The 121,896-nt window shown below is 42.4% G+C and overlaps 1 protein-coding gene across 4 annotated transcripts; it reads left to right on the forward strand.

Moving 5' to 3' along the window:
- The first annotated feature begins 27,473 nt into the window (after positions 1–27,473).
- On the forward strand, positions 27,474–119,045 carry GAB1 (GRB2 associated binding protein 1). 4 transcript variants are annotated; one of them, XM_066632020.1, is made up of 12 exons: positions 27,474–27,671; positions 88,678–88,972; positions 95,721–95,934; positions 96,551–96,625; positions 98,187–98,788; positions 101,420–101,505; positions 102,980–103,286; positions 110,410–110,499; positions 114,965–115,058; positions 115,662–115,785; positions 116,561–116,683; positions 117,207–119,045. In XM_066632020.1, the coding sequence occupies exons 1-12, from the start codon at positions 27,600–27,602 to the stop codon at positions 117,363–117,365; spliced, it is 2,241 nt and encodes a 746-aa protein (XP_066488117.1). In that variant the 5' UTR covers positions 27,474–27,599; the 3' UTR covers positions 117,366–119,045. The 4 variants fall into 4 exon arrangements, with proteins under 4 accessions (XP_066488117.1, XP_066488119.1, XP_066488118.1 ...); XM_066632022.1 differs by lacking the exon at positions 110,410–110,499; XM_066632021.1 differs by lacking the exon at positions 96,551–96,625.
- The last annotated feature ends 2,851 nt before the right edge of the window (positions 119,046–121,896 follow it).

Genomic DNA, 121,896 nt, shown 5'->3' on the forward strand with positions numbered 1-121,896 from the left:
CAGTTCTGATGAGCAGCAGCTAGACTGAGATCACAAGGGGAAGGGAAGGGATTTTAACCTACCCCACTTGCCAAGGTCTCTGGGAGGCCCCAATCCAACTGCTATTATCTAAAGGAAAACTAAGCCCGTAACTTTTAACATAAATAACTTGGCTCTTAACTTCCTCCTAAGTATGAAGAATGAAAACTCAAGCAATATACACAAACAAAATTTTAACAAGGCATCCCCAACAGACAAAAATAGGGATAAAACAAATTCAGTGATCTGTTAGGAACAAAGATCAAAAAATCAGGGCTGTCCCGGGGAAATATGGATAGTTGATACAAATGCTGCCTACTTAGAAACTGGCAATGTCTATATCCAGGACAAGATTTACAGCAGAGGTCTTCAGCACATGAGTTGCTGTCTAAACTCAGGTAGTCATGGCAGACATGCCACCACTTTTGGAGGGGGAGGGGGGAGGGAATCAAGCCTAAACAGTTTGGCCAGGGTTAGGGTTCCTGGATGAGGTAAAAGCTATCACAGACTTCGGACACATTTCTTTGACCAAGCCCCCCAATCTTCAGTGTGCGCCCTCACTCTCTCACCCACTTGCCTGCTCTCCCTTGCTGTGGCACTCCCTCTGTTTTGCCTCTCCTTTCTTTCTATCCACCTTTCAAATTTGAGCATGCACTGTTGCAATGTCATACCACTCCTTTAATGGGAAGTCAATATATAGCTCTGGAATTGCCTCATCTCTGGGATGATTGGGGTAGCTTATGTGTTAAAAATAAGTGTTGTGCAAATTGGCTTAGTGTAAACCTTCTATCACAGTGAAAGATGCCTGTAGTTCTGTAGTGGAACACTTGCTTTGCATGCAAAAAGGTCTCTGGTTCAACCCCTGGCATCTCCAGGTAGGGCTAGGGAAGACCTCTTTCTGATCCCTGAATGCCACTGCTAGTCAGAGTTTATGATATTGAGATAGCAGGACCAATAGCCTGACTTAGGACAACGCATTATCCTATGTTCTGCATTCAGCTTCTGAAGAATGAGAAAGAGACAAAATATCCAGTTTAATAAAAGCCATCATTGTTTTAATTTTTATCTCACACAGCTATCCAAATCTACTTAAATAAAGAACAAATGATTCCATGTTTGCCACACATTTGTTCTGTAAGTAGGAGAACTGTTATCTGTAGAAGCAGAAGATGGAGATTGTTTATGTCATCATTTCTCTCAAAATTGAGCAAAAATTGTTTCAAAGTCATCTCATGTTCCTTTGGGGTTATCTCTGTTGTATTACACAGCAAAACTTTTGTTGAGTGATAAAGATATGGAGTCTGGGTAAAATGAGGTTACAGTGTTGTCAACCAAAAAAATATATTAGATCTCAGCAGGGCAGTTTGCTGAACTTTTTGTCATGGGTTCATTCTGGTATATAAAATATCTCTTTCAAAACCTACCCAGGGACAGTGGGAATAACTCTGTATACATTCTTACAGTATCTTAGGATCCAATTTTCAGTTTGCAAGTGTCTCCTATTCCTGCTGAGTGGGAATGTGATTGATTGCTACATTGAATTTCAGTAGGAAATACAAAGAATGGATAGTGTTTATCTATTGGTTCATCTTTGTTATACATTTAAGGCCCATCCAAAGAAGCTGATGTTTCCGGACTTTTCTAAGCAACCTGCTTTCAATTAAACTTTTGAGTGTGGACAAACGTGCTTGCCAGCCTTTTTAGCAATAACTTGTGGTTAGATGACAGTGAGATTAATAACACTCAAACTTTAATGTATATCCGTAAAAGCAACAGAAGTTTTGGCACTGCTATCAGGTGCTTTCCCATGTAATGAATGTGGGCTTTGATTTGGGATCTAAGTCTCATGGATATACTAGATGTAAGCACCACATGTGTTGACAGCATCAAATGTGCTGTGTGCATGGTAGTGGAAAGTTGAAAGGATCTGCTAGAGTATTTTAAAGCATGGAAGGAAACTGAAGCATCCATTTCCTATGAAACACTATTAAAATTCCATCTATTTAGCTTACTCTGAACAAGTCTACTTTTTGTCAAAGCAGCTACCTTTTTTAGTGTTTCATTGTGCTTACACATTGGCCATGTGCATTAATTCATTGCGTTTGCTAATGTCTTAGCAGCAAACATGATTAGCATAATCGCTAAAGCATTCTTATTAATCAATTTAACACAATGAATACAGAGTATGATGGGAGGAAGTTGCTAAAAGGGGCAGAAGGTCTGGTCTAGAGGGCAGAGCCACTGTTAAGCCCAAAGATAACATCCGAAGAACGCCAATTCGAGATCATTGGAAGCTTTCAATAGTGGTGAGACCTCTAGAAGTGACTGACAAACTGAGCTGAGATATTCCTGCTGCCCTTCAGTGAGAGAAGGAGCTGTTTGTCAGTGTGGGAGGCAACCGCTGCCAGAATTGATACTAAACTGTGAAAGATCCGTCTGGAATGTCATTTGTTCTTGAAAGATTAGAACTTCTTTGTTATTGTATAAAACCTCTCAGGGATTTAGAGAAAACTTGCCTATGTGAACCACCTTGGATTAAAATCAAAGGAGTAATCTCTTGGCCAAGAAAGGTGGTATGCAAATCCCAGTTGTTGTTGTTGTTCTTCATGACATGTCTATCCTGTACTTTGAACTAAGGAGCTCAGTACAGGGTTCCCCTCTTCGCCCCAAATTTTATCCTTCCAGTAACCCCGTGAGTTAGGCTCATAGGGACTGCTTCAAAGTGATATTCTCAGCTAAGTGGGAGTTTCAATCTAGGTCTTCCCATTCCTAGCCCACTACTGTAACCACTGACTTTACTATGCTCTAAGGATTATTTTGCAAACTTCATTCCCTTGCATGAAAATACTCTCATATGCAAGTGCGCACACACATGGTCATTTCTTGGTATCTAGCAATGATCTAGAGATATTTTGTAAATCTTTGTTGCTCCATGCTGTAGTGATTTAACCTCTCCCATGTTACTCCAAAGGAGCAGGGAGAGGAGCTGAGTCTTACAAGGTAGAGATAGAGGTAGAAATGCCAGCCGCATCTAATGTATTGCTATTAGCTAAATCAATAATTGTTTCCCTCCTTTCTTCTCCTGTCAATTTAATCTGGATGTATCAGGGTTCATCAGAAATAACAAAGACCATGAGAAACTCCCCTGCAGTGGCGTAGCTAAGGAGGTGCAGGGGGTGCGGGCCGCATTCTGCCCTTGGGCTTTGTTTGACACCCCTTATGTATGCTGTCTTGTGTCATTACCCTGGTTTTGGATCCTGAGGACATGGAGGATGGAAAAGACTGAAGTGCTAGAGCCACACTTGCAGATGACCCCAGAAATACATGTCTTGTTAGAGATTCTGATGGGAGCAGAGGCCCAGGATATTAACTCTTGCAAATTAATCAGTTGAGGTAGCAACACCCCAGTAATGAACAGGGATGGGAACTCAACTTGCAATGATTCAAATAAGTTGCGCAAACACACGCTTTTGAACACTCGTATTGACTCTTGTCACGGATGTCACTGACTCTGATTCAACTCATGACTTGGAGCCAGTAACTCTGAAAAAGCATCAGGACTCAAAATGACTCAAGTGCTATCACAAGTCCCTAATTCCTGTATGTATGTTTTGGCTTACTTTTGTTTTTACCTCTTCTGTGTTACATGGGAGATGCGGAAGTTGGCCTTCATTCTGATTCAGACATGGTGGGAGGAGGTTATGTGGTCCTAGTAGACGGAGGCTGGAGGGGCTTGAGGAGAGGAGGGAGGCTTAAGTTTTGGAGGGAGAGCTGTGAAGTCTTGCTCAGGGAAGTTCTTAACTTGTGACTCGACTTGTTTCTCAAAATGACTCATGGCTCAACTCAAACTTTCTCATTGGTCAAGTCATGATGGCTGTGGACTATGACCTGGGGTCATATGAGTTGCATGGTCACTGACTCGGGACTCGACTCGCAACTTGGACTCAGTGACTCAAGTGTGTCCCTACTAATGCAGATGCTTGTGTGACTGCATCCCTTAGATTCTGCTTTTTCACTCTTCTTATTTTGTATTGGTGGCAAACTGGGAGCATGCAAATCTCTGCAGATGTGGTGGACTTTGCCCATACAGTCTCACAGCTCTGTGAGACTGCCACATCAACCAAAGGCTTGTATGGCTGAAACAGATATCACAAATCAATGATGGCAGGAGGATTTCATATCTTTGCATCATCTCAAGCACAATGATTTTCAAAGGAGATTTTCACAAGTTCAGCTGACAGTCCAGGACTGATCAAGTCATCGAGTGATATTTGTGCATGTGTGAACCATCCCATAGCTAAATGATAGATAATTAAGGATAACACTGTTATCTTCAATGGGTAAGGTATGTCATATGTTTTATCACATGCTAAATAAAAATACTGCATACAATGTAAGGGCATCAGATCAGTACTATTACCCCTGAAAAAGTAATAGATACATAAATAGAATATTGCTAATGGGATCTCCGAGCACATGCTTTATTTTGAACAGTAATAAGCAAAGAAGCTGGCGGGACTTGGCAGAACTCAATATTGTATGGAGGATAGTTTTCCTTGTGAAAGCAAAAGCCAACCTTTCTTGGGGCAAAGCCATCCTTCCAGATGGTATATTCTCAGAGAAGTATGAAGAGTTCTATTCTGTAGATTATGAATCCCAGATGGCAGCAAATTTAAACATACCTCATGAATTACTGAATGAGCCTGTGGGAAAAATTTGACTTTCCCTAGCCAGCTATGCAAGTAAATATCTGGATTATAATGTGTTAAGGAATTTTTGGCAGTGTTGATGAAGCCTCTTGCTCTTATCAGCAGAGCTGATGTGTTGTCCTGGAATGCTCACAAACACTCTTACTGCTGGCAAAATGTGGGACACATGAGACATTTAGTGGCAAGTCTAGATCTGGAAATCTGGGTTTCTACCAGACTTGTGAAGAAGCCAAAAAAGGGGCATACTTTGAAGGGGGGAAAGTGGTGAGGGTCGCCAACTTAGATACATCCAAAACCTGAGCTTTCTGGGTGAAGCTTTGTTATGCCACAAGACTGACGGCCCTTGAAAAACAAGGGGAAAACTCTGGCACTGGGGTGGAGCCCAGCAGTAAGGAGACAGGCTCCAGAGGCAGCTCAAAAGTGGCTTGAGATGGATCTTTGCCACTCATTCATTGGAGAGAGGAAAGAAACGCAAAACGTTAAAGAAACAGATTATTGGAGGACAAAAGGAGGGGAGGAACTATGTTCACCACCCTAAGTTCCTTGGAGAAAGGGTCGTATAAAAATGTGAAATAAATAAATAAATCTAGCATGTAGTTGGGTGGATGAAGGCTGACACCACTTCTTCCAAACACTGACACTACACCCAGACACAATTTCTTCCCTATACTCACCAACCCTAGCTAGGTGTTCGGGGAAAAATGTCCACGGGATAAATATGGCTGCAGTGATATGGACAATTCCAGATATATTCACACCACTTTAAAACGTTGTAAACGTTTGTCATGTGACATGGAAATAAACCTAACCAATGGGCAGTATCCAGCGTGTGGGCAGTGCGTTACTGTGTCTTTGAGCAGCAGCCATAGAGATGCAATTTCAAGTGACTTCCATGCCACTCCTAGTTTATGTGCCCTGGACCATAATGAAGAGCTAGTCTGTCTTAGAAGAGAAGGACAGCATCTCTAGTCACTGAGGTTTTGACTTCCATTCGTGCCATTTGCTACAATGGGCACCTGGGTCACAAAGCAGCTTCACTGGGAGGGGGACAAAAACAACATAGACGTTGTCCCCAACAACAACCTAATACCCCCACATCCCTGTGTCATGATCCAGATCCAGCTCAGATCAACCACAGATGCTACTGTAGGATAAAAATTAACTGTGTACATTTAACACTGAGTTTGTCAGTGCATTTAATTGGCTCTTAACAGTGGTCCCCACATGAGCACCTAGGAGTGTTTTAAGCTGCTGGGGTCTAGGCCAAGCAATTCTGTAGGAACAACTTCATGGGTGCCTCTGCTTAACATGAGCAAGGCTGCAATGTCATTGTTATGAGGACATGTACTAAAGTTTTGGGATGTATCCTAAGTTTATTCAATCGTGACTAAGAGTACAATCCTTACCTGGACATCAACTAGCGCAAGTCCCCTATGCCATCCCAGGAGTGTCGCAAACGTGCCATAAACACATTCATGACTACTCCCAGAGGAGGCCAGATCCAGACCTGGAAGGGGTAAGTTTGCGGTGACTCAGGCAGGTCAATGCAAGGGTGGGAGAGGGTGGTGGGAGGGTGGAACAGAGATGGGGGGTTTGGAGCAGGGGGAGGGCACACTGGGAGGCAGATCGAGCCTAAGCAGGGGATAGGATCAGCCCCAGCAGTGCAAGCTGAATCTTAACCCACACTCCTGGCCTGATCAGCCTTATGAGGGCTGCTTGGATTTGCGCCAGTGAGTTTGCTGGCACAGATCCGAGTAGCCCTGTGGGGTGGCTGGCACATGTGATAAAGGGAAAATAACTTGAGTTGCACTACAGCTGGCACCTCCCTTGTGCTGCATACAGTGTAGGCTACTTGGCCTGCATGTTCTAGTGCAAGTTAGGATTGAGCTGCCAGGAAGTTAATCATGATTTAGGGTCCAATCCAATGCAACTTTCCAGCACTGATGCAGCTGTGCCAACAGTGTGTGTACTGCATCTTGTGGTGGTGGGGCAGTCATGGAGGCCTCCTCAAACATTTGTTCCCTTACCTCACGGCTGCATTGTGATTGCCTCAGTGATGGAAAGTTGGATAAAATTGGGCCCTTAGTCCCATTGAAATCTACTTAGTACAGTAATTGCTAAAGTTCTTAGTAATTACTAATTAAACTTAGGATGAAACCCATTGTTGTTTGTCCTTTGGAAATTGCAGCATTGTTTGAAGAGAGAACATGAGGGCTCCTCTTTATCTGAAGAGCCCTGCATAACAACTTGACAGGAAGATTTCACTCTCAGTATGATTCTTTCTATAAGAAACATTTTATGAAGGATGTGATGAAAGGAGTGTCTCTTTATGTATCAGAACACCATTTTAAGGAAGGGAACACAGTGGCCTTGGGTCTAGTTTGAGAATAAGTGTAACAAGGGGGAAAAGTTGCTTGGGGCTTGAATGCTTCTCCAGCAAGATAACCAAGCAAAGGGTCAAGAAGGAATACTGTAGATTTACTTGAGGTTATTTTTGCGTTCAAGAGTGGAAGTTCTTCAGTGCTTCTCTTAGTAGAAAGCTGACTTTGCAAATTCAGCTCCAAAGATTACCAGCTGACTGTTCAATTTTAAGGAAGGGGTTTTCACTGAAGCCAAACCAAGAGATAAATAATGGGTTTCGCTTAGATGCAAAAGGAGTAGTGATATTCGATTTCCTGGGTGGTGGTGGGTGCGTTCATTCTAAGTGTTTGTAAAAGTGTCATTTGTCTCTTCTCTTTGGTGAACAAGAGGAAAAAAAGCTGATGTTGTACCTAGCTGCAAAACTACAGACTCGTTGTTATATGAAATGCATATCATGAAAAGCAGAAAACTTCTGGATAACTTTGCCAAGAACGCAGGGGGGGGGGGGTCTGGCTCTCAGCTGTCAGAACTTGTTCTCTCCCTCTCTCTCTGCCCAATCGCAGTGTCACAGCTTTATCTGGACAATGCAGGCAGAAGTACCTAAGGTCTTTTGTATTAGCATTAAGTTTTGCATTACTGTGTTGCTTTTCTGAGAAAATATACTATGAAAGGTGATATGCATAAATAAACCAGATTCCTCCAAATAAACTGTCCAAATCTGAACAAAAAAAGTAGTTCAACTTCGCTGTATGCATTCCTCCACTCGCCCATGGAATCCACAGTCACTGTATGCTTGTGCAACATCTTCCCCATATTTCTACACATCTGCTTGTCTAAATTTCTGTTTTTTTAAAATGCAGAACACTCTGAGTTTAAAATGCAGGGGAAGTGCTTTATAGATTAAAAAAAATATTGCTATTTTATTTCTTATCCTGAAGTTGCCCCAGGCTGTTTGGACAAATGATGTTCTGTTGCAGAGCTAACTGGAAATCTTTCAAGGAAAACAGAAACAAATATTCTTGTTGGAAGGGGATTGTTGGCCTGGAGAAAATATAGACAGAATTCCATACTTTGCCAAAGTCAATGACATGTATCCAATCAAGAGTCCATTCAGACTTGCTGTAAGGGACAAAATGTATAGTTTTTCCCCAAGAGAGTGATTTTGCTTTGTACTTACCCAAGTAGTCCAAGTTGAGGGCGTGGTATAACTTCTGGGGAAAGGGTGCATTGGAGACTTCTAAATTTGTTTCAGTAATAGTCTGTTCATTTGCAGACTTTGAGGTTGGGCAGGCATTATGGGTACAAAGACAGAAAGCAAGTAAGACCAGGTTCAGAGCAAGATCAGTGTATTTCCAAAATTATTACCATAATTGAAAATTTTTGGATGGGCTTGGATCCAGATTGGTATGAGTGTCTGTGTTCTGCCAGATTCCCAGTCCAAGCTCCGCTTGGAGAATTATGCCCACCTTTAGCTAATTAGCTCCCCTTCTTTCCTCAAAAAATGACCGTGGTTCTACCCTGCAGTAATGCTGGACCCCACCACCAGGGTAGCTCGCCTATTTAACCTACAGAGGTCCTCCTTCCTGCCAGCAGCCTCCCACCACTACAGCAGCCACACACCAGACTTAGAGTCTCCAGTAGTTTCTGCTCCAGCAGCTTCCAAAGTCCATTCAGCCATCAATTCCTCAGTGCCTCCTTCTGCTACCCACAAACCCTTTGTGCCTCAGGTGCTCCTTATATCCCTGAGGGCCCTATTGCCTTCAAGTGGCTGCAGCTGTGCAGCACACTCTGCTGGATGCCCAGGCCTTACCCTTAAAGGGACCACTGCTGATACCACATCTACCTCCTCGCCAGATCTTCCTCAATTCCAATACAGTCTGCTCATACAATAAGTTTTGCTCTCCTTTCAAGCAGCATCCTCTAGTACACACATCCCCAAAGCCCACTTCTAAGGTCAGGGACCCCTCATAATGGCACTCCATAAATTAAGTGGGGCACCATTGGAATTTATTTTGGCCCTCTCCCATGCATTAGCCAAAGCATTTTATGCTCACACAAGGGGTGATAGTGGAATTCACTATTAATTTTTTTTAATCCCAAAGTGCTGCTTTCCAGTTCTTCTACATAGTAAAGTCTGGACAAGTCAGTTTCAGCCTTCTTGCAACCTACAAGTGGTGTGACTAAAAATACATTCCAAACTAGCTTCAGACAAAGAACAAGCAAACTGTCCATCACCATCAGCCTTCATCAACTACACCTGAACCATGAGCAGTGAGTAAACCAGCATTGTGCCACCCCAAAGAAAAACAAATTGAGGACAGTGGCGACTCAGAACCCAGCAGAAAATGAAACGTGCTTCAATCTGTAATCAATGGGTTTAAGTGTGCTTTACTCTGTTGAATTACGGCCAATGTCTACTAACTGAATTTTAAATTAATTATTTGTTAACTGAGCCAGCTCCTTTACACAAAAATCTGTTTTCGACAGCCACATATAAACACAGGGAGGGGGAGGGGGAGAGAGAGAGAGAGAGAGAGCACCATGTTCAGTGTTCTAGTTCAGTGGTTCCCAAACATTTTACCACTGGGACCCACATTTTTAAACAACACTCTGTCAGGACCCACCTAAGTTTACCAGACATTAAAAAGAAATAATTATTTATTTCCAAGTTATAATAACCAGAAAAAAGACCCTCAAACATTTATTTCTCTATATTTACACATGGTTGCAAACTTCAGGAGCTCTGCTCCTAGCAGGGCAATTAGCAGCAATTTTGCAAACTGTAGGAGCTGAGCTCTTTGCTGGGTAATTAGCAACTACAGTAGCAACTAATTTTTAAATAGCCCCAAGGCTTGAGGCAATTAGTTATCTGATCTTTCTATCAGCCTTTGGCAACCCACCAAAGATCAGGTCATGACCCACCAGTGGGTCCTGAATCACAGTTTGGGAACCTCTGTTCTCTTCATCTCCAGCAAATCAACCACTTGTGAAACATGTGAAAATGTTTTGAATTCTTTATGAAAGCAGAATCTGTTCTGTCCTTTCCCATCTGTTACTGTGAAACTTGTGTTTTGTATAAGGACACTGAGGAATCATCACATAACACTTAGTTGCAAATCATTGTTTGAGCCTTTTTTTCACAGGACATCAGCTTCCTCGGTGACTTCCAGACCTCAAAATGTTGTTTACTGACCAGCTTGCTGGGCTGAGGAAAGCAAAACAAACAAGCCAAGCAGAACTGCTGATGCCCTCATTTAGTCTTCTCACAAATGTCAGAGGTTTTTCTTAACAGGAATGAGATCTTTCCAATTTTTCTCCCCCCCCCCCCCCGCACACGTATTGACAACCAAACTTTCATTTTTTCCCCCCTAGGCGCTGTTTTTCTAGACACAACCAATCTAACCTTTGCACCTCAGACTTTGCCTTTTTCAAACTCTCACTCCCAGTGAGTTGGGTGTTTGTTTTAAAGTATTTCTATTCCCCCCTCTTCTCTATATGAAATGCCCAAGGTAACTAACAAACTGTACAACTAAACACGGTTAAAACATACCAACACACAGCTAGATTGTCTACTTGGACTGTAAAACCTCTCAGGTCAGGGACCTGTCTTTTCCCTCTATGTATAGTGCTGTGCACATTCATGGTGCTATATAAGAAGAAGGCTACAATCCTATTCACACTTATCTGGGAATAAGTTCCATGTGCCGCCCAGCCCAGTGCAAATTCCCACATAGCAGAGTAGCAATGCCGGCATAGGCTGTGTTGCATCTTGTGCAGGAATTTTGCATTATGGGGGTCTCCATTGGTTAAGGGGACGTTGGTCCCCTTGCCCCACGGTAAGCTCCAGCATCCACAATGGGGCAACTCAGACCTGTGCAAGCTCTATAGCTGGCATAAATCTACATTGCCCCGTTGGCAGGTCAGGGAAGAGGGATAGGATTTAGCCAGCACCACTGCCACCGATCTTGCCCTCTCCTGGGCCAGATTCTCCCATCCCTGCTCCTGTTGCCTCCTTCCTCCTGCCCCACACTGCTCAACACGGAACTTACACTCCATGGCATGCACCACTCCCTGTGCCAGTGTGAGTGGGGTGACGCGACCCTTTGCGCCTGCCTGCCCAATTGCTATGCCATTGCCATGTGGTTTAATTATGGCACTTTTGCAATGGCAAGCACCAGTGTAGCATGCACTGCACAGGTCTGCACGCTGCTCAGGATTGTGCCATAAATTCAGTGGGGCTTACTTCTGAGTTGACATCCATAGGGTTGTATTGTAAGAAGAATCAATTAGCATGATGATTTTTTTTTAAATGGCATGCAGACAGATTGATTTACAGTAATAAATTACAAAGTAGCAGTCACAAAATAAATATCAGAACACCACACAGGACATTAAAATATCATATCACCAAAGGCCCTCTGAAATAAGAGGGTGGTTACTCTCCACGTGAGGACCAAAATGGAAGAATGTATGTGAAATCCAGTGTATTAGAAGTCTGGTTTTGTTTCCCGGGCTTCTTTGTTTGTACACAACCACCTGTCTGCTAATCTTAAAGATTTGTTAAAAACCCTTAGTCATGGCCTGTGTCTTTCTAATTAATGTTAATTTGGCAACCTACTTTCAGTTCCTTCATTCTTCAGAGACAAGGTGGTATAAAGTGCAGGTCGAGGGCCAGCCATAGCCTGTTCATCGCCTGAGGTAAACAGTTAACCTGCAAGCCTAAGCATACTTGCTGGGAAGTAAGATCTCACTGAAACAGATAAGCAGTATTTTTGGGGAAGCGTGGCTAGAGAACAAGTTGTGAGTCACTCTGTCTGAATTCCTCTTGCTTCACAACATGGTTGTTGTGAATTGTGAACTCCACCCGTTGTTGCTTTTCTGAGGTAATAAGCAAGAGATTTATGCAGTCAGTTGTCCTGAAGTAAAACAAAGGTTACAACGAGATTATCCCGGAAGCTGTTTGTTCTTGCTTTTAATCCACTTCAGCCTTAAAATTTACAACAAGCATATGGCTTAATGTAAGGATTTGTTTTTTGGGTTTTTTCTGGGGGGGCGCATAAACAATTGCATAAGTTGCAATGTGCTTTCTTAGCAGGAAAGTGTAACAGACAAAAAATAGGGACACGACTGCATCAATATTCAAATATGGATTGAACTCAACAACCTTCCTTCATCATTGCATGTGAACCTACTCAGCCATTAAGTATGTGTCAGAGATGCCTCATGGTATGTGTCTGCTATTGCAACTGAAGAAAGAGTCTTTTTGGTTGTGGCTCCCCATCATTAGAATGCTCTTGTCAGGGGGGCTTGCCCGGCACCAAATATGTTGTTTCAGGTGCTAGGTGCATTAGTCCATATTTTTAGCTTAACCTGACACTATGGCTTTTTAAACATTTAAAATTTTCTCAGCCAGTTTTACCAACTCTTTGTCTGGTTGTTCTTATTATTTTATGCCATGTTTATGTATTATTTTTCAACATATAATATGTTTTTAATATCGGTCGTACTTTCCATGGTAAGCTGACTTAGGGCGCAATCCTAACCCCTTATGTCAGTGCTTTTCAGCACTGATATACGGGCAATGCAGCTCTGAGGTAAGGGAACAAACATTCCCTTACTTTGAGGAGGCCTTCGTGAGTGACACCCAACTGCAGGATGCAGCACATGCCCCATTGGCACCACTATGCCAGTGCTTGAAAGCACTGACATAAGGGGTTAGGATTGCGCTCTTAGACAAATAGGATGACATTTATTTAAGAATGTGCAAATTGCTGGCTATGCATCAGTGCAGTGGTACAAATACCTAGGAAAGAATGTGGTGTGGTGACTGTTTACAGTTACAGGAAGTTATCCTTTGATCAGTGTCTCAAAAGCGGTAAGTGGCCAAAGGCAAGTGGTGAACTGTGGAGCCCAACTGAAAAATGTTTTTTGTGAGAGCCCAGGTTCATGACCAAGAACATCCCCAGTTTGTTGCCAAGAAGACCCAGCAGCTCGCCTCTTGCAGAGGCTGCACTGTATGTTGTGTTGTGTTTGTGACAGCCAGAAAGCAAATTATGCCATTCCAGCGGTATAACTAATGCATAGAATTGGGCTGATAATATAGCAAGGTGAGAGACAACTCAGGGCGCAATCCTAACCCCTTATGTCAGTGCTTTCCAGCACTGACATAAGGGCAATGCAGCTCTGAGATAAGGGAACAAACATTCACTTACTTTGAGGAGGCCTCCGTGAGTGACACCCAACTGCAGGATGCACCACACGTCCCATTGGCGCTGCTATGCCAGTGCTGGAAAGCACTGACATAAGGGGTTAGGATTGTGCCCTAAGTGTAACATGGAGATTGTGATTAGGATCTCCTGCTGCTTACATTTTTTTATAAAAGCATCTGCAGGAGAATTGGAACAATGGGGAGAGGGGTTAAACATTTTCCCAGTCCCCTCAACTGCTCTTTATCCCTGACACGCACTTAAACATGTTAACAGTCATTTCAACAGTTCACAGTTTATCAGCAAACATTATTTATTGCTGATTCTGAAGAGCGATCTGCTCACCGGTTTCAAGGTTCATTCCAAAGCAGTGGAAGGCTGCAATCCTAAATGCGTAAACGAAAATTCCTGGGAATTGATCCTACTTCCCTGTAATAGAACTTGTCTTGGGGTACATGAGCGGGTACTTCCAGTCTGGTTGAAAATTATGCAAATAGAAGCACAAAAAAGGCAAAGCACACCCATCAAGTCTGCTGCTATTACTTCCCGGATTGCCCTAATATATCTTCCAAAAGCAACAGTACTTTAACATTTGAGTTCTGAGCTGGCAATTGTAAATTTTCTACTCAGAGGCAGATTTTCAAAGCTATTTTTTAAATCTGACTGGCTTGAAATTTGAACATTGGCAGTGCTTGGAAGGGACTGAAAATAGACTGCAAGGAACAAAAAGATAGTGATTGGCCCAAAATGTTACTGAACTGCAGCTATTGCATGTACAAATTTGTTCTTGTAACCTTTTTGTGAGCCCTGGTAATATTTATACAAGGGATGCATACAAATTTATAAATTAAATCAATACTGAGCATTCTTACACTGCATAACTACATAATAATAATAATAATAATAATAATAATAATAAACTTTATTTATATCCCGCCCTTCTCCCCAAAGGGACCCAGGGCGGCTCACAACATATTAAAAACAGATTAAAAAACATAATTTAACCACAAATAAAAACATATTAAAAACACATTAACATATACCCTTAGCCCATATACCTAAGGAAGACTGCCATTACAGAGTGGGAATAATTGAGGGACTGTTTTGCCTCTTAAGGAAAATTGGAACGTGTGACTTGTATGCTAAGAGAGTGTGCAGAGTTAGGCACATTTAAGTGCACTGAAATAGAGTCTGCTGGCCACTTCAGATATTGCAAATACTTTTGTTAATATGAGACTTTTGTATGAAGTCATTCTGAATGTTTTGACAAAGTGATAAGGTTTTTGTTTTCTGTATTGTATAACATAGGGTGTTCAGCTAAATTGGAGAAAGTACTCATCAGACTATTGTATTATGAAATACAAGAATGTAAGCTAAGCCCTGCTGGATCAGGCCAAAGGCCCGTTCACTTCAGCATCCTGCTTTCCCCAGTGGCCATCCAGCTCCCTCTGAGAAGCCCATAGGCAGGAGAGAAAGGCATACCTCTTCTCTACCACTGCTTTGATGCAACTTGTATTCAGAGGCATACTGCTACTAAACCTAGAGGTAGGATATAGCCATCATGAGTAGTAGCTATTGATAGACCTGTTCTCCATGAATTCCAATCTCCCTTTGAAGTCATCCAAACTAGTTGCCATCACAGCATCTTGTGGCAACAAATTAAGAGAGCCTAATTAAGCTCTCTCTCTGCGCGCTCGTGCACGTGTGTGTGTGTGTGTGTGTGTGTGTGTGTGTGTGTGTGTGAGGGAGAGGGAGAGAGAGAGAAAGAGAGAGAGAGAGAGAGATCACAGGGCCCAATCCTATCCAATTTTCAGTGCTAGTGCAGTTGTGCCAGTTGGGTGTGCACTGCATCCTGTGGTGGAGTGGTAGTCACTGGGGCCTTCTCAAGGTATGGGAATATGTGTTCCCTTACTATGGGGTTCTATTGTGGCTACACCAGAGTTGGAAAGTTGGATAGGATTAGGCCCACAACTCTTACTTAAAGGAAGAACCTGCTGTTTATATGTTCAAATATTGAATTGCCCACCCTAATTATCCTGCTTTAAATCCAGTTTCATGGCAAATGCAAGTCATGGCCCAATGCTATTCTGGGCTGGTCCAAAGTGTGCAGTGGTGCTAATGCAGTGTCCACTGCATGCTATGGTACTAGCCAGGGAGAGGTTAGTACAGAACTTTTATAATTACCAAATCTGCTGCTCCCCAGTTCTCAGTGGGCCTACTCAGATCTATGCCGGCTCTTATTGGCTCCCTGTTTCTCCCCCTCCCTACCCACAACCTGCCCCAATGCCAACTTACCAACATAGATCTATGCCATGGGATTTGGTCCAGGAAGGGGGTTAGGATTCAGTGGCCACCCCCTTCCCAAACCCAGTCTGCTCACACCTCTCTGCCCAGCTTTGCTCCTTCTAACCCCTGTTCCACCCAAACCCTTACCTGCTCTGCCAGGCAGAAGAAGAGCTGATGATATGGGCTGGAAGGTGCTGGCCTTCCTGCCAGCATTCCCAAAAGTGCTCTGAGTAGTGTGCTGTCAGTGATCCTTTTACAACTGGCGCTGACTGCTTTTAGTGTCAGCAGAGGAGCAGGAACTATGTGGGAAGTAAAAAATTGGGCCATAAGACACAAAGCTCTCAAGCTAATGAATAACTCTTGATTTGTATTTTCAAAGTCCTGTTGATCTGGAGTGAATTGAGAACACAACAAATAATGGCCTCGGAGGTTTATTTTGCTGAATATCTGTAACTACATAGTGGGGTTCTGGTATAAACTCTCCCCAATAATTAGTCAAATGCAATCATTATTTTAACCATCAATCTTACCTGTTTTAGCATTTTGCATCAGATTATAGACCTTTATTTGGAAACTCAGTAGACACCTTGTAAAGGTGAACCAGCTGGCAAAACTGGCTAAGCACTCCCTTGCATAACTTGCAGCAAGTACACAGCATCTGCATAAGTCCTGCAGGAATGAATCCTGATAATACTGTTAGGCAGTCTGAGCTGATGACACATTCATATGGTTTCAATATCAAATCATCCTTTTTTGATCACTACCAAATATGTCATAATATTGATAAAACAAAAACATTGCAGGTTTCAGAGCATGCATGCCATCTTGACTATTGTCCTTGTTTTCGTCTGACCTTGAAGTCAAGGACTCTATTAAAAAGAGCACGCAGGGGATCTTATGCAATTTCCATTCATTTCAATGGGAACATGCGCGGAGAAAGTATGCCATGTATTGTGCCCCAGTTAGATTTTAAAAGGATATTTTAATAGATTCCTGGAATCCAAGGTCAGAAAGGGCTTTACTATGACACCTTGCACCTGACACATAGCAATTCACGCCTACATATGATACTCCACTACTAAAATGAGAAAAACAGGACACCTCAACGACAGTGCTCAGAATAAGAAAATGTGGTGAGCCAGTGTCACAGGATCGTACAATAAAAAGGAGCTAAACTGGCAAGAAACAATGTGAGCTTTATTTACTTATTTTTACATGCATGTCTTAGACAGAAAGTATAACACATAAGGAAGTCCTGGGGATTTCCCCTTCCATTACAGCTTCCTTAATCTCTTTCCTAACATTTAGGTATATTTTATGCTGTTTTGTGGCTTGTGGCCTCAGGGTCTTCATTTAAAAGACATGCTCATGCCCAAACTGTTGATGGATAGTAGCATTAAGTTTCGACATTAAATATTGACAGGCCTTTTACAATTCCTCATCTCTCATGCCTCTTGAGGGATTCAAATGTTAATGTTCAGTGGTTTGTATTTTTAGAAGTATTTAAAAGTCTGATTTTTTTTTCCCCAAAGTACAACATTACTCAGATGTGTCCTTCCTTTTTCATGGCTTAGCCCCCCCACCCCCACCCCCACATGCACTCTGATTACCTGGATCTGATTTTCTTTTATTAAATAGTAACCCTCCTCCCATTCTGTTCACACTATTTTGAGTAACTTTTTTAAATGATACAATTGCATTATAGAGGTTATCTTCTATTTGTTCTTTTATGCTCTAGCAAAGAAATGGGGTAGGAAAAAAATGGAAGAGCCCCTGCTAATTTAATAAACAGGCACTTTTTAAAGTGGTGAATCTTTTATATTTAGCAGAGAGAGAGAGAGAGAGAGAGACTGCCCTATTCATTCCAGCATAGCAGGGCTGACCCTACAACAAGCATCAATAGGACCATGAGTTCATGGCAGCACATTAGGGAGAGCAACTGAGCCACTGCCTTAATGGGAAGGGTTACCAGATACCAAGTGGGACAGAGTGCCTATAACTTTAACCATGGTATAGAAGAGGGAATTTTGACAGGTGCAGCTCTAATGGAAGGGTTAAAAAACTGCATCTGCCAAAATCCCCTCTTCTATACCATGGTTATAGGCACTCTGTCCCACTTGGTATCTGGTAACCCTGCCCCACTTTGTATCTGGTAACTCTATTAATGGGTCAGCATGGACCTGTGGCCAGCAGTGGCAAATTTCTGCCACACTTTCAAAAAGTAGGAAGAACAGAGAAGAGAGAAACTGAGGAAATGTGCCACTCTAGGTAGTCAGTCTCCACTCCTTTCCCCTTCTGTCACCTTCCCTGCCTTTGCAAAGGACAGCAGGGAACCAGAGGGGAATTCAGTGGAGAAAGAGAAAGCTAAGTAGTGGTGACAGGTGTGATAAGAAAGGGTAGTGGCGGTGATTTAGGTGGGAGGGTGGAAATCGGTGCAGCACAGAAGCAAGCTGAAAGGGGAGACAGCATCAGACAGTAGGCACCAGGTTTGCAGTATACCAATGGCTGTTTGCTGGTGTATTATCTTTAAAGAAAAAAAAAAAGATTATGAGCGCTTTTGGGATAAAGAACTATTCTTTTCTTCCTTTACTGTGCAAATCATACTGAAAACTTTTTTTGTTTAAAAGTGGAATATTAATATTCTTGATAAAATAGTAATAAAGAACTGGCTTTTCAGCTGCTGTAGCTTATCTTGTCTGTTTCCTTGAAAGTCAGCCCAATAGCGGCTTGTGCTTGGAGTTTGCAGATTGATCTGAAGCAAAGGGAACCATCTAGAAGTATTTTAAATCAGTTGGCAATAGGAGTGCGATAGATTCCTCCACTGTTATCAGCTTTGTATGAAGCAGCAGAGTACACTTGAAGAAATATAAAAGACAAGTAGAAATCAGTCTCAGATATAGTGACTGAATTACAGGAGGACCAAAACTGTCTCAGTTCCCTTACTGTTTGCAATGGCTTCCTTAACCAGTATTTTTAGAAAGATATGGGGTAATGATTTGTCTAAAAGTGAATTTCATTACCTTCCCCTCTCCACATCAGCGTAACTATGGGGGGGAGTAAGTGTTGCAGGTGCCATAATGTGTTGTGTAAGTGGCCACTCCCACTTGCCATTGGAGCCATTCTGAGCATTCTGGGATGACTCTGATGGCAAGTGGGAGGGGCTGCTTACACAGCACTTTATGGCATCTGCAACACATACTATGCTGCCCCCTGTAGCTACACTACTGCCTCTCCATACACACACTTCAAACAGTGATAAAATATGTAACACTACCAAGCAATCTCCAGAGAGAGCCAGAAAGAAAAGGCGGAGTTCTTGAGTGAATACAGGACTAACTGGCCATACATGTGTGAAGGAACCCAGTGAGCAACCACAGCATCTTCACTGCAATATTTCTCAGTACCAAAGAGATGCTGTTGTGGAGTCTTTATAGCAGCTTGTCCCTTTGAGATTAGAAATGACTATGGAGGGACTGAAGCAAAGCTCCATAGTTCCCTCTTGTGAGTGCGCATCTCTTTGAACCCCAGCCAGAAGCTGCATTCTTCAAACCATTTATGTTAGAGAGATATCTAATGGACTTGCATAAAGTTACTCTAGCAATTATAGATTTGAGGGTGAACAGCCTTACTCTGCAATCCAGTGAGTCACTGTGTCTTTAAAAGAGGAACTGGACTAAGAGGCAACCATTCCTGTTCCAGCTTTAACGTCATCTTGTGACCCAGGCTAGGATGAAGCGCCAATTTGTATAACAATAAAATAATAATAGAACCAAACATTATGTATACTGTACTGTCCTCCCTGCCAAACATTGCATCAGCATGTGTTACATAAAAAAGAATACAACTACTATAAATCTCTTTTAAATCAGTTTTTAAAAGAGGAAACCAAGTGGGAAAGGAAAAACGGTCAACTTTTCATTAGTGAGCTTTGGGCTCTGTTACATGTGACATTAAAATGGCTTTGGGTCATCTTCATCAATGCTAACTACAGTACACGTTTGGTGACAATAGAGCCAGGATGGTGTGGTGATTTGGAAGTTGGACTAAGACCTGGAAGATGGAGGTTCAAGTCCCCACTGAGTCACTGACTTTGGTGACCTTGGACCAGTCACTATCGCTTAGCCTCACCAACCTCACAGGGTTGCTGTGAGTACAAAAGGATGGAAGGAACCATGCACACCACCCTGTGCTCCTTGGAGGGAGGTATAAAAATGTGAAAAATAAATTAAAAACCTGTTACAGTGGGATTGGAGAGGGGGTCCCCAATTCTAACTAAAGTTCCATGCTGTGATGCAGTGGCACCACAGCGGCCTTTGTTGCATCCAGCATGGGAAGAGAGGCTGCTGGGGGTGTCCCCAAGGTAAAGGGACATTTCTCCTTTTGTTCTGGAGTAAGCCCCAGCAGCTATCAAGCTACTCAGGCTTGCGCCAGCAAAATTGCTGATATAGGTCCAAGCTACCTTGTGTCAGGAACTTGGGTCTGGAAAGGGGGATAGGATATGGAAGTATCCACTGCCACCCCTTGCCTCCATTCCACCCTCTCCCACCCCTCTGCTGACCTACAGAGAGCCTACCTGCTCTGGAGGGCACAGGCCCTTGACTGGAGCTGGCAGGCTGATGCAGGCCTTAGCAGTGGTGCCACAATAGTCTGCACTGCTGCAACGTGCCTTATGGCATATTTGTTGCAGTGTGCGTGCTTGTTCTGCTGGCGCAAGATGCAATAGGATTGCACAATATATATAGTAAAGTAGAGTTGGCACGCTTTGGGCATTTCTGCAGCTACTCTTTGCAGCTCTAGCTAGTTGTTGCTTTCTTGTTTGTAGTCACATGTGCAATACAATGTTCCTCTCACACAGGAAACTGACTCTCCTCCCTTTACCTTTCCTGTTTCTCTTGTGGTATCTGGGCATGTTCCACTCAAAAGAAGACAGAACATTAATGCTAACAGTCTACAACACAGTAATTGCACTGCTATTGCACTGTGCTCATTAGGAAAGATTTTTACCTATGAATGAATGTCAGAATTTAACCATGGGGGTTGGATGACAAAACCATATCAACTCCATGTAAGAAGTGCGTGAAAAACATACAGTATGGCAATCCTGGACTATACCCCATCCTGAAGTGCCTGTTCCTTGCAGATGTGGCTTTAGTTATGACAGTGCAAGCCACTCTGTAGCAAAGTGATACATTAATGTGAACTTTTTATTAAGCTTTAGAGCTGCAGCATTGCATCCATATAGGTTGCTTAACCCCAGTGACTGCAACTGGATTTGAATAGCCTTACAATGCAATCCTATGCATGCTTATTCTGAGGTAAGCTCTACAGAGTTCTGTATTATTCCTTAATAAGTGTGAATAGGATTGAGACCTAAGTAACCTTGATTATTTCAAATTTTAAATTACCTACATGTTTGGCACTTTTGTCCTCCAGTTGCAGTAAAGCTTCAGAGGGAAACTAAATTAGAGCATCCAAATGCATACTGGCAAATCATGTTTGTATAATTACATTGAGAACTCTATTTTCTAAAATTGCCCTGTTGCTTGAAAAGCTCAGTGTCCAATTGGCTGACGAACAGCTGATTTCAATACAGAAATAAATGCTAAAGCAGGCAGCTTGTGACTTTTTGACCTAGATCCACAGATCCTCACATGCCTCAGTGAGTTTTTTAACATTTGAAATGGCTCAAAAAGCACTTCACTGGAGAAAAATGTTACATTGGAAAAATTCCTTATAGGTCTTGATAGACCCATAGGATCCAGGACACCTGGAAACATTCAAATATTCCCACATGTGACTGAAGTCTTAGATCATAATATCCACTAAAAGCTTAGCAGAAGTTCCACACATCTAGTACTCAAAAAGCAGCATGGGTTCACATTTGGAAATCCAACTTGACACATGAAAGGAAAGAAAAACAGTAGATAGCATTACATTGGAACAGACCCCAAATATTAGCTGATGGCAGAAATGATGTTGGACTTGCAGGAGTCTTGCAAATATTCTGCTTTACCCAGTACAGAAGTTGCTAACTGTGGTTTGTGGTGCAATTGCAGGTGGTCCACAAGGCCTGGTTTACTCCAAATGTATGGAGTTGGCATATTTCCTTCTTTCCAGCAACAACAAAATTATACTAGATGTAGCTAAGAGTGTGTCAGACACTTTCTAGGTGTAATTTTCAGATGTGTACAATCACTATAAAGATTTCAGAGGACTCTGGATGTGAAAAAGTGGTCCAGAAACTTGTCCCATTTAATATAATTATGGAAACTTCTGAAATAATTTATCTTTTAAAGAATTTTTTTAATTAAATGTGTGCAATCTAGTGGAAGAAATATAGTCAAGTCCATCTGAAACTGATGACTGAACAATTCAGTGGTTATAGCCATAGTACTAAATGCAGTTACAGCATTATCCTATGTCTGCTTATTCAGAAATAAATCCCAATTTTTAAATGTAGTTTACTCCCAGAAAAAAAAAAGCATAAGATGGCAGCCATATTAGGGAGTATGACATGCTAATCTCAGTAAACACACATAGGATTGTACTATAAAACAGCAATCCTATGCACAAGTACTTTGAACTTTGTTTAAAAGTTGTATATAAATACTGTTGTTGTTGTGGTTGCTGCAGATGGTGATGATACAGTAGATCCTATAGTAGTATCTATCCTATAGTAGTAACCCCTGCTAATTGGGTAAGAGGCACTTTTTCAAGTGGGTGTTCCTCTTTTTAGCAGGGGGAGAGTAACTGGCCCACCTCACCCCAGCAGTGTCTTTTCTAGTGGCTGTCTGCTGGTGTTCTTTTTGCATCTTTTTAGATTGTGAGCCCTTTTGGGACAGGGAGCCATTAGTTATTTGATTTTTATCTGTAAACCACTTTGTGAACTTTTAGTTGAAAAGCGGTATATAAATACTGTTAATAAATAATGTTAATAATGATACTGGGGAGTAAGTGAACTCCTAAGTAAACATGGATAGGACCAATCTATTACTGAGTTAGGGCCCAATCCTATCCAATTTTCCTGTGCTAGTGCAGCCCTGCCAACAGGATATGTGCTACTTTCTGCAATGGTGGGGCTGTCACAGAAGCCTCCTCAAGGTAAAGGAACATTTGGTCCCTTACCTTGGGGCTACATTGTGGCTGCATCAGTGCTGGAAAATTGGATAGGATTGGGCCCTTAGTCTCTCCGACTTTGCCAGAATGTAGGAATACTTTCTGTTGGAGCATATACATTATCTTTTGTGCATTACCTGGTTGATACTATGTTTTCAGTACTGTATTTTGTTCCCCTGGGGGCTGGGGATAAGAATAGGCCCTCAGTTTGGCTGTACTTGTTGTAAGAAGCGACTAAACAGCCACCGGGTAGATGGGACTCGTTAGCCTGGGAAGGCAGCTCATCTGAGAGAAGGGAAACTCTGATCCCAAACCTCCACTGCCTTGTGGTTACATCCAGTTATGGAAAAGGCTTCAGGAGTCAACCTCGAGGCAAAATCCAGAGCCGGAGTCCCTGAGGCAGTTCATGGCTGAACACAGTCACGTTCTGGCAACTCCTGCAACGCTGCTGGAACCAACTGTATTGGCCTCTGCCTTTCCATTGGACCATTTCAGCGACATGGAGAGGGAGGGGGGATTTGCTGCATGGGAAACAGTCTGTCCTCCATATCTACTTTACCCAGGCTTTGTGCACTGGAGAGGATACTGTTCCAGAACCATCATTCAGAGTGCGATACCATAGTCTTCCGAGACTGAAGGATGCCAACATGGATTTTGTTTCGGACACTGGCCTGGCATAATTCAGCAAGTACAGTGCATTGGCTATCTCCCTGTCCTCTGACATGCAGATTAATTTAAAGGGCAAGTTACAGGTTTTTGTTTGAAGATCACATCTGAGTTCCTGGGTTCCATATTTGGGTGAATGGGCCCAGTGATGTTAATTTTTAATTTGTCAATATGCTCTAGAGCAGGGGTGTCAAACTCATTTCATACAGAGGGCCAAATAGCATTCATGATGCCTGCTGAGGGCTGGAAGTGATGTCATTAGGCAGGAAGTGATGTCATTAAACAGGTCATGACCAAAAATAAGCACTTTTTCTCACTTGGGAACTCATTAGCTGCAAATGACAGAAGAGAAAATATACATATTTTGATCATATTCAAGATATGGGAGAGCTCAGTTTTCAAGTGGGCTGCCCTTTCAGCAGTAACACCTCAGCATGGCTCAGCAGCTGAGAGCCTGAGGGCTGGATAAAAAGTTTCTGCTGGCCGCATCCAGCACCCTGGCCTTATGTTTGACATCCCTGCTCTAGAACCTCATCCTTTCTATTTGACTCAGTGCTTCAGACTCCCTCTCTCAGAAGTCCATTCAGGGACAGGTATCTTCTGTAGCAAAAACATCTTCTGTTGTGAAGAAAGATGCAAATAATTCATTTAGCTTCTCTGCAAACGCTATAACCTCTTTAACCTTCTCAAGTACTCTCCTGTCATCGCCCAACCACCTATCCAACTACCTCCCTGGTAGGTATCTTGCTTTTGATGCATTTTTTTGTTTGCCTTGACTTTTTAGCCATGTTGCTCTTCATATTTTTCTTTTCTGCATGTCTTCTTGTCAGCTTACATCTCTTTTGCCAGAGTTGGTGTTGCTTTTTGTTCCCTCATGCATATGTTACTTTAAATAAATTGATTCATGCAAATACATCATTCCCCATGACACAGCATATAAACTGGGAGGGAAAAACATTTCCAACAGTTGGATTGCAAAACCCTTTCATTACTCCCATTAAAAACTTGCAAGGTGGCAAGTAATACGTATAATGTGGCTACTTGCTAGTAAGTGCTCATTTCAGATTCCCCATGCTATGATTCCCCATAGTTCTTGTATAACTACCCTGGCTGAAATTCTACAGCAGTGATTTTCAACTTTTTTCATTTCATGGCACACTGAAAAGGCATTAAAATTGCCAAGGCACATCATTCGTTTTTTGACAATTGACAAGGCACACTGCACTTCTGGTCAGGAGCTCACATCACCCAATGACCCTACTAATATATAACCCTCCTCCAAACTCCCACAACACACCTGCCAACCATTTGTGGCACATTGGTTGAAAATCACTGTTCTAGAGCATTTTGTAACTTTTGAATGTTTTTGTAACTTTTGAATGCACTTGAGTGCATCGTATTCTCAGTGGATATCAAAATAGTTCCTTCCAGCAGTCTGACACAAGAGGGGGACTATTTCTCTTTGACAGAGGGAATCACTGTTAATAAAAATAGCCACTGGTTGAAGATGTTTATTTTCCGTATTAATTTAAAAGCCATTTCTGCACAGGGATTGATAGGGATCAAATGTGCACACCTGTGGGCTGGGCAGAAATGGGTTCAGGGTATTGTAGTCTGAAATGATACAAGTATTTAATACTGGTGACAGCTGCCCAGATAAAGTTCTTTTTAAGAGGAGAAGCTCCCAAGATTAAAGAGTTCCTCCACAGGCCTACTTTCCAAACATGATCTCTGCCAATGGCTCTAGCCTTGCTACACCCAGGTCATGAAAAGGAGGCTTAGCCATCCTCCTGAACCAGCACTTTTACTTCCTCGAATTACCAGCTGTGTGCCTTTTAGTTAAGGAGCGGTTTCTAGAAAGGGTCATGCAAGAGTCTAACAGTCCAATCCTATCCACACTTTCCTGGGAATAAGCCTCATTGACTCTAATGGGACTTTTTTTCTGAGTAGACATGCATTGGATTGGAATGTCCACCAGTGGTTCTCAAACTTTTAAGCCCAGACCTGCTTTTTAATCTGCTGGGAACCACCAGAAGTGATGTCATGGCCAGAAGTGGCATCATCAAGCAGGGAAAATTTTTAACAATCCTAGGCTGCAATCCTATCCACACTTACCCAGGAGCTAGCCCCATTGACTATCATTGTAAAAACATATACATAGCAGTCTGTTAAAAGTACAGATCTCCCCAAACACAGGGCACAATCCTAACCAGGTCTACTCAGAAGTAAGTCCTATTGTGTTCAGTGGGACTTACTCCCAGGAAAGTGAGTTTAGGATTGCAGCCACAGTTACATACTATGTTGGCATCAAGTCTAATATATACTCCAAACAAAATATAGGAATGAATGGGCACCTGCCTGAAATGGGCTCGCGACCCACCTATGGGTCCCGACCCACAGTTTGAGAAACTGGTCTCAATGTTTGGTTCAATCGGCTTTTCCAGGATGAAAGTCTCTCTCCGTTTCCCTGGCCTCCTGCTAACTTTCACCCCCGACCCCCTTTTCTGGACTTTGGAGAACGGCAGAGCCCTGGAAGCCTTCTGGAGCTTGCAGTCGACTCCCTCCCTTGTTCTCCAGGGAGAAGGAAAGAGAACCTTTGGCAGAGTTTCAGAGAAAGTCTCGTCTCCTCCTCCTTCGTGGACGGGGAGTACCCACGAGCTACAGCAGAGGCCAACGTTGGGGAAGGGAGAGAGCGAAAAGGAGGCGTGGGGGGGGGGGAAAGTGCTATACTGATGGGGGTAGGAGAGCCTGATGGGCAGTGGCGTAGCTAGAGGGGGGCAAAGCAGTAAGTTTTGCAGGGAGCAGCGTGCAAGGGGCCCCTTGGAATGGCTCCGAACGGGAGGGGCCCCTTACACGCTGCTCCCTGCAAAACTTACTGCCCCCTCTAGCTACGCCACTGGGGATGGGATTCCCGGGAACAAGGGCTGAAAGGGCCCGATCCTTGCCGAGTGGGTCTGAGCGGTCCTTGCTGGAGAGGGACTGAGCCCCTGGCCAGTGCCTCGCTGGCCCGCAGGGATGAAGGAATCCCCTTCCCAGCCTGCACGTTCCAAGGCTAGAACTCCGCCACCCTGGAGGTTCCAGCGGGGCGTCCCCCGAACTGTCTCCACGCTCCAGCCTGTAGGCTGCGCTGCCCGCGGCTCCCTCCTCCTCCAGCAGCTCCTCGCTGCGCCAGGAAAGGCGCACGCACTGCACAGAGATCCAGAGGCAGCGGGAGGCTTCCCAGGCTGCAGAGGCGAGGGGAACCCCCGCCCTTGGCCTTGGGGTGGGGAGGCTCCCGGCGCTCTAACCCCAAGGAGAGGGGGATCCCGAGGACAGCCAAGGCTGGGAGAGCTGCAGGAAGCGGTTTTCCCTCCTGCCAGAGTGGAGTAGCTGGAAGTTGCGGTGGTCCGGGCGGGCGCCGTTCTGTGCCTGCTTCCTAAGATTACGGTGCCCCGCTGGGGAACGAGGAACCCGAGCCCTGCTTGTTGCCCGTCCCTCTGCCCTGCCGGGGGGGGGGGGAGAGAAGAGCCCAAGCCTATGAGTGTCTACTCAGAAGGAACTACCATTGTTGTCAATGGGCTTACTCCCAGGAAAGTGTGGATAGCATTGCAGCCTGAGAGTCCAATCCTAAGCATGTCTACTCGGGTGTAACCGCCATTATAGTCAATGGAGTTCAGTCCCAGGAAAGTTTGGATAGGATCGCAGCCTGAGAGTCCAATCCTATGCCAGTCTACTCAGATGTAAACCCAGTTATAGTTAATGGAGCTTACTCCCAGGAAACTGTGGATAGAATTGCAGCCTGTGAGTCCAAACCTAGGCATGCCTACTCAGAAGTCAGTTCCATTAGAGTCAATGGGGCTTACTCCCAGGAAAGTGTGGATAGGATTTGCCTCCTGAAAGCCCAATCCTTGGCATGTCTACTCTTGACTAATGTAGTCAATGGGGCTTATTCCCAGGGAAAGTGTGGCTGGGATTGTGGCCGGAGCCTCCGCTCTGCCTGCCCCTGCGCGCATCCACACAGACACACACCTCCCTCCCTCTTTTCCTTTCCCGGCCGTCTCCTCCCCTCCTCCTCTTTCCCCTCCTCTTTCCCTTGCCTTCCCTTCCCCCCGAGTAGCCGGAGGAGGCCGGAGCAAGCGGGCGGGAGGGCGGGCAGGCAGGCAGGCGCGGTGCTCCTGCTGTGTCTCCGGGCTGTCTCGGCCCAGTCGCGCCGCAGCTGCCCAAGGAAGAGCCCCTCTCCTCCGGGCGCCAAGCAGCCATGAGTGGCGGGGACGTGGTGTGCTCGGGCTGGCTCCGAAAGTCTCCTCCGGAGAAGAAGTTGAAGCGCTACGTAAGTGCCTTTCTGGGGGGCTCCGGAGGGCTTGCAGCGGGGACGTCCCTCTGCGCTTCCAGCTCTCGGCGCCTCCTTCCTGTGTGGTTCTGGCTCAGTCCTGCTCCGCGGCTGTCCCCTCTCTTCCTCCTCCACCCAGCCCTCCCCGGGCTTGGATCCCTTGGAGCCCCCCACCAGCCTGGGAGAGCCTCTCCTCCTTGGCAGGACCTCTGCTGCCCACTCCCCGGAAGGTGTTGGGGAGCAGCCACGCAGCCCCTCCGCTCCCAAGCAACTTTTCCCCAGTTGCCAAGTGCTCCGTTCTGGTTTTACAGCATTTTGCGAAAGGCCCTGAGCGGCTTGCATTTGTTTGGTCCCCTTCTAGTTTAGTGCCCTGGCTGGCTGGCGCTGGCTGGCTGGGGGAGTGGTGGTTTGGGGGAGTGGAGTGGGTGAAGTTTTCTATTAGATTCCCTTAGGGACCCACTTCTGGGGGAAAATGAGTACCTGACCCCCAAGTTGACTCTACCAGGAACTGGATGTAGTCCTGAAAACACAGACTCTTTCTGCAACGCTGGATTCTTTGAACAGTATGATGGAGATCTTGTTGGAAACTGTTGCTTTTTTTGTTCTGAGAACTGCCACTGGCTCAACTGTACATGACGTGGGTTTTGTCCAGCCTGCACCCTCAAGAACAGAAAACTCAGGCATGGCTTTGCTGCGTGGAAAGCACTTCAGGGTGTGATGAGCACTCAGGCGTGTGTTTTGCCAAATCCCCACGCACTATAAGTGGGAGCTGTTGGCTGTTGTGACTTCCTAGTGTGTGGACCCATGGCACAGCACACAGATGTGTGTGTTTAGGTCTGAGGTGCTACAGCATCTATGTGTATTGGGAATCCAATGCATTTTTTGTTTTTTTGCAGGGGGGTGGTGGAGAATCCATAATGTAGATACTTTGGCACTTGGTTGATCTTGTTTGTCTTAATCCTGATCCACTTTCCCTAGATTCCTCATCCAAATGTACCAGTCTACTCAGATCATGTGCATAATAAGAACTGTGCAAGCATGGAATAATGAAAGCTGTCAATGACATTGATTACTATGTATATGAATGCTTCTGCTTCTATCTCAGTATTGCATCTATGGCCATTCTGTGTCTGTTCTACTTCCAGTGGGCTGTAACTAATTCTGAGCACTGTGCTTAATGCTGTTCAGATTTGGATATGAAGGCTGGCTACTTCTGGAGGCTATTGGTTCTTATGAAAAAACCTGTCCTTCCCCCCCCCCATTCCACCTTCCAATATATGTCATTTTGTCTAATAACTATCCAATTTACATTTCAAAGTAATCCTAATGAGTAGTCTGCAGAGATAAATATTGGACCGTCCTTCAGGCAGAAAAGCACCTCACAAACTGCGTAGTCAGAGTCTGGTTTCTTTAAAAAACAAACACAACTCCAGACTGTCATCCAAATCCAGTCAACAGACCTTTTTTTTTTTTAAATACCCAACAACTTTTAATCTGCCCCTGTTTCCTTCTAAGGTTTGTCTGACAAGCCTACTTAGCTAGCCCAAACATGTGGCAAAGCATCAACTGTTGTCATCTAGACCTGTCAATCATGTTCTGATCTAGGTGTCAAACTAGCACTGCCTGCCATGTAGTACTTTGAATTATATATGCCAAGTTAGCAACTTCTAATTTTCTGGAATGATCAGTGGTTCTTCCCTTGCCTATTGCCCCCTTGGGTTCTGTACACTATTATTGTGCTGTTATTTACTTGTCTGTTGATCTGTAGAAGTGACAGAAGTGAGTGGGGAGCCCCTCACCATCTGATCTACAATTCTTGCTTCAGGTTCCATTTAATCCCCATTTAAACAAACCTGAGAATGAAGTGGTGAAGAGGTTTCTCTGTAAAGATAACCTAAATAAGCACCATTTTTCAGCAGTACCAGAATTGTGTCTTATGGTGGGCTGAAACTGGCTGGAACAGTTCATCGCAAGCATTGACAGTAACTTGAAATATTAAGATTGTTAACTCTATTGAAGCATTTTTCCTGAATGATAATGCATTCCATTCTATTGTTGGATGGCCACCTTTAACTTTGTTTTTACCCCAGTTGCTTTCAGTGGTGTACGAAGGTCATTTGGCACCCGTTGCACATAAATTTTGGCACCCTCCCCATGACAAAATTATTTTTAGTAATAGTCATGATATGAAATGAATATTTATTATTTATTTTATTTATTTACTGTATTTCTATGCTGCCTTTCTCTCCAAAGGGACCCAAGATGGCATACAACAATAATAATAATGGCCACAGAAGAAGTGCAGATAGTGAACATTTTTTTAAATTGAACTTATAGGTTTCACATCTGTAATGAACATTAGAGATCATAACCTAAAACAAAACAGGGATGGTATGCCTATCAAGATAATATGCAGTGGGCTTGTGGTCTATCATACATACAAAAGCAGTTTTGTTGTAATGTAGAAGAAAGTCAAAACATACGTACAGTTATGAAGAATACATTTGCCTTTCTAAAATGCTTGCAATGAGCTATTCATTCCCAGTGGTAATCCCAGTATAATTCACTTTTTACGTAAGCCAGTTGTTTTTTCCTTTTCTGGTTATTTGGCTATATCGTTGGATAGAATACAGATATTTTGATGCTGTTTGTTTCATTGCATTCTGCATGAAATTATGCATCAAATGATATATAACATGATGGTATTATTCAAAAATATCAAGATTTTAAAAATCTTAGGAGGTGGCCTCTGTTACCCCCCTGCAGCTTGGCACCTGGGTTCAGTGCCCCCAGCCCCCCATTTGTATGCCACTGGTTCCTCTGATCATATTGACAGATCTTTTGTCCACCTGCTTCATAGTGGTGAGTGGGACTAAAAAGCAATGATGGTGCCTCTCAGTTTTTTTTCCCCTCCTGAAGCCTCTTATATCTCCTCCAGCTTGAATAGAAACAAGGCAGGGGGAAGCTGATGAACCCAGTTTTATTAGTTTTTTGTACAGGCACATTGTTTCAGTGTTTCTGCTAGAAATGCTGAGAGCCAGACTCTCACTTCACACTTACTTTCCTTACTGGTGTAATACTGTATTGCCTCACAAATGACTTCTGTTGCTCTTAAACCCCTAGCTTGAGTTAACCATTGAGTGCATACTTTTGTCATCTTCTATTCAGACCAGTCTTTTAAATGGTGGAATGAATTTCTGTTTTCCTTAGCTTACAAGCTGTGAGAAGCTGCTTGCCTTCTGTGACCTAATATAAGGTCCTGGGTTAGGGATGGGTGTGACCTGGATTTGGGATCAGCACAGTTGTATTAGGCTGAAATCTCCTGACTCGTCCTATCTGTGTTTAAGGAAAAGCCTGCTTGAATTCTTCTGGTGACTTGTTTCCACACCTTCTCTTGGTACATCTGCTCAGGAGAAGCCGAGACAAGGCTTCATTTGACTTTCATTTCCCATGCTTTTTTTGGGATTCAAGTGTTGGCCTGTCACTCTTTCCTTGAGTAAATCTACCTCATTGACTGGAGTTAGTTGCATCCTCTTGATAGATTCAAAAGGTGTCTTGCTGCACCTTCTGTCAAGATGAAAAGCCGTACATTATTGTTAAACTGTAACAGCTCTATAAACTCCTTTCCTCGGCTTACTGTCTTAAGACCCCTACCTGAAGTTTGGGGGATGTGTAACCTCAGGGTGCTCCTTTTAAGAGGCCAAATTTTCCATTTATTTCCATCTTACTTTGTTTTTGAAAGCCTGTCAGATTTGCAGCCCAACATACATTTCATGCTGCCCTAGAAAAAGTGTTGCCTGTGTGTGTGCAGCAGTACCACAGAGGCATAAAACCTGTATGGCTCATGCACACATATTTATTTAAAAGATTTATATCTTGCATCAAATGGTGTTTGTGAGCTGCTTTGGCAGTCTTTGAAACAATTACTCACAAAAGTATTTATAAAACGACAACAATCAGTTAAAGCAGTGTAATCCAGTGAGCGTGCATACACCTTCATCAGAGATAATCTGCAGTGGTGTTGAAATACCAAGACAGAGGGAGCCGATTTTGCCTCCCATAGTAGAGAATTTCACAGGGTTTTTTTCACAACAAAGATAGCCCTTTTTCTTGTCATTACTGGGATAGCCTTAGAAAGCAAAGGGAATCACAAGACAGCCTCCTCAGAAGATCTCAAGGTGTAGATGCAGGACATGTATGGGAGAAGGAGGCCATTTTAGGGCCCAGTCCTATCCAGTTTTCTCATGCCAATGTAGCCTCAATGCAACACCAAAGTAGAGAACAAACATTCCCTTACTTTGAAGAGGCCTCCATAACTGCCCCACTCCACTTTAGGATGCAGCACATGCCCTATTAGCATGGCTGCATTGGCGCTAGAAAGTTGGATAGGATTGGGCCCTAAGTACTTTGATTCTAGGCCATTTCAAGCTCAGTAATAATTCTTATTAAAGTAGTGCTTATTAAAAATAACCTACATCCTAAGTTGTGAACTGGCAATCATTGTAGCTAGAACACCAGTGATGTAACATGATCATGAAACTTAGCACCTGTTGGCGTTCTGGCTGCTACACTTTGTACCCGTGGAAGTTTTGAACAGCCTTCAAGGGCAGCTCCATGTACAGCATGCTAGAGTAATCCAAAATGGAAGTGACCAAGCATGGTAACCATACCAACGTTTGATTGATCCAGAAATGGACAGCAAACATAGAGGGTTCCTGGAGCAAGGCCAGGTCTAGAAACACTACCAAATGCCACTTCACCTTAGGAGGTGGACACTTTATTCCAGGAAAAGAAAATCTCAGGTCATTATGCAGTGGCAGACAGAGCGAGAACCTCAGAAAGCATAATAAAGGAGAAAGAAAATACGCCCCTTTGGGTTTTTAGGAAAGCAGTATGAAAACCCTTTAAAATAAATAAAAATAATTCTTTCTCTGCAAAGTTTGTTCTAATGTTTACAAATTCTAGTTTTAATAATCTTATCAACCTACTTATGAAGGACAAATATTAGGCTATGGGACTGTCATTTCCCAGCTCTTCCCCCACTCCGCTTGGAACCCTTTTAAATTGGTGTTTCATTTGTCGTCTTCTATAACTGCAGTATGGAGGTTGAGTTAGTGATACTGAATATTTTTCTTAGAAGTTTTCCCAATTTATTCCTGAATCCTTTAAGAACTCTTCTTTTGTCATGTTCTTTCACTTCTACTTGACTTGACCTGTGATCCTATGCACACTTTCCTAGGAGAAAGCCAGTAGAACACAATAGGACTTCCTTCTGAGCAGGCATGCATAGGCTTGTGCTGTAGTTTTTCAGATGTCCTCTTGGGGTGAGGAAAAGCAGTTCAGGTATAGCTGCCTGTTCAACATCTTCCACATAGAATGATGTAAAGATTTCAGTCGTGTTCTCTGCCATCTTTCTAATGTTATTCAGTACTCATCCCATAGCTGGTTGCTTGGAATATGTAATAAATATCATTATTCCAGTTAATTGTAGACAGCTGCTTGCTCCCTAGTTTCCTGCTTCAGAGATAGGTAAAGAAATTCCTTCACATTCTTTCAGATGTTGCTTTGCCTTCCATTTTCCACTTAAATTTGTCATGCCAGAGTGTGTCCTATTTATTTTTAAAATCGGGACAAGTCTTTCACTTTTTAAAGTGAACCTTCTCAGTGCCTTTTATGACTTTCTTGACTGCTTTTTAACCACGTTGGCACTAAGACTGACTTGTACCTTTCTTTATCTGTGCTACATATCCTAGCTGAGCTTTTATCATCACTATTTTTAAATTATTTCTGTGCATCGGAATGAGATTTGGCACCCAGACTCTGCCTTTCAAATTCCTTTTAAGTAAACTGCTGATTTTTAGAGAAACTTTTCTTCTTTTGAAATTCAATATGACTTGTGTTCGATTTCCTGGGCAGCTTTCTACATACGTCTCATATACATAGATGAGATAACATTGTGGTCACTGCTCCCAAGAGATTTGTCAGTACTTCCATCCTGAACTAGACTCAGGATTAAGTCCAAGGTTACTTCTCTCCTAGTTGTCTCCAGAACTGGTTTAAGGGATTAAGCTGGTTTGGATAATACTTTATCTTCCTCACTGGCCCAACACAATATGTATGCACACTCATATTGTGTGCACATCCTGACCCTCTTCTCGCTTCCTGGAGAATCCAGGACCATTTTTCTTACTTTCATCCTTGAACCAGAGCAAGTTTTTATTGTCCACATTCCAGCCCACATTCATTTATCATATCTAGAAGTTTTGTTACTTAGCTGCACCTTGAATATATGGTTAACCAGTCAAAATGAATAGTTTAAGGGCGCTATCCTAAAGTGCCCTTCGGTTTACACAAGTCCCTTGTGCTGGCTTGGAATTGTCACATACATGCCATAAGGCGTGTTTGCACTGACTTGGAAATTGGGGAGGCCAGTGCAAGGATGCAGCCTCCTTGCACTGATGAGGACCTCAGGCCCAGCAAGTTTGCGCTGGTCTTTCTAGGCCGACGCAGGGGTCTGGAGTGTGGAGAGGGCAGGAAAGAGGTGGGGAGGAAGTGTTTTGGGGCAGGGGAGGGTGGGCAGCATGTGGCCCCATGGGCAGGTGGTGGCAAAGCTGGGGATGGGACCAGGATCCAGCACTCATGCTGGATCCTAGCTCCTTCCCGGATAGCCTGGGGCAGCTCCAGGCTGCTCGGAGTTGCATCACCTCTTCAGGTGGCACAGATCTGAGTAAAACTATTGGGGGACTGCTGCAGCGTGACGAGTTGTAAGGGGAATTATTTCCATTTGCCTCAAGCTGAGTCACAGCCAGCCCGAAATTTGCGCTGGATACAGCACAGACCCCCCGGCCTGCCTGTTCCAGCGCAAGTTGCGCTGCCCATCCCTTGTTTTTACAACAGTTTCTCCTTTTGACTTCTTTCACTAGCTCAAGATTGTGTTTAGCATTTTGGTCAGAAGGGTGATAGCGTATACCCCAGTACTGTCTTACTTTGTGGCCCTGGTATTTCCACTCACCATGATTCTGGGAAGGAGTTTGTTTCTCTTAAGTTTTTTAGCTGGTTGGACTCCATCGTCCTTGATAGAATAATACCACTCTTGATATATCCTTTCCTATTTTTTCCGTAAATTTTACATCTACCGTTAACCATATCCATTGATTTTCACTTTTCTACCAGGTTTCTGAGATGCGCATTCTATCTATGCTCTCTTTTTAGTACGAAGGATTCCAAATCCCATGTGTTAACTTTCAGGTTTTGGTATCTGCAAACAAACACTAATATAGTTCACTCTTCAGATGGCCTTCTCATGAGCAATTTTTCCTGTAGCTCTTTTTGGTTCTATTAAATGGCTGTCACTTTTTCTGTAAGCTCTTTGCTAAGTTCTATCTCCTCTCCTTTCTGAGGATTTGAAACAAATGCACCATCTAAACATGCACACCTGAGAGACAAGTCATTCCAAACCAGATGTCCCATAGCTCCTGTCAGCTTTCCTCCAGCAGTCTGTTTAAAAGCCACTCTGTGACCTTGCTGATGTTAAGCACCAACATGTCTAGTAGTTCCATTGCTGTTGAAGTGAACCCCCTGCCTTTTGTACAGGCTTTCTCCAAAATTTTCCCAATGCATATAAATCCAAACCCTTCCTCCTGATATCACCATCTCACCACAAATTGAGATCTTACAGCTCTGCTTGTCTACCTGTTTCATTATGAAGAGTGGAGCATTTGTGAAACGGCTGTCCTGAAAGACCCAGACTTCAACGTCCTAGGCTGCAGTCTAAATTTGGCACAGTTAGATTTCCCACAGTCCAATCCCATCTGACTTTCCAGTGCCAATGCAGCCATCCCAACAGGGTTTGTCCTGGATCTTGTGGTGGAGGGACAGTCACAGAGATCTCCTCAAGGTAAGGGAATGTTTGTTACCTTACATGGGCTGCATCGGTGCTGGAAAGGTGGATAGGATTGGGCCCCTAATGTCATTGTTCCTGGTGTGCACCACAAACACTGGCTCTTCCCTTGCACTTTCTCCCCACCTATTTATATGGTCAGTGATACCTGTGTCTCTTGCACCAGGAATGCAAAAATATACCACCTGATCAACCCTCCCATTGTAAGTCTTCTCTGTGCAAGACATCAGTTCGCTATAAGAGAAATTGGGCTCTTCTAAGGGCATTAGGCGGTCCTTTTAATTATTATGCAAATAATTATAGGCTGGCATTATCCTGATGGGGGGCTTTGTGTTACCACGGCATGCAGTTTGTTAGCATTACTGTATATATTTGTGTGGCATGTGCTTTGTGAGTGGGATTGTCTGGATTCACAGTGATCTGATTTCTGTCTTTTTCTAAGGGGAGTTCTTTTGATGCCAAGTTTTTGCAACTGGATTACTTGTTCTCTTCAACTGTTATTTGAGAGGTGCACTCTCATTCCTTTTTTCCTCCTAGCTGCATGCAGTTCTTTGGAAAGAAGCTTTGCCCTTGGGATAGAAATGTTTAGATTACAAATTACAGGGGGGGAAAAAAACTAGAGACAAGAACATGTTTTTCTTTTTATAGCACCCTACTGTTTCTCCTGTGTAAATATTTTAATAGGCTACAGTAGATCTAACATTTAAGTTGCATGAAATTTTTGCTTGTTTGCTGAGAGGGCAGATTCCTGGACACGGTAATACCAATGGTGTTGTGTGTTAGTAGCTTGGAGAAGTTTTCTGCGGTGCTGTCTAATCATGTCAGGGCAACAGATGTTTCAGAAATGGTTCTGCCTGCCTGCTTTTTTTGTACCAAAGTGAATGAGGCAGCATGCATATTGATGAATAGATTATGGAGTCAGTCAAATGTTGTTTGTGTGAAACCATGAACTTGGTTCAAATCCATATGCCACTAATGAACCTGGTTCATACATGTGTGCCACTTAGTTCTGGCGGGGGGGGGGGTCAAGGAGGCAAATGCCCCAGGGTGCCACACCTGTGGGGCAGCACCACTGCCTTAGCCCTCCTGCCGCCCGCCTTCTGAGGGCCAAGGAGGCCTTGTGTGTCATCCTCTAGCCCCTGGATGCAACTGGCAAATGGGGGGTGGCATTCTGTGGTCCGGGCCCTGGGCGGTCCATGGGCCAGGATTGCAATTGTTATGGTGTTGGTGCTGTGGTGGCCCATTCATGCATGCAAGGGATCCCTTGATGTTGTAGTCATGGAATGCTGAATGTACACATGTGACCTTCCTGTGGCAGTGATGGAGGAAACTGTGATTTCAAACTGACAATTGATTACTAAGGCTACAGTCCTATGCACAGTTACCTGAGAGTAAGCCATATTGAATTAAATAGGAGCTATTTCTGAGCAGGCCGGTATAGGATTGTGCTGTAAGGAATTTTGAAATGCTACTGTTGGCTTTTGTTTGTTGCTCTCTGCAAAATGATCTTGCAGTAGGGAAAATCATTCAGATTAGTAATTCATCTGTTAAATGCAAGCAGGACTTGGTGTTGTTCTGATTGCTCCAGTTCAGTTTCTCCAAAGTGAAGGGAAAGCTTTTGCTAACTTCAGGAGTATAAGTAACACATAAGCTACTTAGGGAGTGAAAATATGTTAATTAGCACCTGGCTTCTATAGGTTTGCTTTTTCAGTTAATATAAGCATTTGTTTATTTGGGAGAATGTTTGCTGCTTGTCTACTTCTGAGCTCCTTTTTCATAGAATCATATGCCATTGTGTACCTCCTTTCCTGGGAGTAAGTCCTGTTGAATGTCCTGGGAGTTACTTCTGACTGAATATGCATAGGATTGCCCTAGTCCTATTCTAGGTGCTGAGACACTAAATAGGATTTGTGCAGGTTTGGTTTTCTGATGGAAGTGAAAAATCAAGTTGTTTTATCAGTGGTTCTCAAACTCTCTGGGAGAGTTTGAGAGCCAGTAAGTCTTTGCGGTGGCGGGGGGAAGAGGCAGCGGGTATGGGGGAGAAGGCAGTGGCATGATCCCCAGGATCGCACCACTCGGGGCTGCAGGGGCTTGGGTGCATTTACCCAAGCCTCTTGCAGCCTCCCTGGGGTGCGGGGAGCCCGGCGCGACTTCTGGCAGGGCTCCCTGCACCAGGGAAAGTGGATGCAGAGCGATCGCACTCCACTTCCGCTTTAGTGGGGGCGTGGCGCGATCACTCTGCATCCACTTTCCCTGCTGTGGGGAGCCCTGCCAGAAGTCACGCCAGGCTCCCCGCACCCCGGGGAGGCTGCAGGAGGCTTGGGTAAGTGCACCCAAGCCCCTGCAGCCGCCTCAGCGGTGCGATTCTGGGGATTGCACCGCTGCCTTCCTCCGCCTCTAGGCTGCCCCTGCTCCTTAAGGGGGCAGAGACCAGGGCTCTCAGGCTGGGGGGTTGCGATGCCCCAGTTTGAATAGCACTGTGTTTTATGATTAGAATCTCCTTGGAAAATCTACTGTCCTGGAACATGGAGCATATTCTGGCTGCATTAATAAATGGAAGTGTAATTCTGTTGCAAGGTTTTAAAGGTGACTCAGCACTCTGTGGATCAGTTTGCAGTATCCATGTATACTTTGTGGTAGATATGTAGCAGTTCCTATTATACTTACTTGCTAGCTGAGCCTGAAAGACAAGGATTGTAAATTATCTAACAGTCCAATTCTATGCTTGTCTACTGGGAAGTAAGTCCCATTATAGTCAGTAGTGCTGATTCTCAGGTAAGTGTGCATAGGATTGGAGCCAAAAAGGTTCTGTTAAGTTTGAATCCTCCCCTGCTGGGATAGTAGTTTTATTTATTTATTTATTTATAGAATTTATATCCCACCTTTCTACCCCTCACTCGAGGCAACTCAAGGCAACTTACCAATAAAACAATCCTGTATATTCTATACAATCTGGTTAAAATAAGTTCATAAAAAAGCACCATGCCCTCCGGTGTCAGCATAAAATGGCTTACCTGAATAAGAATGTCTTAGTAGACATCTCCATATCTTAGTGGACATCTCCATGGTCTTAATCAGGGGTCTCCAAACTTTTCATTACAAGGGTGACATTGTATATTTTATGTATTTTTGTGGGCTTAAAAAAATCAGTCTTACGAATGAATGAATGAATGAAATTTGAATGAATAAATAAGTTTTACTTGGATCTTTTTTGTAATGATGTGATTCAGAACAATGAATGATAAATAAAGAGTAAAAATGTTAAGCATTTGCAAATGCTCTGACAGAAAAAACAAGTTGCTGAGGGCCAGATAAAATTTTGTGGCAGGCTGGGTGTGGCTCCAGGCTGTAGTTTGTCGACCCCTGGTAAGGAGGAAGGTGGAAGCTAACTCCTTTGCCCCATCACAGTTATGATCTGGATTTGGGAGAGGGGCATGATTGCTGTTTGTACCAGATGCATATGGGACACATGTATGCCTGTACACCTCTGTGACCAATACAGTTGGCTACACACAGTAACTATAATTGCATCTTGGTGACAATTTTATGTGAGGAGCTTACTGAAAGTACAGTATAACCCAGTCTTGGTGATTGTTCAAAGACCACTGGAAGAGTGAAGAGGAAAGGCTGACTGCCCGTTGGAAATATTTCCATTCTGCAATGCCCACTTCCATGTGTATCTGGAAAACTGCAACTTTACGCACTGTTAGTTAATGCATACAAGTCCAAGGGAACATCCAGGATTCCATCTGGTTTTACAGTGGTAAGCCTGGAGTTACACTTGTTAAATATCATTTCAGCAGAATACATTTTAAACAGTGGGAGGAAGTACCCTTTGAAGATATTAGGAAGACATCTGGTCCATTGTGCTTTTCAGGGTCCCCCTCCGCAACAATCTGATACAGCAGCGGTTCTCAAACTCTGAGGAAGCTTTACTCCCTCACTAAGTTCTTGCAGGGAGGGGCTAGGGCAGTGACTCAATCCCCAGTTTTGTGCTGCTAAGGGGGGGTGAGGGGCTGCTAAGGGGGGGTGAGAGGTGTCTTTATGAAGACAGGGCTGCAGGAGGTGCACGGAGCCCTGCGCAGCCCTCTGCAGTGCTCCTCAAGGCTTGGAACATTCGGAGAAAGCAGGCGCAAAGCACCTCCTGCAAAACGTAAGTGCTTTGCATCTGCTTTCTCCAAATGTTCCAAGACGAGGAGCATTGCAGAGGGCTGTGCAGGGCTCCCCGCACCTCTTGCAGCCTGCTGCAGCCCTGTCTTCATAAAGTAAGTCACAAGCACCCCCCTCGCCCCCCCCCCATATGGGCGCAATCCTGGGGATTGCTTCCCTGTCTCTCCCCATCCCCCACCCCTTAAAGGGACAGGGGAACCTTTACACAGACTGGTGGGTTGCAATCCACCAGTTTGAGAACCACTGTGGTACAGCATTCAAATAAAATTCCAAGCATTTGAAGCTTTAATATATAATAACTGTTTTACAGTTGGAAAATCTTAGTTACCTGGAAGCATGTTGAAGAACTTCGGTCATATTTTTCTCCAGTTTTAAACTGTGCTGTATTTCAAACTAGCCTGCAACACTGCTCTGTCCTTTAGAAAATGAGTACCATTGAACAGTCAAGAACATATTCTGTGTATGAAACAAACATTTTAATTCCTTCAGTCAGGTGCTGAAAAAAAACAAAAAACTGGGGTAGCTACTTAGGACATGTCTTGCTGATGACTGACTTCTTTGTACACGCCGTACTGTACTGGTATGTTTGCCTGGCTATTTTAGAAGTTCAAGTTGGTGAAGTATGTATGAACTAGGATGTCTACTCTAAAAACACCTGGGAAACACTGTTAGTCTGGTATTGTTGTCATGCTAATGGGATTGCCTCAAAGCCATTACATTTGGTTATACGAGTTGTCTTTGTTGAGCAAGTTATGTCTATTGACCACATTTTGCTGGGTTTTTTGCTTAATTTCTCTCCTCCCCCATGATTCTGCATTTGAAGGAGGGTGAATATTAGTTGAAATGGATAAAAAATAATGAAGGTTGATCCAGGATGAGCAGTCCTTGTGCTCACTTCCCAAGAGTCAGTCCACTTATATTGGTGTGACCCATGGGGCAAAATGATGTGGGACAGTGGGAAGGAGTCAGTGACTCAAGGCAGCCTGAACCAAAATGTAGCAAAGATCTAGTTTTCACTGAGGTAGTAAGCCTGTGACTGGACTGGAGAACTTCAGACTGTAAGTGGGGGCTCTCATAATATAATGCTTTTCCATACATGGTAAAAAAATTCCTTTCACGTAGATATCTGGTATAGCCTTCTCCCTGGCATTTTGTTTACCTACAAGGATATTTCCTTTAATAGGAAAGCCACTTTAGTGATAGGTAGCCATTTAAGATGTCCTGCTTTGAGAACACAGTCTTACAGTGACTTTCTAGGGATATGCCACTTCCTTGTATTTAGACCTCATTTAAAAGTTTTCCTGTGGACTCTCCTGTTAAGTAACTGTAATTTTTTTCTTGTCCTTATTTAAAAAAGCTTACCAGTAGCTTAAATTGTGTAATGTAGCTTAACAGAGGCTACTGAGTTCATTCAGAGGCAGTTCCTTAAATTACAAAATCCTTGCAAGGACCAGAGTTCTTATAAACGATGGCTAATAAGTAGCCATGTATATCAGTACTATTGATCATGCAAATGTAACATTTTTGATGAGGAAAGTGCTCCACAGTCTTGTATGTGTATTCAGAACAACTTAGGTTTTAACTAATCTGTGTTTGGATGTTCAACACAGATATGAGAACCTTTTCAAATCCTCTTCTAATATTTCATGGTGTTTTGCATTTTGAGTTTTGCATGCAGTTTGAAAATTGGGAGATGAAAGGGCAAACACACGCTCCTGGTGAGATGTAATCAAAGAGCAAGGATCAAGGCAAAGTGCTTGAGGCAGTGGAGAACTTTGTAGTCATCTTGCCACTTCTGTTTATGAGCCAGGTCAGAGATGACAGACAGTACCTGAGTGCACACACATACCTCAGTCACACATTGTGAAATATGCAGTTATTGCAACATGCATTCTTCTAAATGGGAAAGTCTATGCAAGAAGAATCTTGGGCCCAATGTGCCCATGGAAGGGTACAATGGTTGGGTGCATGAAGGGTCAGAGACTATCTGCTACCTCTCACCCTCTAAACATGCTATTTCCTGCCTTTGGCAAGTCGTGAGAGTGGGACTAGGAAAGGTACAAAAGAAGCAGAAGCTTCTAGGCCCTTTCATGTGCAATGACCTCAGTAGATAGGTTGGGTTATAAATGGAGCCACAAGAAACTAGATTAATCTTCAGACATTATCTTGGTTAACTTATACTGGGGGGATCAGTTCTGCATTAGACAAGAAGGATGTTTTGCTCATCTTTCCTAAGATACATATTTTAGAAGTTGCTTTAAAAAAGAGAAAATTATATTGGATTGTGAAAAGTATATTCAGAGAAGGTTAATCTTACAGTTAATGGTCCACAGTTGGGAAATACTTAGCTTGTCCCTTCGTGCATATGGATTATGAAAGTCTTAATTATACAATGACAACATGTATTTTGTAAGGGACAATAGGATCGTTGCTGTGCTAGTTATTTTTAATCAAAAGAGATTGCTTTTAAAATGACGGGGAAAAAATATGTCTTCAGAACAGAAGTCATGAGGTGAAAATGCAACCCACAACAGTTTTCTGTGAGTTCCACAGGTCCAGTGTTACTCCACTGTACACCAAAAACTGTTCCCAACTTCAAGCATTTCCTGTATCTAGAAAATGGTGAGGTCTGTATGCAGATCATCTTTTGCATGCATTTTTCTGTTTCTCTGCATGTACGCATACCAGGAAATGGATTGGCTATGGCTTCCCAATGTTCGTGAAATAGATAGGGGTGGGTATGCTCAGGGTACACAATGATTTATTTTAAAATATATTGTACTTTTTTTGTCCAACAAAATGACACTAGTCCCAGTAGTGAACAGTTTTTTTTCTTTGTTCCCCATAAGGGAACTCCTAGGTAGGTTTAACACAGAATAGGCTCAGCTAAGTCATACAATACTCTGTACCCTTAAGTCTGGCCACGTGGTCAATCTCTGCTACTTATTTTGTGTACTGCTCTTTGTCTGGGAACAGAGGACCAATGGATGCTAGTCAGCTTATCTGCTAAGGGTGGCATCTGCTGGCTTATTTGTCAAGTTCATACATCTGACCATGGCCAAAGGAAAGTTCTAGGGGCTGATCTAGGGTTTTCCACCTTTGGATTAGCCAGTTGGAACAATGTGGGCTTGGTATCAGAGGTAGTCCTTGAGAGGAGGAATCTAGTTGAAAGACATCTGGATATGCCTTAAGTTCAAGCACCCATAAGGGTTACCTGTCCATTGCTGATTGGCCCCTCCAGCTCCCATGGAAGTGAATGAGGAAACTGTATCTAAGCGAATAGTTTTCTAGGCTGGGCTTATTTCTAAATTTCAATTGTTTTTATTCTAATGTCTGTTTTATCTAATTGTAAATGCCTGTTTTTGTTTTCACCATTGCACTTTTCCCTTTTGCAATTTTATACATTTAAATAAACGGTTGTTATTTTTCTGTATTGCTTGCCAAGTTTGTCTATTCAGAATTATTTCCTTCTGTCTCTTCTACCCTTTTAGGGCTAGACTAGGGGTACTCAGGGTATGTAGAGGTGTTGGGGTTAATCTGGACGTTTGGCTTACCAGATCACTCCTGTAATATCTGACTTCCATGCTGAGAGAACCACAGTTCTTTAGAGACAGTGAGTTGGGTTGAGGAAAAGAGCCCCAGTATTCTCCTAGATTTGGGATTGCAAACTCTCCCTCCTGGTGCCAAAAGTTAGGCTTTGGTTTTAAAAGTTACCCGTGCTGTGCCCAAAGGGCCGTGGATGACTACAGCACTAATAATAAGATAAAATTAATGCACAAAAAACATAAATGCTGGGTTCAGACATAATATAAAACTATGGCTTGTTTAACAAGAACATTGTTATGCCTGAGCCTGTCCATAAGTTATGGGTTGTTTGGCATCAATGAACCAGGTTCTGAAACCACAGTTTGAAGTTGATTTGGAAACCACAGTTTGTGCTCAATGTGATTTTGTATTATGTCTGAATTCTCAGACTGTTGATAAACCATGGTTAGGCCCGTTGCTTTGTTTCAAGGGGCTGCTGCAACTTGGAGACAGCAGGGAACTAATGAAATTGAATCCTGAATAGATGGAAAGCAAAACTGCTCTGAACTCAGGTTTGTCTGTGCTGGATAACGTGTAGGCAAGTTGGCCTACCTATTCCAGCATAGGTTAGGCTTGAGCTACCCTTAAGATTCTCATATCCACACAGCAACAAAACTCATATGTTAGTCTGAGTGGGAAATACAGTTTGATAGCCATAAGGTCTGCTAGGACAACCCTCCCCACATATGCACTGTAGAAATCTCATTTATGTATGCATATGTTTTAAATATTTTAACAAGATGATCCCAAGAGTATGTAATAATAAGTGCAGACAAATTACTTCAGGGATATTTAAAAAATGCTGTATGTTATTTTGTATACAAAACTAAAATTTGCTTGGTGTAGTAGAAAGCACTTGACGATGTATCGTCGCACGTCTTTCTAAGTAACAGCTGTGAGAACAAGATCCAAAATGAGGTAGAATTGGCTTAAAGCAGATGCATTGAATAAAGTGTTCTTTTAGACTTTATCCTCTTGGAATTTCTCTAGCTCTTTTGGGAAGCAATCTGATAGTATAGCCCTGTGCCATACAGATGATGCGTTTATTTTCTTTGCTAGTAAGGGATTGAATGCAAACTTCATATTTTCTTCCCAGGAAAAAGAACTCCTGCAGCAGGGTGGGCAAAAAGTGGACTGCAGTCCACTGTGATCATGATTACTTAGCATTTGTATAGAGCTTCTTGGAATGTGCCAAGTGTCCCTTGTGATATAATCCTTAGAACAGTGTTATTCAATCATGGGGTCATGAAGTCTCAGTGGTGGAACCAGGGTAACTTGCAGGAATGAAAAATGAAGACCACTGGACTAGGGCACCACCAGCATCTTGTGGTATCTGGGGAGGCATCTGGTGTACTCCTTCAGGTACCAGGAAGTTGTGTCCCAGTCCTGCTCAGGTTCGTAGCAACTGTGCTAAAATAGCTTTCACTAGTGCCAGACTTCATGGTAACTTTTTCTACTCTCTCTAATAAAGAATATTTGGTTACAGTTAACAGGGCTGGAAGGGCATAACAGGGGTGAAGGGTGGACATATAGGGTCCTGAAAGGGAGCAGGAATTGACAGTGGGTCTCTAATCTCATACTTTATTCCTTTATTTTTGGGGGGGTCATGGCATGAAAAAAGTTGAAGACTACTTCCTTAGAACAACCTTATAAGGCAGTGTTTCTCAAACTGTGGTTCGCGAGTCAGTTTCAGGTGGTCCCCCATTCATTTCAGTATTTTATTTTTAATATATTAGACTTGATGCTACATTGGTACATGAGCGCATTTGGGAAAATGTTACATGCTACCATGTATATGCTTTTTGCTGCTATATATCTGCTACTATGTATATGCTTATATGTATATGAATTTGAACACGCTACTATTTATATGCTTTTAATAATGATAGTTAATGGGACTTACTCATGGGTAGTATTACACCCACGAGTAAGGGTGGGTGGTTAGGTGGGTGGCTAGGATGGCTAAAAAATTTTCCTGCTTGATGATGTCATTTCTGGTCATGACATCACTTCCAGTGGACCCTGTAAGATTCTCATTCTTAAAAGTGGGTTCCAGAGCTAAAAGTGTGAGAATCATTGCTATAAGTGTTAGGGCTAAGTTACGTATCTCTCAAAGCATGTAATGTGGCCAGGTGTGTGTGTGTTTAAAGTAGCCTAAGTGGACTGTGAAGCAGGGCAGAACCACAGGTTGGGGGTTGGGTTAAGACTTTACCTTATTGCGGTTTTGTTCCTGATTGTCTGTTTACATACATTCCCTGTGTGCCATTTTTCAATTAAGTGCAAATGGAAACTTCTTTTCTCTTTTTAAAATAATGTTTCGGAGGGGTGATTAGGAGCAAAGCTGCATCAGGGCCAAAGCCTGAAATCCTCCCCAACCATCCCCCATGGTTCGGTTCCCAGTTTCCCCTCCCTGGGTTACATATACCAGGCCATGTTGCACATTTAAAGGAACTTGTAACTAGACCCTTTTTATCCCCATATTACAGCTGGGGAGATGAGTCTGAGTGGGAGTGGCCTGCCTAAGGCTACCTTGTGAATTCCTGGCAGAGGCAAGATGCAAACGGGGAAATCCTGATTCACAGCTCAGTATCTTGGCTAGTGCTGGTATTCTTGCAATGATTGCTGGACTTGGTAGATTTGGGCATGTTCCAGTAAGACATTTCCTATGCTCTTAAGAATCAGGATGGATATGCAGAATTATTGAAGACAGATTCATTATGCCTCGACTAGGAAGAAATCATTAGCATTCTTTCTTGCTTTGTGAATGTAAAACAAATTCAGTGCACCATGGATATTCTGTTTTAAAAACAACAAAGGAAAAAGCCACATAGGACTAAACTCAGCAGCTCTGTTCTACTGGATTAGACATGTGGAACTGTTCCTAGTGTACATTCTTTAACTGCAAAGAAGTCTCCAGTCTCCAAAGAAGGCTGCAGTTCTAGACACACTTTTTCTGGGAGTAAGCCCCACTGAACACAGTGGGACTTCTGAGTTGACAGGCATAGGATTGAGCTGTTGTTTGTATAACATTTGCATGAATTTGGATAGGCAACTTGGTGCATGTGTTAAACCAAGGGTGTCAAACTTGTTTCACGAAGCAGGCTAAATAGCATTCATGGTGCCTCTTGAGGGTCAGAAGTGATGTCATTAAGCAGGAAGTGATGTTGTTAAGCAGGTGAGGACTAGAAATAAGCACTTTTTCTCACTTAGGAACTCATCATCTGCAAATGACGGAAATATCAAAATCCTGATAATATTTTCAAGATATGGGAGAGCCCAATTATCATGTGGGCTGCCCTTTCAGCAGCTCAGCTTCTGCTGAGGTGTCATTTCACAGCTCAGCAGCTGAGAGGTGCTCTGCAATAATGGTATGGTAGTGCCTTGGCAGCTTCTCCCTCTCTCAAGCTTGTTGGTCTGCCTATTCCCCCATACTGTTCCTTGACTTAAGAGGCCTCCTTCTGTCTCTCTCTCCAAGCTCTTCAGCAGAAGCGGCACTGCTGAAAAGCCTTCACTGGGGCAGCCCAATTATCATGCCGGTGGTCCTTTCATCAGTGACAGCGCTGCTGAAAGGGCAGCCTACATGATAATTGGGATCCTCTATGTCACCTTTTCATCACTGCCGCTTCTGCTGATGTATCACTTTGCAGGTCAGCAGCTAAGACCAGCTGGTGGTCTTGCTGGGAGAGCCCAATTATCATGTGAGCTAGATAAAGGTCTCCTGAGACCTTTATGTTTGACACCCCTTTTCTGAGGTCCTTTTCTGTGCTTTGTGGTGTGAATCTTTCATGTTGCACAGGAGGCTGCAGCTCGGTAGTCAAGCATCTGCAGAAGATGCCAAGTTCATTCCATGTCATCTCCAGGTAGGACTGGGAAACGAGCCCTGTCTGAAGCTCAGGAGAGTTTCTTCCAGTGGAAACGACACTGAGCTGTATGGTCCACAGGTCTGACTTGGTATGCAGCAGCAACGGCCTATGTCCAAACTACTCTGAGGAGGTTGTGCACATTGTTCGCTCATGAATCTGGGCTCCCAAACTGTGACTAAAGTCAGTCGTGGGCTGTTGTTTCAGTCCTTTTGGTGAATGGGAAAAGTTGCTTCATCCTAACAAAATCTTTCACAGGCATTTAGGTGACAAAGAGCCACTGGAGTTAGCTCAGATGTCCAGTCGGTGCTCAGTTGTGGCAAAGGAGATCTTAGGGTCGTCTGACATCTTTTTTAAAAAACCTCACTGGTATTTTTCATTTTCAAAGTCTTTTTCCCTATGAGTATGACAGCTGCAGCCTTTTTTTTTTTTGGTCTGAAAGCTGAGATTCAAATGGCTTGAAAAAAAAGTCTATGGGTGACATTAAAAATCTGGGGAACCACCTGCTTTCCCTGACCCTTTTGCTGCTTTTCATTCTCCCTCCCTGGCAATTGGATCAAATGTAAATCCATACTCTACTAAGAAGGAATGTGTTTTTTAAACCTCGGGGAGACGTTGTGGTGCAGAACTGTGGCTCAACTAATAGAATGAAAGGTTTAAAACTTGGGACCATGAAGGTTCCCCACAGAAACTTTTGCACAAGTGGATGTTTAGGAGGGCTGGTTTTGAGATGAAGTTAGTAATTGGTTGCATCTGTATTTCCCTTCCTCCAGAGTGAGAATTCTTCTGAGTCTCATCAAAGAAGCTGAACAAGCAGAGGCAAATCACTGATGGGTCACTCTAGACATGCCCCTGGTTCAAGAGCTTGGTGAGATCCAGTTTGCTTCTGAGCTCCGTTCAAAGTGTTGTTTTTCAACAGCCTGTTCCCCCTTAAGGAGCTCTGAATGCAAACTGGAAATAAGCTCAGTACAGTAGCAGGAATGCTCACAAAGGGGACTGTGATTCTGCAGGACCCTTCAGAAGGCTTTGTGACCCCCAGGCACATGTAACTGCCCCTGGGTCCCCATGGTACCATAATCACTACAAGCGCCATTGGGGCACACCCTCCCCACCCACACAACAACTTTCAGGGTTCCCAACTCTCTCGGAGAAGTTTGGGAAGCACTGCTTTATGCAGTGCTTTAGGGATGCAGTTAGGGATCAGGATATTGCAAGTTCTGCCTCTTCAATTATTATGAAAGCTTTTCATTTGTGTTATCTTGTTATCCTTCCAACAACCCTGTAATGTCAGTGAGTATGATTCTTCCCACTTTGCAGGTGAGAGAATGAGTCTGTGAGTTCATTTCAGAGGTGGGGACTTGTGATTCATAGCTCAGTCTCTAACCCAGGGGTGCCCAAACCCCGGCCCTGGGGCCACTTGCGGCCCTTGAGAACTCCCAACGTGGCCCTCAGGGAGACCCCAGTCTTCAATGAGCGTCTGGCCCTCCGGAAACTTGCTGGAGCCCACACTGCCCTGACGCAACTGCTCTCAGTGTGAAGGCGACTGTTTGACCTCTCGCATTAGCTGTGGGATGAGGGCTCCTTCCACTGCTTGCTGTTTCACATCTGTGATGCAGTAGCGGCAGCAAAGGAAAGGCCAGCCTTGCTTTGTGCAAGGCCTTTTATAGGCCTTGAGCTATTGCAAGACCTTTATTCATTCATATAAGTTCCACCTCTAATATATTAATTTATGTAAATTTGTTCAAATTTTAAATGTAAATTAATTCTTCCGCCCCCCCCCCGGCCCCTGACACAGTGTCAGAGAGATGATGTGGCCCTCCTGCCAAAAACTTTGGACACCCCTGCTCTAACCCATTATGCTATGCCAATTCTCACCAGTGAACCTGTGAGCTTGTTCAAATTCTTTTCTGCAGCCCTGCTCCATGTCCCCTTATTGATTGTGGTGCAAGACGTTTCTGGTTGTGACTGGTCCTGGAATCTATTCCATAGTGTGAGCTAGGGAAATATAGATTTTTTAGGGAAATATAGATTTTTATAGATTTATAGTGTGAGCTAGGGGTCTGTTCAACTCCCTCCATGTTTGCTTCTTGGTGTGGTGTGAAAGCCTGTTTGTGGGGGGCATTTGGCCTTGAGGACAACTGTGTTTACCCTTGATTTCTGCTTCTTATTTAAAATAGTTCTATTCTGTAACCTTCCATCTCATCTTAAGAGACTGTCAGGTTGATGCTTGCTGCTGATATTATGGTTGCATGTCTCCTGCTTGCTGCTTAATATTGTACATTTGAGGCATTAGAAGCCACCTTGAGGGGTCCTTGATGGACTGAGAGGCATGACAAGACTATTAAAATTTTTAAAAAATCATATTTCCCAAAAGGTGAGCCCAAATGGGGGTAGCCTTGGGGCATGTAGAGGGGCAGGAAGGGCAAGCAAGCCGAGAGCAGTGCATCCTGCCTTAAAGAAGGTGAGGCAGGAAATAAGTGATGAGATGCAACAAGCAGGGCATGGTCTGATGCACATGAAAAGACTGCACGCAAGGAAAGGAAGTTCTCCATAAACCAAAGGTTAACCTTGGGAAATGTATGCAAAGGAGGATGGAGCAAGGTGAGGGGCTGTGGAGGCTCCTTGCACTCAGGAATTACACACACTGTAAATAAGAGCCAGGCTTTCACCTTGTTCTCAGACACACCCAGGTTCATGTCTCCTTGCCTTTAGAAAGCCAAACAATCCAGTTGACTGTATCCTGGAATCCAGCCCATCTACGAAAACAGATGTTCGTAAAACATTGAGGAAACGTAAAGTTTTGATGTGGCATAGTGCTGATTTTTTCCCCTGTGAATAGCAATATCTTGCCAGCAACCTATGCTAATGAAGGCTTATGTTGCTGCTTCAAAGGAGCATGGCACCTGGGTAGGCGTGCAAAGGAGTGCTGTGATTCAAGTGATGATGAAGCTGTTTCTGGAAGCAAATAATTTTGTGGTCCCTGTCTCCTCTTGGATTTGTTTTGTTTTTGAAGCAGAATATCTTAATTTATTTGGAATAATTTAAATGTCTGCTTTAAAGGAGCTGGGAGTGTGTTGGTTTTTACATAATACCATGAATGTCAAATTAAAATAAATTCTTGTGGTGGTGGATGGGATCATATGAAATCTAAATTTGAATGAGTGCAATAATCCTTTCAAGATCAGATGCTCTTGACCAACTAATTAGACATGGTTTAAGCCTTGGCTCTGAATTTAGTGCAGTAAGTTTGGTGATGGTCAAACTTCTCCTACCATGTCACTGACTTATAGATTACCATCTGCTCTTATTGTGATCTGCTGAAAGAAGCTGCATTGTTGAATAATTTACTGTATTAGATGAAAGTCATTAAAGATTAATGCATGGGTCTCTTATGGCTTTACAACATTTGCGTCTCCACAGAAGATTTTTAAAAGCAGGGCAAAAGTGTAGAGAAGCAATTTCTCGATATTAGGAATGCTAGCTTCTTGGAACAGCCAGCTCTGGAGTGCAAAAGATGAGGGGTTGTGCTTAGGTACTAAATTGCATGCAGTAACTGATTCGTCTTTGTTGTTGTTGTAAACAGAGGCTACCTTGGGAACAGGATGGGGAGTACTGTGTATTTCGTGGTACAACACCGATCTCTCTATACTATGGAAGCCTGAGCAAAAGTATGTTTATGTCTAAGAAGCATGGTGACTTGCAATATTGAGTACATCAGTGGCTCCCAAACTTTTTCAACTGGCAGCTCCCTTGACCTACTGAGCCATTGACTATGGCTACCCATTAGGGCTACAATCCTATACATTCTATAGGGTGGGGGGTTATTTGCATGGATTCTGCGGCTCCCCTGGCTGTGTTCCACTGCTTCCCGGGGAGCCATGGCTCACAGTTTGGGAACCACTAGTATACATTGTTAACCTTGGAAAGGGAATGAGCATTAAGGGAGCAATATAAACCTTTGTAAAACAACATTCAGGATATAGTGGGAGCAAACCTCAAGTGGTTGGACCACCTTCCAAAGGTTGAAAAATCCACATGTAGGACCCTTGAAGTCAGCTATTCTCAAAATTTCTAACAGGAACTGTCCTGAAGTCAAGAAAACATTGAAGCTGCGTTCCAGAAATTGGTGGACAACTGATCCTGGATATTAGCTTTTCGGGATGGGGTACAATAAGGGATTTGGTTCATTATGCTCTGCAAATTAACCTGTATTGAGTCGAAGAACAACATATGAAGTTGCTTTAGATTTAGTCAAACTGCTGGTCCCTCTGGCTTGCATGGTCTTCTTTATCTGGCAGCAGCTGTCCAGCACCCAGGCAGAAGTCTTTCCCATCTCCTGTTACTGGATCCTTTAACTGGAGGTACAAAAGATTGAATACATTCGCAGTGTGTGCTTTTCAGCCAACAGGAGCAGTAATGTTCTGTCTGGTTTTGCTCCTGTATTGAGTGCTTAAGCCAGTGCTTTTCAACCTTTTTCATCTCACTGAACTAACATTGCCAAGGCTCACCATCATTTTTTAAACAATTGACAAGGGACACCATGCTGCTGGTGGAGGGCTCACATCCTCCAAACTCATGTGGCACACCTGTGAACCATTCGTGGCACATCAATGGGCGTGGCACACTGATTGAAAACTGCTGGCATGAGCTTTTGGTTGACCAGAGAGAGAGCGCCCTACAGTGCACTGGTGGCCACTTAAATTCAAGAGTGCAGTGCGTTTTCCAAACTGTGGATCATGACTCGATTATTGGTGGGTCTTGAAACTGACAAGCAGATAACCAATGAGGAAACTGTACTGAGCAGGGCTTTTCAAACTGGGGCATTGCGATGCCCCAGCCTGTGGGCCCTGGCCTGTTTCCCCTTAAGGGGCGGGGGCAGTCTGGAGGTGGGGAGGAGGCAGGGCATCTCAGGGGGGCTGCAGGGGCTTGGGTTCACTTACCAACTTTGAAAGTGAAAATGGAATGATCGCGTCCTGCCTCCACTAAAGCAGAAGTGGAGCACAATCACTCCACTTACACTTCTGAAGCTGCGGGGAGCCCTGCAGAAGGTCGCACAGAGCTCCCCGCACCCCTGGGAGGCTGTAGTAAGTGGACTCCAGCCCCTGCAGTCCACCTGAGCAGCGCGATCCTGGGGATCGTGCCACTGCCTTTTCCAGCCCCCACTGTCTCCCACCCTGCCCCTGCAAGAAGTTCGAGCGGCTCAGACTCTCCCTGAGAGTTTGAAAACTGCTAGTATTGAGCCTTATGGAAAGTGAAACTGAGTTGTACATGTGTGTTTACTCATGAGTAGGCAAACTTGCCTCAATTCATTTTGAAGGGCAGACTGAGAGGAATGCAAGCCACAAGAATGGTCCCAATCCAATGAATGCAGATGCCCCCCCTCAAAACACTCAAGAAGGAAGTTCCCCCTCTCCAAGGTGACAGTAAAAAATGTATTGTGCCCTAGAGAAATGAAATTGAGCCACGCACACACATTTGCTCATGAGTCAGCAAATGTGCCTTAGCTCTTATCCAAGGCCAGGCAAAGGGGAATGCAAGGCCACCAGAACAGTCCCAATCCGATGAATGTGGAGCTCAACAAACGTTTCAGAAGTTGGTCCTTCCTACTACCATAGGAAAAATAGGCTCGAATGACTGGTAAGGTGAAACTGGTTTTTTTTAGTCTCGTAAAGCTGGGTGGTTCCCAACAGAGTGTCATTTTAAAAAGTGGGTCCCAGTGCTAAAAAGTTTGGGAACCACTGCAAAAGGTGTGTTCCAGCTCTACTGGGGAATTCTTGCCGGTGCAGTGGCCTCCTTGGCTGGAAATGGTGGTGAATGAATGGTTTCATTCATCCAAGACCAAATCTTTTACAAAACAAAAGTGTGGCTGCTGGGCTGTTGTCTCTAATTCTCATACAGGGCTGAGAGACAGGTGTTCTTTAAGTATAGACTTTAAGTAATAAAAAGTTCAGGCTGTCAAGGCACACAGAGGAACCAAGCTGGGAGTGATCACTGAAGAAATAGCTCTTAAGATATTCCACCACACCTCTTGAGAACAGTGGTGTTGCTTTGGTGGAGAAGGACTTTATGCATTATCTTTCTCATCTCTTAGCTGTTGATCATTTAATGAAAATGAAATTATTCAAAACTGCTAAGTGGCAGAATGTGTATGAAATAATTCATAATAATTCCTTAGAACTGTTGGCTGACGGCTGTTTCTCTGGCTTGCTTCACTGAGCAGCCTCAAATGATCATGATTGCAGTAAGAATCTTCAAAGAATTGTAGAGGCAATGCACGGAGCAGCTGTTTAAATTGTTGCATAGGATCTTGGCCTTGACTCCATTTTAATTCTCCCTTTTTTAAATGAATGCTCATTCTTAACTAATGAAATCCCTTTAAGATGAGTGAAGATGGCCATTCTTCAGTTTTGTCATCGTAACCAGTAGAATTCTTATAATTCAATAACTCTTATAATTTAATAACTCTGATTTGAAGCAGAAAATTAAGTTTACATTCTAATGGGTACTGATTGCCTAGATCTGATTAACTATTGCTATGAAATGCTGCTTAAAATCATTGTAAAAAATAGGATCAATTAAGGAAAAAATAACTCTGGAAATCAAAATGTGTTAACTTTATTCTAGCCAAAAAGACCTGAATATAGAAAACAAAAAAACAGGAAGAGCCTGGAAAATGAATGAATGAATGAATGAATAAATAAATAAATATATATATAATGTTACAATTTGTGAAACAAAGCCACATGTTATAATTTTTGATTCAGCGAAAAAAAGTCAGCCCTTCTTTTTATAAAGGGCTTTTGACATTTCATTAATCTATAGATCCCTTAATGAAATCTTTATTTAACTTGGGAGATAAATTTGGATAGGTTGTTTTGCAAGCAAAGTGTTTTCAAAATGCTAGAGAATTTTTTCCCCAGATTTCCAAAACATCCCACATGGACTTGAATTGCACAGAGATAATGATTACTTCTGTGTCAGAAGGTATTCAAGTGATTTCATGACTCTTGATTCAGGACTGGTTCTTGAGGCATTTCAACCACGCTGCAAGTTCACCAAAGTTTCCTGGTGATATTACACCATAACATGCCATGGGTGCGGCTGACCAGAAATAGACAAGGCTTTGGACAATCTTATTAAACAAATCCATGGACCCATTATTTGGTTTGAAGTGCTGCCTATTTCTGAGCAAGTGTATAAATGCTTTAAGACAGAAGTTCCTGGGATTAACTATGCCTGTAGCACTTTTTATCTTACATCCATAGTTAATTCTTATCCTCATATAACAGAGCAAAACCCTCTGCATGTTTACTCAGAAGTCTTATTAAGTTTAGTGGGACTTATTCTTGGGTAAATGAGAACAAGATTGCAGCCTAAGGGCCAATCCTATTCAACTTTCCAGCACTGATGCTGCCATGCCAACAGGGCATGTGCTGCATCCTGAGTTGGGGGGGGGCAGTCACAGAGGCCTTCTCAAGGTAAGGGAATGCTTGTTCCCTACCTCGGGGCTGCATTGTGGCTGCATCAATGCTGGAAAGTTGGATAGGATTGGGTCTAAAGTCTTTCAAAAATAAAATAAAGGTGTGTGTTGTTTTCTGGTAGTGCTAAAAGGGAAGAGAGTGAGCTTGAGCATTCTTAAAAGTCTAATAGCAGCAAATGCATGTTGCTAAAGTCTTTTACAGCATCTCATGCGCACGCTATCCCCATCTCAGTAGTAACTAAAAGATATTTTTAAATGTGTGTCAGACTGAAGCACAGTAATTAACCTCTGCTGCTGGAGTACAGTTGGGTAAACACACTAGATGAAATAAAGGCAGATATCTCTGTAAGGGAAAGATACCGTTTATGGCAGATAGTTCTTAAACCCAGTCTCCTTTGAAATGAACACAAGTTGTGCAAGATGACTACCATAGTATTACATAGTTTTTGTTTATTTGCATAATACAGCTCAGGGTGCCTCTGTTCAGAAGCAACTTGGGAATATTTTTCTTGCAAAAACTGCTTGTACATAAGTCTCATGTGATGAGCACATGAGGGAAGTTGCATCAGACTCGGGTGATTGCAACTTTGACTGGAGTTAGTGGAAAGATTCAAGGGGTGGGGAATACCACTAGGATTGAAAGAGCACAGAGACCTGTTTCAGCTGTGCTTTGCTTTCATTGAAAACATTGCACTTTTTTGTCCCCTGTGGTTTCTATCCTGTAACTTGGAAGTTGCCATGTAGCACGGAGATAACATCAGTAGTATGGTCACAATCCTGCACAGAATTTGACTTGCTTCAGCCCCCTGAGATCTGTAGGGATCAGCACACCTGGCTGTGTGTTGTATTGTGGCTACTCTGTTATCTAGATGTACCTGCCACTTGATCAGACCTTTGAAAAGTTTTGGCAAAGCTATGTCAACAACACTTGTGCATGAGTAAAGAACAATAAAGGCGTCTTTGGCTGCTCTCCCATAAGCAGTAGCATTTGCTGATTCAGGAAGAATCGCTGGGAGTTTTTAGACATTGCAAGTTAGTCATTGATGACTAGTGGCAGTGCTTTGAAAGCACAGGGAAGACTGAGGGAGTCCTCCTCCCTGCCTGCAGTCTCCACAGTTCTTTAGGTTCTTGCATACAGTCAGTTTCACATACTGTTTTCACAGAAAGAAATAACAGATTCATGGTTTCCACTGACATTACAATGATATTGTGCTTTAAGGGCTTTATGTCATGCCAAGCAATTAAATCACAGGTTGATTGTCATGTTGACATCTGGAGTGTGATGAAATCTTCCCCCTAAAAGCAATGTGTTCATCATTAGTCAATGACATCACTGTGTCTTGACTACCCAGTTCTTAGGCTGCAGCTTACTAGTGCTTGACAGTGCATAAATGCTGGAAAGCTGCAGCCCTAAATCGGCTGCTTAGTTAAAATCAATTTGTCATAGTGTCATTGACAAAGGTTAGTCTTTTTACTTTTCCTAACTGTGCCCTCCATCAGAAATCACAGGTAAAGAGGGAAACAACCAATCACATAGTTTGCAACCACTTTGGGGGTGGGTTGAACAGGTGCACTTGACCTCCACTCCAGAAGCAGTAAGAAGTCTGATGGAAGTCCAATAAATAGAATATACTTCTTCTGAGGCCCAACTCTCACAGATTAGTTCTGGAACTGAGGCTTGCTGGGGATGATCAGCCAACCTTGTCCCCCAGACTGATTTTTAACGGAGCTTTTAAGCTAAGGAGGAAACAAGTGTTTCCACAGGCAGAAGTGGAACCCTTGGTGGGCTCAGAGCTAGTACCTGCATGCTGCTGCCAAAAAATATTAGTGATTTGAAGGAATTGCTCATTTGCAACCTTCTGATAACTGCACTTCAGGATTTGGGAAAAAATTGACTGGGTTGGTTTGACTTTCAGTGAATTTCTTCTACAAGAGTAGGAGTTAGTGTCTCTGGCATTATTAGAGACCCCTGCTAAACAAGCTTTCTACCTGATATGTCCATGTGGGACAAAGACAGCTGGCAAACAGATATATCCTACTTTAACAGGTTTTTTAGGCAGGTGTACTTTCAAGATTTATTTACAGCCCAGTTTTAGATACAGTTATGCACAAACAAAATGCAGGAAGTTCATTGAGACTTGAGACCAAACTCACTGTGAGGCAGGAGGAATGGGAATGCATCTTGATGTGTCTTTCTTTTGCTGAAAGCAGACATGCCCATGTGTCACTTCATAGCTCTGTAACTCAGACGTGCTCTACGAAGTGATGCCTCAGCTGAAGTGATTCTGCTGAAAGGGCAACCTATATGATAATTGGACTTTTCCAGCACTGCCCTTTTGGTTGCACCACTTTTGCCAATGAGCCACTTAGCAGCTCAGCAGCTGAGAGCAACTGATAGTGGTGCTGGAAGAACCCAATTAACCCAATTAACATTCATGAGCACAATCCATTACTTTTTGTCATGTAGCCCAATGCCGTTTGCCCCTCAGAGTTCTATCTGCTTGGAAGTGAGTGGGTAATTGTGAAATGAATGCATTTCTGTTTGGCTCTCTCTAGACAAGGATGTCAAGCAAAAACAAATGTGAAAACTGAACCCAGGTTCCAAAGAATCCGAAATTAGTTTTATGAGACCAAGGGCACTTTCTTGCTCAAGACAGTGGTCCTCCCATGCCTTGTGGCTGTCAGCTTTTGACTTTGAGAGGAACTTTCAAAGCCTCTCTTCAAAGGAAAAAAGTCAAAAATTCCACAGTGCTGAACATGAGCCTTGGAGCTCTTTGGATCCTAGCCTAACTTTCCAGAGTCAGAGCAGATAGTTGCTGGACAGGACAGAGTTTCTCTGTGATACGGAAAGTAAACGTTCATGGTGTGTGCTTGGAAGAGCAGTAGCTATTCCAAATTTGCCCCAATAATAAATACAATTTGTAATCTTTTATGTGTCATATTTGTAATGCTTGACATCAAAACTTGTCCAAGTTACGTATATATTCCCCCGCCATAATTATAATTAAAAAGTGGGTTCTAAGTCAGTGTGTGACAGAGAATCATGAACTGAGTTTGACAGGTCATAAATTTAGGTGTTATACTAGATTCAGTTTTCATTTTAAACCTGGTTATTTTTTCAAAGTTTTTGATTTTTAATTTTATAAAAATCATTCATTTTCTCTGTTCTTCTTTCTGTTCAGTTCTGTGTCTTTGATGCCGATAGTTCTCTGGTCACTTATTTCATAGTCAATCCCTTTAATTTTGTTCTTGGTTGGATTCCTTATATGATCAACAGCAATATGGAAAGGCCAGAGTGAAAAGTAAACTCTGTACTTTCTGAGTAATGGATGATGGCAATAATACTGCTGCACAGAAGATAAGAAAAGGGGAAAGAAGTTGACTCTTATTACGACTTCCCATACTTTATAGAAAACTCTCCTGATTTTCTCCCTCTGACCTGCTCACAAATTAACTGTGTAAGGGTTTCGGTCTTCAAAGGGGTCCATTCTTGACAAGTTACAGATCTGTGATTGAGAGGAAGGAACAATAAGTTCCTGAAATTTGTTTACTATGCACATAATGGGTGTTACACAGACAGCCCAATCCTTCGTTGGAACAGGCAGGCCAGCTGGCCTGTGCTGTATCCAGTGTAGGGTTTGAGGTGGATCCCGTACAACTAAGGCAATTTTTTTCACCTTACCATGTTGTGTGTTAGCCACCTCAATGGGGCTACTCAGATCTGCTCCAGTGAAAGCACTGGCACAAATCTAAACAGCCCAGTGTAACACTGGGCTGCTCGGGATGGGGTTAAGATCTGGCCTAAGTGCCGGAGGCCAGGCCTGGTCCATCCACTGGCCCAACCACCACCTGCCCTCCCTCTGCCCTGAAATGCCCTCTCAAACCCCCTGCACTGGCCACCTTTTGCTGGTTCGAACTTAGCTTCCCGGAGCAGCATGGAGGTTGGATTTGGCCTCTCTGGGCCAACATGTGTCCTCCTGCCAACCCCACTAATTCCCAAGTCATTACAGACGTGCCTTACAGCACATTTGCAGCATTCCTGGGTTGGCGCAAGAGAATTGGTGCTGGCCCAAAAAGCGCTCTGAATTGTGCTCAGATGCTACTAAGGTTTTGAATGTGAAGGCATTCATGTTGTAATGTATCATTTGTCTGCAGCCGTTTGCCATACTGTTACAGATGGCAAAAATTGCCCAATCTTTTCAGTAAGGCATTTTACTTAACATCTTACTATATAGTGACGGTAGCCAAGTCCATTATTTTAAAGCAGCTTCCATCTGGTGTCTATTGCATGTGCACTGAACCTAGTGGGCCTTCTCCGAGAACTCCCTATTCCTATTTGGCATTTTAAAAAGTAATTGTGGCAGTTTTTGATGTCTTTACCATAATTGCTCCAGCTGCTCTGTTCAGAGATCTTTGACTGTCCATTCCTGTTGTCCTTCGCTACTCTCAGAACTACAGATAATTATCTTCTTCTCGATGTGACAATGCATCTTCCTTTGGCACTGATGATGTAGCCACCCTCTTGCCACATGTCCATGTATTTCAGCAGTTTGTGTGCATTTCCTGAGACCCATGTATATTACATAAACACAAAGCAAAAGGCTAAAATATTGGATGATAACATAATAGAGAGCAGGTTGAGCACATCAAAATGGTAGTGTGAAAGTAGATGCTTAAAGACATATTTCAAGAACTTCATAAATTAATTTTTGTATAGTTCTATTAATTTTTTTTATTAGTATGCCTGCAAAGAGGTAAACTTTAATAGAGGCAGGTCATGCAAGTTGAGATTTTATGGTTTCTATCATGCTGTGACATACATTCAAATGAAGAAGTTACCTTCACCTTATTGAGGTCTAACTAAGTGTTTCAACTTGTCCTGCTGCTTGTTTGCCTATTGTACAATTCAGACTTGCCTATCTTGTTAGGCAAGTCCTTGTAAAGAACTACTAAGAGAATGATCGTAGCATTACCTAAACATGTTCTCACAGTGCACTGTCTTTAGCTGCTGTAATTGTGTATCTGTGTTCTTCTGAGACAAATAGCATCGTGGTGATCTCATGTTTTTCTTACTGGCCAAGAATGTGTTTTACTAGGGCCCCGGCTTTTGTGACTTGTGAAACTAAACATGTGACTTGTGACTTGGCATAAAATACCTTTTGTAGAAAGGTTGCAAACATTAGAGATAAATAAGTGTGATACATGTCATGCATTGTGTATTTTGACCTTGCAGTCTGTAGTGTAAGAATAACTAAGGACACAATCCTAACCAGGTTTACTCAGAAGTCAGTCCTATTTTGTTCATTGGGGCTTACTCTCAGGAAAGTGAGGTTAGGATTGCAGCCTAAATTTAATACAGTACATTGATTTGTCTTCTTTCCTAATATTGTTAAGTATTTGGTACAACCCAGAAGTTTAAAGTAGCATCCCATCTGACCTTTGTTACTCTGACTATTCAACTTTGTTACCAAATGATGCTCCTGTATTGCCTCAGCCACATCCCAGTGATGTTAAAAGAGTGCAGGTGTGTTTGGGTGGGGTGGGGGTCTAGCAATCTGATTTAACAATTGCCTTTAAGGGAGTAGCTTGCTAGATCTATTACCCAACCTACCTTGTGACTGACAGGTACATGAAAATAAGCCAATAATCTTTTTGAACTTATCAGCTTTACTTTGATTGTGGCAGAAACCTTCTCCAACGTTTATGATGCTTCCAGAGAGATGGCATGTTGGGAATAACACGTTCAAATCTCCTTTTATGGTCTTCCCCATTTCACCTTTTTAAAGTATTGAAAACGTTGTGCCCCAATGACATGCCTTGAAGATCAAACGTTTAAAGTACAGTATTTACAGGGTGTCAAAGAACACATTTAACTCCATAGGGTGGAGTGTTTAACCTGGTTTGTTGATTGCAAATAGATTACCTTCCATGTGGCCCACATTTCTTTTGCTGAGGCCCAGGATGGTGGAGAGAGGTGTCACCGTTTGCTTCTTCAGGTTGCCTTAACAGACTGCTTTGATATGTGTACTGCTGCAGGATTCTGAACCCATGCAACCTGAATTCAAATAATATTTAGCTGTGGTCAAACTGGCGGGCCTTTAGCAAGCCTTTATGGTTCCATTTCCCATCTGTAAAACAGTAGATTGCATTTTGTGCCTGCTCTTTGGCTTCCTTAAAGCAAATTTATATAAGTGTTTACAAATCTGAGAGGGAATTGGCAAGGCTGCTGTCTAGCTGAATAGATGCACACCTTCATAACATGATTGAAATGAGTCTCTTAGGTTTGTTTATAAACTGCAGCTGAAGTTTACATAACAGGTAGGATTATTATCTGGGTTGCATTCACTGTTCATAGGGCTACCCTCAAAAGGTATTTGGAAACTTCAGCTGGTATAGACTGCGGCAGTTAAGGTCCTTGTTGGGGCCTGTCCTTGGGAGTTTGGTTCCTGTTCCATTGGTTATGAAGTTCATTTCTGGACTCAATTCAATATGTTGGGTTTTTTGTGTTTTTTTTAAACCAAGTATTTATTTATAGACATTTATATCCCTATTTTCTGCGATATAAAAATAGTGCAGAAGATGGTCATTGACGTGGAACCAGCAAATTTTAAGGACTGTTTTCAAAGGAATCTGCACACTCACTTTGTCTAGTCACTGGAGGGTCCTGCTTTATGTTCTTCCATCTTCACAGGTCCACCATCAAGAGTACGTGATGACTCTTTGAGTCCCCCAGGTTGCCCCTTGAGGTCCATCTGGCCTCCTCCTTGCTGTGTTTTCAATGCCTGACCAAGACATTTTTTGTTTCCCCTCTGCCACCCTTTTGTTGTTTTGTTTTGACATTTGCTTTAGGTGTTTTTTTTCTATTACAGGTGTGTGCCACCTGACAATGGGGATACGTTCTTTGATCCTTGTTGTTTTGCGATTCAGTCGTTAAGCGAACATTCCACCCAATCTAGTGCCTTTGTTGTGCAGACACTCCCTGCCAGAGACTTACTGGCTGCACAGGCTACTGGAGACTAATTGCCTCTTCTTTGCATTGAGAGCCTCTTTGTTCTGTAAACAGACACTCTGCTAGAGGCTATGGGACACCTGACTGCCTCATTAAGAACCTCTTTGTTGTGCTTTGACCACCATCACATATGCGGTCTGTTATGCGGTCCGTTGTTAAGCAGCGCATGTCTGTATTTGGATCTTGAGTTGTTGTGAGCTTCCCTTTTGGGAGCTGAAAGGAGGGATATAAATCATTTAAAACAGTCTTGATGGAATAATTTTTTCTGTAAAGTAGGCCCTGCATAACTTGTTACCCAAATCCGCCATCCTGTCCATGTATGGCATGTCTGCCATGGACTTATTGATCGGTTTCTTGGATTTTTTTTGTCATTCTGGGTGATCAAGAATGGGTGTGTGTGTGTGTGTGTCAAACATGTGGAGTGGAAAGGAACACACACAGACCTGTGTGTTTTGACTAGCTTTCCATGACTTAAAAAAAAATCTGTGGCTAAATCAAAGTTCTCCCATGTATTCTCTCATCTGTGTGACATTGCAGCTAAGTAACAAAAAGTTGAGTTTGTTGTTGTTATTCCCACATGACAACATGTGTTATATAACCACAGCAGTACGTATGTGACAATCTTTTATAAATTCAGGCTGTAGAAACTCATAAAATCTACAAAAAAAGAATTAGGATTTTAAACTTCACCAAAAGCCTTCTTCAGCATAGCACAAGCTTCTATGAGCTCTGCTAACATGGTTCGTTTCATGTTGTTGTTTGGATATTTTAGTCAAGGTTGTTGGGCTTCTTTTCCTTGAAAATGCACTGCTAATGAATTATGCAAAGAAGAGATTCAAGTTCATCTCCAAGCTGCCAATGATTCTCCTCCTCATTGTCAATGTTACTGTTGTAAGTTGTGTTGTTTTTTTTGTGCTGCTCTTGTGGATATCTGACCCTTTCAGTCCCAGAAAGGGACATTTTCACCAAAAGAGGAAAAAGGCTGCAGAAAGATTATACAAATGAATATTTTCTTGACAGCTGACGCCTTTGTTGCTTGTTAGGAATAATTCTCATCATGTTTTAAATGCAAAATATTTTTTGTACGCTTTTTGTTCCTAGCTCATATTACGGCTATTCAATTTCACAGTTTGGGAATAGAAACCAAGAGAAAGAGAGACTTCATGCTGGGTGTTCCAACAAGCCCTGAAACAAGTATGAGCTGCAGTTCCTGCTTTCCTGGTACTTGGGTAACTTTTGAGAAAGTCGCTTCTTCTCTCGTCCATGGGAAATGCAAATGCTCTCTTCTCAGATGTCAGAGGAATGTGAAAATAGGAATCATTCATTCATCACCTTATAGACTTTTGCAGAGTGTCGAAGCACACAGCAATGGGAGCATTGCCCCTAGTCAACAGCTGCAGGGAGATTGGGACTGCAGTAGGGGCAAAGGGTTAAAGCCCCTTTGCCGTTGTCACAATCCAGATCTCCCTGGGTGTGCTGTCTTACAAAGACTAGCTGAGGACACAGCTACGTAGCACGTGCTTAAAAGTAATGTCTAATTTGACTCTGAGTCTTTGGGTGAATACTTTACTACTGGTCCAGATTAAATGCCGTACATGCCCTTACCATGCAAGCGTTTGCCCCTGACTGGTGGTAGTTGGGTATTCAAAATCCTGTTGCAATGTCCAGCGATAATTTGCTGCTGGAATGGTTGGAAAGAGAGAGGATGTTGACCAATGTACCAAGAGGAAACTTCATTGGTTACATACAAAGGATGATACTGTGAATAGCTTACTAGCTGGTTATGTGCCCCTTAATGATAAATTGGCAGTTCTTGAATGGTTATTTATGTTTTCCCATAGTGTGAAGCACCTGAGAGTAGTAGAGTGTAACTACTGCTGTCCTCATAGGCCAAAGTAATTGTGTGTAAATCAAGTGCACTTTTCAAAGATAGTATCCTCCATGCTATTTAGGGTAGAAAGGGAAATGAAATAGCTACAAATAGAACTTTTGTTCTCAACATGGAAGAATCTCAGTAGTGGTTGTGCAAATGCTTGAAAAGGTAGATGAGAGTCTATATTTTAATGCCTATTGAAACTCACCTGCCGGGTGAATGCTCTTAGTAGAGATTACTCGTTCCAGTGTAGAATGTGATCAGATTGGCTGGTGTAGTGCTTGGTTAATCTACTCAGTGATTCTGTTGAGCAGGATAGCAGCCAAAGCTACAAGGGAAAGTTTAAAATCTTTGGCAGTTGCACAAAGTTCAGAACACATTCCATCAAGTTCCATCTCCAGGGATGAATCTTGAATGAATGATGCATGAGTGCATTTGTACTATTAGAATAGGGTTGACGTGACATACGTTGGTAGGGGTGCACTTGCTTGAGCTCGTCTTGAGGCTTGTTCTGAAACACAGTTTTGATGACTCAAGAGAAATTAGATAGTTTCGTGACATAGAAAAAAATGTGTGTGTTGCAAATTTGGGAATGGAGGAAAAGGTGAGACCTGTAAAAGATCTTTGTGATACCAGAACAGTAACGGTCTTCCAAGGTGCAACACAAAGTGTTAGCACTATGTGCCCATCGTAATTATTGCCTGGCATAAATTTTGTGGTGTTCTGCTGGATAGAGGCAGGGCGAGTTTAAAAAACTGACTATGAACCCTTTTTCTGTTGGAATTTGTGCTTAGCTAGTTATTCTTTCTGCTGAATCTCTGCCTCTGGCAAAGAGCAGACAAATTCATCATTCTCTGTTTTTTCCCTCTCTGAGGAAAAGTCTGCTGCAAAGGACATGCTGTTCTGTGTGAAGCTTAATTTTTATTATTTTTTCCAGTGGAAGCTTAGCTCTTTTCTGGTTTGTCCCACTAATTCCACCAACTTTACCAAGAAGCTTGCAAAGCAGTCTAATCTGTTTAATTCTAGTACGCATTGTCAACAAACTTTCGTGTTCACAAATAACTACTTAGCATGATCTGAAGCGTTTTACTGAATCCTTATGAAACAGCTTGTGGCTGGAGGAACCAATGGACAATGTTACTTCCTCACTGATGACACCCCTCATCTCACTCAAATGCATCCTCAGAAGAACTTTCTATGATGGGTTCCTTCGTCGTGGAATGTTTGTCAAGTGATTCTGCAAATAGTTTATATGCCAGTATCTGCTTAAACTTGTTTCCTGCTCTTCACTGAACTGATATATGTGGCAATGCAGTCAAACTGTTTCAGTTTTCTGTGGTGTGTTGCTTGAAAAGACAATAAAGCAAATTGATTTGTAATATTCAGAATAACTTATTACTCATAACTACAGTCATACTGTAATCCTTCTACCGTATTTTTCGCTCCATAAGACGCACTTCCCCCCCCCAAAAAAAAGTGGGGGGGAAGTGTGTGCGTCTTATGGAGCGAATACTGAGGACAAGGTCCGCACCGGGGGCAAGGTCCTCATTTGCACAGGCGCCACAGGGGGAAGGCAGGCAGAGAACAAAGGGGGCAAGGTCCGCACTGGGGGCAAGGTCCTCATTTGCGCCACAGGGGGAGGGCAGGCTTACTTTAAAAGTAAGTTTTCCTCTAAAAACTAGGTGCGTCTTATGGTCAGGTGCGTCTTATGGAGCGAAAAATACGGTATCTGTACTGGAGACTGCTGTAAGAGAGGGAACCTGAAAGATCTTCTGAAGAGCATCTAGAAGGGTATTTCTTAGAATGCTTGGATAATGGGCCCTGATAATGATTAGAAGGCCACAGTCATTTCTGCATCTCTGAAGCTAAGCAAGCTTGGGCTTGGTCAATAGCTGGATGGGAGTCCTATGTATTGCATTCTAGGTAGCTTAGAAGAAAGACAGGATACAAGTAGTGTGAGAAATAAGTGCAAACCAAAGGTCATGGTGTCATAGTTATAATGCAGAGAATATTCAAGCTACAGAGTGCTGTGCAGTTTAGCCAGGAATCCTCTCCATAGCCTTTTCCTAATGCAAAGATGAGAGCTTACATAATCACTATTTTTCTCCCTCATGGTCAGATGGCATTTTTTCTGGAGAAGCTTGTTAGAAGTTAGGTAAGCTCCCTAGCAGGGCTGACTCAAAACTTCCTGGCACCGAAGGTGGCATGCCAAATGCAGGCCCCTCCTTATCTGGTGATGCAGTCTTACTTCTGGGATTGGTAAAGTGGGGTTGGAGCAGGACAGGAAGTATGGAGGAGAGGAGAGCAATCAGCTAGAGCAGTAGTTTTCAAACTTTTTGGTTGCCAGATCACTTTTGAATCTTAATGGTGGTCTCTGGGAGTCCCAGGGCTCTGAAGAGCACATATTGAGAAATGCTGGTCTAGACTTGAGCATTTTCTGCTCTGTCCCTTTCTTCCTTTTTCAATCCTGGGAGTGGGATGAGGAGAAGGAGCAATGGAGATGAGTGGGTGGGCAGAGGTGCCACACCTGCGGACCATTTACTGGTTGAAAATCGCCAATCTAGGTAAATACCATCAACACTGACTGACCGTGGTTTCAGGTAGCATCTTCCTACACTAATTGAAAATACCAGAGTTACCATATCTGTGGGGTTGGTAATGTCCAGGGTGCCATCGGCAACCTGGGACAAATACAGTATTGAGCTTTTCCCTTGTGCTGAAATGAAGGAACCAAGCAAAAAAGGAGGAGAATGGGGTATTTTGTCAGGGCATTCAACAAAATAAGGCAGTAGAGACCTAAGGTGGTAGAATGTACTGCTCTATTTCAGACTGCAGTGGGGGGATAATTTTTAAAATTTTAAAAACTCCCTGCAACCAGGAAACCAGCAAAGTGGGCAAAGACTTGGAAGAGAACTTCTCTCCCTGCTGTGCTTGGGAAGCATTCATGTATGTACCTGTGTGAAGCAGGCCTCAGAATCCTTGTACTGTGTTGGAGGAGCGACAACATGGGCCTAAGACTTGTAACCAAATCCTATTGACGGCCTACTGCAGAGGCTGCCACCAGATTCTATCCTCTCTCCTGCACCTGAAAAGCCCTACATGAGCTAATCAGATCTGTGCCAGCAATTTTGCTGGCATAGATCTGAGTAACCCCATAGGGCTGTGGGGTCACTGTACAGGTAAGGGAACCAATTTTCCCTTACACCAGTGATTTTCAAACTTTTTTATCCCATGGCACACTGACAAGGTGCTAAAATTGTCAAGGCACACCATCACTGACAAGGCACCATCAATTGACAAGGCACACCATGCTATTGTTGGGGGCTCACATCCCCAATGGCCCTCCTAATAAATGACCCTCCCCCAAACTCCCATGGCACATCTGCAGACCATTTGCAGCACACCAGTGTGCCATGGCACAGTGGTTGAAAATGGCTGCCTTACACTGAGGAGACGTATAAAGAGCCCTGCTATTTGGAGGGTGGGCAGTGGCAATAAAATAGACAGGAAAGCTAAAACATCAAATTATTTTTTAATCAGTGACAGAAATCTGTCTCTCTCATTGTATTAGATCTGAAAAGAAAGTTAAGAAATGGCATTTAAAGTCTGTTTTTCTATCAAGCAGCAACCTCTCTATTGCTTAAAAAAAAAAAATGCAGAGCGTTGCTTGACCAAACTGTCTAATTCACTCCATTTTCTGTCTCTGTCCCCTGAGTATTGCTTCTGTTACTGTATGAATATGGAGCAGTTGAAGTCACTGACTTGGCTATAGGCCACTTTGTGCTCTGTGTGTAGCTTCTGTGAAGACCACTTTAATGAACAGTGTGATGATGTGATTCAGAGATAAGCAGAGATTCGGCTTGGATGAAGGGTATGTGTTTCTCCTTCTGTCTCTCTTTCTTCACCATGTCAAAACTCTGTCTAAATGCATTCTATTTTATCTTTTTTCTGCTCTTTCACCAGCCCTCTGCATCTCACCAGAATAATTTTGCTTGCTTCCTGGTTAGACAAATTGATGCTGTTTTGATAGCTAAAGGTCTGTCTCCCTTAAGTAACAACCACTGCATAGAAAAAAGTCTTACTCTACAGCCTTGTCAGTTAAAGTCAGTAGAAGAGCATAGCTTAATATCAGTTTAAGTGAGTTGCTTTAAACCATTTTGGAAGGCGAGAGAGTTGACACCCATAGATACCTTGCTTTGAAGTAATGATAGGTGTAAAGTTAATCAAGTATTGCATTATGATTCTGCTAATGAGGTATGTTGGATATATGACTTTTGGACTTAACCCTAGTCAGTTTGTAAATAAAATATTCTATATGTCTGTGTGTGATACCAATGAAACAAACAAATTAATGGCAAAGGCAGGTTTTGTGAACAGGCCATTATGGATACATTTTATATTAATGTATTAGAGAATGAAAAGATTGTGTTAATCTATGGCATTAGATTAAGAAAAACATGAATTTCATGTGACATATGACAAACCCGCAGAAATGGGACACAATAACTTCATTTTTCCCCCATAGTAGTTGGTATATCATCCTGAAAACAGATTAATCAGTGTTCCCTAAAGGGGGGGGGGAGAACTCGTAAACATTTGAGACAGGCATCATTTTGAAATACTTGCCAAAAAATTTTTTATGATGAAAAATTATTAGGGACATATCACATAACTGAATCCTGATTCCATGTCTCTTGCCATTGTTGGTTTTTAGTGGTTTCACAGTTGATGTCTTAATAGTAATGAATGCTCTAGCCAAAAATGAATAGTTAGGACTGGGATTTGAATGGTTTTTTAAAAATTAATTAAGGTTTTTGTTTTTTTAAAAATTAATTAAGGTTGCAATCCTATACAAGTCTCATTAAGTGCAATAGGACTTACTTCTGGGTTGGCGTGCACTCAGTGTCTAAAACAGAAAAGAATATGCATATTTCATCACAAACAAAAAAGGCAATTGTTTTTCAGACTGTCAGGCACTGGTCTTGTACTTACATGTTGTTGTTGCATGTTACTATCCCTTAAGGAAGCATCAGGGACCATTAGTGGATGCATTGGATTAAAAAATAAATAAATACATTTTGTCTAATTATGATAATTTGGGGGGGGGAAGGCCTGGATTCTCCTGGTAAAAGTGAAGCTTCCTATGCCAGTCTCAACCTTAAAGTGAAGCTTCCCTGGGGCCATTCTCAACCTAACCTATCTCACGTGACTGTTGTGAAGATAAAATAATGGCAGGGGAAGATTTGTGTATGTTTCCCTGAGATCCTTTGGGGAAGTGTGGGTTAAAAATGAGACCAATGTGATTTATATTATATTATAGTATTAGCACAGCTAATGTGTTTGAAATCCTTGTGCAAAGTGTTAACATTACGTTGCAATGGATTACCTCATTTAAACTGTGGGTACATCATTTATAAAATTTATCATTTTGTGGGTACATCATTTAAAAAATTCTTTGTTTATTGTAATAGCTGTATAAGCTTCAGATCAATGCTGGTAGCCATAAGCCTTGGGTAACTGATCGAAACAAATAATTTGGCAATAATTTGGTGATTATTAAGGCAGTGATTCAGTGCACAGTTAGTTCGCCAAAAGGGTCCTTTGAAATAAATGGGTCTTGAAAATGTGACCTATGTTAAAGGGGCATACTGGATGTTTGGGGTACCTTTGCTTGTTAGACAAATGGGAAGGCACATGTTTATAGTGTGGGGGTGGGGTCTGCTTTTGATACCAGAAGGAATACATGGCAGAGGAGAACAACACTGCCCCACTCCACCTCAGCTATTGTAGCACATGATAACCCATTAATAGGGGTGATATTTTTTCCAAAATTTCTTGATTAAAATTGTGATGTTACAAGTTTTTATCCAAATTCCTATTCAAAATTGTACAAACAGCACAATAAGCATTTAAACTGTGAATTCTGTATCTTTTTGGACAATTAACAAACATGTATGCATACATATTCATTGGTTTTTCAAGCTTCTCAAAAGTACAGCACCGCATAGGCAAGCAGAAAAAAAACACACCTGCATACCAGAATGGCATAAAATGGGCAAAAAAGCCGCAGAAAGTGATCAGGTCAAGGTGTAACACAGAAAAAATAAAATCAGAAAGAGGTTTCACTGAGCCTTGCTTGGTTTTCCAAGCTTCTCAAAAGTGCAGCACCACACAGACAAGCCCCAGAAAAGGCATTTACAGAGAGTGGCTTGGGCAGAGGGGAGATCCAGATCCAAGCACATTCATCTGATCACACATCACAGTTTAGAACTCAATTGCCTCACCTCCAGATTACAGTACAGTGAAGTGAAGAAAAGCAAAGAGGGAACAAAGCAGGTTGGAACTGCAGGCTTAGCTCTTCCTTCTCAGGCATTTGCTTTCTCATCACCCACTCATGTCATCCCCCCCCCCCCAGCTGCCACATATGCATGTGCTGCCTTCTAGCACAGCAATTTTCAACCTTTTTCATCTCACGGCACACTGTCCAGGCACTAAAATTGTCAGGGCACTCCATCAGGATTTTGGCAATTGACAAGGCACACCATGCTGCCAGTGGGCGGCTCACATCCCACATTGGCCCTACTAATAAATGACCTTCCCCCAAATTCCTGTGGCACACCTGTGGACCACTTGCAGCACACCAGTGTGCCATGGCACAGTGGTTGAAAATGGCTGCTCTAGCAGATGGTGCTGCTCCACCATCAGAAACACTTTCAGGGGCTCCTCTTCATAAATGACCTGGAGACAGGGTTGAGCAGTGAGGTTGCAAAGTTTGCGGACGACACCAAACTTTTCTGAGCGGTGAAGACCAGAAGTGATTGTGAGGAGCTCCAGAAGGATCTCTCCAGACTGGCAGAATGGGCAGCAAAATGGCAGATGCGCTTCAATGTCAGTAAGTGTAAAGTCATGCACATTGGGGCAAAAAATCAAAACTTTAGATATAGGCTGATGGGTTCTGAGCTGTCTGTGACAGATCAGGAGAGAGATCTTGGGGTGGTGGTGGACAGGTCGATGAAAGTGTCAACCCAATGTGCGGCGGCAGTGAAGAAGGCCAATTCTATGCTTGGGATCATTAGGAAGGGTATTGAGAGCAAAACGGCTAGTATTATAATGTCGTTGTACAAATCGATGGTAAGGCCACACCTGGAGTATTGTGTCCAGTTCTGGTCGCCGCATCTCAAAAAAGACATAGTGGAAATGGAAAAGGTGCAAAAGAGAGCGACTAAGATGATTATGGGGCTGGGGCACCTTCCTTATGAGGAAAGGCTACGGCGTTTGGGCCTCTTCAGCCTAGAAAAGAGACACCTGAGGGGGGACATGATTGAGACATACAAAATTATGCAGGGGATGGACAGAGTGGATAGGGAGATGCTTTTTACACTCTCACGTAATACCAGAACCAGGGGACATCCACTAAAATTGAGTGTTGGGCGGGTTAGGACAGACAAAAGAAAATATTTCTTTACTCAGCATGTGGTCGGTCTGTGGAACTCCTTGCTGCAGGATGTGGTGCTGGCATCTAACCTAGACGCCTTTAAAAGGGAATTGGACAAGTTTCTGGAGGAAAAATCCATTACGGGGTACAAGCCATGATGTGTATGTGCAACCTCCTGATTTTAGAAATGGGTTATGTCAGAATGCCAGATGCAAGGGAGGGCACCAGGATGAGGTCTCTTGTTATCTGGTGTGCTCCCTGGGGCATTTGGTGGGCCGCTGTGAGATACAGGAAGCTGGACTAGATGGGCCTATGGCCTGATCCAGTGGGGCTGTTCTTATGTTCTTATGGGCTCGCTGCCTTAGTGAAAACTACTTGTAGACTCCTCAAAAGTAAGTAAAAGTGATGTTATTTTGTGAAATGAGTGGTGTTTTTGTGTTTTTATCTTTTATATCACAATTTGAGCAGAAATTCTTATTGTTCCACATTCTGTGTTGTTCACACAGAAAAAATACCCTACCCATGAATACTGTGGATTCTGCAATATTTGTTTTGATGAAAACTGCCAGTTGGTGGGTATTTGCAGAATCTGATTGCATAAATATACTCCAGTATATGGATCCTTAACCTCTCCTTCCTGCATCAGTTAGCAAGCTTGACAACGTCCTCCTTTGTATTTGTGCTATACTTGGAATTACGTAGTTAGCTGTCTGTGTCTGGGCTGTCTTTTCCTCTGGGACTGTGAGTAGAAGCTATTGCCAGAAATAGCCACTACATCGTTATGTAGTTCTGTGGCTCATCCAATTACACATTTGCCTCAAACAATAGAAGGGGGTAAGATTTAGCCAGCCTATGTTGTTTACGCACTTTAGTTTTGTAGCAGGATTCTGTGCTTTCCCTCCACCCATGTAACAAATTGATTTTTGCTCAGAGACCCTTCCCCCTCCCCAGTCACGAATGAATTACACCTTTGTAAAACACTATCAAGACCAAAGCAGGGAAAATATGCTATATCAATGCTGCAATCCTAAGCACATTTGCAAGGGAGTGAGTTTGATTCAACTCTGGTTTTTACTTCTGAGGAGGCATGCTGAGCATTGCATTGCACATCCATGTATTTGTGGGGCCTATTGAGCATTGTGTGGAGGTTGTTTGGCAAGCAGGAAGTCTAAAAATACTTTGTAAGAGCTTTGCTTTACAGAAAAGCCATGGAAGAGTTGAAAAATAAAATGCATGTTTACAGCAGACAGGTACAGGGAATGTTATTTGTCCAGTAGACCTTGGGATCTTGGTGTTGTGGATTTAAGGTGTTTTGGAGCTGTGACAAAAACTGTGATGGTTTACTTTGTTGGAAGATTCTCAGAAAGGAACATGTGTTAGAACGCAAGGCAAATTATGACTAGGGCACACGAAGACTTGAAATAACCACAAGACTTGGGTTTGGAGGAAGAATTCTGTTTGAAGGTGCTTATTGAAGTGGAGCATTGTCTTATCAGATCTCTCCTTATTTGGAAATCACTGCACTAATGTAGCTTGTGTGTCTACCATAAAACATGGTGGAATAACTTGTCAGCATTTGTGATATTGGCCACAATGATTAAAAAAGCCTAAGTGTACTCTAGTTTGTAGCATTAGCAGGCTGCTAACATGACTTCAGTAGTGTGTGTGACATTTTTGTACTGCTCTTCATGAAATCCATCAGCTGCCTTATAGACTTGGTTTGGAAATGGCATGTAATCAATTACCTCCCTTCTCTTTGCTCCTCGGTGTTGCAGAACAGCGTCTGAATGCTGTGCTTAGAGAGTAAGCTGATTAGCACTGTGCCGGGGGATTGGTGTAATGGGTTGCCATTGAGTCTGTACTTTGAAACCACACACACAAATTACCTCATCTCATTAGATGATTGAAACCTAGATTTTAGCGTTTTGAGATCATTTCATGGGCTCTGTAGTGAGGAAGCAATTCTAAAGTCATGATGGTTTCACTTTCATGGGATTAGTTTCTTATGTGCATGCTTTCAATGCATGGAACAGCTGGAGAAATTTGGTGACAAATAAAGTGTGTTTTATCCATGTTGGTGATTATTTTAAAAAATCTCACTTTTCAAATATGCATGGGATTGCCAGCACTTGAAAGACAACATTCCAATAACTGGGAAAGGCCTCAGGCAAAAGATGCAGCTATTCTACACACTTACAAGTTCCCTGTCACAAAGTAACAATATATGCACAATACCAGGCCAACACAGGTCAGGCTAACATAGTACAGCTTCAACTGTGTCACAAGTACACAAAATAAGAATTAAATGTTCCTAATTCAAGCAGGTGTGCCCAGCTGCTAATTGCAAGTTAAGCCATATGTATGTAACATATGCATCATATCATTAAGAAATGAAATATTTGCAAGGTGTTTTGGAAAGCAATTTGTTTTACAGATGGGAAATACTGAGGTTGCAAATTTCGCGTTTGAAGGATAACTAGGAAATCCATAGCAAGGAGGGTAAAACCCATGAAGACAGACCGCTCAGCAAAGTCAGCCAATGTTAACTGCAGACTACTGGTTGTCAAAACAAGAATTGAAATCTAGTCAAGGAACCAATAAACTTAAAAAGGCGTTTACTTACTGTGTGTGCATGCACACACACAAACATACACATGTTCTCTTTGGCTGTTGGCACTGTACTAGGCAGATGTTGAACTTGGAACAAATGGGCTATTGTTGCTGGGGAGCTACTGCTGGTACCTGCCTACACCTAACTAAAGCCACTCTGTTAATTTCTCCACTGCCCAACACTACTGTGCCTGTATTTCTTTCTGCACTTATTGTGTGAGCAAAATCTAGCCTCTTCCAGGGGCCTCCCTCTCCTACACTATCCAGGATGTATGCAGTGTCTCTTCCGGGGGGGGGGGGGCAAGACTCACCAGGTGATATCAGTGGGAGGGGTGACACCACTACTGGCCAAAAATTTTTAAATCTTGGTATTTTTGAATAATATCCTTATGTTATGTATCATTTAGTGCATAATTTCATGCATAATGCAACAAAATAAACCATCTTTAAATATCTCTATTCTAGCAAAAGCTATAGCAAAAAAAAAAAAAGAAAAACCAGCTGGGATGAGGCATTGTTGCATCACCAAGCCCACAACCTGGGGCATTGCCCTGCCTACTGCATGAGAAGAGGTCCATCATGGGGGTGACGTGCTGGCCTCCTGCACTAGGTAATGCAAATGCTGGTGAGGCCACTGGATGCATGCACACACACTGTGCACATATTCAAAAATTGGGGAGGAGGAACTGGAACAGAGAGAGAAAATAATCTTCCCCTTTAAAAAGGAAAACTACTAGCAAAATGCCCCAAGTTTTTCAAAACCAGCCATTTCGCAGTCCTAACTCTGCAGTGTATTAAATTTTGAGGTCTTGGTTCTAGTTTGCACCCTTGTGTTCTTGCAGTAGGATTAGTGCATATTTGACTGCTTGTCTTGTAAGTTTTCAAAACAGAATTTGTGGGACTGCAGAAAGAACGTATCTTTAGTGCACTTGCAAATGGTTCTGCTATGCAGAGAAGCAAATTGCCCAGTTACAATTTTCCTCAGGCCTCGTTGTACATAGAGAGGAATTCTGCTTGAGCTCTAAGACCCAGCTGTCATGATGGTTGTCTGAGGGATGATATACTTTACTACTGCATTTGCTTTGTCTTGTCTTCCCCTGACTCCATTCCTCATTGCTTTGAGTCATTCTTCTGGGCAGAAATGTCTATTCAGATGAGTCCAATTTCCACCTAATTCGCAGAGTGTAGGCAGTTAGGAATAAATACCTTTCTTCTGAATCTCTCTTTACTTTATAAACCACTTTGAGAACTTTCTTGTTTACAGAATGGTATATAAATATTTTAAATATGTATCACGACTCCTTCTTGTGCAACCACGTACATTTGTAACCAGTTCATAGCAGTTGCACCAGTTTGAAAACATTGCACAGTATTTACTGTGGCAGGAACGCATCATTGCACAAAAACAGAAAAGCGGGAGGGCCCTTTGGAAACAGTAGGAAAAAGACGAAACAGGTTTCCCAAATGAAACGGAGATGCGTGCTCTGTGACACTTCGTATATGGAATAGAAAATGTACAGTGTACAGGCAATAGAACAGCATTTCTCAAAGTGTGCTCCTAGGAGCCTTTGAGCTACTTGAGACCCCTCCAGGGGCTCTATGAGCACACCATAAGTGGCAGGAATATGCCAGATTCACAGTAACAAGTCCCAAGTCAAGTCCTACATCTGCCCTACATCATAATGGGGGTCATCACAACTCGTCCAGAGGTGTTTTTAGAGTCCGTTTGACTCAAGTCTAAGTCATTTCAAGGACTGAATCAAGACATGGAAGTTGCAAAAAAAAAAGCAAGCACACACAATGGAGTCACAAGCACACACAAAAGCGAGTCTTGACTCTGAGTCTTTTCATTTTTAGGGTAAAACCCCTGAGTGAGTGCCCAACTTTTTGACATGTGACTTGAGACCATACGAGTCACGGAAAACTCTTTTTTCACGACTCAAATCCAAGTGGCTGACATCTTTTTGGCACTGTGCTGCTCCATGCATATGCCAGCTCTCTGGAGTTCTCCAAGATTTCACGAATGTGCCATTGTGGCTCCCTGAGACTCTGATAAGGAGTGTGACGGGCTCCAGAGACCAATTTGAGAACCACTGGTTTAGAGCAACAAGGATGTTATGTGGCATAGCAATAAATAAACATCGTAAGGGTGGTGAAAGAGAATCAATGGAAGAGACAATATAAGATACCAGACAGCATTCCGTATTTATTTGTTGCTTGAACTCTGCTGTATTTGAAGAGGCAGTGCCTCAGCAGTCATCACAGAAAAATGAAATTTAGAGTTGGATTCAAAAACAGGGAACAGTCAACTCAGGGCAAATGTGCTGTACGCAGTGTAAGCCAAAACTGTACCCAAAATGAACCAAGTGTCTTGCCCTGCAAACAGCAGCTTAGCCTGTGATCATATTAAAGCTGTTGGAATGTTCAGCCCCTGCTGTTCCAAGGTTCTAATGACACTGTTGTTGATGGATGATTTGCATTTATGCCGCCAAGGCCAAAGGCAACCGTGGCAGTCTTGGCTTCATAGATCAAGGTATCTTTCTTCAGAACAATAATGGATAAATCGCAACTGACACCTTCATGGCAACTTCATGTGAGCTAGCTATACTATTGTGAGGTAGTGCAGTTGGCAGCAAGTGAGGACTTGTATCACCAGGGTGGACTGCAAAGAATCTATTTTAACCTCTAAGCGGTTTTCTGTGGCTAAAGGGAGCTCAGGAATGCAGCCTGGAATCCAGCATTTAAATTTAAAAATGCGTGCGTGTTGCTATCTGAAATATCTCTGAGCTTTTTAGGCCAGCCAAACCTGAAACTTGGTTGGAGTGTGAGAAGATGCAGCGCCTTAGTGATTAGCTGGGAAAACCAAGCTTTCTGGGCTGGCAGCATCTGTTTGTTCTTTTAGAGAAGCCGGCCAATGAAGGAGTGCAAAGGAACTGCACGGTCATTTCTTTTTTGCCAGAATTCACAAGGCACAGAATTGAGGCCAGCTGCCAAGTGTTGTGAGCTGTACTTTCTTGAGCCATAGTTTTAAGAGTAAGAGAGATGCAGTATTGAGAAATGCTTGGAATGAGTAACAGTGCTGAGGATAAACATGTGTCATGTTTTGTTTGGGGTTGAAATGTGTGCTGTATAATGCCGATTCTGGCAGAAACTTTGCATATCTTGAAGATATCTGTGGGTGTATAGATACACATCAGCTGTACTCATTTAACAGGTGTTGAACCTGACGTTCCTGGTATACATATCCATGCATTTAGGTGCATGTTATATGTTTCAGGTATCCAGTCCACTGTGCCTAATTTGAATGTGGTATCCAAGTATATCTTCCAAATCATTCTAGCAAAATACCTTCTTTTTTTCTTTTTTTGCTTGGTGACTTTGTTTACATTCACCAAGCTTTGAAAATTACACTATTTGGGAAATAGATTTGTATCAGACTGTTAAAAAGAATAAAATAAGCACACACCTCTCCTCCCCTCTGTTATGAAGCAGCTGTTTTACACATGGGAACAAATATATAGTGTAGTGTCGTTTTGTCTGATAGTAAAGTGTTCTTTTCTATCATGTTGGGTAATGCATCTGTTGTGAATGTACTGCCAGATCAAAAATGTGTGCGAGTTCTTCCTACACACTTAATTATGCAGCAGAAAATAAAATTTTAAAAAATCAATTTAAAGATCATTTATGAAAATAGACTGACAGTAGCCTTAGGGCTGCAGCTCTTTGTATTGTGTTTTGTGGAACATATGTTTTAAGATTGTTTAGTGGATATACACATGTCTATTCCTCTGTGAGATGTAGGCTTAACTAACTGATTTCTCTCCCTCTGTCTCTGCCATTACACAACTAGATAGTGAAATAAATGTAATAAATAAGTTTAAACCACACCATGTTCAAGACTCTTAAGAATTAAACCTAACTAAGCCTAAAACCCTAATTACCACTTTGTTTGAACAAGTGTTTGGCCTAGAAACCCAATTGACATACCATGTGTATAATTGGCATTGCACCAAACCCTTAGCCTCAAGAAGCCCCCAAGAAATGGCAGAAGCGAAAATTGACACTGGGAATTGTTTCTAAGGTAAATATAAAGCTAAAGAGGGTAAACCGAATGCCATCCATAGCCATCCATGAGAGAATGCCATCCATAGCCGATTCTAGAGCAACAGAGCAGTATCTATAGCAAACAAACAGAATCCAAAATCTGTTGTTTATGGACACAAAATGACTTTATCGTACAGGGCTGCTGAATTAAGTGTTCAGTCAGCTTTGTATGTTTGAATTATACCTGGACATTTTGTTCCAGTTTCTGCCCTGTGGACTGTCTCAGAACACTTTTCACAGTTTAAGTACCAGAGATGCTTCCCATTCTTGACTTGTTAAAAAGTTATGCCTGAGGAATTGAGGAAAACCCACAAAATACCACACCATTTCCTGATCTGTGAATCGGGTCCTGTGCATCACTCTCCTCACCTGCCTCAGCGTATATCCGCACATTTATGTGGTTCTTGCAGAATGGAAGTTGTACTGTGCTTGCCCTCCGTTGAGCTGACTAGGACCAAATAACAGAAACACAGTGGATGTTCAAGGCTGTTGAACAGAAGCCAAGACACTCAGTTGGAGCCTGAATACAAAATGGAATATACGGTACTTTCATGTAATGGTTTCTCTCATGGGAATTCAGCTACAGGCTGCTCCTGAGGGGCAAATGTATAGGGTTTATATATGCACAATGGATTGCAGCTGAAGGATGCTCAATTCTAAAGAAACTAGAATGGAGGTGGGGTTGTTTTGTGGTTAATGCAGTAGAGAGAGAGAGAGAAGTTGGTGCAAAGTCATTCGCCCAACAGGCCCACTCTTGTCTGGAGTGTGTGATTGGTTATAAATTCATGCAAACTGGGTTGGTCACCTTGAGTTCCATGATGGAGGTAAAGTGTGACATCAATGTAATGAATGACTGAACAGACATTGTGATATTTTGCTGTGTTCTTGGAGTTAACCTGTTTTCCTCATGGCTCAGCTTTATGAACAGAGTAGTTGAATCTCTGGTGATTATTGCTCTTTGATTTCTGAATCCAGCACTCTTACTATGGGTCTGTTTTCCTCCCCTGCTACTCACAGTACTGAGGCAGCTACCACAGCACCAAACTAAATATGATGTCAGCATACCTGTATGTTAGAAACAGGTTGCCACTGAATGTGTATAATACAGTAGAGGTGGAGGTGATTTAAAACACAGCACGGTCAGGAGAGAGGTGACGAACCTTTTCTCAGCCTGCTCCTTTTCTTTTTCCCCACTCCCTTCCCTGACTTTTTAGAGTCATTTTTCTTCTAGCAGTAGTTATTTCTGAAAACTCCTGGAAGAAAAACTGAGAATAAGCAGGTGTTTTTCCCCTAGGAAGAAAAACATGGGCATGGGAAGGGTTGAGCTCATTCGGTGTTTTCTACCTCCTTCTGCTTTGTGTAAGTTTGCCATGATTTGCATTAACATGAGTCGGACATTACTCTGCTCTCATATCCTCCTACATGCCTGCCTGTAACTTTTGCTCCTCTGGCTCCACCCCTCAGCTGCCCAAAGGTCTTCTGCTTTCACAAATGGCTCCGCCCCTTCTCCACTGCTGACCCTTATGCCAAGAACCTCTTCGCTGATCACCTGCAGGTTGCCCCTTCTCTTCTTTCCGTCATGTCCCTCCTCAAGATAAACCTTTTCCATGGAGCCATTGGCCCTACCTTTTACAGCCCTACCCTATTTGGGCACTGCACCAATGTCACACAGATGGTATCATATCCTAAGTCTGGCCAGACAGTGCCACACCAGTGCACCTCTCCCAGTAATGCTGGCACAGTCCTTCCTAGTAAAGCCGACAGTGTCCATGGAAACCCTGACACTACCTGTCATCCATGGCAAAGCCATTTTTCAGGCCTCACTGTTTTATTCTTTCCTGTTATTATCCATTCTCCACCATCTTGTACTGTTAATAAACTCTTTACTTGCCTGTGGTTGGTTGTACTGGGTCAGAGCTTGGAAGAATCTCCAAGTGCCTCAAATAGCATACACTAGACTGTCAAAGGGTGGCCTTGCCTTTTTTCCGTTTTTCCAGCATGTTTATTTGCAGGCCATCCTTCCCAACTTGCTCAACCATAAATTTCCTGGCTGATTTGCTAGTGTTAACTTTTTTTTACACTGAAATCTTGTTTCCTTCTCAAGGTTTATCAGTTAAAAAAATCACCTGTGTTTGCTGTGCTGTGGTCTCTGTTAAAGGCGTGCATGGTGATGGGAGGGGGCTCAGGGATAGAGACTTAAGCAGGATATCCTTTTTCTGTTATTCCTTGGTGTTATGACAGTAGGCCTCAGTTTCAGGATGAGGGAAGTGAAAACCGTGATCTGAACTTCTCCAAATACATTCTGCTCACGGAACTGAGAAGGCTTTAAGAATTGCTTTCAGAATAGTTTATCTTGGCTTGCATCTGATTTTTGGTGGTTCCATTGAGTAAGACCTGCTTGGTTTCAGCAGTTGAGCTGAACTGTGTGGATCGAAACCATTCTCTCATTTTAGAATGTAATTGGCAATATCTATAAACAATTAATACCTTTCTACAAGAATATATGGTAACATGTGCCATGTTTGTAGCAGCAGTGGTATTTGCAGAATTGTGGAATTTTAAAAATACAGGCATTCTAAGAGAAGGTTTGTGTACATTTGCAGAAAAAATGTTATGGCATGCAGTTTTGTGGACAAATTGTGCACTAACATGTGTATGCATGTTCATGAATGACCTTACTTGCTATAGTACAGGACTTGTATTTGTCTGTAGGGATACAATCTGTGTTCACCTATAAAATAAGTACCTCTTTCCTTTACATTAAATCATTTTGAATGCATACAATTGCTGTTATTTTCAGTCTATTGTGTCTGCTTCCTGTGGTCAAAGGTTATTAGAATAGGGTGGTGTATAGCGAGATGGAAAGCTGACAAGGAAGACAAACGCTGTGCTTATTTTGGGGTAGACACAACTACTGAAATGGTCAGGAATTTGTGGCTAGGCTGAAAACAAAAAAGAGGTAACTTTATTATCCAATCTCAAAAATGTCTTAAAAATACAGGATCATCTGTGGGAACTATTTCAGTGGCAAATAAAGTGTGAAGTTAGTTTTGCTTATGTTAAGTATGTTTAGTTTTATTTGGGTTGGTTTTCTTTTCCTAGGAAATAATTCTGTTAGGTTAGTGATTTTACATTTAAGCTTTTGTAGTAATCATTCAACACTAAGCATGCACATTTAGATAACTAGTGGCACTAAGTAGGCTTGGAACATTAAATATATTTTCAAAAAGTGTTGTTCAACTTAATATTTATGGTTAACTACAGTATTCTTTAAGCAAAGAGTCTAGATGGCATTTTTTCAGAAGGCATTGTTTTCAGATGGCATTGTTTGCATAAGTCCTTTCAGATATCAAATTAGAGCAGAGAATTTTTGTAATTTTTCTAAGAAGAAACCCATATCTTCTGACTGATTCAAACAGTATTATTAATTATTATTATTATTATTAACATTATTTACAGTATGCTTAATGTCTTGGGATTTGAGGTGTTGAATTGTATATTCTCAAGCTTCCAAATGACATGATTCTGAACTTGTACACAGTGTTTGTTATGTAACCATTGCTGGTGCTTCTAGAACAAATTCAGTGCACTGAAAAAAGAATGTGAACTGAAAGAAGACTAGCAGGAAAATCTTATGAGGATTTGACATTCTCGATATTTAGTCTCCAGTGCATATTGTGTGTGTGTATGTAACTGTTTTGTTTTATAAAGCACCAAAAATTGCTAGGTGCAGTACAAGAATTAAAAAAGATGTGCCTTTCTTGCAAGCTTACAGTCCAAATAATTGTAAAGAGAGTGTTGCTTGGTTAAAGAAAATAAGAAATAGTTCAATTAACATGATTTCCAATTTAACTTATGCATGTGTATAAAGCAAGCATTGAAAAGGAGAAAGGTACAAACTAGTCAACCTTTGCAAAAGTAAATTAGGCATCTTTCCTACAATTTTATGAGTTGGACAATTCTATAGTATCTGTTCTCCCCCCCCCCCCCAAAAAAAAACCTGATCATAAACTGACAGTAACTTTCTTGTGTGCATTGTTCTGCATGTATACATTTTTGTGTCTGTAAGGGGAAGGGATAGTTTTAATAAAAAAGAAAAAATTAAAAGCAAATTGGATTGTCAGAGGCTGAAAGAATGCAGATTGCTCTAAAGCTTGCATATTTTATTCAGAGAGAAGAGTTTTTGAACTTAGAAGTGTGTGGTGAAATAGTTGTGGAGTAGACAAAAAGTTGGCATTACTGGTGAAGAGGACATGTGGAGCAATTCATGAGTGCTAAGAAGGCAGAGCTAGGTCCTGAGGGAAGGCATCTGAAAGAGGAGCCAAAAAGCACGGGGTTGATATTTTTAAAAAGTCAACCACTGGACACCATCAAAGGAATATGGTGATGGCTACAGAACTGCTGTTTCAGTAACAGAGGCCAGATGAATAAAGAAAGAAGCAAGATGTCAAAGCAGCTTCAATGAATGACAGGCAAACAAAGAGATGAGTGAAAAAATACACCTTTCAAAGATTGTTTGCTTTTAATGACAGATACGGAGAAGAAGCTGAAAAAGAGGCTTAGAGAATGGACAAGATGTGTCTGTACTGTGGTGGGGCTCACAGAGCAAACAGAAATTAAACATTTAATTTTAGAGAACAGGACAGAATTGTCTACCTGTGACTTTAGCATAAGGGACTGGGCTAACACAGGGCTGCTGTCCATATTGCAAATAATTCTCCTAATTAAAATTGTCAGTTTTTATGAGCGATCCACCTTACGTGAACCGACCCCATATACATACCAGTGTAAGCATATCTGTGGTTTAGTTTTCTCCATGTAGCTGGGACCTCTTTGTGTCCGGTTATATGCAAATAGGATGAATCTGTAGATTAGAGTGAGATCTGCCTGCTGCCATGAACTTTGAGGCCTCTGGGATTGAGCAGTGAATAGGGCAATTGATAATCTAGGAACAGCTTGGCATGCCTGTGTCATGGCAGCCAAGTCTTTCCCACATCTGTCTTTAAGTAGTAGAGGCCTGTTGATGCCACATACTGGAGGAAGAGAAAAAGAAAATGAGATGAGGGTAGTTTCTTCTTCTTCTTCTTCTTCTTGTTATTAACAGTATTTATACACTGCTTTTCAACAAAAAGTTCACAAAGCAGTTTACAGAAAAAAAATCAAATAACTAATGGCTCCCTGTCCCAAAAGGCCTCACAATCTAAAAAGATGCAACACCAGCACCTTGTAACAACTTGTACTGCTTTGCTGCCTCTCTCTAGTGTATTTGCCTCTTGGAAGCCCTAGCCCTTTGCTAACACTGCAGGTGGTGTCATCTGAGGGTGGTTGTTGAGCGGGGTGAGAGAATTTAATGGGTGTGGAACTAGCACTGCTGAGATCTTATTTCTAAGCCTCTAAAAGGGACAACAGCACCTAATGGCTAGTTGGAGGCTGACCTTGTTGCAAATGGCTCCGGACCACTTGTTGGCCATCAGTTCATGGGGTTGGAAAACCATTTTGCCTCTTATCCTGACTTGCTTTACAGAAGTGAAACACAAGCTGACTCACTGAATGTAAAGCTAACTAGTTCATATCCCAGTAGCCAGCATACTGAAAGACTGAAGTGTGGTGACTGAGTGGGTAAATAGTCCTTGAGCCATGGTTCCTAGCTGACTCAGCCAGTGCAAAAAGCAAGTCAGTGGCAACATTTGACTTCTGGGGCATTCAAAAAGGATTCACTTTGCATGACCATATTGCTACAAGATAGTGCAGGATATCTTGGGCATATTGAGAAGATCATTTGGATCTGACTGCATTACAGGAAGAGTGGGATACATAACATCCTGGGAGCATTCTAATACAGAATCTATTATAGAGTTCGTTATCGGATACCTGGTATATCCTTAAGATCATGTGTTAATAAAGATATTTTCTATTTGGTCCCTTGCTTTCAGCAAGATAGGAATATAATCTGGCAATAAGAACAGTAAACTTGGAAAGCAGTAAACCTCTCTGACTTTTTTTTGTTGCTTTCTACCTGTTGTCTCTCTGATGCTTTTTTTCCTTACATATTTTTCCAGTATAGTTGAACAAATTCTGTTTCAAATGGCTGAAGCACAAAGTGCTCCAGCGTTGCTTTTTCTGTTTTCAATGTTTTCTTTGTTTGTATAAGCAAGCTAAAGTTAGAACTGACCAACACAAGACTAGCAAATGGTGACAATAGATTCAAAACAGGAAATTTTGGCCGTGTGTGTATTCTGAACAGATTATCAGGATGATAGCTGCTAGAGTGGAAACTTCCACTGAGACTGTTTTTTCCTTATTTTCCTCTTTGAGAAAAGATGGTGCTTCCTGGAAAAACAAGTCTTTAAGGGGGTGCGAGCACACATGTTTTTGCAACAGTATAAAGGTGCACTGGAGATGTTCCACATTTCATGCTTAATTTGTGAAAGTTTTGCAAATGGAGTTGAGACATTAAAAAAAAATAAGCTGCTGCCATTGAACAGATACAGTGAATGTCTCTTGCTGAAAAATATGTTTTGCGCCTTTCATTCTCTAGGGCCAACCTGGCAATGGTTCTTTCTGACATGTATTTCTTGAAACAATTGGCCTTGTCAGCAGAACTCAAAACAAACATGATAGCCTAGATATTTAAACAGTTTTAAAAAAATGAAGTTCTTTGATGTTCTTTATCATTAAAAGTTTTAAAATGTCTATTTTAATCACAGGTACTTCAGGACAAAAAAAAATCCTGTACTGATTGTGTGTTAAAAGATTGCTTTCATTCAATGAGAGATGGGCAGCCCAATCCTAACGTATGATGGAAAAAGTCAGGCAGGCTGCCCTGCACTGTATCCAACCGAGGGCTGGGGCTGGCTGCGACTCAGAGCAAGGGGAAATACTTCCCCTTACCCTGGGTAGTGCAGCTGCAGCCCCAATGGGGCTGTTCGAATCTGTGCCACATAAAGAGGTGGCACAGATCCGAGCAGCCCAGCACTGTGCCAGTTCGCCCAAGTGGTGTTAAGTGCCAGATCATGGCTCCACCCCCTGCCTGGCCCTGGGCTGCCCACAGGCTGGCCCACCCTCCCCCTGTCCTGCCTCGGAATGCCTTCGTTTCGCTCTCCCCCTTCCCTCCCCAACACCCCGTACCGGCTGCTTTCAGCCAGCACAACTCAGTGGCTCAATGGGAAGTGGTGCGGGGCGTGCAGGGAGGTTGGTGCGCCTCCTTGCCCTGCACTGGCTTCACCAACTCCTGAGGTGGCTCAAAAGACTTGCGCCAGCCCAAGGGCAAGTCAGGATTGCTCCCTAAAGCTCTATGATTGTAGACGTATCCTGTTCCTTGAATTCTTAGACTTTTGCAATGGTGGAAGCTCTATGGCAGCATAATTCTATGCATATTTACTCAAAAGTAAGTTTCATTCTGTTCAGTAGGAGAAGGAGGCTACTTTCAGGTAAGTGTATAGGATTGCAGCCTTAAGCCCAATCCTAACCAGGCTGCCCACACTGTGATGCAGCTGTGCTGAAACAGCCACCACAGTATCCAGTGTGGGCAACACGACTGCTTTAGGTTTCCCTGAGGTAAGGGGACATTTGTTTCATGGCTGATGGTCTACCACAGCTTACAATGTGCCACTGATTTAACAGTGATTTGCATTCTGAGCCTAAATTTTTGGGCTGTGGATGCAACAGCCTACTGATACTGGTTAGAATTGAATAATTTCATTACTCCCTTTTAACAAAACATTTCTATAGCAAAGGCCTGTTTTTAGCCATTTAAACATTGTCCTGCAGGATGCAACACCAGGTGTCCCAGTTGTAGAACATCATGGATTATATCCCAGAAAGTTAGTCAATGACTAAGGGTTCAATCCTAACTGAGCCCTGGGTTGGCGCACGTGCCTCGTGCCAGTCTATGAGGCTCCAAAACATGCAGTAAAGCATGTTTGCACCTCTGTGGGAGTAAATTGTACAGAGGTGTGCTAGCCCATGGAGACCAGATTCCGCCTCTGCGGTAGCAGCAGCAGGTAAGTTTGTGCTGGCTGAACTCGACTGGTGCAGGGGTCTGGGGGGGGGCGTGGGGAGGGTGGGAAGGAGGCATTCCAGGAGGGGAGGGCAGGCGGAAGGGGTTCCTGGGGGCGAGCGGGGAGCGGGAAGTGGGGCCAGTTTCCAGCAGTTATGCTGGATCCTAGCCCTGTTTCCGGGCAGTACAGCACAGCTCTGGGCTGCTCAGATCTGTGCCACCTTGTCAGGTGGCATGGATCCGAGTAGACCCATTGGGGCTGCTGCCACTTTACCTGGGGTAAGGGGAAAAGTTTCCTCTTGCCTCAGGCTTAGCCGCAGTCAACCCCAACCTTGCGCTGGATACAGCGCAGATCTCCTGGCCTGCCTGTTCCAGCGCAAGTTAGCATTGCACCCTAAGTTTCATTGAAATTAATGGGACTTAAGTTACACACAGTTGACTTGTCCCATTGATTTCAGTGGTGCTTAATCATGACTAACTTTCTTAGGACACAATCTGTTAAGAGCTGCTTAACCTAAACAGAACAGCTGAAGGAAGAATAAATGTTTTGTGAATTCACTTTATGCATAAACCCAAGTGTTTCAGGACTGAAAGGCAAAGTTACTGGAGACATGCTCTTCACTGGGATATGCAGCACGTCTTCCTGAAGCTCTTCTCAGTAAGGCAATGTACAACTTCCAGCAGGCAGCCAATGCTAAAACGTTAAAAATAGAACAAGCTTCAAGAATCCCAGATATTTTCAGATAACAAAGAGTGATTTATGTGGGCTCCTTTTTCAGCTTGACAAAACATAGAAGGGCCTTTGTACTATGATTAGCACGCGTGCTGATGTCAGTTCTCTTGTCTAGCTTCAAGCTTTATTCTGCTGTTCAATTGTGCTTTTGTGCTATAATCCAGAGAACCTTTGTGTCTGCCTTATTAGTGTGTAGTTTATGGAATTGCTTTTGTTTTTGAGTATAGCCTGTGCCAGTTTCAGTGAGAGTGACTCATTATGCGACTGAAATAAACATTCCCATTTTCACTATGTGGCAAAAAAAATCCCTAGGGGAGGGAAGTGGGGGGAACATAGAAGCAGGTGTTGGTAGTCTTCAAGTCTCTGTTTGAAATACTTGGTATTTTGTGGCATGCAGGACTGAACACAAGTTCTGTTTAGATTATCAATTTATGGCACTGGCTGCAATGAGAGTCATGTTTGAATCTTAGGGTTGAATAGAGTCTCTGTTAGTGCTGCAAATAACACAGATCATTTCAGCCCATTAATGGGCAGCGCTAGAAAGCAAACTTTCAAATGATCTGTATTTGGTGTGACATGAGCACCTTGTTACGCAGATCATGAAGCAAGTTTTTGTCCAGGGTTTCTGCCTGTAGTGACTGGTTCTTCCCCCTCCTTCCCCCTGCCAAAATTTACTGTTCAGTGTTCGAAACTTCTAAGGAAGGAAGTGATACATTTGGGATAGTTGCACTTGGTAAAAAAATCTACCTCTGATAATTTGTCTTTTAAAATAATGATGAATTAAACAGGTTCATAATTACAGGCTTAATTGTGGACATTATGTATTTAAACCCCCCCCCCCCATTACACAGGTGTGTTTAGTACCACTTGAACACATTACTCCCATAGTTGCCCTCTTGGGAGCTGCAGAGGGCCAATAGTATCTTCAATATAGTGCATACAGCCAGCAGGATTTGTCCTTCCAAGCTTGCAAGTGCAACTCCTAGGCTCAAAAAAGACTGAGGGTGCAATCCAAGCCCTGTCTTTAGCCAGCACAAGTCCCTTGGGCTGGCCCAGGAGTGTCTCAAAAGTGCAGTAAAGCACGCTTGCGATGACTCCAGAGTCAGAGAGGCTGGAATGAGGTTGTGTGCCGGCCTCCCCGTGCTGGATTCAGACCCGTGGGGGTTGGGGAGGGTAGCGGAAGGGCGGAACAGGGGTGTTTCAGGGTGGGGGAAAGGTGGACCTGTGAGCAGGCTGGGCCTGGGTGGGACCAGCCTGGGTGACCTGGGCTGTTTCCTAATCCCCACCTGAGAGGCCCTGAATTACACTGGGCTGCTTGCATCTGCACCAGAGAAATAGCTGCTACAGATCTGAGTAGCACTATTGGGGTGGCTGCCACACCACACAGGGTAAGGGGATATAAATTCCCTTACTCCGAGTTGCACAGCAGCCACCTCCTACCCAGCACTGGATATAGCACAGGCTAGTCAGTCTGCCTGTTCCAGCTCAGGATAGGATTGGGCTGCCCATCAAATAAGACCTCTGTTGTGTCCTTGACCAACAAAAGGAGATCTACTCAGAGCTCAGGAAATTGGGATGTGACTTTGTTTCCACCCTGTTATCATCTGCATTTTTGTGCACTAGTGGGAAAAAGAATTTATGTTGAAAAAAACAGATACTTCCCATTAAAGTGGAAATATGTGGCGTACAGTTTCTTAATGCTGTGTTTGTCATAGGTCATTGCAGAACAGGTTAGCCAGGTCTAAAGAAGCCCAACTGACTTCTGCTCTATACTCTTTCTGACATGTTATGAAGAGTTTGCATTTTTGTTCTGCTTTCAGGGAAGGTGATGCCTCGCTGCTGGAAGGATAAAATTGATTAGGTTTTCTTTTGGATCAGGAAAGGGTAGAAATACAAGATTTCTATCTGACACCATAAAGAATGAGATCTATAATGGTTTTGTTTTTTTAGTATGACTTGTAGAAGGGGGAAGAGATGTGATCTGAGTTGAATCTGAGTTTCCAAGTAAATGCTACCATGGCACTTATTTCACCTGTGTGTTTCCTTTGTCTTCTTCCACTATTGTATCTTCTTTATGTAGGTGCTCCACAAATTCAACAAAATTTCATGATATTTTTGAAATACTTCATTCTAAAATAGCATTTTAGAGTTTGGAGATATACCATAACAATTGCAATTAATTCCAGCCCTGTAAGAGACTGGTATAAAATATGAACTTTCTGAATCTTTTCTGACTTCCCTTTTCCAGGCATGGAAGAGGAGATGGTTTGTGCTCCGCAGCGGTCGACTGACAGGAGATCCAGATGTACTGGAATACTACAAAAATGACCATGCCAAGAAACCAATTCGTATCATTGACTTGAACTTGTGTCAACAAGTGGATGCTGGATTGACGTTTAACAAAAAAGAATTTGAAAACAGCTATATTTTTGACATCAACACAATAGACAGAGTCTTCTACTTGGTTGCAGATAGTGAAGAGGAGATGAATAAGTGGGTTCGATGTATTTGTGACATCTGTGGGTTCAACCCTACTGAAGATGGTAAGTTTTTTCGTGTTGGACTCTTATTCTGATCCTGCAGGAACCCTGACCAGTTTGTGAAAGACTGAATAATTGGAAGGTAGCCCAGATTCTTCTGTAACTTAATCTTATGTGTCTTCAGGTCTTTAAAATGAAATGAACCATACTTGAGGATTTGTTGATTTTGGGTAATCATGCATACAGATTAAATAATTGAAAAATTCTATCTTCAATCCTATAGGTGTTTTGGTCTTAATTTTGGTACCTTTTTGTAGAAGGGCTTGCTGCTTTAAAAATAAAAGTAGGGAAAAAATTTTCCTTTGGAGTTACAAGCTTAAGTATTTGTAGAATGGGCCATGCAAAAGGTATAGCTGAACTTTCACTTCTTTTGTTTGATTGTCTGGAAGTGGATTATAACCATTTATTGTATACCAGGGTGCCCAAACCCTGGCCCAGGGGCCACTTGCAGCCCTCGGAGGCTTCCAATCAGGCCCTCTTTGAGAAGGCACAATTTCCTGCTTCCTGTTAGCTGCCCTCTAGCGTGCAGTCTGGTTGCCTGTACGTTTGGTTCTTCAGTTAAGGAAGATTATTAAACAAGAAACACACAGCAAGCATTTCTATGTAAAACAAAAGAAGAAATAAAAGAAGAGCACCCACTTAAAAAGTGCCTCTTACCCAGTTAGCAGGGGTTAACTACTGCCACTATAGTTGTAGGTGGCAACAAGAAGGAGGACTTGTGTCTTTTAAGTCCTCCTTCTTGTTGCCACCTACAACTATAGTGGCAGTAGTTAACCCCTGCTAACTGGGTAAGAGGCACTTTTTAAGTGGGTGCTCTTCTTTTATTTAGCAGGGGGAGAGTAACCGGCCCTCCTCACCCAGCACTGGCTATTCTAGTGGCTGTCTGCTGGTGTTCTTTTGTATCCTTTTAGATTGTGAGCCCTTTTGGGTCAGGGAGCCATTAGTTGTTTGTTTGATTTTCTCAGTAAACCACTTTGTGAACTTTCTGTTGAAAAGTGGTATATAAATACTGTTAATAATTAATAATAATAGTAAAGAATAAATCTTGCCTATCTGCTGCTCCTTTGTAGGTTAACTTTCTTAACTAGGATCTATAGGTGGTATCCATCTGGGAAAGTTAACTCCCCACTATCAGTGAGCCGAGGCCCCTATGAGAAACTTTATTGGGTGGCAGTCAGGAGCAGGCAGCAGCAATGCACCATCTTTTCTTACTGTGGTGCTATTTGACAATTTCCAGATGCCACAGCCTGCAACACAGTGTTGAGGGACAGGACATCTGGGAATTATGAAAGGGAATACGCTGCTGCTTCCCCACAATTATCCAGTAACCATCTCCATGGGGTCCAGCGATACCAAGTGGTGGTAGGGAACAGTGGTAACAGTAGATCCTCACTGCCTCAAAAGTTGATTGGGCCTCCAGCATGTACCCCACCAGACCCAACCTGTGGAGCCACTCTTGGAAAAAGTGCAGAGAGAAAGAGAGAGAACTAAACCGTCCAGCTGAGAGAGAACTGTCCAGCTGAGCTCTTTTGTGTGGTCCATAGCCTTTTACATCTGGCCCCCCTACTAGTGGGGAGGAATACACGGAGGCTCGCTGTAACAAGTTCGCAAAACATTTTGCAGAAAAGGTCGATCAGATTCGGCATGACTTGGACGCCGCTGTGGGCATGTCTAGTGATGTCCCCGGGGCACCTGTCTATTCTGCTATTTGGGATTCTTTCCAGCTTGTAGAGCCTGAGGATGTGGACAGGATTCTCTGGAGTGTGAGACCTGCTGCTTGCCCGCTCGACCCATGCCCAGCATGGTTAATTAGGGCTGCCCGGGAAGGGCTAGCCGAGTGGACGGGGAGGGTGGTGAACTCATCTCTGAGGGAGGGGGTGCTCCCGCCTGCCTTGAAGCAGGCGATAGTTCTCCCCCTCCTGAAGAAGCCCTCCCTGGATCCCACTAATTTAAATAACTTTCAGCCGGTCTCAAATATCCCATTCCTGGGCAAGGTGATTGAGCGGGTGGTGGCATCCCAGCTTCAGAGGGTACTGGAGGAAACGGATTATCTGGACCCATTCCAATCTGGCTTCAGGCCAGGTTTCGGGACGGAGACTGCCTTGGTCGCCTTGGTGGATGACCTTCGCTGAGGGATGGACAGGGGGAGTGCGACCCTGTTAGTCCTGCTTGACCTCTCGGCGGCTTTCGACACCATCGACCATGGTGTCCTTCTGGGCCGTCTGGCCGGGTTGGGGCTTGGAGGCACTGTTTTGAAGTGGTTCCGCTCCTTCCTGGCTGACAGATCCCAGAAGACAGTACTGGGGGATGCCTGTTCGGCACCCCGACCTCTTAGGTTTGGGGTGCCACAGGGTTCCATCTTATCCCCCATGCTTTTTAACATCTACATGAAGCTGCTGGGAGAGGTCATCCGGGGGTTTGGAGTGGGTTGCCATCAGTATGCTGATGACACCCAGCTTTATCTCCTTTCCCCCGATTCTGAGGAGGTGGTTGAGGTCCTGGATTGCTGTCTGGAGGCGGTTAGGGGCTGGATGTGGGTGAACAAGCTGAAATTAAATCCGGATAAGACAGAGGTGCTCTTGGTTCGGAAATCCACAGCTCAGGTGCTGGACTATCGTCCTGCTCTGAATGGGGTTGCACTCCCTCTGAAGGAGCAGGTCTGCAGCTTGGGGGTTCTCCTGGATCCACAGCTGCTCCTGGAGTCCCAGGTGGCGGCGGTGGCCAGGGGAGCCTTTGCTCAGCTTCGACTGATTCACCAGCTGTGACTGTACCTGAGCTGCGCAGACCTGGCCACAGTAACCCATGCCCTAGTGACATCTAGATTAGATTATTGCAATGCGCTGTACGTGGGGCTGCCTTTGAAGACGGTCCGGAAATTACAACTAGTACAGAATGCGGCTGCTCGTGTGGTTGCTGGGGCACGTTGGTTTGACTCTGTCGAGCTGTTGCTCCAGTGGCTACACTGGCTGCCAGTTCTGTTCTGGGTCCAATTCAAGGTGCTAGTTTTGACTTTTAAAGCCCTTTACGGCTCGGGGCCGGGGTATTTGAGGGATCGCCTCCTTCCCTACAATCCTGCCTGTGCTCTTAGATCATCTGGGGAGGGCCCTTTTGACTGTGCCGCCACTAAGAGATGTGAGACGGGCGGCGGCCAGGAAGAGGGCCTTCTTGGTGGTGGCCCCCGAACTGTGGAATACCCTCCCCTTAGAACTGAGAACTGCTCCCTCGTTGCTAACGTTTCGGCGTGGACTGAAGACCTTTTTATTTCAAAAAGCTTTTAATTATTGACAGGCTGGCTGGCGTTCTTGCTTTTTATATGAAAATCCACGGGGTTTGTTTGTTTGTTTTTAGATTTTTTAATTATTGTAAATTGTTTTTAATGATTGTTTTTAATGTTGTATTTTTAAAGTGTTGTGAGCCGCCTTGTGTGCCCGTTGGGCAAAAAGGCGGGGTATAAATTAATAAAATAATAAATAATAATAATAAACAGAATCTCCAAGTCCAGAGAGTATGCTGCTGAATCCCAGGTGCTGGGATGAAGTAGCAAAACAGAGCTCTGGCTTTCACGTCCTGCTATTTATTTCTAAAACTTTCTGAATAGCTTCTTCATCCCCACTCAAAAGGAGCTTAAGTTCTTTATAGGTCCTCCAAACATGGGGGGGGGGGGAATTATGTAAAACATTTTAACACATTACAGTGCTAGCAAGATGCAATCTATAATCCATATGATATCTTAATTTTTATACAAGATACCATCAGCACAGCACCTTGTATTTCTTAAATTCCCACATTTAAAGACAGCTTCAGTCAACAGATTGGGAGGGTTCACCCACATGCTTCCACTGCTCATCTTCCCACTGTTTGAATTGGAAAGGAAGAGGGGGACATAGCAGAAGGGGAGGTATTGAGGAGAGACCTGGGCTAGAGTGCTATCACTCTAACTGACCACTCTAGCTGATCATTCTCCTCTCCCTTGCTCTCTGCTTCCTGTTAACATTTGATCTAGTCTCTTCAAGAGTTCAAGCTGCCCTCAGTGTCATGCTATAAACTTACATGCTTATAACGTGTTGTGAAAGAAAGAAAGAATTAGCCATAGTAAGCATCGAAGGGTGAAATCCTAACCCACTTTCCAGCACTGATGTAAGGGCAATGCAGCTCCGAGGTAAGGGAACAAGCATTCCCTTACTTTGAGGAAGCCTCCATGATTGCCACCCAACTGTAGGATGAAGCAGACATCTCATTGGCACTTCTATGCCAAGTGCTGGAAAGTTGGTTAGGATTTGGGCCTAAATAACATAAATGGGTGCAGGATGGCCATAAGGGCCATGGAAATAGTGTTTCCACATACCTGCAGTTTCTGTATCGGGGGGGCTGGAGCGGATGTAGTAAAAGGAGATGGTAGAGGCACTTTTCAAGTGGTGCTTCTCTTATGTTGAGCAAGGGAAGAGTTACTGTCCCTTTCAGTTCAGTGTAGTGTTTTTTCTAGTGGCTGTTTGCTGGTGTTACTTCTGCATCATTTTAGGTTGTGAGCCCTTTTGGGACAGGGAGCCGTTTAATTTTTTTGATTTTTGTCAATAAACTGCTTTGTGAATGTTTTTGTTGAAAAGTGGCATATAAATATTCTTAATAATAATAATAACCAGAAATCTTTTGGCGTTAATCACAGATGAAATCAGAGAAACTCTTATAGGTAGCATGTCTTTGATATTTCTTCCAGACCTTGACAATTCCAAATCTTACTATATTTGAATTCATATACATATGCATTCATTTGTATATATATTTCTGTATCTATATTTTCTATAGTATCTGAACTTTCAAAGGCGTAGTCCATCCCCACACCTAATCCTAACTAAACTGCTAGTGCCAATACAACCCTGAGGTAAGGGAACAAACATTCCCTTACCCTCAGGTGTCCTGTGGCTGTTCCCCCACCACAGAATGTAGGCTCCCTATTGGCATATCTGCATTGGTGCTGGAAAGTTAGTTAAGACTGGGCTGCCAGTTGTTTAATACCCCATTATTTACCGTGGTTCTCATCCTCCTCCCAGCAGGAGGACATTTCTATTCAACTAGCAACATTAACATTTTTGGTATATAAAGGATCTAATCCTCTTTTATTTCTTGGTTGATGTCAAGTAGTAAGCCAATACTAGGTAGCTTCTTTTTTCAAATAAATCAGTGTTATAACATTTGAATTTTCGTTCATTAATGTTTGGGGAATGCACAGAGCCAATGACAAAAAGAGAGAGAAAATGTTCATGAAATCTTAATACAATATTCTACCAAACCATGACAGATTAAATGTATCCCATTTTCGAAAGTTTTGTTTTCTGAAATCATGGCTCCGCATTTTACAAAGTTATGCAATTTGGTAGATAAAAGAACACTCAAGTATCTGATGATGTTACCACTCCACTGCATCTGACAATGTATCTTTTATCATTTTCATTGGGTAGGCCGAGCACTTAATGTCCATTCTTATTACATCTATAGGTTTTCTTCCTGATATCAATCTGAAGCAGAGCCACACTGTTCGCTTTGCTACAGATGTCCAGTGTGACTCATTTCTAAACATGAATTTCAGAGCTACACAATTCCTTTTGTTGGCGGCTGATTCATCCCTTTCCATAGCCTCTCATCATTTGCTGTGTAGTAGGAACTCTTGTGAACGGGTGTGAATCCTGACTTTGGTTGAAGTTGGATTGTGGGTTATTTTGAAAGTGGATGGACATTAAAATATTGGTAATAACTAAACAAGGGGAAATAGGTGAACATTTGCTATTGCAAAGCGTTCTTTTCAAATAAGATTGCTGTGCCTGTCTGCTTGTGAAATTAAACATGCAGGTTAGCTGGCAGGCAGATTCAAAACAAGAGGAAATGTCCAGGCCCCAATCCAGAAATACAGTAGTCATGTGCTAGCTATAACTGTTGGCCCAAGATAGTGGTTGGATTTGGGTCTTTTTATCTGCACTGTGAGACAGAAGTGCATTTCCAAACCATAAGCTACAAGAGAGATCAGGATTGTGTTGGATTACTGTCTTCTGATCAGCACACACAGTTCCCAGTTCTGTGCAAGGATTGTGAGTACCTCTCCCTTGCTATATCGGGACATGTGTGTCTTTTTCTTTGTTTTGTTTTTAAACTAGTTCAGTTTTTAAATGTTTGCTTATTATAGCTGGATGAAGTGAACTGAGTAACCTAATGAACCAGGTGTTCATTGGAATGTCAGAAATGCTGTTTTTATTTGTTTGAAGGCAGCTATAGTGTTTGCATTGTAGTAACAAGAAGAGAGTTGGAAGTGCTTTGATGTGTGCAGCTTTTTATCCCTGCCTCTTCACAGTGGATAGACCAAGATTATTGTTAATATCCTTGAAAATCAAGATAAGCTTTAAGAAAACATATTGGATTCCATGATATATTTCAAATAAATAATTAAAAGGGTAAAGAGAATTCTAATGTCATGTCTATTGAATCATATTAATACGTCATATAGATGAAATAGATGTGGAGTGCAGGATCCAGCCACAAGGAAGCAGCAAGTGGACCACAAAAAGATGACCATTAGGATGTTGTCTAAAATACCAGGGACTTCAAGGATCTTGAACACTTTTAAAAATTGGAATGGTGTGATATTTGGAAATGCGTTAGAAAAATTAGCAGTGATTTTCTTTTTTTAAATTTAGGCGCAGATTTAAACAAGTTGATTGTATGAAATGGGGGTTGACTCTGCTGTATCTATTTGTGTTTGTAGATGCTGTGAAGCCACCTGGTAGTTCTCTACAGGCACCTGCTGAATTACCCTCAACTGTCAACACTTCCCTACCATCTGTACAAGCAGAACTACCCCTACCTCCTCCATATCAGCTAATTAACATCCCACCATTAGAGTCTGCCTCTAGTCAAGAAGATCCACAAGACTATCTGTTACTAATCAACTGTCAAAGCAAGAAGCCTGAACCGACAAGGTAAATGTTTAACTTTTCTTCCGCAGAAGTACTTTTGGCATCCATTTCAAAGATGGCTGCTGTTGCTGGAATGCATTCAATCTGAAAATTTTTCACAGCAGAAGCTTTCAGTGGATCTATTGACGATTCACTTGTCTTTCCCCAGCCCCTAAGCTGCAAATGAATTTAGTGTTAATTCCATTTTGCCTTTAGTGTTGACATCTAACTCTTGACATCATGGCTGTTTAAATCCATTCCAGCATGTAATTACTGTTTTTTTTCCTCCTCGCTCTTATATGTTTCAAATGAACACAGCCACAGTCCAGCAAATAGTGAAATGTGTGTAATCTCAGTTCAGTGTAGTTAAGTTCAGTGTAGTTAAGTTCCCCTAACCATCTGTGGACTGTGGTCTATACATTGGACATAACATGGCCATGATGCTGTTGAAGGCCAAACTACTCACCTGTCCGACCTTAACATACTATTTACAATTTTCATCAAAGATTTTTCATCATCATCTAATTATCTTTCTGTTAGATAGTTTGCATAGATAGTTTGCATTCTGTTAGATAGTTTGCATAAAACAATATTTTGCATTCTGATCTCTCTCAATTTTTGCCATACGTTTGTAAACCAGCTCTAACACTATCTCAGAAGAAGGGGAAGAGTACTTACTGCTGGAGGATTTTGAAAGTAAAAAGCTTCCTTTGCAGTGAGTGTAATGGGAATTGTTTGGGAAGTGTGTTGGAAAATTTATCACAGAGCTAACATATGCTTGCAAGAATTTATTTGTGTGTGTCCTGCATGTTGTGCTGTGAATTGTAACAGGCAGTGCAAATAATTACTGCTTGAAGTGCACAAATACACAAAGAAGATTGTGGCTCAAGACCTGGAGCTGGTTATTTGTAATGTTTGTGTGTGCTCCTTGTGATTTAAAAGGAATCAAAGATTGATTAACTTATTTTATATTGCTGAAGGATATAGTGCCTGACCTGCACTTTCTTTAAAATAATCTCTCTTGTAATGTTGCTTGTCCCCAGAGAAGATCAAACATTGTGTAACCTCCCCCATATGATAGGATACCCTACTGTTCATATCAGGGTGAGTTTAAATTCCAGGTCAGCTTTAGAAAATCATCTCCTTCTCTCTGTCTAGTATGTGGAGATTTTTCAATTGGTCCATTTCCCTCATTCAAAATAGAACCTCATGAAGCAAAGTGCTGCATGGAGAGGAGTTTGGAGATAATCCCAGTTCCTTGCCTTAATGGGATTTTCCCCTTTTGTAGCACTACAAAATATTGTTATTAAACTACTACTGAAATCATTGTTAGCATCGTAAATGAAATGGATAAATGCAAATCACAGTCCCTTCACAACAGAAATGCTTGACTATTCCTAAAGTGAACAAAGTGTGATGAATTGTTCATAGTGTTCTTAGTAGAAAGAATGTCTTTAATTTAAAAAAGAAAGCTTGTTAGCTTAAGACAGTGTTCTTCAGCCTCTGGGTTGTGACCTCAGTGGGTTGCAAAGCCTAATTCAGGGGGTCGTGACAACCTTTCAAAACCTGTGCAAGAGAGGGCTTGGATCCAGTCCTATACAGCATCTTCTCACTGTCTTGCCTCATAGCTCCTAAGGCCAGCCCTACTCAGGCTGCTACCTCACAGGATTGTTGTAAAAGCGCAAGAGGTAGTGAGAAATGGGGCAGGGAGTGAGCAGATTGGTTCCTTGGAGGAGGACAGTCTCACTATTTATTGAGATCTTGGCATGAAAAAGGTTAAAGACCACTGGCTTAAGACATAGTGGACACATCTCAAATGGTCTTCAGGCCTTCCGTAGCAGAAAGAGTTTTCTTAAATTTATATATTTTGGCTATTGCTCAGCATTTCAAATTTATAGAGTGGTCACCTGGGCCATCTGCAACTTCCACTTGCCCCCCTGCTTTAGCAGGACCCTCCCTGGCTTACAGTTACAGTTACAAGGCAGGGGGGCAGCTGGTACCTTGAAATGTGGAAAAAGTGTGGAAATGCAGCTCTCTGTTAAGGTAACTGCTCTTTCAGATCCCAGAATGAGAAAGAAACCTCCAGGAAGTAGTCTCTTTTTCCATTTGGTGGAAGAGCCTATTTCATAAGGTATAAAAACACAATGATTCCAGCATACTATTTAGATCTGCTATTTTGGTGGATATTCTTTCTTTGTTTTTCTTTTTGGCAAAGTATTTGTTTCTATAATAATTGGTACTTGCCAATAAATTCTTTGTTTTCATCTCTCATGTAGGTCACAGCCTGATTCAGCAAAAACTGCCTCTTCTGAAACAGACTGCAATGATAATGTGCCTTCCCATAAAACATCTGTACAATCGCTGAACAAGCATGCTGTGAATGGATTTTTTCCACAGCAAAGCGTGTATGACTCTCTACCACCAAGAGCTGCCTCGGTATCCGTAGATGGCAGCCTTTATAATTTGCCAAGGAGTTATTCACATGATGTTTTACCGAAAGCATCTCCTTCTGGGACTGATGCAGATGGAGAGCAACATGTTTTCAGTGCCCCGTCTGTGATATCTTCTCTTGATGCCCACATGAGGCATTTCTCCATTAGTTATGACATTCCCCCAACACCTGGAAGTACTTACCAAATTCCACGAACTTTTCCAGAAGGCTCATTGGCTCAAAGTTCGAAACTAGAGACTATTCCAGATATTCCTCCACCTCGGCCACCAAAACCTCATCATCCTTCGGACCGCTCCCCTGTGGAGGCCTCTAGCATCTCCCGTACCGCCTCGGATACTGACAGCAGCTACTGCATCCCTACAGGGGGCATGCCCCCATCTCGCAGCAACACTATTTCCACCGTGGATTCAAATATATTTCGTAAAGGTTGGTGTTCTCTTGCCTGGACTGTGTTTAAACTCAGACCTTTTGTCCTCACCAAAAAGTCAGATGAACAACAACAACAAAAAATCTAAGGCATTTGGATGTACTGATTTCATTGGAAATCATGGCATCTTTAGGGCAAACTACACGTGACACTGCAGCTTTCAGCAGCTGAAGCTGCCTTGACCCTTCCCCACTGCAGAACGCTCTCAGATAGGGGAGGTTTGGACTGAGGGAGAAAAGGGTGTGTTCAGGCCTTTCCTTGCTAGCTGCTTTCTCCCTGAAACTTCCCCACCTGCTACTTCTACTCATACTGCCCCTGGACCTTTTTTTGCCTTGAAAACAGTCTCTAACCTTCAGGAATAAAAGCAACTGCATGGGCCGGGGTGGGGGGGATTCAGGTCAAAGCACCTTGCAGGAGAAAAATATTGCTCTCCTTTTTCAATACACATTCGATACAGCACATCTTACCTCCTAAGGGTGCTTTGCAAAAGAGAAGGCAATTGTGTTTTGTGGACTCTTGTGACATAGGGATGATATGCTTCTCTAAGGAACAAGAGGTGAAATTCAAGTCTTAAGCTGTGGTGTACTTCCTGGTTTATTTCTTTAAAAACAAGTCTTATACCCCAAAAAGTCTTTTGGGGCTTTTTAAAAATTCAGTTCTGTTATAGGTCATGCTTCCCTATTCATAGATTCAGGACCCATGGTTTTATCTAACTGTGGTTTCTGAACCTGTGAATTTGGCTTGACCTGTACCCTCCAAACTTAACTGGACCTGTACCCTCTCAAAATCCTCACCAGAAGGCCTTCCGATCGAGTTTGGAAGGCAAAAGGGTGCTTGACTTACAGATTTGATTATCGGCAAATTTCAGCATCCACAGGGATTCTGAGAACGGAACCCTTGTGGATGCTGAGTCATGACTGTATATTCATTGACCTTGCCCAAATGGATTTTTTTTTCTTGCTTAAATCCATGTCAAGTTTGCAGAAATCAGCAGGAGTTTGGCTTGATTGAGTTGGTACTCTTATGAACTCTGTGTTGAAAAGCCTTCATCTTCTAAAGCACATCCAACTGAAGCTGGCCACTATTGGAAAGCCATGCTAGGAAATAAAAATAAGTAGTGAAGATTGCCTCTAAAATTCAAAACAAGCTGCTTAAACAGATATTGTCTTATGGCTACTTGTGGCTAATTAAAAAGCTTGAGTGTGTTCCTACTTCCCCATTTCCCTCCCTTTTTTCTTCCCTTTCTCTAGTTTACTTTTTGCATTTTTGGGACTAGATTCTTGATTTATGAAGTGCTATGTACGCCGCTGATACTTCATAAATATAATGGCATACTTGTGAGTACAACGTGACTGTGAACTTGAATACTGTTCTGGATCTTTTTGAATCAAGAAAGATTCTCATTCAAAATCTACTTGTTGCAGCTTGGGAGAATTTAAATTCTGGGTTAATATTGTAACAACTTTTGTTTTTGCACTCAGCTTGGGAAAATGGCATAAAGTTAAGAATACCAGTGGGAAATAATTTAAAAGCCAAAGACCCTGTCAGTTGGGCAAGCCAGAAAATGGCACACACAATAATAGAAAGAGATAAGAAAAATGGAGAGAAGAGTGACACAGTGGCCTGTGGTGGGGAACTGGAAGGTACAGGATGTAAATGGGTGTGTCTTATAGGGGGGATTATCTGTTCTGTCTTCACATTTTGTCCAGTAAGGTTGATGTCTTCACTAGTCAGCATGATGAGGTGACTACATTTTTGTATCACTGGACATTGAGGTGCACTAAACTTGCCTCTATGCTTTTTAAAACACTAGAGCGGGGTGTCCAAATGTTTTGGCAGGAGCGCCACATCATCTCTCTGACACTGTGTTGGAGGCTGGGGAAAAAAATCAATTCACATTTAAAATTTGAATAAATTTACGGTTAGTACTTGGATGGGAGACTGCCTGGGAATACCGGGTGCTGTAGGCTTATACCATAGTCTTTCGAGACTGAAGGTTGCCAACCAAACCAAATTTACATAAATGAATTTATTAGAGGTAGAACTTATATTAATGGATAAAGGTTTTACGATAGCTCAAGGCCTATAAAAGACATTGCGCAAAGCAAGGCTGACCTTTCCTTTGCTGTTGCTTCTGCTTCACAGATGTGAAATGGCAAGCAGTGAAGGGAGCCCTTGGCCTGCAGCTCACGCCAGACATGTTGGCCCTCGCGCTGAGATGTTGGACCAGTGAGGGCTCCAGCAAGTCTCTGGAGACTGGGGGCTCCCCGTGGGCCAGACTGGGGGTCCCTGAGGGCCTCAAGTGGCCCCTAGGCAGGGGTTTGGGCACCTCTGCACTAGAGTAGTAAAGTGTTGTCATTTCTGTTAACAATAGTCATATTAAATTGTCCTTGCTTTGATTTTTGATAAAATTTATCTCTATTTCCTCCTCATTCTTTCCTCAAAATCAGGAATCTATATTGAAAGCGTTCAACATGAAAGATCATTATATAATCCTTAGTTATTCTCAGGCAGCTAAACAAACATAGACTGAAGAAAATGGGCAGAAAGTAGTTTTTTGACTTTAACTAGTTTTGTATCATGTATTATACAATGGCGTATAAGCAGTGCTTTCTTTCCTCTTTCTTTAGATATTGGTTCTCAAGACTGCTATTTTACTCCAAGATCATTTTCAAATGACAGATCAAGTTCACTGGAAGGTTTTCATAACCACTTTGTAAGTAAGATTTGATCTCCAACATTAGCATCACAACGATGTAAAGCAGCAGCTCTCAAATTTTTTACCTCAGGACCCACTATTTAGAATGGCACTATCTGTCCGGGACCCATCAGAAGTGGCCGGAAATGACATCATCAAGCAAATTAAAATAAATAAATGTAAATAATTAAAGTAAAACAAATAAATAATGGGAGATGAGAAGGGGAAACCGGCCCTGTTCCACCAAGTGAATTATTTCTGTTGCCTGCAAACAATAACCTCAAGCCTCCCCCCCCCAAAAAAAAAATCAGTAAGATTTTTAGTCCTATCCAATGTGCAGTTCAATTTAAGTTCTTATATTTAAACCAGTTCCATGTACTTTGGGATGAAATCAGTTTTAAATTCAGTGTGTTTTTTATCTGGGTGAGATTGATCTTCAAAGTTTCTCTCTAAACAGCATTAAAACCCCAGAGTGACGAGGAGAGCAAATTAGGCTCTACTCGGGGCGGGGGTAGGGTTTGGACTATCAGGACCCACCTAGCTTTACAAGGCTAAAAAAGATCACCTTGCCTGCTGAAGCCTCTGTTTTTATCCTTTTTTAGTGGGGAAGGGGCTGCCTTCTGGAGCACTTGTTGAGCTCCACTTTATCAGATCGGGACCATTCTGGTGGCTGTGAATTCCCCTTGGCTTGACCTTCAACATCCACCAAGGCATGTTTGCTTACTTCTTGAGTGTTTTTTTGAGGGCTGTGTTCATAGGAGCGGAACCATTCTGGTGATGTTGGATTCCTCTTGGCCTGCTCTTTACAACAAACCAAGCCATGTTTGCCTAATCATGAGTAAACGTGCAATATAACTCAGTTTCATTTTCCATAGGGCTCCATGCATTTGCCTTTTCAGCTGTCAGCTTATCAGCTAAAGCTTTGCAACCCACCAACAATCAGGTCGCAACCCACAGTTTGAAAAATGCTGATGTAAAGCATTTGCGCTCATTTGTATTGTCTACAATGGAAGTAGGCCAAAGACTGTGAAATATCTTTGCACAGAATGCCTTGCTGTAATAAGTGGGCTTGTTCATTGCTTCCCATAACAGGGTGTCAGCCTGGGGGTGGAGAGGCAAATGAGTCTTCCTGGTGGTGAGTTTAGTCAGAGGATAATCTTGAGAACATAGGATGGTGCCAAGCTTCCATTGCATCACCCATCTTGCTTTAAAAGGTTTCTAAACCTGACAGTCAGTTCCAAAAGAGATGAAAGGTATGTATTCTGGCTGTTTGGGATCATGCATTACACAGGGAGTTGGTGGAATTCTATCCTGTAGTGAGAAGGGAATGTACACATGAGGCTGAGATCTGTAAAAGGGGAAAGATCCATGTGTTTTGGAGCTGATCTAATTTCTTGTTAAAAGGAGTGTTTTCTAATTCTAGGAAAATTAGAATGTTGAAATGAAATGTTGGTTAATTTATTGCTGCTTAATTTTTTCCCCTAATTTCTAGAAAAACAAAAGCCTATTGACTGTAGGAAGTGTTTCAAGTGAAGAACTGGATGAAAACTACGTTCCCATGAACCCAAACTCTCCCCCACGGCAGCATTCTCTCAGTTCTACTGAACCCATGCAAGAAATGACGAACTATGTGCCAATGACTCCAGGCACCTTTGACTTTTCATTGTTTGGAATGCAAGTCCCTCCACCAGCACACATGGGCTTTAGGTCTAGTCCAAAGACCCCTCCCAGAAGACCAGTCCCTGTTTCAGAATGTGAACCACCACCAGTGGATAGGAACCTCAAACCAGACAGGAAAGGTAAGGAGTGAGCATGCACTGCTGATTGTGATGATTGACTGAAATCTTTATGCTTTTTTTCTCCCACAGAATAAAATTGTGTTAGAAGGCAGAACAATAAGGGCATGATCTGACAATTTACACTTATCCAAAACATAAAAATTGTTGCAATATGCTAGTTTTATCCATCAGTGCAGTGGTTCTCAAACTCTGTGGGAGAGTTTGAGAGCCAGTAAGTCTTTGCAGGGGCAGGGGGAGGACGCAGCAGGGGCGGAGGGAAGGCAGCGGCGTGATCCCCAGGATCACGCTGCTCAGGGGGCTGCAGGGGCTTGGGTGCACTTACCCAAGCCTCCTGCAGCCTCCCTGGGGTGCAGGGAGCCCGGCGCGACTTCTGGCAGGGCTCCCTGCAGCAGGGAAAGTGAATCGTGATCACTCCATGATCGCTCTGGCGCAATCGCTCCACATCCACTTTCCCTGCTGCTGTGAGCCCTGCCAGAAGTCATGCCGGGCTCCCCGCACCCCAGGGAGGCTGCAGGAGGCTTGGAATGCACCCAAGCCCCTGCAGCCCCAGGCACCGCTGCCTTCTAGGCTGCCCCCACCCCTTAAGGGGGCAGAGACCAGGGCCCTCAGGCTGGGGCGTCGCGACGTCCCAGTTTGACTAGCACTGCATCAAGGGATTACATACTGCTGCCTTTTCTGATAGGCAAAACTATTGTAGTTGAATAAGAGATTGTATTATCATTCTGCCCCAGAATCCAGATCAAATAGAAAGCCTTAATATTTTGACCTTTTAAAAAAAAATTCTAGTGAAGGTGCATGTTCATACAATGTGAATCCTTGACAGCCAGGAATCTTATATTCTATTTACACTATTATTTTTACACAGCCTGCTATAAATTTTGCATTAACTTTTTAAAAAGTGGTTGAATAATATCTGTTTGATAATTATTTATATTAAAAGAATCTATAAAAGGGGCCCCCATATCCACAGATCTTGTATCTGCAGATTCACTTATCCGTGGATTGGGTCTGCTTGCACCCCAGCGCATGCACCCCTGCGCTCACCCCTTTGGAGGCAAGGGGATCTCTGCTTCTATGGCCTCCTGAGTGGCCGCTGAGCTCACCAGAGGCCAAAGATGTCCATCCCCAGCCTCTTGTCAAGCTCAGACTGAGCTCTAAAAGTAAAAAAAAATGCAACTTCCAGTTTCCCTGAGAAACCAGAAGTAATGTCTTTAATACCTTAGAAGGCCTTGGGATGCCTGGGGAGGTCCTCCAGTCTGAGCTCACCAGAGGCCTAGGATGGACGTCCCTGGCCTCTGGTGAGCTCAGAGGCCCCTCCAGGATTGCAGGACATTTGCCTGTATCCGCAGTTTCAGGTATCTGCGGGAGGGTGTTTGCAAAATGGAGCCCCTGCACATCTGTAATGCACAAATATAAAACACTCTCAGTAGATAGTGCAGATTGCTCAGTTACTATTAGTTTTAAACTAGGTATTTGCACATGTGGTTTTGGGGCAGATAGTTTGCTGTAATAGTACATTAGGTGTTATGTGCCTTCCCTTCTTATTTGAAAGCTCTATAAAGAAAGGAGAGTGCAGGGCCAACTCACTCACGAGACCAACTGAAGTGGTCACCTCAGACAGCAGATTGATGGGGTTGCCATCTCTGACCTCCACTGCTCCTTCTTCTCCTTCTGTTCCCTGGATTGGAAAAGAAAGAGGGAGACAGAGAGGGAGGAGGAAGGACAATGCAGAGCTAGATCATCAGAGACAGAGTAGTAGAGACTGGCGCATCACTGGGCAAGGGGGGGCCAGCATTTGGCATGCTCCTACAGGAGTCAGGAAGTCTTGGGCTGGCGCTGGGAGAGCACCTATCAGTTTCTGAAAGCCTGGGCAGGCTGCATAAGCAGAAGAAATGGGTCAGTGTAATGCATTGTGAATTAACTGTGTATAAATTCTGAGTCAGGTAAGGTTTTTCTTTTATTTTTCCAAATGGAATCAGTATTTGAAAGTGTTTTCTGTATATATCAAAAATAAATGTCATCACAGTTATGTTTTTGAAGACACTGTGTTTGTAGCAATTATGCTTTTTTGCTGTTCTGATCTTTCAAAGCTTGCATGTGTTGGTGATGGCACAGTGGAAAAAGCACTCCGTACAAATTGAGATTCCCCTTGGAAAGCTCTCTGCCTTCTATCAGCATATAACTGGGTGTTGTTTATCTAAATGAGAAGAACTTTGGATACATTCAGACTATAATAAAAATCTAATATTTAAATGCCATTACCTTCCATTAACTTAGTAATAAGAAATGGAAGATTATATTTGAAGTTAGAGATCAGCTGTCTCAAAGTTGTTGCTCAGAATAGGAATTCTTGCTAAGCACCATTGTGACCTTGGGAATACAGGCAACTGCCTTATACTCAGTACTGTTGATACTGACTGGCAGTGGCTCTCAAGTGTTTCAGGCAGGAATTTTATCTGTCCTACCTGGCGATATCAGGGATTGAACTTGAGATCTTCTGTATGCAAAGCAGATGCTTTGCCAAAAATAACTATAAAACCATCTCTAGCAACTGAAATATCTATCCACCAGGGTCCTTCATTTTGTAGAAGGAAAATAAATGAGTAAGGATTATATTTTTGAAATTGTTCAGCACACACACAAAATTGGCTAGAGCTCCACCGAGGAACTCTGGAGAAAAGACAGCCAGTCACCATGCCGATTGGAGACGACAAAAATGGCTTGTATTAAGATATATCGGTATGATGCTATACAAAATTATCAACGTACAAAATGTTTACATCAATAAATTACCATTTCATCTTAGACTGCAAACCTCTGCGAACTTGACTTACCTCAGTATGAATAAATATCAGATTGCACTGTTAATTCACACAGTAAGTCATATATTTAAGGACAACTGATTGTCTCATTACATTCCATGTATTTTTACCTGAATCCAATTGCGTAACACAGGTTCTGATTTCCCCTCCATTGAGGCGGTCTTTGTTTAAAAAAAAAAAAAAGACGTGCACACTCCCCCCTCCTCCATACTTCACCTAAGGAACAGTTGAGAGGAAATGCTTTTACTTTAAGAGTTGAATTTGTTTTGTGAGTTTGTCTTTGGGGTTGTGTTAAAATAAAGATTTACGGCTGTTTTTTGGTCAGTATATCTATTCTTGCTTGTGAAAGTAGCATTTCATATGTAGTGATAAATTATGATTGCCACTGTGAATTTCTTCACTTGCTTTAACTGACAGCCTTTTGATACCTTACCTAGAGACACAGAACAGACCTTTATGTGTCTCTGTTTTTGTTTAAATAAAAACACCTGTAGAATTATGTCAGTCTGTAGCAACCATTTTCAGCCACTGTGCCGTGGCACACTGGTGTGCCATGAGTGGTCCACAGGTGTGCCACCGCAATTTGGGGGAAGGTCATTTATTAGTAGGGCCGATGGGGGGACGTGAGCGCCCACTTGGCAGCATGGTGTGCCTTGTCAATTGTCAAAAACCTGATGGTGTGCTCTGACCATTTTAATGCCTTGTCAGTGTGCCATGAGATGAAAAAGGTTGAACATCGCTGGTCTATAGCTTTGAGATGGACCTGATTAATACCAAATCTAGTTTTGAGTTGTGAGGCAGAGTTACTCATGCCCTAAACTTCAACAGATTTGCTTATATCACAAAAATGGTGATATGAAGCATTTCATGATGAAATGCTTTATCAGAAAGTAGGATAAAAAAACTGTCATCTGTAACTCATGATAACAATTGATTCAGAATAAGCACATTTTTTTCCTACTTGACAGTGTTTTTGTGGCGGTCTTTTTAGCAAGACAACCACTTTTGCTAGTTGTGTGGAGTATGGTGTGCTTGGAGACATGTCTAAGTAGGGGGGCATGTGACTGGTCTGAACAAGTGAGTGTGAACCAAAGAGCATATTTAACTACCATCCTGCTTGAAACACAATAAGGTGGGAGCCAGACCTCCAAGATTTTATCAGGGGTTGCCATTTCCTCTGTTTGCTTATAGCTTACCAGTCTGTTTGCTCATTAGCATTCCACGTGTATTATATGCCTGGAGGTGGAAAAGGAACCACCCCACAGCCCGACATTGGTGCTCTGGTCTCCCCACCCTTCCATGCATTCTTTAGAACAGGGGGGATAAATTGCTTCCCAGGAAGCAATTTATTCGGCCCCCAATATAATTGGGTTCTCCCAGCTTGATAATTGGGCTCTCACATTATCTTGAAAATATGAACAAGATTTGCTCATTTTCTCTTCTGTCATTTGCAGCTAAAAATATTTTCTTAAAAATTTTCTTTAAAAAATATTTAAAGCCTTAGGTTCCAAGTACTTTTGTTCATGTTGACCTAGAAACACCTGTAGTAGGGTACACTGGGTTCCCAAGTTACAGATATCCAAGTTAGTGACATAGGAGTTACAGGCAGCTTTATCCACTGTGGTGCTTTTACACAAGCATGATAGTGATGGGCCCGCAACATAGGCTTGCCCATGTGCATATTTCATCTTCTGGACAAGCCTATAAAAATATGTTTCAGAAAGGAACTAATAGTGCATATCTTGGGGATTTAGTATATGCTGTTTCCATGACGTACAGTGCCATTTCACTTGAGTTACTTAATAAACGTTGACTGTAATTTACACTGTCCGTAAATCATTTTAAGGGAAGTGAGTATCCCTGGTGCTGGGAATGATGTTGCTATTTCTGTGTAAAAGTAGCCCATGATAAGTGGTGGGTCAACTTTCACTAATAAGGTTGTATCTATTTAATATTAATATTTCTATTCCATCCTTCAGTCCACAATGGTAGGAAGCTATGTCCTCATGGTGGTTCACAGTTCTAGATTATTATAGTTTATTTGACTGGAATGGACTCATAGTTCCCATCCACTATGAGAAAAACCAGCAGTGCTCAAATGATGGCAAAGGTAGGCCAGTTCAGTAAGAGTAAATAAGATTAGAATCATGTGTTTCCTTTGAATGATGTATGGAAGGGTACCATTCTTAAGACAGACACAAAATGGACAAAGAACTGATAACTGACCTTAACCGAGATAAAAGTGAAGAAAAAGTAATCAATTCCCCTTTGTTAGGCTGTAATCCCATACACACTGATATGAGACTAGGTCCCATTGAACAATGAGATGCATATGCTTGGACTTATAGTTCATTCATTCATTCCAAACTACATGAAACACAGAAGTTAACTGGTGTTGACCAACTGATGTAAGTCTCAGTCTGAGACCTAAGTATCAACTAGGCATCAGCACAATACATATGAAGTTCCTGAAAGCACTGTTTTTTGCAGATCTGATGGTGTTATTTCAATAAGCTGCAGTTGTTTAAAGTAATTCGCAAAACTTTTTGAAATTGTTCGAAGTACCCCAATGACAATGGGGACCACTTTGGCATGTTTTGTCCATTGTCATGTGATTTCAATGGCCTGGTCTTGGTATTTTGTCATTTTTTTAGTTCATTTTCATAGACTCTTGCATCTTCATGAACTGCAATATCAATTAGCTAGACGTTTCGATTTTCTATTACTGTTACATCCAGTGTATTATGTTCGAGGTGTCGGTCTGTTTAAATAGTAAAGTCCCACAGGATCTTGACTTGTTCATTGTCCAACACCTTCTCAACCTGATGTTGAGATAATGACCAGTGGATTAATTTTGCAACTCTTTTGTGTCTGACTTTGTAATCTGTCCACATGATTTTTCTACATTCACATATCAGATGAGACATCATCATTATTATTATCATCTTTTGAATCATAATGACCCACAAGGCATCTAACAACATAATAAAACAATACATAATTCAATAGCAATAAAACAAAACCAATTTCATTGAAAATTTCATTACGATAGATTAGTACTGATGAAGAGACATGCAGTCTTATAGCCAAAGGTTTGGTTGTGAAAACCTCTTGGGCAAAAGGAACATTTAGGGCCCAATCCTATCTAAAGTTCCAGTGCTGATGCAGCTGTGCCATTGGGGGCACGCGCTGCATCCTGCAGTGGGGGGGAGTAAGTCATGGAGGCTTTCCAAGGCAAGGGAATATTTGTTCCCTTACCTTTGGGCTGCATCAGCGCTGGAAAGTTGAATAGGATTGGGCCCTATGTGCTTCAGTCATAAAGATTATGCTCTGTGAACAGTGCTGTATCTTAGATCCGTTTTTAATTTCAGTACTCTGTAGCTTCATTAATATTCACTTAAAGATGAATGTCACAGTTATGCTTGTTCTGAAACAGTGTGTAGGCAGGCAAGTTTTTTGCATAATAAAAAAAAACACCCTGCTTTTGACTATTTGTTCAGTTACTAAAACAGGCAACTAGTCCTCGGATCTCAAGCAGTTGCACCTGAGTATCTATTTGTAGTGGTGTCATTATGTTGTTGTGACACCAGCATTAAGCTATGTTCAGTGGAGTAACTGGAGGGGGTGCAAAGCGCTAGAGTGGGAGCCTCACCGCAGTGTGCAAGAGACCCCTCCCCCACATTCACCTCTGTTTTGCTCCCCCACGTGGAATGGCTCCAAGGGGAGGGGCCACTTGCACAATGTGGCGAGGCTTCCTGCAAAATCTAGTGCTTTGCACCCCCTCTAGCTACGTCACTGGCTATGTTTGGTGTTGTGCTGGCACCCACATTGGCATGATCCAACTTTTCACAGAAAGTGGCGGCCCATTACTTGCTTATTAGCATTGCTACTTAATGTAGTTTAGTATTGCAGAGTTGAAACCCTTGAAAGCCATCATTATGGACTGAAAACATGTTTAAAATTTCACTGGTAGGCCTCAGCACCCAGTTGGGTCATCAGTGCAGCATTCCATTTGTAACTATAATGACCTAGACAGCTTTAAGAAATAAAATCTCATTTGTTGATGGCATTTGTCATATCCCATCTATGTTTCTTCAGGCCAGTTTCCTGCATGCCTTCTGAGTTGTGGCACTTATGGCCTAGCATGAGCTTTCGCCACACTGCAGAATTCTTTCCACCTTTTGCTTGCTTTTGCTGCTCAATCTCACCTTTCTGCAAGGGGCTCAGCAACTTATTTATAGGATTCCATTTATTTTCAACTTTAAAAAAAAAAAATCATCACTCTTCTTTTTACTACTTAGGTCAGAGCCCTAAAATTTTAAGACCTAAGCCACATGGTTTAGAGAGAACAGATTCACAAACGATAGGTGACTTTACCACGAGAAGAAAGGGTATGTACTTCAGCACTGCTGCATGTTTGGTGGGGTGCTGTGTGGAAATGTTTTTTTTCTTTTCCTTCCTAAAGTGAAACTCTCATAAAAAATTGTCATTTCTACTCTATATCACCTTGGTTCATGAATATGTTAACGTGTTAACCACAGTATTTTCTGCTTGGGAAAAGCCTCCTTAGCACAAAAATACTTGCTGGATTGTGGTCAAGTCTGCTGTTAGCACCTCTTCTTTCTCAAAATAGTTGCATAATGGTTTGCATTCAGAGGTATTTTACCTACCTGTAAGTGATTTCTAACTAACGTTTTCTGATATGTCATGCTTGAAGATGTGGGCAGTTGGTCTTATATTGTTAAGATGCAGCAAGAAAGCCAGATCTTCAAAGGCATGTTTTGCTATTACAGTATCGTTTTTTGATATTGCAAAATGCATTAAAAACTTTGAGATGTTAGACCAGTGTGGATGATATCTCTGAACCAACCCCACCCACATGTGATGTGGGATGTGAACAAAGCACATCCTTCTCCCTTTCCTAGTGCCCTCTTCCAGTTTTAATAGTTATGTCATTCGCTTTAACGTTGCAACGAGATTGTGTCTTAGGGTTTTGATTGACTCCCCCACCCCACCCCCACATGATTATTAAAACTGGAAGGGCACACTGGGATGGGAAGCCCCTGTTCACATCCCACATTGCAAATGGGTGGGGTTGCTTCAGAAGCACCATGACCCGCCATGATGGACAGCAATTTTTAGAAGAAGTAGCATGTTAACGCTGCCAATTCACAGCATTTAGCTGGATTTCAGTGGTATTTGGCTAAAGCATTTCTTTAACTCCTGTTAAACATCTGCAGTTGTTAAACATGGCTAGCATCAACCTGTAGATTGTTTTCAGATTACTTTGAAAACGCAGACAACCTTTTGAACACCTTTGTGGATCTAAATTGGGAAAGGCCAGTATTATAGTTCCTCAGGCTCTTGTACTCTCCCTTCCCTCTCTTGTGTGCTAGAGGAGGAAATTGAAACCTAGCTGTCATGGTTTTGAACAAGCTGCACTTTCCCATTGTATCTAAACTCAGGAAACTGTAATTGGGGATGTCACACTACCATCAACAGAGATGATGTTATTAATTTCACTTCATAGAAATGAAAATAGTCAAAGGATATTTACCATTTCAGTGTACTTCATTTATGTTAAAAAACCATGAAGTATATTCACACTGATACAGTTGAACCAATTTAAGGCTTGTTAGTAACATTTAAGTGCTTCAGAGTAATTTCATTTACTTTATTCTGTCACCTAAGCACCTTTACATTAGTGTCAATAATTTAAAAGGCATTTAAATAGACATCCTTGGAAGATTTGTCATGCTAGACTTCTTTGAAGACCAGATAATCCTGAGGCAGTGAAAACTTTTGGAGTGACACATCTCCTGAGACTGCCATGTTTGGGCATTTACAAAACTCTCCCTTTATCTACATTGGCAATCTTTTAAATATTGAAAGCATTTTCTGAAAAATGCTTAAGAAACCCCATGTAAAAGTAACTGCTGTATGTGACCAACTAAAGGCCCACTCTTATCCAACTTTCCAGCACTGATGCAGCCATGCCAATGGCTGCCACAGAGGCCTCTTTGAGGTAAAGGAATGTTTGTTCTCTTACCTCCATTGCAGCTGCATTGATGCTGGAAAATTGGATAGAATGGGCCCTTAGTTCTTAAGGCTGTAATCCAATACAGGCTTACCTCTGAGTAAGACCTACTTAACACAATGGAGCTTACTTCTGAGTAATGCATATGATTGCACCTAAGTCTGACCTTTGTGTATATAAGCCAGCTAACCTTGAAGTTGAGCTGTCACCAGTCACTGCGTGGTAGTTATCAAAAGTTTTTTGTTTTAATTCAAGGCGATGTCAGGAGACAGCCATTTGCTTCAAGTTTACATTTTAAAATAGCAATTATGCAATTCATTTTAATGCAGACTGTTAAGAGATTTTCCTAAATCTAAACATGTAGTACTGAGACACCATTAGGGTTTTAATGATGTTATGCTATTGTTAGGTTAGTTAATTACAACTCTGATTACCATGTGCTTGATAGTCACTCTGAAATTAAGGTATAATTTGAAGTTATTTTTAGTGAAGAGATATTTTCCTACTCTGTAGATCTAACTCAAGAATCCTATAATGTGGTGAAAAGCGGTTTTCCTTCCTCAGAAAAATTACCACTCAAAACTAGCACAGCTGCTAAAATTGCAGTGCAATAACTATCTGTGCACTTAGGAATAAGTCCCATTGAAAATCCTGGGAGTTAACTCTAAGTAAAAAGTACAGCATTGGGCTGTTAGAAAAAAAATACTTTTGCATGCTCCATCAATTCTAAGTTGCACCTGCAAGATATTTACTGTAGATACTCGCCTATAAGTCTATCCCATAGATAAGTTGAGGACAGGTTTTAAGCCAACAATCATGGAATTTTCTATGACCCTCGGATAAGTTGGGGGTTAAACTTACGGGGTGTCTGACTATAGTTTTGTCTGATTTTACTCAAGGCCAGATCCTGAAAAATAACCCACCACTAATTGTTACCTAAGAACTGTAGTCTCTAATTTATTAAAAACATAGTAAAAGATCATAAGATACATTTTTATTCTTTTTAAATTCTGGTCTTCATCACCTTTTTGTAAGCACTATTAGAGTAAGTGCACTGTAAACTACATACCAGTAAAACAGTGGTTCCCAACCTGGTATTCATGTACTCCCAGGGACACTCAACAGGACCTTTAGGGGTACTTGAAAAAGAATGGAATAATGGCAGAAAACGGCAGGTCATGCTCCAGAATGCCTTGCAAGACAGGAATGCCTTGCAAAGACCAGCAAGGCAGGAAAGGAGGTAGCTAGTTGGCTGTGAAAGCCCCACCAATAGCTAGTTTTTGGTCATCAATTCATGTATGAACCAGTGATTGAAAACCAGCACAGTACAAAAGCTGAAACATAATATGGAAAGTGATCAATCACCCAGAATTTCTCAGCACACTTCTGATGAAAAACAGTGCAAAGGTAGAGTCTTCTGTTCTTCAAACAGATAAAAAGAGAAAACACTGTGATGAATACATGAAGTCTGAGCTTTCATATAGAGGAGATGAGGGCTTGTATTATTAATTACAAACATTTTGCTAATATGAAGGGTACAATTTATGGAAATAGGCTGCCAAGGGATATGGAAGTGAAAAAGGTTGGGAACCCCTGTAGGAGAACCATGAATCAAATCCACCTTTAAGGTGTTTGGTGTGTTGAGCCAGAAGCTCTGCGTACAACATACAACCCATAACACATAGCTGGGAGTGTGCAATTCAGTTCACAGCAGAGAGATGCAGCTGCATATATTTGCAACCCTTTTTACTCAGAAGTAGACCCACTGCTTTCCATGGGTGTTATTCTTAAGTAAGGGTGCATTGAATTGTAGCCTGCTTCAAATGGAAAGGAGGATTCCCATCCTGGTGTTTCAAAAAACAGACCTGCTTTCAAGCATTTGCAAAGCAGAACCAGGTTGCAGCAGAAGGAAGTAGAATAAAAGGTTAACAAATTGCTTCTAAGGAGCTGTGCCTGCCTGCTGCTTGAGAAACTTGGCGCCTGTCTGCCGCTTGAGAAATGAAACTTTTCAGAGTTGAAAGGCTTTGCCCTCTGATTGACCCGGAGATAAGGCAAAGTGATAATTTGAGCTTGATTACTTGGCAAAAATTTCACATACTATAGGCGAGTATCTATGGTAGCTCTGCTCTGACTTTACCATACAGTAGGGCTCTCCAGACCCTGTCCCACGAGCCAGATCTGGCACCCTGCATTTTCCCTCCCCTGTGTGAATGGCGCTTACCATTCCATAGGAGAACCGTCCTTCCCCACCATCGATATCCCCCAAACTGAGTTCCAGCCCGCTGCTTCCAGGTTCCACCACCCCAGTAATCATTGTACCCGTATTTCTGGGCAGCTGCAGCAGGCTGGAGCTCGGTTTGGAGGATATCGATGGCAGGGAAGGATGCTCCCTGGTAGAACAGTAAATGCCAGTTGCACCGGGGATGTCTCTCCCATTGCACAGCGGTCTCTGTTTTGGAGACCACTGCCATACAGAATGGACACTGAAAACTCTTAAACTTGGCATTTGTAGGAAAACACCAACTGAATGGAATGTACTAGTGGTATCAAATCAAACTTTCTTCTTCTACCTAAATCCTGGCGAAAATTCAACCAACGTGTCATTTACTAATCAAGCGGTTCTGGTTCTAGACAATTATAGTCACAAGAGTCTAAAAGCTTCTATTTTAAAGACTTCTTGTAGGAAAGAATTAGTTTTGTGCTCCCAAGATTTTCTCTATAATAGGGTTCCTCGCTAAATTAAGGAGCTAACATAGACAGAACTGCAGTGACATTGTAAAAGTTTCTTTTGTAGAACCATTGTTTCTTCTCTTATGTAGTAAAACCAGCACCACTAGAAATAAAACCGCTATCTGAATGGGAAGAATTGCCAGCTCCTGTTCGATCTCCCATCACCAGAAGTTTTACACGAGAGTAAGTCTGTATTCTGTCTTTCAGACTGCATTCCCTTTCTTTTAAAAATGTACAGTTGTGAATGGGTTTTGTGTATCGTCTGTGTAAATTTGTTCTGACCAATCTCTTAAAAGTAAGACAATATGTCTCAATATTTCACTTTGAGATAAAATAAATGGGACTTACCCCTGAGAACGTGCCGGCAGAAATCATGCTTTCACTTGCAAAAACAGAGGTATCTTCGATTCGCCCAAACCCTCTTCAGGATCCAACCCATTGTTACCTGGGCTGAGAGGCACCTTTTAAGTGGTGACGTCTCTTCTATTCCACAAGGGGACAGTAACTATTCCTGTTTACACCAGCATAGCATTTTCTTTAGTGACTGTTTGGTGGTGTCTCTTTTGCATCTTTATTTTTGGGGGGAGGGGGAATGTGAGGCATTTTGGGACAGGGAATAATCTTTTCGTTTATTTTACTACATAAACCTCTTGATGTACTTTTTTTGTTGTCAAAATGTGGTATATAAAGATTTTATTCATAACAACCATTTCATTATACTGAATATTTGCTTCTTAGAAATTTTGTTCCAATTTCACTTTAAAACAAATCATTCCTGTTTATTAGTACTTTCAGGTGTCATTCGTCTCCCCGACCCGATTCAGTTCATAGCACAACTTCCAGCAGTGACTCGCATGATAGTGAAGAGAATTATGTACCCATGAATCCAAATCAGTCCAGTGATGATCCGGTATGTCTTTTACAACTTAAGTATACTGTCTTTTCTGTGCCATTCTAGGTGTGAGACCAGGGCAGAGGGGGGAATTGCTTAGCAGTGAGAGCAACACTGAAAATGTTTTCCATCGTGTTCTTAAATCTGTTTCTAAAACCACAAGGCATAGAAAATTTACGGCCCAATCTTAGCCTGGACAAGTGACTGCACACAGGCTGCTGCGCTGGTGCTGGGTGTTGTAAAAACGCCATAAAGCATTTTCAACATCCGAAGATTAAGCAGCGCTAGTGGTAGACCTGCACCACCCACCAGTGCTGAATCCAGTGCTGAACAGCCCCAGCACTGAGCAGCACAGGGTGGCAGGAGAGCAGAACAGAAATGGGGGGGGCAGTTTCCAGGGTGGGAGAGGAGGGGTGGTTTCAGCCTAGGAAGGAGGCAGGGATGGTGGAGGAGGCCTCTGCCATATCCTAACACCTGTCCTTGTCCTGAAAGCCCTTCTTGGAGCTTCTTGGATTTGCTCCACTGATTTAGCTGGCGCAGATCAGAGTAGCCCAGCAGTTGCAAACTGGTGGGTCATGACCCATCAGCCTTGGAAACACTGGCCTATGCCCCTATATAAAAGAGAGTAATGTAATATGTATATAATGTCAATTAAAACTAATATTGGTTTAAAATGTTGTTGACTCTTTATAGGCAGATCTTTGTCTAATCAGCCTCTAATTTACAGCGTTGAAAACTTTGTTCATTGAAGTAGTCATTGTTGCTGACTTAATTACTTTGATTACAATTTCAGATTTTGTTTGGCAGCAGTAGTCTTGATGGGGGGAGCAGCCCTATGGTAAAACCTAAAGGTGATAAACAAGTGGAATATTTAGATCTGGATCTCGATTCTGGGAAATCTACCCCACCTCGCAAGGTAAACAAAACTGCATAGCTGTGATCCTGTGCTATAGTTCTGGATCCCTGGGGTATAGAGAAGTAACAAAGTGTTTGGAAAGTTCTTTGCCTTTGGCGCTCTGGATTCCACCCAGCACTGCTTGCAGTTATTAGCAATGAAGCTCAGTAATTGCTTCCCTGGTCCCTTAGGATACAGTGATAGCCATTTCATTACTGTTGTAGCCATGGATGCTAGAGAAGAATAGGATTGGGCCCTAGGTGGTCTTCGGCAGCCACTCCCTCTCCTTGCCTCAGTTTTCCCAGCTGCTATATGGAGATGATGATAATTATTTACCTTACAGGGTTGTTATGCTACAAGACAATACATGCTTGAGGCACTCAAAAATGGTACATAAATGCTTAATAGAAGTCAGCATTAGGCTTTTCCTGCAGTGAATTTTCCACATTTTAGCACCTTTGAAAGTGGGTGACATATACAGTACCAAGTTTTTTAAGACCACATCTCCTTTCTTTGTACCCTTTCTTTTTCTGTTCTTCTCTAGAAAAAGAGCAGTGGTTCCGGAAGCAGTGTGGCTGACGAAAGAGTTGATTACGTTGTAGTTGACCAACAGAAGACACTAGCACTGAAAAGCACACGGGAAGCTTGGACTGATGGGAGGCAGTCAACAGAATCTGAAACGCCAACAAAAAGTGTAAAATGAATGAGCAAAGCTTTTCATCATCCTGCTTAAAGGTTTATTTAAAAAAAGAGAGCAAGCTGCAGTTACACCATTAATTGACAAAAGAGTACCAGACAGTTCTTAAGCGATTTTTTTTCTTTCAACAATACATAGAGATCAAGATGGCAGCATGACATGAAACTGTAATATGTGGCATCTGGGTGATTCGTAAGATGTAATATAATATGTAAAATAGTTTTGCTTAGGTCCCAGAAAACATTTTGGTCTGAAGTTAACACAACGTTAGTATTACCATTTTCATGCACTTTTTCCCGTTAAATCTTGGTTTAGCTTTCCCCAGCTATTGTACTTTTAACACTTGGGTTGTTTTTTTTTCCTGACACTACTATATGTTATACCATTCTAGGAAGTAAGCTACTTGTACAATATTGAGATTAAGGTCTGAAGTTCATTTTTAATAGCTCAACATTAGTTAGGAAGAAATTTTCACAATTTAATCTACTTGAAATGGCAAGGGATGATTTGTTAACTATCTATGTTTTATATTTAATACATGCAAAGGATATTTGGAAGTCTACAGGTTACCTTCCTAACAGAAATGGCTGTGAGTTAGTAATAATAGACGTTAATGGTTTTAGGAGCTACCCTTCTGTCTTGGGCAATAGCACACTCATAGAGGAGCTTCTGTTGGATTTTCACAGATGACAGTGTTCATTGTTCAGTGAGTGAGATTCTGCAGGGTGGGATCTTTGCACTGAAGAATTAAACACCAAGTAAACCTGCAAAACTGCTGATGGCATGCAGTGAGGCGTGAGCTCACACAATTTTTTTTTTTTTTGGAACAAGTAATTTTTGACATTCTTTACAGAAGGTAGAATTTCTAACGTCAGGTACGTACCTAGCACTGCGGTGCTAACACAACTTATCAGGTTTAAACAATGAGCTTTTCGTTTTCTACTTCTACCAAGCCTTAGCATTGGTTTTTAGTATGAAAATGAATGAGACGGTTTGACATTCACTGTTTGTAGTACTAGAAGATACTGTGATTTTTTTTAAAGAAAAAATAGATTGCAATTCAGATGGAATACTATGTTTTGACACCGTAGTGCTCTTTTTATGATCTTTATTATGCCTAGTCTCCTGCTTGGCTTTATATTTAAATTCCTATGCAATGGAAATCTTTTAACACTTTGGGTTTTTTGTTTTTTTTTTAAAGAAAGAGACGCTATATTGAAGTGATTTCCCTTGTTAAAAATATGCCCTTCCCCTTTACAGAATTCATATTGAGTACTTCGCTCTATTCATTCATTCATTACCCCTAATCCAAATAAATATCTTTTCTGAATAAGAAGAATAATTTAGTTGTATGGAAGAAAATTTAGTTCTTCTGAAAGTACACAACTGACCTAATCAATCCATTAATCATGTCACAATACATTCTTACACTGATATCTTTAAGAAAATTTTTTTATTGTCCGTACCTCCTAAAATGAGCATAGAAATATGTTAGTATTGTTTTAATGAATGCTGGCCTTAATACTGTGCCTAATTTACCATCCCCCCAACTCAATGTAAATTATCTTTATTACTAACAAGGTTTCTTTTTAAATTAGAAATATTTTGATGTTTTGAATGTTTTTTTTTTAAAGTAAACACTTTGCATTTTGAGGTGAATTTTAAATAAATTCAAATTGTTCGGTTTTTGATGTGTGCAAGTTTGTTGTTAACCACAAAACAGCAGTGCATTGGCAAAGTTGATGAATTACCAACCTCTGGTGTCATTTGTACATAGATTACTAAGCCAGGCATGAAAAGTTGCATGCCATCCATCTAAAAAGATGATGGCAGCTGTGACCATATTGGTTAGTTTTTAATAATATTTTTGTAAGCTGCCTTGATAATCCTTGCAGGGATGTTCTGAATAATTGTTCTAGCTGCTAAGATAGTTACATGCACCAAAGTTTCCTGTACCACCCAAAAGCCATTCTGAGGTCACAGAACAATCTGCTATAGCTTGGAATGTGACATGGGAGTCTGCTTGCGCAAAGCATCCCTATCCCCCTTCAATTTCACCCTCTGCATCCTTCAGAAAGTGACTGTTGAAGGTTGGGAGGCCATCCAGAATGTCTCGGGACTGGATATGGTATGTGAACTACAACTGGAGAAAGAAATTGACAGAATTCAAGTGGCCACCTTATGTGAGAAAACCCCCTGTTCCATATACTGTAATCATTACATAATCAGATATAGGGTGTGCTTCATTATCCACTGCGAGTTCCGTTCCAGAACCCCAGATGGATTAAATAAAAAAGTCAGTGGATGCCAAATCAGTGGGAAATTAGCTTTAAAGACCCACTTCCAGATTTCTTGCTCCTCTGTTGTTGCTCCAAAATGCATTGGTATATAGACACTATACCACATTCAGCCACTAGATGAGGTGAATAATGGAATCTAATGAAATGAAATAGTTATTTAAAAGCAGAAAGGTAGGAAATTGGATTTTAGTGCGTTTTCCCTTGTAACAAAGCATTTAAAGGTGGACCCTGGTATCAGTGGTGAGTCAAATCAGTGGATACCAAATCAGTGGATATTGAGGTCCCACCTGTAATCAACTGATCCTCAGAAATTGCTTTTTTGGGGGTGGGGGGCAGAGGCAGCCCTGTTGTGAAGCCACACTCCATTTGGATTCTAGACCCAAGTTCTAGAAGGTAGTATAATAACCAAGAGGACCTCCTTTAAAAAAACAATAAAAGGAATAACTTCTATTTTGCAGACCCAGGGAACTTCTATCTCAAAAAAAAAAAAAAGTATTTTTAGCAAGCTCTTTATCTTTATGTAACTTTTTAAGAACATTACTTGGAAAAAGAATGACTGTGTATTAGAAGGAATAACATGTGATTGAGAAAGAAAAGGGATTGCAGTGGACATGCAAGATCCTGAATCTGGCAAAACACACAGCTTTTTTCCTGTCAGCTTTTCCAGCACTTTGCTCCACATCTCACAATGGATGGACCTTTTTCTTGCAGTTGATTGCATCTGGGTTCTGCCATGATCATGGGGTTGCGTATGAAACAGATTGGGTGAGATCTAGAGAAGCCTCTTGTGCAAGCAGAAGTCACTTAAATTCATGCGGGGCGGGGGTGGGTTAATTTCCAACAATTCCCTCCAAACGACAGTCACCACATTCCATGAGATTTCACAGGGTTCCCTGACCCTCAGCAGCAGTTCTTTTTTAGTGTTTTTTTAGTGTAAGAGAAAAGGAAACAATTGAAGTTGGAAGAGGCATGAACACCTTTACTACCTCCATAAACTCCACTGAAGCTTCTGGAGATTGGGCAACCCAATCCTATCTAATTCCCTCACAGTGTTGCAGATGCACCAGCATGGCTAACGCAATATCCCATGAGGGATTTTTGGCTGCTGGAAGTCTCAGGGTAAGGGGACATTTGTCCCCTTGCCCTGGGGTAAGCCCCAGCTGCAGCTATAGGTCAACATGGACCTGCACCACCTTGATCACTGGTGCAAGTCTGCATTGACCTGGGAAGGTGGATCAGGTCCACCAACCCCAATCCCTCCCAGGCCTGGTCTGCTCCATTCCACCCATCCCCTGCCCCATTCTACCCACCCTTCCCTGCCTCCCTCCAACCCCCTGCGCAGGTTTACCTGCTCCAGCAGGTCTGTGTGAGTGCATGGGAGATTGTTCCAGCTCCCATACTAGTGCGCCCACTGCATGCGTTGATGGAAGCTGCTTTATGACTGCTGTAAAGCAGTCTCCGCCAGCACAACACTAGTTAAGCCAGCAGGGGAGGAGGATAGGATTGGGCTTGTAAGCCATTCTACTAATTTTGCAGTTTGCCCAGACAGTATAAATACAAATGAGAGACTTATTGTTGGGTTGTGGTTTTTAATTAATTCTTCTCCCTTTTATTGGAATTATTCTTTATTTCAGCAGGTGCACCTTGAGAATGCTTTATGTGCTTTTCAATAGCTATGTTTATAATTATGATGAGGGCTTCTGCTGTAAACTATGTATTACATGATTTTCCCTCTTTTTGCACACACCCACACACCTTGACTCGAGGGTTCCTGGATACTCCATTTTCCTTATTGTCAAACAGGAGAGGAGGTTGAGAATGTATATTAGAAGCAGGGGCTTTGTGGATGCAGTTTGGATTGCATGGTGACAGTAGGTATATATGTGGCTCAAGCGGTGTCATCCTCTGTTCTGCTATTAGCCTGCCTTCAAATGCAACACATTCCAGAAAATGAGGGACGCTGTTGCTATTGCTGGAAATAATTTATGGCTCTGCTGCCAAAGAGCCTGAATTATTAGCTTAGGAAATATGACTGCGTTCATGGATCACTTCATCTATTATAAGTGTCTACAGTTTTGAGTAGAACCAGAATATGTGGAACTACTGGAAGGACAGAGGTCAAAATGGGCATCCATGCCCATTTTCCTGTACAAAGCAGTTAGTAGCAGCAGTCTTCCCACTTGCACTTCATTCATGTTGGGTAAACTGGAATAAACTACGAAAGGCAGTCGCTGCCA

This window comes from Tiliqua scincoides, chromosome 6 (assembly GCF_035046505.1).
Source record: "Tiliqua scincoides isolate rTilSci1 chromosome 6, rTilSci1.hap2, whole genome shotgun sequence".
Classification (NCBI taxonomy): domain Eukaryota; kingdom Metazoa; phylum Chordata; class Lepidosauria; order Squamata; family Scincidae; genus Tiliqua; species Tiliqua scincoides.

What these genes read in the sequence shown, in the direction of transcription:
- GAB1 (XM_066632020.1), top strand. Translation starts at nt 27,600, where the DNA reads ATGAGTGGCGGGGACGTGGTGTGCTCGGGCTGGCTCCGAAAGTCTCCT. An exon ending in GTTCAACCCTACTGAAGATG is followed by an intron (nt 88,973 to 95,720) that starts GTAAGTTTTTTC and finishes TTGTGTTTGTAG; the next exon opens with ATGCTGTGAAGCCACCTGGT. An exon ending in ATCAGTCCAGTGATGATCCG is followed by an intron (nt 115,786 to 116,560) that starts GTATGTCTTTTA and finishes TTACAATTTCAG; the next exon opens with ATTTTGTTTGGCAGCAGTAG.